This window comes from Bos grunniens, chromosome 27 (genome assembly GCF_055505025.1).
Source record: "Bos grunniens cultivar Pamir isolate PY7600 chromosome 27, Bosgru_T2T1.0, whole genome shotgun sequence".
Taxonomy (NCBI): domain Eukaryota; kingdom Metazoa; phylum Chordata; class Mammalia; order Artiodactyla; family Bovidae; genus Bos; species Bos grunniens.
Window position 1 is genome coordinate 2,602,334 of NC_141191.1, and position 143,029 is coordinate 2,745,362.

General features: G+C 49.7%; 1 protein-coding gene across 1 annotated transcript; it reads left to right on the plus strand.

Moving 5' to 3' along the window:
* The first annotated feature begins 11,146 nt into the window (after positions 1-11,146).
* Positions 11,147-75,073, plus strand: MYOM2 (myomesin 2). The gene is made up of 37 exons (XM_086381052.1): positions 11,147-11,240; positions 16,735-16,855; positions 17,818-18,036; positions 21,088-21,250; positions 21,344-21,501; positions 22,756-22,848; positions 28,490-28,578; positions 28,664-28,714; positions 29,416-29,580; positions 31,749-31,910; positions 34,956-35,097; positions 38,698-38,897; positions 39,487-39,540; positions 44,483-44,610; positions 47,746-47,929; positions 48,669-48,843; positions 49,200-49,321; positions 50,946-51,133; positions 52,250-52,376; positions 53,479-53,657; positions 54,440-54,554; positions 55,563-55,719; positions 55,808-55,914; positions 58,453-58,497; positions 59,005-59,141; positions 63,135-63,279; positions 63,398-63,457; positions 64,735-64,802; positions 65,209-65,322; positions 65,614-65,701; positions 66,212-66,250; positions 68,463-68,568; positions 71,290-71,453; positions 71,695-71,731; positions 72,908-72,930; positions 74,025-74,080; positions 74,443-75,073. The coding sequence occupies exons 2-37, from the start codon at positions 16,746-16,748 to the stop codon at positions 74,758-74,760; spliced, it is 4,488 nt and encodes a 1,495-aa protein (XP_086237178.1). The 5' UTR covers positions 11,147-11,240; positions 16,735-16,745; the 3' UTR covers positions 74,761-75,073.
* The last annotated feature ends 67,956 nt before the right edge of the window (positions 75,074-143,029 follow it).

Sequence of the window (143,029 nt, forward strand, 5' to 3'; positions counted from 1 at the left end):
GCATATTGAAAAGCAGAGACATTACTTTGCTAACAAAGGTCCATCTAGTCAAGGCTATGGTTTTTCCAGTGGTCATGTATGGATGTGAGAGTTGGACTGTGAAGAAGGCTGAGCGCCAAAGAATTGATGCTTTTGAACTGTGGTGTTGGAGAAGACTCTTGAGAGTCCCTTGGACTTCAAGGAGATCCAACCAGTCCATTGTGAAGGAGATCAGCCCTGGGATTTCTTTGGAAGGAATAATGCTAAAGCTGAAACTCCAGTATTTTGGCCACCTTATGCAAAGAGTTGACTCATTGTAAAAGACTCTGATGCTGGGAGGGATTGGGGGCAGGAGGAGAAGGGGATGACAGAGGATGAGATGGCTGGATGGCATCACTGACTCGATGGATGTGAGTCTGAGTGAACTCCAGGAGTTGGTGATGGACAGGGAGGCCTGGCGTGCAGTGATTCATGGGGTCGCAAAGAGTCGGACACGACTGAGCAACTGAACTGAACTGAACTGATACATACATACCTGGGGCTCCCCTGGTGGCTCAGTGGTAAAGAAACTGCCTGTGGTGCAGGAGCTGCAGGAGGACGGGCAACCTGCTCCAGTATCCTTGCCTGGAGAATCCCAGGGACAGAGGAGCCTGGTGGGCTACAGTCCATGGGGTCCCAAAGAGTTGGACATGACGGAAACTACTTAGCATACACATATCTATATCTATTTCTAGAAAGATCCATCATAAGGTGTTTGCTCACGTGAGGCTGGAAGCTTAGGAGCTGGCGACGAGCCCTCTGGGAGCTGGTGGCCAGCGTAGCCGATGGTGCAGCCTGGGGCCTGAGTGGGGAGCTGCCGGGCAGACCCCGGTCTGAGTGCAAGGCCAGGAACCTGGGGAGCCCAGGACAGAGGCTGGGCACGGGCAGAAAGGCAGAGAGACACATCCACCCTGCTCTGTCCACACGGGGGGTGGGATGATGCCTCCCAGACACACCCGAAAACACTGCTTAATCTTACATCAGGGTGGTCCTGAGACCCACGGAGGTGACACTTGAAACCACCTGTCACAGAGGCAAGTACATTTAACACAAGGGATGCAGCCCTGGAGGCAGAGAACCCGGGCAGGGTCACTGGCAGATGGGGCCATCATGGGGCGGCTGGCCTGCTGCTGCTGCTCTGTTTAGGAAGATGATTTATACCTATTCCCGTGTGGGTCTCTACAAACCTGCACGTCTTTGGAGCCTCACTTGGTTAACTCTCAAGGGGGTGACAGTTTTGTTCGGTTTCTTCCGGTTTGGGCCGTGGTTTACAGCACCGCGAGTCCACTGCACCCCCTGAATTTCTGGACCTGGACTCTCGCGGTGGACCGAGCCGGGGTCAACACCCAGGCCTCCTCTCAAACCTGCGACTGGAAGATTCCAGGACTTACGGGTCTGCCTCGGATCCCGGGCCTGAGCCCAGACTGTGATGGGCCGCGCTGCCGCCATCTGGTGGAAAACTGCAGACATTACACCTTAGCCCAGCGTGAACTAAATACTCGGTACATGGAATTGGGGAAAGATCAGAAAGTTCTAAATTATACAGCTACTATAACATAGACCAGGGCACATAAGATACTTGCGAAGCCCTTTTATGTACATCCAATATTATTTAAAGTGAATTCATACAATAGATGGTTGCTAATTAAAGGACTGACATGCATCTCTACTTTCAAAGGTGACGCACACCCCAGGACAAATTAAATCCTCCAGCGACATGCATTTCTGATCGTAACGTGACACACGATTGGCCCCTTCATGCATGTGCACTGTGGTGTGTGAAAGCCACCCTAAGGGGTGAACAAACGAGGATTCCTGCTGTAGTAGGCACCTTTAGGAAAATCCCAAATAACAGCCCAGAGTTATTAAAGAGGCCAGTAGAATATAAGAAATAAGGAACCTTAAGCGGAAGGCTCTTGGAAATGCTAACATTTGCAACTACAAGTTCATGTAACATTGAGAAAGGATGTCTAATTTCTTCTGACCTGGTCCTTCCCTCCTCCATCACCGTGTCCAAGACGGCAGCCCAGCCCAGCTCCAGCCCTCTCCCTGCTCAGCCCTTAGAGTGCAGCCAGCACCAGTGTGTTCCTGTGGGCCCCCTGGTCCCGGCCTAGTGTGGCCTCTGTGGGTCAGGGCTCTGGCATTTGAATACAAGCATGCACAGCGCCTGCCCAGGGGAGGTGCATGGTGCAAGGGCTGGGGCCGGGTGTGGGCTTTGAAAGGTCCCTGTGGCTCCCAGGGCCGGTCAGCAGAACCAACAGGATGTAACACAGAAAATCCCCATAAGAGCCAAGCTAGGATAGGAACCCGGCTGACACCACTGCAGGCCGGCAAGCCCCAGATCTGCAGGTGGGCGGTGGCAGAACCCAGGCGAGGGCTGTAGTTTGGGTCTGAAGGTGGTCTGCTGACAGAATTCTCTTTCTGGGACCTCAGTCTTTCCCTATGGAGGCCATCAACTGATCGGGCAATGCCCACCCACACTGTGGATAATCCACTTCCCTCGGATCCCACGGATTTAAGTCTGAATCCTTTCCAGAAAGGACCTTCATAGGAACAGCTGCGTGGGTGTTTGACCAAATATCTAGGTGCCATGGCTTAGCTGAGTTGACACATGAAATTAACTGTCCCAGTGTGTGTACACACACATGTACACACATCTTCAGATTTTTTAAAAACATATTTTCAGTGTAAGAGTTACTATAAATAACTAACCTGACGTTACTCAACTTGGAGATTTTTTTTACACTGATATGCTTTTGGTTAGATAAAATTACTGTGACTAGCTGGAACCATGTTAGGATTATTATAATTTATTTCCACAGTGAAAAAGATGATTGGTAATACAATTATTTAAATTTGCATTTAGTGTTTTTCCTCTTAGAAAACGCTTTCAAATTTCTTGATGGAACTGGTAATTTTTGGATGGTTCTGCCGGTTTGGTGCGCCCTCCAGTGGATGTAAGTTGAATATGCACTTGGTCAAGATTTCAATGGATGGTTCGCGGCTTTAGCACTTCTGAGCGTGGTCCGGAGTCACCTGGACGTTTCTGATGCCGCTTACAGAGCCTGGGCATCAAGAGTCATTCTCATAACACTGATGAGATTGTTGGGTGTATCAACAGTGTGAGCTTTTGCTCCTGTATGATGGAATTTGGAAGGTCTGTGTAAATTCAGGGAACTCTTGTTTTCTGAATGGCCAACACAGGATGTCACAAACTGTGGGGTGCAGATGGTGTGTCAAAGCTGCAAGAGAGATCACAGGATGTAACAGGCGTGTAAGGTGGTGGCTGTGGTTCCAGGTTCCCTGTTGTAAAGAAGCTTTAAGAAATTACCAGAGAGCATCTGACTGCTGTAAAAGAAAAAACTATTCGCTTCTGAAAAGGCTGTGAAGATTGCCTCTCCTGCACTGTGTCTACGAGAGCCTGGATCTTCTCCACATATTCCAGGCAAGAACCAGACTGCAACAAACTGAACGGAGGAACACCCCAGGTGACTTTTCTTAAACCAAACGTCAGAGAGAGTCTTAAAAATATAAAGAAGTGCCACTCTATTTTTTTTGTTTTAAAAATATATTTATTTTATGTAAATACGTTATTTGTGTTAACATAAAATGGGTTAGATTTCGTTACCTTAAAGTTAACTAAATTTCTCATGTGGTAAATATTGGTAGACATAACCCATGTAAGTAAGAACTGTTTGGGATATTTTTAAGGGCACATGGGGGTCCAAAAAGTTTGATTAAAATGTTCAAGAAATCTTGGGCTCAAGGAGTACTTGATAGTCTGCAGATAATCAAGAGTCAAACATAATGTTGAATTTATAAACTACAATGGAGTAATGAATGATGTCTATATGTTGACACATATAGTAATGATGTCTATATGTTGTTACTTTTTTATACTTTAACATTATTTCATTTGTACCTCTAACAAATCAAGAGTTGATATTTGTATCTTTACTTTTCACAGGATTAAAGCAGGTTCCACTCCTGCCTTGACTACAATTCTTAACTCAGTTCATTTAATTTTCTTCTAAACAACCAAATCAAGGAATATTTATCAAGCATCTGTTCTTGCCAGCCCCAGGAATAGCTGTTTAAGAAAAAAGAGAATGAGACATGGTTTATGCCTCTCCTGGAGTAGAATAGCAATAGCTTTATTTATGTACATTTTTGAAAATAATTTGCTCAAATTTCTAAAATCATTGCCAAATTAGACTTCGGACGGTTGTCTTTTAATTTATGAGTAATTGAGTACTCTTAGATCCTAGGCACTGTGGTCTGCAGTTTCATTCCCAATTGGGCAAAGTTAGAATTTTATGTAAATAGCCGTTGCATGAACTTGGGCTATTTCAGCAGCGGGGCATTATCTGCACCCTGTTTCTCAGCGTCTTCTCTGTACAATAGTCTGTGATGATGAAAGGAACCTTCTCAGGAAGAGCACCATGGGAAGTTCAAGTTGAACGAGGTAATCCTGTGACAGCTCTTCACAGGCATGAAAAATAAAGTGCAGGAGCTCACGGGAGAGACAGTAAAGCTCCGTGAGCTCAGCTTTATATTCGGCTGGAAGGGAAAATGAGAGTCTTTTGGAGAAAAAGTCATCCTCACGGAGTGTGCCTCTCAGGGGTTTCATTTTCATGGGGCAGGTCTGGGCCCCCATTCGTGGGGTGAGCGTATGTTGGTTGTAATTAGGGTGCTGTGGTCAGCGTGCTCCAGAGAGATGGTGGGACAGACAGATGGACAGACAGACACAAAGGGAGGTTTAGAACAGGAAGTGGCCCACAGACTCACAGAGGCCCAGAGGTCCCACCGTCAGCCTTCGGCCTGTCTGGACCTGTTTATGCATTTGTAGGAAGCTAAGGGCTGGCCGGCGACAGCCGGTGCTGTCCAGCCCTGGGGGTCCTCTGAGGCTGGCCCTGGCCTGTCTGTGCCCCCTGCAATCTACCCTGGAGCCAGGGCACACGGCCAGCTTCCGCCGCGCACAGGACACGCGGCCCTGCCAGCTGAGCGCTCTTCCCACCCGCTCTGTTTTGTGACAACCGCTTTTTTAGAAGCACGCGCTCGCGGTGAGCTTGGTGAGCTCCAGGCCATGATGCGCTTACGGAGTGGAATCCTCTTGGCAGGCGCGTCCTGGGCTCTATTCCTGTTTCCTGGATCCTGTTCCGGGCCTGGCCGCGGGGGACCCTGCTCGCGGGGGCCGTGCTCTCTTCCCCGGGTGCTGTCGTTCAGGACTGAAGTCACAGCAAATCGGGGCTTACACAAGGACCATCTAATCCGAGTCTCGCTCTCCTACCGGGAAGCCAAGTCCCGGGCAGCGGAGCCTGTGCCCAGGGCACGCAGCTTCAGCTGCAGATTAACAGACAGGAAAACCAGGCCGGCGGCCAGTGCCCTTGACAACGGGCTCAGGGTGCCCTGGGTAGCTCTCACCTCCTCTGGCCCTGCTGTGATTATTTAGTGACAGGGTGGAGATAAACTTCCCATTAATTGAGGGCCATATCTGTAAACAGAAGCCTGTAAATAGAATCTACAGGACGAAGGCCATGCTCTCCCAGTTAGTAAACACGTCTTTATTGAGCTGGGACGAGGCGGAGGCCCAATTCGGTCACAGGGAGGGTGCAGGTGCCAACCAGCTCCGGTCCTGGGGGTGGTCCTTGGGTGTGGGGGACAGTGGGCTAGGAGAAGTGCCCACAGGGTACAGTTCTGCTGGTCAGACGGCAGTCCTCAGCTTAAAAACACAGCCATGAATACTGCATTCAGGATTGAGTTATAACTTCGAGCTTTACCAAGACATAGAAGTCTGTGGTTGCCTTGACAACCATAACCCACTTCAGGGCAGCCCTTCCCCTCCCACGTGGGTCTGTGGGGGCTCTCTGGGTTTCCCACCTGCCGAGACAACTTTTATTCTCTAGCTCATTGGGAAGAACCTCCCGAGTCAGGAAACATCAGCTCCCTGGGGAAGCTGGGCTGCAGGCCACCTGAGGCCCTGGGGGCTCTGACACCCCCATCTCAGGGAGGGACGCGGTAGAGGTCACGCTGAACAGAATGTACACATGACCCTGAAAGAGATGCAGCCGGGAGCTGGTGCCAGGTTTCCTAGGATTAGTTCTGATTTACAAAATATGGAAAAACTCTGGGCTCCATTACAGACGCGCTGAGGAATGCTCCAGGCACCCGCTCTTTGATGTCAGGGAGAGCACGGGTCGGGTCACCCCTCCGTGTCTTGCTAATGTTGAAGGAGGCCTGTTAGCTAGTTCGGTGCGTTCTTCAGGAAGCACCTCTCTGTTGAGCGTGTTTTCCCTGCGGGCCTGGAGGTGTTTTCACGGCCAGCTGGGTACACGGTGCTCAGAGGCTAGAGGGTAGATGGACGGGCCAGACCATCGCCCCGGTTACTGCACATGTACGTTTACAAACCACGGTGAGGGCTCTCAGGGGACATGACAGAGGAACCTGACTTAGATGGCGTCAGGGAGAGGCGCCCGAAAACTGGAGCTTGAGGTGGAGACTGGACTGGGTTAGCTGAGCAGAAGTAGGGGGCAGCCTGGGGCCTTCCAGCCAGGACGCCATGGCCAGGTGGACATCGGCATGCTAGTCTTTAAGGCGTGACGGGCTCTCCGAGGTTGGGGTGGCGGCTCAGGTTTGCACCCCGAGGCTGTTGCTTGGGACGGGGCCTGGCCTGGGGAAGCCAGGGCACGTGTGGGTGCAGACAGTGGTGGTTCTGGCGGAAGGGCCCAGCTCTGCCCTGGAGGGGGACAGAGGCGTGGAGGGGCGTGTCAAGGAGGACTGTGCATGGCCAGGTGGGCCTGGGGGAGGCGCCCAGGGTCCCTGCCTTGTGTGGCTCGTGGAGCGGGAGCAGAGGGGCCTGGGCTCAGCCTTCACCTCATGGAGGTTATGACTGCATCCACTCTGCCTAGGAGGATGGGCGTCCATGTCGGGTACCTGCCCCCCCAGGCAGGGAGTCCGTGGGGTAAAGCGGGCAGAGATGGGGAGAGAGGGGCTGTGGCCATGCCCCAGGGCAGCCGCGCCGTCTCTTCATGATGGTCCCTGGGGTTAGACGGTGGCAGAGGTGGCGGGTCACGGCCCCTGGAGGTGGTGACATAGGGTCGGGGGACTGAGGGCTATTCTGGTGAGTGACGTGACGGCCGTGGAAGGTGGACAGAGAGGCCCAAGGGCGGTGGAAAGTGGATAAACGGGGAATGTGGCCACGTGCGGCCGGGAGCGGGGGGAGGGCGAGGCTGGCAGAGCACGTGGGGGCTGGGGGGGCACCGCAAGGACGCCAGGGCCGTGGGGGCAGGCCGGGGGGTGAGGAGGGGCATCAGTGGGCTGAGGGGGCACTGCAGGGATGCCGGGGCCGTGGGGGCAGGCCGGGGGGCGAGGAGGGGCAGCGGTGGGCTGGGGGGGCACTGCAAGGACGTCTGAGCCGTGCTGGGGCCAGGGGTCGGGAGGGGCAGCAATGGGCTGGGGTGGTACCGCAAGGACACTGGGGCCATGGGGGCAGGCTGGGGGGTGAGGAGGGGCAGCAGTGGGGCTGCAGGGACACCTGCACCCTTTGAGCACCTGGGAAGGGGCTGGGTTCCGGGAGGGAGGTGGGGGAGCAGGGTAGGGGGCAGCCCTCTGTGCAGACCTAGCTGGCTCGGTGGAGAAGGAGGTGGCGGAGTCTGTGTGGGCTGTGTTTAGATCAGGCCCCTCAGGCCCCAGCCTGGTGGGGTGGGGGGTGGCTTATGCTGCCTGGTTACTGGTGAGACCAGGGCCCCCAGGCTCCGCCGACACCCTGGGTCTGAGGCAGGGGCACCCCACTCATAGCGCCCCAGCTGTGTGTGTGCGCGGGGGAGCCACCCACATTTCTGAAAGTTTTTTGCTTTTGGCTGAGACCCCCCTTCCCACTGTCTCCATGAAAAGCTCTTCTCGTCTTCACCCCTCTGTGCAGAGCGGGTCCTGTCTGAAGCCGTCCTGGTGATTGTGACTGCTGGCCTTGAGTGCCTGGATCACCATGTGGCCCTGTCTGAAGCCGTTCTCGTGGATCACCACGTGGCTGGCTGGAGCTTCGTTCACGTTTCTTGACCTTCACGTCTGCTGAATTTCTTACATCCATGGGTTCAGAGTTTTAGCAAATTTAGAAACATTGTGCTGGTTATTTCTTCAGGTATTTTCTTCCGTCCAGCCCCCTCCCTTGGGGACCCTAATGACTCCTGTGGGACCACATGTATTACCTGCCTCAAGTCATCCTGCAGCCTCGGAGGCTCTTATTTTTCCCCATCTTTTCCCTCTCTGTATTTTATCTTGCTATGTTCTATTGTTGTATCTCCAATATTCAGTGAGGTTTCAATTCTGAAGTAACGTGCTGTCAATCCCATCAGTACTTTTGTTGCTGTTTTTCAGCTGTTCGGTCGTGTCCGACTCTTTGCAACCCCATGGACCGCAGCACATCAGGCTTCCCTGTCCTTCACCATCTCCCGGAGCTTGCTCAAACTCATGTGCATTGAGTCGGTGATGCCACCCAATCTCTGTCACCCGCTTCTCCTCCTGCCCTCAATCTTTCCCAGCGTCAGGTTCTTTTCCAAAGAGTCGGCTCTTTGCATCAGGTGGCCAAAGGATTGGAGCTTCAGCTTTAGCATCAGTCCTTCCAATGAATATTCAGGGTTGATTTCCTTTAGGATTGACTGATTTGATCTCTTTGCTGTCCAAGGGACTCTTAAGAGTCTTCTCCAGCACCACATTTCAAAAGCATCAATTCTTCTGCACTCAGCCTTCTTTATGGTCCAACTCTCATATCCTTACATGACTACTAGAAAAACCGTAGCTTTGACTAGATGGACCTTTGTTGGCAAAATGATGTCTCTGCTTTTTAATATGCTGTCTAGGTGACTAGACAGTAAAGCGTCTGCCTACTATGTTGGAGACCCAGGTTTGATCCCTGGGTGGGGAAGATCCTCTGGAGAAAGAAATGGAAACCTATTCCAGTACTCTTGCCTGGAAAATCCCATGGACAGAGGAGCCTGGTAGGCTACAGTCCATGGGAGCACGACTGAGCAACTTCACTTTCACTTTAGGCTTTTCATAGCTTTTCTTCCAAGGAGCGGGCATCTTTTAATTTCATGGCTGCAGTCACTGTCTGCAGTGATTTTGGGGCCCAAGAAAATGTCTGTCACTGTTTCCATTGTTTCCCCATCAATTTGCCATGAAGTGATGGGACCAGATACCATGATCTTAGTTTTTTGAATATTAAGCTGGTGTTTTCACTCCCAGTGGTAATTAGGTATATGTATGCATTGCTGGAAGCAATGTCGATGGAGTCTTTCCGTTTGGATCATTGATTAAAGTTTTTCATCAAATTGGGAAGGTTTTTGGCCATGATTTCTTCAGAAACCAAGTTTTGCTGTCAGAAGAAGCAAATTTATGGCTTGTGCCTTTATAAGCTCAATGTGATGAGCAAAGTATAAAATGGAATGGGGAAGCCCTCAGCTTTGCTGGCCTGAGGGAGTAGACCCAGCGAGGGTGAGCAGAGGACCCCTGCATTGGACCAGCAGAGGGTCCCTGGGTAAGGTATTTGTGGAGCTCTTCTAGGACACGCCTGCGTCAGTGGAGCAGTGGCCTCGTGGGATGGTTGTGTCCCGAGGACAAGGTCCAGGGGGCAGAGTCCAGGAGGCAGAGCCCAAGGGGAAAGCCTGCAGCCCCCATGCAGGGTGACCAGCAACGTGAAGGGAACGGGATGCACAGGGGGTGTGATGGGCACAGATCCCTGTCCCCCATCGTGTAGCCTGTCAGGTGGCATCTGCAGGGCATGCACCCAGTCTCCAGGCTCAGGACGGGCCAGGCAGGGGTCAGCTCTGGTGAGCTGCGGTAAGAATGTCAGGATCACATTCTTCAGTGAGAAGCGAAGCCTTCAGCAGAAGAGGGGTGACCCGCCTGGGGGAAGAGTTGGGTTCTGGGCTTGGGGCCGGCTCTCCAGGGCCCCTGCTGGCAGCATCTGCTGGTGGGGACCCTCTGCAGAGGTGAAGGCTAACACGCGTGCCCGGTGCCACTGCGCCCGGCCCTGGGCCTCCTGCTCTCGCCAAAGCCTGGAGCTTCCTTTCAGTGGGCCTTCGTCCTCTGCAACGTAAGACAGTCAGCAACGTCTGGCCAGCTGGACACCTGTTCTCTAAACTGTGTTGAAACATTTCTTTTGCTGCTTTCTGAGACAGAATATGCGGAAATTAACAAAAACCCTTAGAATATTATGTTACTTTTTTCAAGCATTCAAACAGCTTTCTCTGAACTGAGCATCAGTGTTGGCCCTGTGTTATAACTTTGAGAAATCCTTACCACTCAACAGATGGGGACATGGCCCCCCTAGCCCAGCAGCCTGGGGGCTGGTGCTGCGGCTGGGTGGGGCCTCGGAGACAGGGGTCCCCCGCTAACCCCTCCTCTCGGCGCCAGGCGCCAGGTGGCAGCCGGGGCTCGATCGTGCCAGTCGTGTGTTATTTATATTTGGACTTGGGCCGCAAGAAACGACGGGCACCCTGCAGTCATCTGGGCGGATGAGATGCCACGCACGCCTGTGGTAATAACTATAAATAAGACGTAACTTGCCGACTAGGCATGGGTCTTCTTTTAGGTGGAAGTTCTGGGTAAATTAACCCCAGGATGAAACCTGGGGTGAAACCCCCAGCTGGAGTCGTCTCTGAAATAAAAACCCAGCCAGAACCTCCCCTGTCTCCACCAAGGCCACCTCCCTGCACCCACGGCTCAGAGCCTTCTCGGGGTTTGGAGCCCAAACGGTTCAGTGTTTGCTGCAGTCCACTCTCCACGAGAGAGCTGTCTCGGGGTGTCTGCTCATGAACCAGGGAGACTTTAGCTCAGAAGTGCTGGAAATAGGTCTGTGGACCCCTGTGCAGAGGGAAGCTGTGGGGGAGGGAGGGAGGACGGGCGGGTAGGGGGTCGGGCCCATGCTCCTTTTCTGGGTCAGTTGCCTCGGTTTCCTGGGTGTGAAAGGTACACCTGTTGAGTGTGGGCGGATGCTCTTAGCGTTTCCATTTTTCCAACTTGAATTGGACTTTCTCCCTCCTGAGATCAGGCTAATGATTTAGGACACAGGTAGCCCCATGGGGCCAGGCGTCCTGGGGTCTATAAATAGAATCTCCTCGGCCATAAATGGGCCGCGGCCGGGCCTCGGGAGGCAGCCGCGCTTAGCTGCCCCAGCAGATCCTGCGGCCCTGTGAACCCTCTTCCCTTGGCCAGCCCCTCCTGCGGTGAGTCTCCTCTTCTCTCCTTTGCTCATGGGAGGCTGGGCAGGGAGGACTGAGGCGTGGGTAGGAGCTGACCGCATTCAAACTCCCAGTGGGTGTCGGGGGAAGAAACGTGAACCAGAGCAGTCCACTCGTCGCAGACAAACGTCAGCCAAGAGTTGGAGTCAAACTTTGAGTTTCTGTGCCAGGATTTGAAACTTTCTGTGCTGTTAGGCACTTCTGAGCCCGTTCCAGCCCTCGCACCTTAGCCTGGATTTTGCAGCATCTCCAGGTTCCCCAGTCGGTTGATGGATGTCTGCAATTTTCTGGAGCCTCAGAAATGAGAGCCTCTGGCAAGAGAGGGCAGGTTTGAAGTGGTGTGAAATAAAGCTGGATATTTTCTTAAGAGAAAAAGAGAACCCAGGGCCATTGCACTCTGATCCGGACTGCAGCGTCTCAGGGAGGGGACAGCTCCGTGCTTCTCGTCACTGTTTCCAAGAGCTCCCGTCACAGCAGCAGGCTGCTCCCCCAGCTCTTCCGTGCGTTATGAGCCTGCACAATTCCCTCTCGGTTCCCCTGAGAGAGCCAGAGTGCTGGTCATGCTTTTGAAACGCTGCCCCAGAGGACGGCAGTGGGGTTGGAAGCCTACACCCGGGAGGTCCAGGGTGCAGGGGGAGCAGCGAGGCAGGAAGGTGGGGGCTCAGCGGTTGGAATCCCATGGGAGGACACAGGCTCGAGCCCTGGTCCTGGCCGGGGAGGATCCTCCATGCCACACGGTGCCACCAAAGAAACCCAGAAATGCTGCTCTCTCCCCACCTCCTGATCTAAGGTCCTGCCCTGATGAATACAGCAGTAACACAGGCTTCCAAGAGCACTCGGGGCAAAGCTGATTTAGAGTTCTGTCCTAGAGTAAGGCTGGGCCGTACGTGTAGGGCATCTGTGTGAGGCTCACGCTGAACTAGGGAACTTGGCCCACGTGTTCTTATGGAGACAAGGAAACCAGTGGGTAAAGTTTGTGGGGTGAAATCTCCGGATAATCTCCTTTGTTGCTAGTTCTCTCCATTTGTGAAAGCTGCGGCAGGCCGCTGGGCTGCTGGAGAGGGCAGTGCTCCTGTCCAGGAAGCAGCGCCTTATCCTGTTTCTCTGTCTAATTTGATCCTGCTTAAGCGCCGGGGCGGTGTGGACCAGCTCCCGGGGACTGCAGCAGCAAGGAGGGAACTGCTAAGACATTCAGTCCCGGGGCTCAGAGGCTATTTGGGGAACACTTGAAAAACTGGCTACCAGACGTTAGGCGTCAGGCCGCGTCAGGGGGTGAGGATTTGAAGGGCTACTCTGTGCTCTGTTGTTACACTGACTTCTGGGCTGAGTAGCTTGGAAAGCCTCAGGGAAAGCAGTCCGTCTTGGGAACCGGGATGGGGGCCGGCTCCTTGGGGTGGGGGCTGGGGGCCGGCTCCTTGGGGTGGGGGGAGGTGGCCAGCTCCTTGGGGTGGGGGGTGGGGCGGGCCGGCTCCACGGGGTGGGGGCGGCTGTGTGCTCTGTTCTCTGGAGGCGCTCGCACCTGCTGTGCTCGTGGACTCTGAGCGCGTTAGCTGCACAAACCACACTTTCTTTTACTGCATGGAAGTAAATGGACATGTTTCCACGGATTAAAGTCCTTCTGGGGACATGGGTGATGACTCCGGTCCATCCTCATGGGACGGGACCAGGGCGGAGCCTGCCACGGAGGCACGTCCAGCTCATGTTTCATTTCGGGCTCACGATCCCCAAACGTGTCAGGAGCACCCGTGGGTGGAGAGCAGCGGCTCCGGGTCAGACGGACGCTCAGCTCTGCTGCCGGGAGCCCGGGAGCAGGCGGCTTATTTTCATCACCTGAGGTGGCTTCCTCGCAGGAAAGGTCGAGACTCAAACCGGGACAGAAGGAGACCACGCAGCTTGAGTTGTGTAAATTCACTCAGAGTTGTAAACAGCGAACCCCGTGTGCTTTGACCACGGTTGACTGGTTGACTGTGTACCTTTGGTATGGAGGACGGTCAGTGGTCAGAGTGGGGTGTTGTCTCTGGAGGTCACAGAGCCTGGCCACCAGTGTGCCCAGTGTGCCCTGCCCCCTCCCCCAGCCCCTCTGTTCTCCGTGAAAGACGCTGACCTGGGTGGGCGGTGGGGTTAGAGCTGGGCTCTGGCCCCAATGCCTCCTCCCCTGGGACTCACTCCCTTAGGCTGTGCTGGGGGCAGCTGAGGGGTGAGTGAGGGGATTGTTTTCCTAAAGAGGAGAAAGCGGAGGGAGGTCTGTGCAAACATGCTGTCACCCCTTCCTCTTGGAGGATCCCCAGAGGGCAGCTGGCTGTGTCCCCATGGTCCCCTGAGACCCAGGGGCTACAACTCTGGAGCAGGGGCTGGGCCTGCAGGGCTCGTTTCCACGGGCATCCTCCCCGCATCTACAGGCCCCGGGCAGGCAGGGACAGGCACAGCTGGGCAGGTTCTAGAACCCGAGGTCCACCGAGCAGCACCTGCACGGGGCCTGGCGTGGGCTCTGGCTGTGTGGCAGTCCCGCTGGCATGGGTCTCATGCACAAAGATAGGAGTTCGCTGTCAGCCTGGAGCAGGCACCCCCAAGGCCTCTCCATCCTTGAGACGCAACCAGCCGGGGTCCATGCGTGGCTGGCACGGACAGGTGCGCCCGTTGTGGGCGGGGTGGATGTGGGGGAGCCTCCTGGATCTCTGGGCAGGATGTCTACTCAGTGAGTGGAGAAGCGTGTGGGCTGGGGGCTAGGTACCGCCGGGCCCCTGATGTCCTGGGGGACACATCTCCGGCAAGTCCACAGTCAAAGCAGGGGAAGGGCAAGCACTCGACTCCAGCCCTGCGTCCCCATCACCACAGAGGTCTCGCCCGCAGCAGGAGAGGGTGGGTTCGCCAGCCACCCATCAGCCCAGCACAAGCTGGGCGCCTACTGCACGTAGAGCCCATGGGGCGCTGGCTCTGAACAGGACCGGGGTCCTGCCAAGGGGCGGCTGCCTCTTTGGGGCGCTAGCTGCTACACTCTGAACACATCCTGACAGCTTATTCTCCCCTGTCACCTTGGCCATTTTTGGACTCTTCCCTCTGCCAAGAAAGGCGACAGATTTGACGGGTGGCTCAGCAGAGACATGTACATATCATGATGGGCCAGGACACCGGTGCAGCCGCAGCTGCAAGGCGTCCTGGGCTTCTCTGCCATAGGACTCCTCCCCACGAGCGCACGGCCGGTGGGAGAAGGCGTCTCGGAGATGAAACTGGCTCTGAGTGGTGACCCCTGGCCCCCAACACATGGACTCAGCGACCCGTTTTCAGAGATGGAATGTGTGCCTTCTTAGAGGGGAAACTTTCCTTGAAGATTCGCTCTGAGTCACTCCCTGGAAAATCCCAGGGATGAAGTTGAGGGACTGCAGATATTAAAATGATAAGCGTGTGCTTTCAGATGCCCCGTCCTGCCTACACAATTAAGCTCGATAACAACAGACACTAGTGTGCCAGGCACAGACGGCCACTGGTGTCAGTGTGCGTTCCTCCCTGCGGAGCGTGCACGTTCAGCCGGAGGTCCGGGTTAGAGACAGAACAAGAGCATCAAAGCCACGCAGAGCGCTGGAGGGTCGAGTCCCTCCCAGGGCTGCAGGTGTCCGAACCTGCGCACTTGACCTCAGAGTCACAGCACCTCTTTCAGAGCTGGGTGGGATGGAGGGGCTGCGTCTGCATCGGCTCCCTTAGGCGGAAGTTTCCGTTGTGTGTTTACAGTCAGATGTACACCACGTGCCACACGCCGGACCCCAGGGATCCATGGTGGTTGGTTGACTAGCTGGCTTTTAGGAGGGAATTTGGAGATGAGTTAGTGCAGAAAAGTATAAAATGCCCAGGAAGAGCAGTCTGGTGGTGTCTGGACCTGGTCTTCTGTATGCTTCTGTGTGCACACAGGGCATTTCTGTTTGATTTTGGGAAATCACTCCCCTCTCTGGCCACGGGGGCACCTGCCCATCCTCCCCCAAGGGCAGGAGCTTGGCTAACCCCCAAGGACCTTGCCAAGCTCTGCAGTTCTGCGATTCTGGGAGATCACAGACTAAAGGGACCTGATTGTGAGTCACAGACGAGGAACAAACCCTGTGTTTGGAAGGCTTCCTAGCCTCCGCTCAGGAGTGTGGGTAGTGGTGCAGAGTGGGGGGCTCGCCGCAGGCAGGATCCTATGCTTGCCCCTCAGCTTTCACCCTGTCCTGTGGGCTGTACTCTGGGCCAGATCACTCCAGTTTGAACACAGAAGATGAGAATGGACTGGGGTTTGGGGGGTCCTTGAGCCCCTCTGTCTGGAGGTCAGCAGCCACAGGGCCTGGGGGACGCTGTCTGCTCCCCTCAGAGAGGCAGGCAGCTGGGAAGCTGGCGGGCTACTGGCTTGGCGGGCACGTGCAGCACATGCTGCTAACACGCCCTGCCTCAGACCCCCACATTCCCGCCGCAGGGGGCCCCCTGTCTCTGGGATCTAATGCTTGGTAATCTGAAGAGCTGATCATAGGTATAAAGTGCATGATAAATCTAATGCACTTGAATCATTCCAACCCTGCCCCCTCCAGTCTGTGGGAAAACTGTCCTCTTCAAAACTGGTCCCTGGTGTCAAAAAGGTTGGGACCACTGTTCTAGCAGAGAGAAGCTTGGGGAGAATTTAGCCAAAACACACTCACTTTCCTGCACCCCGCAGGCTTTGAGCTGGGCTCCGTCCCCAGGCCTGCTCCCCCAATGAAGTAAGCTGACAGGTCGCCCGTGAGTGGGCCAGGCTGTTAGACGGGTGGGCCTGGGTGTGTCCTGGAGGCACCATCCTTTCTCAAGGCCCCTTCAATCAGGAGTGGCTTCAGCCTCTGCACAGATGCTGAATGCTCCACATGTGGCTGTGGTCTTTGCAGAGTGAAAGCTCTCCTTTTGGGACCCTGCGACCCTGTGTCCTGCCTCGCCTTGCTCCAGGGATGCCCTCACCCGCCCTGCGGCCGCCGTCACCTCCCCACCCAGAGAGGCTCCTCTCAAACGGCGCCTTCTTGGGGGCTGCTGGCTGCCGCACTCCAGGGCCACGTGCCCCGCTCCCGCAACCACTCCACTTCCCAGAGGGTTTCGTGCCTCTCTCTGCTTTGTCTCCTCCTCGCTCGGGTTCTAAGTGTTTGTGTACTTCTTTGACCTGTGCTTCAGTTATTTTTATCCTTATCACTCACATTGCTTTCCACATCGCCTGAACAGACTAGGTCGTCTGTAGACACTGGGTGAGTTTATTCATTAAGTGGAAAGTGTAGCTCAGTCTTCTGATTTTTTATGGACTCAAACAAGAAAGGCAGTCAGGTGCCGGGGGACCTAATAGGCGTCCAACACTATTTCCTCTTAGAGAGTCTTCCTTTTGTCCCCTTCTTTTCTTTTAGGAAGGGTTTAGTTAGTTGGAGTTGATTCTCGTGTAGGAATTGCAGCAGCCTGGTCAGTGGAAATGCAGGGCCTCAGCTCTGCCTGTTGCTCTTTCCTGCAGGAGTTACCAAGATGTCGCTCGTTGCTGTGCCCTTCTACCAAAAGAGACACAAGCACTTTGACCAGTCATACCGCAATATCCAGACAAGGTACCTTCTGGATGAATACTCAGCGAAAAAGAAGTAAGTCGAAAGTCACTGATGAGGCGGCTGATCTCGAGTATGAGCTGTGTCTGACCTTGGAGGCTTCCTAAAGCCCAGAGATGAACTGGTTTGGGGGTTCAGGGAGGGCTGTGATCCCCGATGCTTGTGTCCAGAGCAGAGAGGGAGCTGGGAGCCCCAGCTGCACAGAAAGCTTTGGGGCTACTGCATGACATCCTGGCAGGTCCCAGCAGGTCCTCTTAGATCGGCTCTGAGCCCCGGGTTTAGCTCATGAGGCAGGGATCTTCCTTCACATGCCTTCAGAACTAGAATTTAAAAGCTCACCCAGAAGCAAGGACCATGAGAAGGAACTCCATGGAAGGGAATGCTGGTGGGACTGAGTGTGTAGGGGCAAAGTGATGACTGGATGGAAGCTGACCTCAGAATACTGCTACGTTAATGACAAAGGTAGCAGAAGGTAGACTGCTCTCTGTCTGATGGGCTGGTGTCAAGCTGCAGCTTCATCAGTGAGCTCCTGCGGCGATAATTTAGGAGACGGACACTGGCACTGGCTCTGGCCTCAGCTCCGCGGCCCCTATATTTAGAGCTGCCCGTGGCCCTTGTGGTCGGCTGCCATCCCAGGAACAAACAGAGCCAAACATTCGCTGCCCCTCCCGCAGCCTTGGGGAGCTTCAAATCTCTTAAGATAGACATCACTGCGGCCTCAGGCCAGAAGGGCCTGGCGGGCACCTGCTGGCCCCAGAGGGCGGGCGGGGGTGGCAGGGAGCTGAGTCTGGGGAGAGGGGGCGCCCCCAGGGCTGGACACGGGCAGATGGGGAGGAGGTCACACACAGGGTTGAGTGTGTGCACGCGCGAGCAGGTAGGTGTGTACACACAGGCGCGCCCACAGGCGTGGGTGCCCGTGCATTCCGAGGAGAGGCTTGGGGGATGGAAAGAGTGATGCTGTTTGTAACTACACGTTTGCACTTCTCCCCTGCACCAAGGCGCGCTTCCGCCCAGTCGTCTTTGCAGAGATCGGTCACTCGGAAGTCGTCCTCGCAGAGGGAGTCCAGCCGGGCGGCGTTGGGAGAGTCCACCCTGGGGGAGACCACCCTGGGGGAGACCAGCCTGGGGGACACCACCTTGGGGAGGACCACCTGCCCCCTGTGCGCCAAGAGGATGAGCAGTGCGCTGGAAGAGGAGGCGCAGGAGAGGAAGCGCAGGTAACTCCCAACCCCCGCCACAGCCACACTCGGCGCCCCAGCCCGGGACCGGGGGCCGTGTGGCCAGAGAGCAGGGGCAGAGCTGGAGGGGCCTGGGACCCCCGCCACCGCCACACTCGGCGCCCCAGCCCGGGACCGGGGGCTGTGTGGCCAGAGAGCGGGGGCAGAGCTGGAGGGGCCTGGGACTCCCGCCACCGCCACACTCGGCGCCCCAACCCAGGACCGGGGGCTGTGTGGCCAGAGAGCGGGGGCAGAGCTGGAGGGGCCTGGGAGACGCGGGGGCGCTCCTGCTGCAGCAAAAGCCACGAGCGGCTGCTTTCAGCCCGTCTTGCTCTGCACCCCCGTCGTCTCCACTGGTCCCTGCAAGGAAGCGAGCGGGGTGGCTTTTCTGTACCCTCGGGCAGAGAGGAGCGCTGTGGTCCAGGGGACCCACGTCTACTTCCCCACGACACAGCTGGGCTGGCCTCAGGCCTCTGTCCCCTCCCCGCTAAATGCACTTCCCCACCCAGGGAACATGACTGCCACACTTGGAAACATCGAGACCTAAAGGTGTGAATTGGAGTTTTCAAATTTCCATCAACAACCTCTCGGGCTACCAACCGCCAGCTGTGAGGCCTGTGCTCAAGCAGGGGACCTTCCAGAGAGGGGCCAGGGTGCCAGCCGTCTGTCCTTGTGGACATGGAGCTGCAGGGAGTGGTCTGTGGACCCTCGTGCTTCACATTTCTACTGGCTCAGCTCATGGGGAGAAGCCGCCGGAATGGGGCGGGTGACTGAGAATGCCGGGCTTAAAATTATCCCAGATCACAAGAAGCTGGTGGTCAGCTTACTTGAATCTTCTAAGAACAGAGTGCTTACGCATCTCGAGAATGCTTTGTATCTGCTCTATTTTTCCTCCTCACCTTCTACTTATTTCTAGAAATTTCTCTCTATATCTCTAAAACACTCAAAATTCAGAAGGAAAAAAGGGATTTAGGTCAACATGTTTCAGTCTGAAAGTTGCACTATGACCAAGGAATCTGTTTAATGAAAATATTGTATAGCTGAAAAGATTAGCCTTTATTTTTGAAAATTTGAATTATCTTTAAATGCCTTATGGGAATGTTGTCCTGTAAATTAATTTTATTGTCAAGAGAAGACTTATTTTTTCAAAGAATCGATTCAAAATGTGTACCTTAAGAAATTGGGTTTTTATGTGTTGGATTATAGCAGAAAGAGTTCTACTCTACTTAAGTTGTGGCACAGCAAATGACAAGACCCGAGCCTTATCACTTTATCTTTATTTGAACCATCAGTTTTATTAATAACTTGGCGTGATCTTGTCCCATAAGTTCCCATTCCTCAGTTTCCTGAGGTGAAGTGGATGAGGAAAGTAAACTTGTGTTGATTTGAACAGTTAGGGAGTCGGTTACTGTGACTCGTGTGGTTTCAGCAAAAAATGACTTTTGTGACAGTTCTGGCTGTTGGAAGTTTGCCTAAAACCTTTGCTACTGCTCTCTTGCAGTAGCAAATCTGACTCAAGAATGTATTTTGATTCTCGGTGACTGGTTATAATCTTACTGTGTCCCTGGAGCTCAGGGTGAAAGTCAGTCTGTCTGAGCAGGTGCAGTGTGGACAGGGCTCGGCTGTGCCCGCCCTCCACGGAGCCCAGCACCCAAGCTTTGGGCGCTGCTTTTAGGACCCTCACAGGGTTTTACTCTCACACCCCGTGTGCACATCTCCCGTGCAAAAGATCCTACAAGGTCCTTCCTCCCTTCAAAGCGAGCCTGAGTACAGCTGGAGGTTTTGGTGAGCTGAGCCAGAATTGGTGGAGATTTTGTAGCAATTCCCGCTCTGTCCTGGCCACAGAGGGGAGCGGGTGTAGGGGGATTTGAGGAGTTAGATGAATTCCAGTCCTGGTGATGATTTCCTACTCTTGCTGGCCAAAACCGTTTCTGAAAGCACATATTTATTCCTTACGTCCTGTGGCAGACAGGAGTTTAATCTACAGTTAAACAGTAGATTTATCTGGACAAATCAGTCTTTGGTGAAAGACGAAATTGTGGCTCAATCAGTGTGAGTTAAGCTATGAGCTCTTCATGTGAGATAAAAGCCAAGGTGGCACCAGTGTGCTCTGAAGGGTCTGGGTGTGTCCTCCTGAAAGGAGGATTAGCAGTGTCCCTTTGATGCCTGTCTGTCTGTCCTGGGCAAAGTGGGCCTCCCAGTCTCACGAAGCTGTCCAAGGGGTGTGTCGTTAGGGCAGAAGCTCGGACACTGACATTACTCGGCACAGGAGGATGGGGTCCTGGCCTCCTGGACAGGGACCAGCAGGGACACTTTGTCAGTGTCCTGAGTGAGGGTGTTTGGGGCGAGGGGCAATTCCAGTTCAATTATAAATCACTAGGGGCTGGTGGTGCCATCAACAAGCCCCATGCTCGTAGTTTGTACACAGGTCAAGGTGGGACTTCTGATCCTTCAGTCTTGCTAGGACAGTCTGCGGCACGTGCAGAGATCCATCACTGCTGTGTCTGTCACTTCGTGGGATCCCTGCAGACAAGAAGGCTCCATTTCTGGGAGCCCGCTTAGCAGGTCCCCGCTGTCTCCAGCACAGACTCGCAGAGCCACTTGCGTGGACGAGTCTCCTGGAGTGAATGGGAGCCCGGCAGCCAGGATCAGGGTGTCCGGAGCCGGCCTGGAGCCTGGATGCCGGCTGGGCAGGGGTGTCGGGGGTCATCTGTGGGCCCACGGCAGGCAGCCCTCGGGAGAAGGAGTGGGGCCCTCATTTCTCCGCCCCTATAGACCGAGAAGCTGCCGACTGTGTGCTCTGGAATACAGACTATTTCACTCTGAATTTGCTAGTTCAGAAGGCTTTACCTGGGTCTTTAATTCACTCAGACATGGCAGCCTCAGGTGGAGACGAGTGGGTTTTGTGTGACGCAGGGCTCGCGGAACAAGCGAGCGGAGGGGAACATGAAGAGGGGAGCTGGCGGAACCAGCTTTCCACCCCAGGAGATCCTGGGGAGGCGGGGTCTGGCCCCGCCCATGGTAAGCGCGCCCCCTTCGCGGCTCCTGCAGGTACCAGTCGATGGTGGCTGCCTACGGGGAGGCCAAGCGGGAGCGCTACCTGAGCGAGCTGGCCCAGCTGGAGGAGGACGTGCACGTGGCCCGCACCCACGCCCGGGACCAGCTGGACAGGCTGGCCCTGCAGCACGCGGGCAGACACGGCCTGCACCATGCGGTAGGCGTGCGCACTGGGGGCGTCCGGGGGCGGTGGGGTGCTCCGGGGCCCGGGGCGCCCCCCAGCGCCCTGACCGTGCCGCGCCCTGGACAGGTGGACGATAGGCTGGCCTGGGAGCGGCACTCGTTTGAGGAGCGAATAAGCCGGGCGCCCGAGATCCTGGTGCGGCTGCGCTCGCACACCGTCTGGGAGCGGATGTCAGTCAAGCTGTGCTTCACGGTGCAGGGGTTCCCCACCCCCGTGGTGCAGTGGTGAGTGGGCGCCCTTCGGGTGGCCCGGCTGCTCCCCTCTGAAGGCTCTGCGGCCTTCTGCTTACCTGGGTGGATGGAGAAGGTCCGCGTGCAGGGAGCCTGGCACCCACTCCAGGGAACAACACACACAAGAAAGGCAGCAGTAAACGTGCCCGGGGTCCTGGGCAGGTGGTTTCATTTCACTGCAATTAAGCCAACTGATTGTCCAGAGGACTGTTATGTAAAACCCAGGAATTCCCTGGAGGCCCCTGGTCAGGACTCTGAGCTCTCGCTGCGGTGGCCTGGGGTTCCAGTCCGAGTCGAGGAACTAAGATCCTGCAAGCAGCACAATGCAGCCGGGAAAACACAATAAAGTAAAATAAAACCAGGTTCCCTGAAATGACCAGCGTTGACACCCACGGTTCTGCTTTTACTCGTGTGAGTGGAGACGCTAAACTCCAAGGCTTTGAAACCACAGGGCAGGGTTTCTGGAGCCTTGAGATACTGACAGATGAAGTCTCTAAGCCCATCAACACTTGGTTTTGATGTGCATTGCTAAGCTGACATATCTGTCCATTTCCTTCCTACTTGCTCATGCCCGGTCCCTGGAGTCTGTCTGGCCACAGAAGACATTTTGCTTGTGTCCCACATTGAGTCTCTTGGCAGCAGAGGAGACAAGTGTTTACCTGGCTCCTTTGGCTGCTTGATAGGCAGGGAGACTGGGAGCTGCCTGCCCTTGGTCTCGGGGAGCCGTGGTTCTGCTGTCCTGGGGGACCACTGGTCCAGCCTCCTCCGGGTGAGACCAGAGTGGCTGGGTCTCTCCATGTGAGTCCCGGTGACCCTGTAGCTTCCAGAGGCTATACCAGGGCCTGACCAACCTTGGCTACATTTTTTTCTTGGAATGATGTATCCTGAATCTTTAGCAAGTTCCAGGGGACCTTGGCCCATGCTCTGTTGCAGGTTGAGGGTTGCCCAGGTCGTCGGAGTCTAGTGAGAGCTGCCCCCTCTTAAACAGCTAAGGGGGGTTCTGGACCCTTCCTGAAGCTGCTCCCCTTGTTCATCCACCTGAGATGTGAGCGGTGACTCAGGCAGAAGCAGGGCGATGATGCGTGTGTGTGTGCACGCGTGTGTGCACGTGTGTGTGTGCACGCATGTGTGCGTGCGCATGTGTGTGTGAGTGTGGGGCCAGGCGGGGGCAGGGATGGAAAACGAGCAAGGTCGGGACACGCACCAGACTTCCACCTGCCTTCACACTCAGGTGCTTTCCTTGTTCAGGTATAAGGACGGCAGCTTGATCTGCCAGGCTGGGGAGCCGGGCAAGTACAGAATCGACAGCAAGTATGGTGTGCACACGCTGGAGATCAACAGGTAAGCGCCCAGACGCCTGCCCGGGTGGCCAGGCCCCAAACACAGGAGCACAGGGCAGCTCACTCCACGTTCCGCACGGTGCTCCCGGAGCTTCTGAGTTAACTCTTGGCGGGAGACACAAGTGTCCCTCCGTCTCCCTGGTGGCATCTGAGGGGTGTGGACCCGAGCTCTGCCCAGGCTTCTGCTTTGGACACAAAGGGAGTAGGTGGTTTAGACGGTTTATCGAAGGACGACGGCGGCCAGTCCAGGTGTGAGGCCACGGGGAAAGCTGAGACACCCTCATGCCCGCCCACCAGCCGGGCTGAATCTTCTCCCAGGTTTGGGCCACAGTCCCTAAGCTCCACTCTTCAAGGAAACGTGACTTTTTTTTTTTCTCACAACAAATTGGAAACATGTAATAAATACAGGTGGGCTTCCCAGGCGGTGCTGGTGGTGAAGAATCCACCTGCCAATGCAGGAGACCTAACAGACTCAGGTTCGATCCCTGGGTTGGGAAGATCCGCTGGAGGAGCACACGGCGGCCCGCCCTGGTGCTCTTGCTGGAGAATCCGTGGGCAGAGGAGCCCGGTGGGCTACAGTCCCTGGGGTCGCAAAGTCAGACACGACTGAAGCGACTAAGCATGCACACATGTGCAGTAAATACAGATAAGTAAAAGATAATGACGTTCACCCCTGTTTCCAGCGACTGGGGTCAGTATTCTGGTGCACTTACAGCACTGCTGTTTCTGTTAAACAACATTCACCCTCTATGCATACTTCAATTTTTTTTAACAAAAAGTGAAATTCTGCTGTTCATTTTCTTTCTGCTTTTCTGAATACATAGCTTTCATTTTTTACAAAAAGATCATAACATTATGCAGGTTAATGAGGACAGAGGCTAACAGGCTACAGTTAAGATTAAAGTCTGTGTTGAGTCATGACTTTGTTTCTCTAAAGTAAAGCTGAGGCTGCTTAGAACAGCTGGAGGCCCCACTGGCACTGTTGGCTGAGAACCTACTGTGTGCCCCACACTGTCCGGGAGCTTGGGATAAAGCAGCCAGAAGCTGGCTTCCTGACTTGGAGGTCTAGCACACGGAGGTGAGCTGTGCACGTCAGGAATGGAGAATCAGGCCAGGGTGATGGTGCTGGGCACCCAGATCCAGACACGCAGCCCGGCCATGGGGCGGGTGTAAGCTGAAGGGGCATGTCTTTGGGGAGAAGCTAACGGCGAGGCCTGCAGGTGACGGCAGAGGGACGGGGGCTCCCAGGAGGGGCACTGCCCCGGGGCTGCAACGATCGGCAGGCATCTCAGAGCAGGAGGGCAGAGACGACCCCCCCTACCCTGAAGCCATCCGCTGGGACCATGGCTGTTGTCAGGTACAGGGTGGAGGGCAGGTCTGACGGGTCCCCAAGAGTCACCACTGCGAGTGGCAGGAGGGCAGGTGGGCAGTTTGGCCGGAATGTAGGCAAGGTGGCGGCGTGTGGGCGGGTGGACGGGGTGAGGACAAGTTTCGAGAGTGGAGCACGAGGGTTTGTGGTGGAGTGGCCAGGCAGTCCCGTGTCCGCTGGGGTGTGGGTGGCTGGGGGACGGTGGGGGCCGGGCATCCATGCTCCTTCGAGTCCTAGAGTTTCCGGAAGTGTCCACAGGCAGTGAGCCATGCAGTTTATGAACAGGGAGAGGGGCCAGCTGCTGTTTAGGAGAGTGCTTTAATTTGAGGTGGCTTTCTCACCTGGGGTGCCCTGGGAGTGCTCGGGGTGAGCTTGAGGGAGCAATTGCTTCATTTTAAAGCTATATTTTAATCATTATTTTGAAAAGAGAAACAAATTCCCTTTCTCAAGTATGTGTGTGTTAGTTAATCAGTTGTGTCCGACTCTGTGCGACTGTAGCCCACCAGGTTCCTCTGTCCATGGGATTCTCCAGCAAGAATACTGGAGTGGGTGGCCTTTCCCTCCTCCAGGGGATCTTCCCGACCCAGGGATGACACCTGGGTCTCCTGCATTGCAGGCGGATTCTCTATCATCTGAGTCCCTGGGGAAGCTCTTCTTAAGTATGGAAAGATCCTACTCACCCTCACGCGGCAACTTTTCATGGTGTATTGAGAATAAGAGAAGCTTTGAACCAGGGGAGCTAAATCAGTGAGGCCCCAGTATACCCAGGGATCCTCAGATAGACTTGGTGTTGGCGTCAGCTTGCAAGTAGCCAAGGAACTGGGGACAAGGACATTCCCAAGACTAACGTTTTTCTCAGTATTCTTACTCGTGTGGAGACATTCTTAGCAGCTGAAATGAGCATATTCTCCAGAAGAAGTGCCGGGAGGTCCCACACACGACAGCTGCGTTCAGCTGTTCATTCCAAACTGCTGAGCTGCCATCATCTGATCCGCGCCCTGTAGGTGTGGGAGAATGTGCCTGCTCCTTGCCGCCCCGCCGGGAGCCAGCCCCGCCTTCTCTTACCCAGTGACATTTGCTCCTATGAATATTTTTTGGCTGCTGCTGCCAGATTCTTGAAGTGCCGAAAAGAAGCTTCGTCCCCTTCGGTACTGTTCGAATTGAAGCTGTAATTGACACGGTTTTACATGCTCATAAGACTTTCTCTTGGGACTCACAGGGTGAGTTCTGTTTCTTCAAAGAATTTTTATGCTGCTGCCATTTTGGTAAAGGCGCTCAGAACATCACGTATTGTGTTTCAGTCTGACCCCAACGCGCCCCACTCCTTGTAGGGTGACTCCAGGGCTGGCCTCTTCTCGCGCTTTATTTTTAGACTTTGATATTCAAATTCTACTTTGAGTGAAAATTTAAATCCCGTGTCAACACCGCTTAGAGTTTGAGGACATGGGCCCCGATGACCCAGAAGAAATTCATGTCCTGCTTAAACGTTCATCTGTCCCTTTTTTAAAATAGACAAGGGACTTCCCTGGGGGTCCAGTGGCTGAGACCCCACGCTCCCAATGCTGCGAGCCTGGGTTCCATCCCTGGTCAGGAAAATAGATCCCAGGTGCCGCAACTAGGAGTTCGAATGCCACAACCAAAGATCCCACGTGCCGCAGGTGAGACCTGGCGCAGCCAAGTGAATAAGTAAATATTCAAGTAAAACAAAATGGACCACGTTGGACTTCCTGGTGATCCAGTGATTAAGACTTTGTGCTTCCACCGCAGGGGGCACGGCTTTGGTCTCTGACTGCGGAAGTTCCACATGCCACTTGGAGTGACCCCCCCCCCCAAAAAAAAAATAGATAAGGTTTCTCGCCTGGGGTGGCTTTGGGAACACTTCAGATCGAGGCTTTGGGAAGCAAAAGTGCCCCACGACGTTTGAAACAACTGAGACAGAAGGAATGCCCCTCTGTGTGCCCTGGGATGTCGTCCAGATAGAAAGGAAGTTCTCTGCCCCTCATCACTTGTGTGTGGCTTCTGACAGTCTCGAATTAAGACTCTGGGCTTCCCCTGGTGCGGCCTCGGGAGGGAGAGAGAGACTGGAGGCCCCTGGCTGTGGTCAGGCATGCGGGTCTCCAGGTGACCTGTGAACGAAATTTCACGTGGGGCGTGGTCCCCTCTGAACACTCTGTCCTGCATGCCCTGGCCCTGCTGTCTGCCCTTTCGTGCGGTGCCGCCGTGTACGAGGCTTCCTGCGGCCCACCCCTGCACCACAGCCAACCAATACACATGGGCAGCCCCGCACACCCGTGTGCTTATTTATCATCTGTATACGTTCCACTGTGTCTCATAGGAGGCGAAGCGTTTACAGAGACGTGTCCAAGAAGAAATAGATGAGAGTAACCCGAGTTCCGCCCTGCGCTGTGTGCTCCCTTAGGGGGCGTGCCTGCCCGGGGTCCTCTGCATGGAGTCAGCAGGTCTGGGCACTTGTAGGGGCCGTGGGCTTCTGTCCACATCACACGGTCCGTGGAGCCTCTGTACTGGATAGGTGCGTGTGAGTGGGTGCACAGGCCTTCTGTGCACCAGGACCCTGGGTCCCAGGCGCCCTTTCCCTGGCCCGGTCCCTCCTGCTAAGCGGCAAGTGCTGGCGGGTTACTTGACCTGCGTTTGCGCTAACGCGTTAGGGAGCTCTGCCCCGGGTCCTAATTCTGTGAATCAACCGAGGAAGAGCTCAGACTCCAGCAGGAGATGCTGTTGTCCAGGTGGGCTTGGCATCTGGGGCCGGACTGGAACCTCGAAGGGGTGGGCCAGGGTTCCTCCGAATGTTCTGAAATATGCTCTCCTTTTGTCAGTAAAGAATCTACCTGCAGTGCAGGAGACCCAGGTTCAATCGCTGGGTTGGGAAGATCCCCTGGAAAAGGAAATGGCAACCCACTCCAGTATCCTTGCTTGGTAAATCTCATGGACAGAGGAGCCTGGTGGGCTGCAGTCCATGGGGGTCGCAAAGAGTCAGGCACGACTGGGCCACTAACACTTATTTACTGTTGGAGACACTGTGTACTTTTTGGTTAAAGAAACTATTTTCAGCCCCAGGTGGAATAGAACATGCAATAAAATTAAAGGACTTCTGAAGAACCGGTTCGTCTCTGGGTCACTGGATGCTTGAAGCATCTAAATGTGACATTTGAGTAAATGTTCTCCGTGTTTTTGTCACTGTGCGTGTGATGCGCACGCTTGGAGAGGCGGCAGAAGGCAGAAAGCTGCGGATTTCAGGATTTTGTGTGTGTTTACCCAGCTTCTTAGAGACTCTGCTTTCTCTTTGTATTAATAGGGTAACAGGACTCTCTTGCCTGGCACTTAAGACTTGTATACAAAATAGCTGATGAAAAATGACCAGCAGAGTGTGTATATGCTAAGTTGCTTCAGTCGTGTCCAACTCTTTGTGACCCCATGGACTGTAGCCACCACGTTCCTCTGTCCATGGGATTCTTTAGGCAAGAATACTGGAGTGGGTTGCCATGCCTTCCTCTAGGGGATCTTCCCGACCCAGAGGTTGAACCTGTGTCTCTGGTGTCTCCTGCACTGGCAGGTGGGTTCTTTACCACTGGCGCCACCTGGGAATCCCAACCAGCAGAGAGTCTGCATTTAGTTTAAGTCCTCCCCTCCTCTCAACTCTGACGTTTCTGGGGGAAGCTGGTGGGAAGACAGTGCAGATCCAGAAAATAAGCTTCAACTTGTGTGAGATAGACGTGGGGTGAGGAGCCCCTCCCCGATAAACTGGGGTCTGTGGTGCCCGGGTCACTGTCCTTCCTGGGGCTGAGCACACGTTCCCGTGATTCTTTGGACCCCAAGGCCTCGGGCAGGTCCAGTTCAGGCACCCTGGATACACCCGCCAGTGGGTGCTTGGGGTCTGCACAGGGGCCCCCTGGTGGGGAGGGAGTAGGGGTGATTCTCCTAGAGGCTGAGGCCATTGGAGCTGCCCCATGACAAGACAAAACCACGGACGCAGCAGGTAGGAAAACAGAACCAGAGGGAACACAGGCTCCTCCTCGAGGGTGAAACTCGGGGTTTTAGGAAGGGCCAGTACATATTTTTGCCTGCAAAGCCAAGGCATAGTGTGTGTAATTAATACCTCATTCCGAGGACAAGCTGGCATTGTTCTTAAACAAATTGCTCAAGGACGAGGGATCCAGGTCACCCGAGCCGCTTTCGAGGAAGGCTGTGCTTGCATCCGGGGCCGAGCAGGGCGGTCCCAGGGCACCGTCAGGACTGTGTCTGGCTTTTCCCCCAGGGCTGACTTTGACGACACCGCAACCTACTCGGCGGTGGCCACGAACGTGCATGGGCAGGTGTCCACCAATGCGGCAGTGGTGGTGAGAAGTGAGTGTGCCCTCGGGGTGGGTGGGGCTGCTCCCGCCTTCTCTCCCCTTTCTCCACCTGCCGTGACCGCCCGGCTGTCTTGCAGGGTTCCGGGGTGACGAGGAGCCGTTCCATTCGGTGGGGCTCCCGATTGGATGTAAGTTGATTATTTTCCTGTTTGTACAGAAAAATGTGTCCAAATATTTTCTAAGCATCAGATGTTTTCTAAAACCATGTTGCAAAAGGCCCTTTCTCCCGGCTGGTGTCCGTATGCTGACAGTTGCTGCAAGGACTCGGGGCTCAGGGTGCTACGACTTGATGGGAGCCGCACGTCTTGGGGCTGGTGCAGGGTTTAGACCCCTTATTCTTACACAGTGCTCAGAGCACACACGCCCTGCACACTCTGATTCTCCCTCCTCTTTGGCACAAATGTTCAGATGTGACTCCACGCTGATTTTCTGGTTCTTCAGAGGTGGCTGAGTCCACGCAGGCATCGTAATGAACATCACACATGGGCTTGAACATCAGACTCTTCCTTCCCCTGGTGCTGGAAGGCTGGAGGTCCCAGGTTGAGGTGCCCACCGAGTGGGTGAGGGATGCTGCATCCTCTCTGAGAGGAGAGAGGGCTCTGGTCTTGTCCTCTTCTTATGAGGGCATGGATCCTGTCCCAGGCCCCACCCTCATGACCTGATCACCCACAGACCCCCAATATCGTCACACAGGAGCTCCCCCACATGAGACCTGGGGGACACAGACGTTCCGTCCACGGCTGTCTGTTAGAGGCAGAGGCCACAGGGGTGGTGGGGGACCCGCTCTACCTGCTGGCCTGGCCGTGACCGTGCCCGCTGCTCTGTGCAGTGCCCCTGTCGTCCGTGATCCCGTACACGCACTTTGACGTCCAGTTCATTGAGAAATTCGGAGTCACCTTCCGGCGGGAGGGCGAGACCCTGACTCTCAAGTGCACACTGCTGGTGACACCGGACCTGAAGCGCGTGCAGCCCAGGGCCGAGTGGTACCGAGACGGTGAGTGGCCGTGGGCTCTTCCTGGGCCTCGCGGGTGGACGTGAGCTCCGAACCTGCCGCTGACGTGGCGCTGTCTCCGCCTCCATGACAGCTGTAGGGGGCAGAGCGGGCGAGCCTGGGCGGAGCCTGGGCCTGCCGTGACCTTGACCTTCCCCGGAATGCTGTTCACGGGCCTGGAAGAGATGAGGCATCAGAGCTGTTCTCGGTCCACAGAGAGGGTCTCGTGTGATTAGGGGGAGAGAGTGAGGCGTCTGTTTCCGTATGTTTTTCCTCGGCTACAACAGTTGTGAACAGTCACCAGAGCTGACTGTGTGTCCGACTCTTCTGAGGTTGATGACCCAGTTCATTTCATCAGGACTTTTGGAGTGACTGTGCTCAGCCCCTTATGGGTGGATAGCTGAGGCAAGGAACCACTGACCTCCCCTCCCTGCCTCTGGGAGCCAGCAGGATAGGGAGTGGGACCCAGGAAGCCTGGCCCAAGTCTCCACGGCCCCAGGGCCCTGCCCCATGCTGCCGCCAGCATGGGCTGCCCTGTGCAGCTGTGTGTGAGTGTGTGTGTGTATGTGAGTTTGCATATATGTATGTGCAAACTCGTGTGTGTGTGTATGTGTGTGACTATGTTTGAGCTCCTGTGTATGTGTGTATGTGTGTGACTATATGTGAGCTCTTATGTGCGTGTGTGAGCTCCCATGTGTGTATGTGTGTGTGTGTGTGTGTATGAGCAGAGTGTGTGACTATGTGTGAACTCATGTGTGTGAGTGAGCTCCCGTGTATGTCTGTGTGTGAGAGAGCTCCTGTGTGCATGTGTGTGTGTTAGCAGAGTGTGTGACTATGTGAGAGCTCTTGTGTGCATGTGTGTGTATGAGCAGACTGCAGGAGGAACCTTCTTCACCTCTGGCGGCTGCTTGTTTCCTACGGATTCGGTCACAGAGCCTCCTGCTTTTATCTGTCCAGGACTAACGCAATGGGAAATACCACAAAGGATCCTATGCCATTCCTGTCTGTAAGGTAGTTTATAACCCTGGGGAAGTACACAAGATGGTAAATCGAGGTATCTGTGAAATATAAGGAGTACCCCAGAAGAGCCTGTGACAACTTGCCAGATGCCTGGTACTGGCCCCTGGTGCTGTCAAATGTAGCCAGGAAACCAGGCTCGCGGTGATGATGGAGAGCTTGATGGAAAAAAGCTGCTGACAGACAATGCAGCCCTGGGGGGGTGGAGCACAGAGGAGCTGCCGCTGACCTTGTGGCCACTGCGAGGGTGCTTTAGGTTTGAGGGCGTTGACAGTGGTGATCTTGGTTCGAAAAGGACAGTGTGTCTTATCTTCACTGCCCAGGAGGGCAAGGGGCAGGGAGAGACATGCTTTGTGGTGGCAGAGGAGATTAATCTATGCTTTGTAGTTCTGAGTTAGGATTTAAGGTCTCATGTAAATCCTAAGGTTCTAATTTACCCTTTCTGGAGAGAAGTGACAGGGACGTGAGGAGGGGTCTCCTGATATTTCCAGAGGACGTTGGCCTGGATGCTAGAAGGTGTTCCCGTGCCTAGGTCTTAAGTTCCGGGATCCCCAGACCACGTGGTGTCACAGTCTTGGCTGATTAGGGCGGAGCAGGCAGGCCCGCTCTGCACTTTCTGGTTGTGGACGTTACGGAGTCAGCGGATGAAAAATAATAGCTAATTTCTCATTATTTTATCCTGTGTCTCCTTGATGCCCAGTGTCGATTTTTTTTTTTTTTTTATCATTTATATTTCTTCTCCTGAAATTCACCTTTTTAGTTCTGTACCCTTTAGGCTGTGGTTTGTTGGCACGTTATTATTACTGTCTAAGGAACACTATGAGGGCCTCGTGGTACGTTTCCAAGGCTCAGGAGGGCCGTGTGGGACCGTCCCGCCTTCCACACGCTGCGAGCCGCCCTCTACTCCGCCCTGGGCGGGGCCCCGCGCACCGCTCGTCCTGCCGTGCGCGCTGTCCTCCGCTCGCCCTGCCGTGCGCGCTGTCCTCCCCTCGCCCTGCCGTGCGCGCTGTCCTCCCCTCGCCCTGCCGTGCGCGCTGTCCTCCCCTCGCCCTGCCGTGCGCGCTGTCCTCCACACGTCCTGGTATGCACAGTGTCCTCTGGATGCACCTGGGCCCTGCGTGTCCCTGAGGCCCGTCTCCTTACCCGTCTTGCAGACGTGCTGCTGAAGGAGTCCAAGTGGACCAAGATGTTCTTCGGAGAAGGCCAGGCCTCGCTGTCCTTCAGCCACCTCAACAAGGATGACGAGGGGCTCTACACCCTGAGGATCGTGTCCAGAGGGGGGATCACCGACCACAGCGCCTTCCTGTTTGTCCGAGGTGCGTGGGCTCCCGGGGGTGGGGACCAGCGTGATACTCGGTGTGAGTGGCGCCGGGGCAGAGGCAGGGCTTGCTGCCTGGGTGCCGACAAGCCACTGGAATCCAGGGGATAAGTCCTGGGGTGAGCACCTGCGGTTCAGGGGCCACGCCCGGCCGGGGTCTGGGGGGGGAGGCCGGTTCCAGGCACCTCCCTCCTTCCCCTCTGCCACCCTTGAGGTTCGTGACAGCTGAGGATGGTCGCAGGAAGAACCAGCCTCAGCACAGGGCAGCCGCATCCTGGAGTGTTCACACAGGACACACTTGTGTTGTCTCCTTTCATCCTCTCGTTTCAGCTCGCGGGAGGGCCTCACCCACCCAGGTGTGGAAGGCGGGACAGAGCTCAGGACACCGCAGGCACAGTGGGCGAGGCTCTGTATAAGAGCATTTACCTTTAGACACAAGTGTAACATATGCATTTATATATCATATACACATGCCTATCCTTATAGGCTTATAGGTATACATTCATGTATGCATGAAGTACAGGCCATATATACATATTTTATATACATTTACATGTAAAATGGATAAAGGGATATACAAAATGGATAAAATTGTATATATAATGTACACATATATGTATACGTACATATATATGTATTAATATATATATATACACACATATATTCATATATCATATGTAATCTAAACTTCGTAACAGTTTTGTAAGGAATGTTCTTCCGTTTCGTGTGGCAGGCAGAGGCCTGGGCCCTTCTCCAGGGAGGGGGCCCTGGGTGTCTAAGCTGGGGAGGGTCCCCTGTGCTGCGATGGGGGCCTTGCTCCCCCCGCCGAGCCCTCACCCTGCATGGCCTCTGGGCGCACAGGGACCTCAGGCACAGAGCCCCACCTGGCCAAGGCACAGCTGACCACCCTCACCCAGGACACCAGCATGGTCTATTCTGGGTGGCCGGTGGCCACTGTCCTAACCCGGTCCCCCACTCCCCGTGACCCTGGACGCTGAGCCCCCACCCCCCATCCTGTGCTCCTGTCTCCTGCACCTTTATGCCCACTCGGGCTCCCCTCCCGCCGTGGCCCTGGACGCTCAGCCCCCACCCCCCCATCCTGTGCTCCTGTCTCCTGCTGCGCCTTTATGCCCACTCGGGCTCCAGGTTCTGGGGGCCTGGAGTGACCCTCTCCTTACATTATGTTTCCAAACCAGATCAGTTAGATCCATGCATGAAGGAAGGGCTGTACCATCAGCGAATATTTTAGCTTAAAAAAAAATGCAAAACAAGTACAGACACCTACCTTCCCCACCCCCTCAAGACAATGAGGCTGGGGTTTCAGACACTTCCACAGAGTTTTGCCATGTTTATGAGGATGCCATTAAAATGTCCTTTGCACTCTCTGGGCAGACCTTCCAGCAAGATGTTTCACCTCATCAACGTGAGATACATACACTGGAGCTGCAATTTCTAGCTTATGCAGCACTGCCAGCAGAAAGAAAACGACGCGCGTGCGGTGGGGGCAGGGCTGGGGGCTTAACTGTTCTGATGACTCTCTGAGGAGTTTGAATGTGAGAGAGAATATTTGGTTTAGTGTCAAGAAATCCTTAGATTTCAATGTGCTGAGGGGACAGAACAAGAAACTGTATACACCTGGCACTGATAGGAGGTCCAGTGGCTACAGGTCCCAAGTAACTATGCACGCCACACCAGGAGATTAAATGCTCAGTGTATTAATACTTCTGAACAGCTCTGTTGGCCTTCACAGCTGCAGTAATTAACATTTGGAAACAAACGCAATTGCACTCTGGTCGTAAACGGCTGAGGAAGGGACACGTGGGTACAGACTCAAATGTGGTCACAACTCGCAGGAAAAAATATAAGTCTTCAGATCTTGTGAGGACTCTGAAACACACGAGTGTTAAGGTACTGTGTCTCCAGTGTGCAAAATGCCTCCTGATAACAGTAATATTTCATCGGTCAGTTTTTGACATCCTGACATTATGTGACAACAGGCCATCAGGAGAAGGCGAACTTCAACTTTGGAGTCAGTTATGGAAAATCAGACTGAATGTGTGATAGAGGACAGAACGTTTTGAGTTTAAAAGTCACACATACGGGCACCTCTCTGGTTACCAGTGGTCACAGTTGAGTCATCTGGGCCTCAGGGTTAAGCTGGGGAGAGGAATAAGCAGGGGGGCCTCTAGGTTTGAGGGGCTGTCAGAGCTTCAGCTGCCCCCAGGCCCTGGCCACGTTCCTCTCCCCTCCCCCCAGAGGCCGACCCTCTGGTCCCTGTCCCCTCCCCTCCCCCCAGATGCTGATCCCTGGTCCCTGTCCTCTTCCTCTGAGACGCTGACCCTGGTCCCTGTCCCCTCCCCCCCCAGATGCTGACCCCTGGCCACTGTCCTCTCCCCTCCAGATGCTGACCCCCTGGTCCCTGTCCCACCCCCAGACGCTGACCCCCTGGTCCCTGTCCCACGCCCAGACGCTGACCCCCTGGTCCCTGTCCCACCCTCAGATGCTGACCCTTGGTCCCTGTCCCCTCCCCCCAGATGCTGACCCCTGGCCACTGTCCTCTCCCCTCCCCCCCAGACGCTGACCCCCTGGTCCCTGTCACACCCCCAGACACTGACCCCTGGCTCCTGGCCCCTCCGCCCCAGATGCTGATCCCTGGCCACTGTCCTCTCCCCCCCAGACGCTGACCCCTGGTCCTTGTCCCCTCCCCCCAGATGCTGACCCCTGGTCCTTGTCCCCTCCCCTCCCCCACCAGACGCTGACCCCCTGGCCCCTGTCCCTCCCCCCCCAGATGCTGATCCCTGGCCACTGTCCTCTCCCCCCCAGACTCTGACCCCTGGTCCCTGTCCCCTTCTCCCCCAGATGCTGACCCCTGGTCCCTGTCCCCTCCCCCCAGACGCTGACCCCTGGCCCCTGTCCCCTCCCCCCAGATGCTGACCCCTGGCCCCTGTCCTCTACCCTCCCCCTCTAGATGCTGACCCCTGGCCACTGTCCTCTGACCCCCCAGACACTGACCATTGGCTGCTGTCCTCTTCCCTCCCCCCAGACGCTGACCCCCTGGTCACCGGGGCCCCGGGTGCACCCATGGACGTGCATTGCCACGACGCGAACCGGGACTACGTCATCGTGACCTGGAAGCCCCCCAATACAACCAAGGAGAGCCCCGTCATCGGCTACTTCATCGATCGGTGAGTGTCCTGCTCCTCCGGGGCCAGAACGTGCCCGAGGCGAGTCTTCTCCTGGACAGCAGGCGCGGGTATCTTTCTCATCTGAAGGGTGTGATGGCCTCTGTGGGTGTAGGTGCTTCACGATGCGGTTGCTTATGGCTCCTGGCTGGGTGGTTGGAAAGCATCGCCTCCTTGGCAGGGCCTGGTGAGCCCTTGATTCCTCTGGGTGCTGAAGGGGCTCCGTGTGCCTGACCAACACTAATCCCAGCCTGCCCCAGGCCATTTGGAGCCACCTCAGGCTCTGCTCAGGTCCAGCCGGGGACACCGAAGGTCCAGCTGGAGGTCCCTGCTCAGCCCTGTCTCTTCCTCTGGGGCTAGAGCCCAGCACGGTACGTGTAGACATGGATGCCAGCTCATTCACACCTGAAGGCCCATCTTCTTTTTGGTTAAATAGTATTTTCTTCTTGTTTCCAAGTAGAAAATATTGATGTTATAATGCACAAAATATTGGGATTTGTCTTTGAGTAATAACGTGATGGTAGGTCATCTCTGATGCAAAAGGAGTTTTAACTTTCTTGTTCCTTTACCTGGAATGGAGCTCTGATCCTGGGAGGGAGACCAAGGGGAGCTGTGAAATTACTGGAAATGCAATTTATCATCCATTCTCATCAGTTCAGTTCAGTTGCTCAGTCGTGTCTGACTCTTTGCAACCCCATGAATCGCAGCACACCAGGCCTCCCTGTCCATCACCAACTCCTGGAGTTCACTCAGACTCACGTCCATCGAGTCAGTGATGCCATCCAGCCATCTCATCCCCTGTCGTCCCCTTCTCCTCCTGCCCCCAATCCTTCCCAGCATCAGAGTCTTTTCCAATGAGTCAACTCTTCGCATGAGGTGGCCAAAGTACTGGAGTTTCAGCTTTAGCATCATTCCTTCCAAAGAAATCCCAGGGCTGATCTCCTTCAGAATGGACTGGTCGGATCTCCTTGCAGTCCAAGGGACTCTCAAGAGTCTTCTCCAACACCACAGTTCAAAAGCATCAATTCTTTGGCGTTCAGCCTTCTTCACAGTCCAACTCTCACATCCATACATGACCACAGGAAAAACCATAGCCTTGACTAGACGGACCTTTGTTGGCAAAGTAATGTCTCTGCTTTTGAATATGCTATCTAGGTTGGTCCTAACTTTCCTTCCAAGGAGTAAGCGTCTTTTAATTTCATGGCTGCAGTCACCATCTGTAGTGATTTTGGAGCCCCAAAAAATAAAGTCTGACACTGTTTCCACTGTTTCCCCATCTATTTCCCATGAAGTGATGGGACCAGATGCCATGATCTTCGTTTTCTGAATGTTGAGCTTTCAGCCAACTTTTTCACTCTCCACTTTCACTTTCATCAAGAGGCTTTTGAGTTCCTCTTCACTTTCTGCCATAAGGGTGGTGTCATCTGCATATCTGAGGTTATTGATATTTCTCCCGGCTATCTTGATTCCAGCTTGTGTTTCTTCCAGTCCAGCGTTTCTCATGATGTACTCTGCATATAAGTTAAATAAACAGGGTGACAATATACAGCCTTGATGTACTCCTTTTCCTATTTGGAACCAGTCTGTTGTTCCATGTCCAGTTCTAACTGTTGCTTCCTGACCTGCATACAAATTTCTTAAGAGGCAGATCGGGTGGTCTGGTATTCCCATCTCTTTCAGAATTTTCCACAGTTTATTGTGATCCACACAGTCAAAGGCTTTGGCATAGTCAATAAAGCAGAAATAGATGTCCTTCTGGAACTCTCTTGCTTTTTCCATGATCCAGCGGACGTTGGCAATTTGATCTCTGGTTCCTCTGCCTTTTCTAAAACCAGCTTGAACATCAGGAAGTTCATAGTTCACATATTGCTGAAGCCTGGCTTGGAGGATTTTGAGCATTACTTTACTAGCCTGTGAGATGACTGCAATTGTGTGGTAGTTTGAGCATTCTTTGGCATTGCCCTTCTTAGGGATTGGAATGAAAACTGACCTTTTCCAGTCCTGTGGCCACTGCTGAGTTTTCCAAATTTGCTGGCATATGGAGTGCAGCACTTTCACAGCATCATCTTTCAGGATTTGAAAGAGCTCAACTGGAGTTCCATCGCCTCCACTAGCTTTGTTCTTAGTGATGCTTTCTAAGGCCCACTTGACTTCACATTCCAGGATGTCTGGCTCTAGGTCAGTGATCACACCATCGTGATTATCTGGGTCGTGAAGATCTTTTTTGTACAGTTCTTCTGTGTATTCTTGCCACCTCTTCTTAATATCTTCTGCTTCTGTTAGGTCCATACCATTTCTGTCCTTTATCGAGCCCATCTTTGCATGAAATGTTCCCTTGGTATCTCTAATTTTCTTGAAGAGATCTCTAGTCTTTCCCATTCTGTTGTTTTCCTCTATTTCTTTGCATTGATTGCTGCAGAAGGCTTTCTTATCTCTTATTGCTATTCTTTGGAACTCTGCATTCAGATGCTTATATATTTCCTTTTCTTTGCTTTTTGCTTCCCTTCTTGGATGAAATTACAGTCAAAGATCATGAGTTCAGAAGTAAGAGAGAAGGGTATAAGCTATTTGGTTATAAGAGGATGGTTCTGGGTAGGAATTTAAGGTTTTGTATGTGATAAATGCATTGGCATAAGGGGGTTATTTCAGAAAAGAACAAGGAGCTCTTTTTTTTTTCGCTTAATATTGGTTAAGTTCTCTTTCTCATCCAACACGTATGTCTTGGTCCTTGTGTCTTGGTTCCATCCTTTGACTTGTTTTCTACATGAAAGCAAAGTGGATACAGGCATGCCAGGTCTTTATCCACATAATACACACCCTAGAGCAAAAGAGATTGTCACTAGTTAGTCAGGCCATGGGGTTGCGAAGAGTCGGACACGGCTGAGCAACTTCACTTTCACTTTTTACTTGCCTGCATTGGAGAAGGAAATGGCAACCCACTCCAGTGTTCTTGCCTGGAGAATCCCAGGGATGGGGGAGCCTGGTGGGCTGCCGTCTCTGGGGTCGCACAGAGTCGGACACGACTGAAGCGACTTAGCAGCAGCAGCGGCATCAAACAAAGCTATGTGTTTAGGTAAAACATGCACCATCAGGGCGATAATTTGATGCTATGCTAGGGTCAGACTTGCATTGTTCAGGGTTTACGTTGGATTAATAACAGAAACCAAAACAAATTGGGAGATGCTCTCCCACTGTAACCGTTATACATGTGTATAATGAATGCTGCTGTTGTTATTCAGTTGCCAAGTCATGTCTGGCTCTCTGCGACCCCATGAACTCCAGCACACCAGCCTTCCCTGTCCTTCACCATCTCCCTAAGTTTGCTCAAACTCATGTGCCTTGAGCCAGTGATGCCATCCAACCGTCTCATCCTCTGTCGTCCCCTTCTCTTCCTGCCCTCAATCTTTCCCAGCACCAAGGTCTTTTCCAGTGAATCGGTTCTTCACATCAAGTGGCCAAAGTATTGAAGCTTCAGCTTCAGCGTCAGTCCTTCCCATGAATGTTCAGGGTTGATTTCCTTTAGGATTGACGGGTCTGATCTCCTTGCATACACGTATTAGACTGCTGCAGTTGTTACTCTCTGCTCTTTTTTGTGCTCTGAAGATGCGAGGTGGGAACCGACAACTGGATACAGTGCAATGACGCCCCCGTGAAGATCTGTAAATACCCCGTGACTGGGCTCTTTGAGGGAAGGTCTTACATATTCCGCGTGCGGGCTGTCAACAGCGCGGGGATCAGCCGGCCTTCCAGAGTCTCCGAGGCCGTGGCTGCCCTCGACCCTGTTGACCTCAGAAGGTTACAAGGTAGGTCCTTTGGAGTTCAAGGTCCGGCAGGTTTGTGTGGCTTGTTCTTTCTCTTTCCCCCAACTTGGCTCTGAGCCTTGAGTGAATCCTCAGGGCTGAGCACGGCAGGACTGTGGCCCAGGGGCTTCGGGCAACCCTCGAGATCACGTTAGGAGTGTGGACACCAGACTGACGTTTACACTTCGGAAGGCAGGTTCTTCATCGTCCTAAGGCTTTTCACTGAAATCAGTTAAACTGGTTCAGAATTAGACTTTTCTTTATCCACTGGTTCTGTCAGTTCGGTGCATAATGAGAGCTGGAAGGCATTGAAGCCAAGCCCCTCTCTTTCTAAATTTTAATTTCATGTGACTCAGATTCCTCAGCAAGATTGTGTCCTTAACGATGCTCTTTAATGACGTTTGAAGTGGTCACTGCATTGTCCTGAGCTGTGTGGTCTCTTGAATCCAGTACAAAGAGCTGAGAAACACTGGCTCTCCTTAAGCCCACTTCCAAAACACCAACTCAGACCACCTCAGCCTAGTGCAGATGCTGTCATCGTAATGCAGAGGCTTTCTGGATTCAGATTCAGCACCGACCTTTCTCTCTGCAGCCGTCCACTTGGAGGGAGAGAAAGACATCGTGGTCTACCAGGAGGAACTTGAAGGTGAGGCGCTTGGCACCACTTCCTTTTGGCTGTTTTTGCCAGAGGGGTTTAGGGCTGTGATTAGAGAGTGGAGGGTATGCTCTTCACATGTAGAAATAAAGCCTTTGGACCCAGCTTAAGGTCATTGAATCAGAAAGATGAGCAGGCAGAGGGTAGGGCTGAGAGAGGAGGTCAGCAGAGTCCTGGCTTCATGTGGGTCATTCCAGTGTCTGCAGGGGCCATGGAGCAGTGACCAGCCCAGCCTGAGCCCTGATTCCTGGCCAAGGAGGCAGTCCTTTACCCAGGACTACATGCATGAACAGTATTCCATTTTTTTTTCTTTTAAATCACAAATTTTATTTCTAGCATTGTAACTAAGAGGGACTAGTTTTCCCATCAGATAACGTCCCTGTGATTTGAAAGTTTGCATTTCCCTTTGTATACTGGGTTTTCTGAACACTTCTGGATATTTCTCCCTGCTGTAGCAAGATCGATTCACTGAGGAGGAGAATCCTGCACTGTTAACCGGGATCCAAACATTTTGATTGCAGTTATGATTACCATCCACAGAGGACAATGAATGAAAATTTAAACATGCAAAAACTAGCTTAATTTGGAGCTTCTGTCCAGGGAGATGTACTTGTGAGCTCTTTTTAAAAACAGCCCAGGTTCTTTCCCTGGAGAGCTGCAGAGTCAGAAAGTCAGAGGTTGATTTTCATATTTGCTCCTCAATCTGCCCCCCAAACACTGTATCTTCTACCCCGTAAAAATTTTCCTTTAGTGTCTCAAAACAAACATGTGTCTCTCAGAGGAACTCCTTGACGAATTTTGGTTAATCCCATGGTAATATTAACATCTCCATTAAAACCTCTGCTTCCAGAAAAATGCAGAAACTGAGAAGCAAGCCCAACAAATAAATAACAAAAGAAAATAGTTTAGGAGAGGCTGAGAAAATGACCCCCTGTACAACTGAGAGGGGTTTCCCTGGTGGCTCAGTGGTAGAGAATCTGCCTGCCAGTGGGGTCGCAGAGTCGGACATGACATAACCTGGTGGCTCGGTGGTAGAGAATCTGCCTGCCAGTGGGGTCGCAGAGTCGGACACGACATGACAGTAAAGCACCACCATCAAACAACTGATGAAAACATAGGTGTTTCAATGAATAAAAATGACCCTGATGACATTAGAACAGGTGTTTCGTAGGACACCAGCCTGTACAAAATACGCGTTTTTGACCTGAGAGGGGAAAAAGAAGCTCTTTTTCTTCTAAAGGTAGCAGTGAAGGGAGGAGTATCTCAGTTACCCTGAGTGGACACATCAGAGTTCAAATACGGTAAAAATAACTTAAAATGAAGGGTTGTAACTTGTTATATAAAGTGAAAGTGAAAGTCACTCAGTCGTGTCCAACTCTTTGCGATTCCATGGACCAAACAGTCCATGGGATTCTCCAGTATTCTAATACTGGAGTGGTAGCCTTTCCCTTCTCCAGGGGATCTTCCCAATCCAGGGATCCAACCCAGGTCTCCCGCATTGCAGGCGGATTCTTTACCAGCTGAGGCACCAAGGAATCCCCATGTAAGTTGCTACATAGATGCTGAATATCCAGGATAGAATCTGCACTGTGTAAAGGTCACTGTGAAAAGCGTGTGTGTGTGTGTGTGAAGTAATATTTCCTGACACACTTTCCAAGGCAGGACTGTGCCCCTCTGGGCAGAACAGCTACCTCTTGAAACATAGATATGGGTGTTCTTGGGTTGAAACAGCCAGTGATTCACTAAGCACCAAATGAAGAGATGACCCATTTCCAAAGACTTGCTTTTCCAGCTGATTCCAAGGGAGTGTGTCTTACAGACACAGTAGGTCTTCTTTCTAGGTCTTCTAAAGTTACAGAAAACACCTTTCATGTTTTGTCTCCTGTTTCCTCGTAAGAAGGCAGTGTTTCATACCAACTGGAGGGCTGAGGCTCAGACGCTCAGAGAATTGCTGGAGTCGGTTTGTTGATACGGCCTGGAGTTCAACCTCACGGGCCTCAGTTGCTATGTGAGGCTTTGCCTGTGGGGCACAGGCAGTGTCCATGGTCTAGAACAAACCAAATCTGAAACAAAGACCTGTGTACTTACACAGGGATCGGAGAGTTCATTTGCTTACCTTTCTCGTTTTAAACAACGACTACCTCTTCCAATCTATAAGTCTTTAGCGAGAGAAAGAAACGCCATGATGTTTTCAAGGAAACCATTTCTGGGTTCAAAATGGGCTATGAGGAACTTCTTCCTTTCCTACCCGTATCTCTTTTCTTCATCTAAGCTGAACTTTCTTGGCATTGCTCTTACTAGAAAAGTGCTGGCAAATGCCATTTGTTTTAATGAAAAAAAAAAGTTATTTTTGTTGGCTAACAAAGTGCTCTTCTGTTAGTTCAGGGTATTTTTTATGTTTATTGTTTTGCTAATTTTTTTCTAATCATTTTAATGTTGGTTAATGTCTTCCTGCAAACATTTAAATTAATATCTATGCTCTTCTCTCAATATCATCTAGCTTTTGCAACCTTTCTTGAGTGGTTCCCTGGAAGAATAGATACTTCATTCTTAGAAAGACTAGAAGAGGCTCTTGGAGAAATAATGAGATTGTTTCCATCCTGCTAATTATACATCCAAGCATTCACTGCACTGTCCCGGGCCAGGTCATCTGTAGCCAACTCACTGAGCTCATCCTTTTCTCTGAATGCCGCAGACTCATTTACAGTCGTTCATTCCTGAATCCTGTCTTCTTGGCTGTTCTAAAACTTCCCAGTAAACTTTATGTTTCACTGACAGCTGAGAGTCTCCTGGGCGGGCTGTGGAGGCTGGGGCTTCCTTGGGTCTACAGAACAGAAAACCAGAGTTGAAGTTGGGAGACCCAGGCTGGGCCACTGGCGGGCTGTGTGATCCCAGGAAGGTGCTGCGTTTTCCTGCATCCCTTCCTGGGCCGCCTTTGCACATCACGTGTCTGCTTTCACCGGTGCTCACGTGGCTCCTCAGAACAGCCCGCGAACAGGCCGTGATGCTGAGGCAGGGCTGCGGGTGGTGCTCACCACCATCACCACTGTGAGCACATCCCCTTTTCTGTTTTGCCTCCATCTGCTTCTCTCTCTCTAAGGCGCCTCTCCACGGTCAGAGGGTCAGTAACAGACCTCAGCTTCTGTCCATGGTCCCCGCCTTGGCTTCTGGGGCCATGTAGAGACCCTCCTCTTCTGCTGGGCTCAGGGGCTCAGGCTGGAGCCAGGGGTCTGGATGACAAAGTATGCTGCCCTGATCGGGGGTTCCCAGCTGACAGGGAGGGTTCTTCCTTCTTGCCTGGGCTCAGATCGAGTGCTTCTCACTGCACTTTGCTCTGGGCCCTCAGGTCTGACCGTGCGGGAGAGGCCAGTCTGCACTGTCTTCCATGCTCCCGCTGCTGCGTCATCTGCGTGGCTTCCATCCATCCTGCGGTTTGTCCCTGTGTTGTCAAGTGCCTCTGAGACAAGCTGGGACTCAGTTTGGAAGCGAGGTTGCATTGCTGGGTTCGGGTGATCCGAGCCCTCCCTCTGTCTGGGTCTCTCTGGGTGAGGATGCGGCAGGTGGGCCCAGGGGCCCTGCTCTGCCTGCATACTTGGCATCTTTCTGGATACACTCTGGTTCCTTGTCTGAAACCCAGCCCACTTGCCAGATGCTGCTGGGTGAAACCAGGTTGTGCTTTGGTGTCCTGTAAAATGTGATGAGCTCAGTCTCAGGCCTCTTGATGAAACAAACCCAGGCTTGTGTGTGCTGTTTCCATGCAGCCGGGCAGCTCCTCGCCAGCAGCAGAGTCTGGAGGGAGCAACTGGATACTGAGCAGGGTTCTGAGATGTCCCCGGGGATGTCTGAACCTCTTTAATCATGTGCTAATCTAATCAGAAGCTCGTAATATTTTGTATCGCAGTGACTGGGACTGTGGGTCTGGAGAGCCTCCACTCCTTACGAGAAGGTCTCACGTCCAAACATAACACCGCTGACACGTAACGTTTTATTAGAGAGAGACATGTGGCAGAACAGAGGTGGCGGGCTGCTCTGATGCAACGTTCTGTTATGGCTGCTTGCTAGTGGATATCACGTGGGAATGCCAAGTATACAGACCTGGAAGGCAGTGCCTGTGGTGTGGGCCAGACCTACCTGGGGAGGTGGGGGGGAACCACGTGCTTTGCTAGTTGATGTATAGTCTCAGTGCTTTGAGGGCGTCATGAAAGGAAACCAGCAGGAGGCCCCCACTCCCTGCTGCAGAGCACGGTTGCTCATACCTTCTCTGCATAGACTCCCCTCCCAGTTAGAGCTGCATGTCTGGTTAAATGCCCTATTTCTTGGGCTTCTCAGGTGGTGCTAATGGTAAAGAACCTGCCTGCCAATGCAGGAGACATAAGAGACACAGGTTCGATCCCTGGGTTGGGAAGATCCCCTGGAGGAGGGCATGGCAACCAGTATTCTCCAGTATTCTTGCCTGGTGAATCCCATAGACAGAGGAGCCTGGTGGGCTGCAGTCCACGGGTTGCAAAGAGTTGGACTTGACTGAGCGACTGAGCACACACGCATGCCCTGTTTCTTCTGGGTGAACCCTCCCCTCCCACGTCCAGTTGAAATTCTGGATGAGCTTTGGATTAGATTCTGTTCTTACAAACTGGCTTATACTGGGAACAAAAGTACTTGGATGATCTTCACCCGTTCATTACACTTTGGCTCTGGAGAAACAGTTCTTGCCGTTTACTGACTTTCCCAAAATAGAAATGGAGCAAAAGCTGACACTGACACTCGAGTCCTTCAGGGCCTGTGAAGCAGCTGAGGGGCCTGCTCCGGGATGTGCCGGGGGAGCGGGGCGCTTGCTCCAGGATGGGCCGGGGGAGTGGGGCGCCTGCTCCGGGATGGGCCGGGGTAGCGGGGGATGGGCTTCGGCCAGCGCTCATGGTGTGGATTCCTCCTCCAGGTGAAGTCCAGATCCCGGGACCTCCCACCAACGTTCATGCCTCGGAAACCAGCAGGACATACGTGGTCCTAAGCTGGGACCCCCCCGAGCCCCGGGGCAAGGAGCCGCTGATGTACTTCATTGAGAAGGTACACACTGGCCGGGTTTCCAGGAGCAGCGAGCCTGTCGGGTCTGCCCAGGCGCTGGGTCGTGGGTTCTCAGGGTGGGCAGCTCTCGGATCGATCATCTCAGAGACTCCACACGGTTTTCCATCGTGAAGCTGCAGGCAGTGGCTGAGCCGGCAATGCCTGAGCAGTGCTGTGGTGGACGTGGCCTTGGGAACGTGGTGGGCTCTGGCTGTGCGGTCTTTGTGCGGACCAGTCGGCCCCTGGGTCCCGCTACACATGACGGCCTTCTGCTGGGGGAGCCTGCAGTGTGCTTCCTGCTGGAACATTCTAGGCCCCAGGTTCTGAGGATTTGGGACATAGGGGGACAGCGGCCCCTGCTCTCAGTTTGCTCATAAGCTGAGTAACTACTCAGTGGTGGCGACTGTGTTGAGCAATTCACAGTTCAGATGGTGAACGATTACACAGAGTCATTGCTTTTAGGTCTGGACGCACACAAAGAAAGAGTGTGTACACAGTAAATGTACACCCCCACCTAAACTCCGAACACGTGTCCTTACTACATGCCACGTGCCCTCCCTCCTGCTTTGCTCAGCCGATCACACGAAAATGCAGCTTGTGACCCACTCGTGCAAATCGCTGACCTGTGACTGGGTCATGGGCTGTTGAAAAACCCGTGTAGCCACGTGAATCCTGTAACTGTGGTTTCATGATACTGACTTTATATGACAATATAACATACAATCCAGTACACATAACATACAGGTAGAGTCTGTAACACTGACACGAGCAAATGTCCCACCCAGTAATGACGTGAAATACAAGGTGAAGAGAAGCAGAGTATGAACAGTTTTCAGAAGTTTTCGTTACACCAGAAGGTATAACGACCCTCAGTTTTCCCCGCTTATCTGCAGGACTTTCTTGTGTTGCAGAGTCGTGTTAACCTCTTTCTTCTGAGTCTAACTTAAAGTTCTTGCCTCGTGAAAACCCCAGATGAAGGGCTGGCAGAGGAGGAAAGGTGTTTTCTCTCCCCCTCTTCAGGGATATTTCCTTATCGACTTACCCAGAGCTGGAAAGGTCAAGTTTCAGCAAACATATTTAAAAATCTTAAAATTTTTTTAATTATATTAAACTGAAATATAGTTTCTGTATCGTATCATGTTCTTTTTGGAAAGGAAGGCACATCTCCAGAGGAGGGAATATTACATTAGGCATGCAATCCTGGTTTTTAAAGTAATTATCACTGATAAAAATTAAATACATTATAAAAAAATTGGAAAATACATCAGATCAGATCAGATCAGTCGCTCAGTTGTGTCCTACTCTTTGTGACCCCATGAATCGCAGCACGCCAGGCCTCCCTGTCCATCACCAACTCCCGGAGTTCACTCAGACTCACGTCCATTGAGTCAGTGATGCCATCCAGCCATCTCATCCCCTGTCATCCCCTTCTCCTCCTGCCCCCAATCCCTCCCAGCATCAGAGTCTTTTCCAATGAGTCAACTCTTCGCATGAGGTGGCCAAAGTACTGGAGTTTCAGCTTTAGCATCATTCCTTTCAAGGAAATCCCAGGGCTGATCTCCTTCACAATGGACTGGTTGGATCTCCTTGCAGTCCAAGGGACTCTCAGGAGTCTTCTCCAACACCACAGTTCAAAAGCATCAATTCTTCAGCATTCAGCCTTCTTCACAGTCCAACTCTCACATCCATACATGACCACAGGAAAAACCATAGCCTTGACTAGATGAATCTTTGTTGGCAAAGTAATGTCTCTGCTTTTGAATATGCTATCTAGGTTGGTCATAACTTTCCTTCCAAGGAGTAAGCGTCTTTTAATTTCATGGCTGCAGTCACCATCTGTAGTGATTTTGGAGCCCCCCAAAATAAAGTCTGACACTGTTTCCACTCTTTCCCCATCTATTTCCCATGAAGTGGTGGGACCGGATGCCATGATCTTCGTTTCCTGAATGTTGAGCTTTAAGCCAATTTTTTCACTCTCCACTTTCACTTTCATCAAGAGGCTTTTGAGTTCCTCTTCACTTTCTGCCATAAGGGTGGTGTCATCTGCATATCTGAGGTTATTGATATTTCTCCCGGCTATCTTGATTCCAGCTTGTGTTTCTTCCAGTCCAGCGTTTCTCATGATGTACTCTGCATATAAGTTAAATAAGCAGGGTGACAATATACAGCCTTGACGAACTCCTTTTCCTATTTGGAACCAGTTTGTTGTTCCAAATACATAGATGATATATAGGACAAAATGAAAATCACCAACAATTTGATCATGTGAAATAGTCATTGTTAACATGGCACATGTCCTTTCCTCTATAGGTGTTTGTATCTTGGTATCGAGCCCATAGATATGGGCTTCCCAGGTGGCACTAGTGGTAAAGAATTTGTCTGCCAGTGCAGGAGACATAAGAGACTCGGGTTCAAACCTTGGGTCAGGAAGATCCCCTGAAGGAGGGCATGGCAACCCATTGCAATATTCTTGCCTGGAGAATCCCATGGACAGAGGAGCCTGGTGGGCTACAGTCCATGGGGTGGCACAGAGTCAGATGAGACTGAAGAGACTTAGCACATACATGCACACATATTGTAGATGTGGTTGGCATGCTGTATTACATTTAACAAAATGATACACTTTCTCTCACCCCAATGAAGGTCTTTATACAATGACTGAAGTGGCCACATTTAATACATATGTGTCATTTGGAATCATAATGTACCTACGCTATTGCATTATTTAGGGAGGTGTCACTTTGTGACTACTATAGCAGCTGGGAAACAGTGAAAATTTTAAACTCAAATGTGAGAAGTTTTGATGGAATTTTCTGCATCTACTCCTCGGTTAGCTCTGTTTACAGTTCATTTCACCTTTACTAGAGCTACAACCTATGTATTGATTCCCTGAAGTTTTCCATCACTTATTGGCTTTCACATAAAAATTTTCATTGTTAACATATCCAGCTTTGGGTAGTTTCTCACCCCCTTCTCCAGATTGGCTTCCTTTTCCTAAAATTCAGAACAGGGGTGTTGATGGACTCAGAGGAGCCGTTGGCTGTTGTCTCCCACTGTGTAATCTGGGAGCCAGAGCCGAGCGCCCCCTGGGATGCGGGTTCAGGGACTGTGGCTTCCATCGGGCCCTTGTCTTCTCAGTCCATGGTGGGGAGCGGCAGCTGGCAGCGGGTGAATGCCCAGACGGCCGTGAGGTCCCCCAGATATGCCGTCTTCGACCTCGCCGAGGGGAAGCCATACGTGTTCCGAGTGTTGTCAGCAAACAAGCACGGCCTGAGTGACCCGTCGGAAATCACTGCCCCCATCCAGGCCCAGGACACCATTGGTGAGCAGTCCCTGCACATGACCCGTGTGTGAGACGGGCCCTGGGCAACGTCACGCGGGACAGCGAATGTCGACAAAGACATTAATGTCACCTGTGGGTTAAAATTCAAGTTGTCTTAAAGTTTCATTGTGCTGGAGTTGACGATCTCTCTACCTTGTTTTGGTCAACATTTCTCCCAAGTTCCATTTTCTTTTTATGAAGCCAAAAAAAGGGTTAGAAATATTTTAAAACAACAATACAACCCTACATGCACTAGGGTTCTGGTCCATGTGGCTTGCGATTCTGTCTCTGAAGATGTCTAGTATGGGTTAGAGGGATTCTGACTTGCACCAGGGGAGAGATCCAGGGCTGCATCATTGTTTGATTTGAGGCCCTTGCTGAGTCTGGCCCTCATCATTGGCCCTCTCCAATCTGCTGGAAACGTGTCCTGTTTCTTAAATGGCTAGCTTTACACCCCAGTTAAGAAAGCACGTGTGTTACTGGAGGAGCACGCTGGAGGGTCTGGACCAGGGCTGGCGGGGGTGGGAAACTCTGTGATGGGGCTTCTTTCTTGGGGAGCCAGGCTGGCACTTTGGGACAGAGTATGAGGACTGCCTGGTGCCTCCTTGGCCCCCTTCTCTGCTCTGTCCTCGTTGTCCAAACCTCACTGAAGCCCCCGGCCCTGTAGACGAGGGGACTGTGGGCCCCCGGTGTGGCCCCTGGCCCTGATGCCGCTGGGCCTGTGCGCCTGTCTCTGCAGTGGTACCCTCGGCGCCTGGCCGCGTCCTCGCGTCCCGGAACACCAGGACCTCGGTGGTCGTGCAGTGGGACCGGCCGAAGCATGAGGAGGACTTGCTGGGCTACTACGTGGACTGCTCTGTGGCCGGCTCCAATGTCTGGGAGCCCTGCAACCACAAGCCCATCGGCTACAACAGGTGTGGCCACCCGGCACCCCCCGCCCCTGCCCCCGAGTGAGCAGGAGAGGCCCAGCCCGGGACCAGGGCCCTCGGCTCGGGCTGGGGGGACGCTGCGGGCATCCATTCTGGGCCCCCGTCAGAGTCTAGCTTCCTCCAGCCCTCAATCTGGGACCCACCAATGGTGACGGGAACTAATGAACTACAACTGCAGATGAGAATGGATGGATGTTAGGCGTTCACGAGACACTCAGAAGAGTAAACTTCCTTCCAGTCCCAGGGACTACGTTTCTAGTGTGTTCAAGGCAATTTCTGTGTCTGTTGAGAAGGACAAAGGGCTGCCCCTGGCCATCACGCCCCTGATTCATATTTTCCAGGTTTGTGGTGCATGGCCTCACCACCGGCGAGCAGTATATCTTCCGAGTTAAGGCTGTTAATGCTGTCGGCACGAGCGAGAACTCGCAGGAGTCGGACGTCATCAAAGTCCAGGCCGCCCTCAGTAAGTGCTTCTCTGGCCGCTCTGCACCAGCTCCTGGTTCTCCACTACGTCTTCATTTCTGCAGGAGTCAACTGTTATGATGCCGTTTGGAACATTACACGTGGGGAAGCGTGGATGTGAATTGTTGAGCAGAAAAACACGCAGTTACATGGAGCCCTCTCATCAATTGGCTACTTGTCTTGCAAATGCCAGGGTGACAGGGGGAAATGATAATATGCGTTAAAAATAGGAAATGTTATTAGAGGTCACATTGGTTTCCAAGCACACGTGTCCACATTAAAGTGCATGCTATAGGGTGTGACTGTTTCCTTTCAAAATAAGATGCTAAGATAGAACATCAATGGCCTTTTCAGCTATTCTTAGTTCAAGGAACTTAGTCATTCCAGAAAATTTCAAATGTTTATGTAACTTTGTGGCTTTGTTCATAAATGGTGATCTTTAGAGTTATTATATTGACCACACTGAACAATTTGTGTCTTAGCTTGTAGCATTGTGCCCTAGGAAACTTGATCTGTGCAGTTCTGCATTTTATAATTGTTTATAATTATTTTATATAAAGTGGAACACAAGGCTTAAAAGTACCCATGAACATTTTGAAACAAGATCATCTCTTATACACATTTTGAATCAGAGTATGGATATTATTTTTACTTAGGAGAGACACATTTTGCTCTTTATTTCTGTCTCCATCTAAATCTAAAAGCATCTTCAGAAATTATGATCTCCCTTTTAACAGTAAATAATGTTACTGGAATTTCCAAGGAATGTCAAATCTGATAATACTTTGGTGGGCAATATAGTGAAACATTAATGCTCCTTTTATTTTATGGTCATTGTCTTAATCTATCAGGTTTTCTCAGGAGGGACTTTCAAACATTACCACTTGCCTCTTCAAGTCATTCCTACTAAAGGAAAAGCAGTCATTTGTGATTTAGTCCCATAATAGGGGCAGCTCATTTCTGGGCAGCTGTGTTTGGGTATCAGTGAGGGGTGTGCCGTGGGGTCTTCAGAGTCAAGCAGAGGCAGCAATATCCTTGCCATCCTGGTGGGAAAAGATGGTCCACTTCCAAACACGGCAGTCAAAGGGAAATGAAGTCGTGCTTATGTGAACTAGTCTGAAGTTTCTGTGACTGTGTAGGAAGTTAAGGCTCCCTGGCCTAAGGGTACTGGTCATCGCCGGCAATGGGAGGCTTGGCAGTCCTTCATAGGCATAACGAGAAAGCTGCTCTCTCCAGCTTTTCCTTAGAGGAGCGGGGAGAGCCTGTTACTTCACATGTCCAGGCCAGACTGAAATAATTCTTGGCCCTTGTGTTATTGAAATATTAGAAGACCTGTGTATGTATTGGAAGGTGTGTTTAGAGATTGCAGTGAACTCGTATGAGAGGCTTTTACCCATATTTCTTAAGCCTCCTGCATGGACGGTGGGTTCTTTACCACATGTTTCCCCTGGGAAGCCCTTTATAAAACCATTCTCTTTAAAAGAAGCAGCAGAGACGGGGCAGGGAGGCAGGACAGGAAGGAGGAGGGTGCGGGGCCGGGGTGCCACCCATGGTGAAGAGGTGGCCGTGGGGTCTCGGGCTGAGGCGCTGGGACGCGGGTGACTTTCCCGCCGTGTCTCCTGCAGCCGTCCCTTCCCACCCTTATGGGATCACCCTCCTGAACTGTGACGGCCACTCCATGATCCTGGGTTGGAAGGTGCCCAAGTTCAGCGGCGGCTCCCCCATCCTCGGCTACTACGTCGACAAGCGGGAGGCTCACCACAAAAACTGGCATGAGGTCAACTCCTCGCCGCTTAAAGAGAGGATTCTGACGGTGGGTGCTTGCGGGTTCAGTTCCTCTTGCCTGGCGACTTCTCCCCGGGGGGCGGAGTCCCCCCTCCAGCGTCTCAGAGTTCAGTGACGTTAGAGAATTTGACACAGAAGCAAAGATGAATGAAAACAGTGTGAGACCTGAGGCCCTTAGGAAGCATCTTCTTCTGAGAAGCAGGGAGGAGAGCGGGGCGGTGGGCTGCTTCCCGGGGCTGGTGGGCTGGTAGCGGCGCTGGAGGCAGGAGGCTCTGTACTCGGAGCAGGAAGGGCGGAGGCAGTGGAGACGGCGCTGCTGGGCCTGTGTGTGCCCGTCTCCCAGGCCCGTGTGTGTCCAGGCCCCTCAGCGAGTCACTTGCTCAGGTGTACATCGAGTCCAGGTGCAGGGAATCGGGGCCATGAGGACTTAGGGCAAGAAAGACCTAGAATCAAGTCCCAGGCGGACCCTTGGCCACTGCTCTTGCTCCCGGAGCCCCTCCTTGTGAGCCGCCACTCAGGGTTTCTCGGAGAGAAATAAGCGAGGTGCTGTTTGCCCACCAGGGTCGTGGGTGACGGTCACACCGTCTGCAGGGTGACATGGCCGTGTGCCCCGTCCCCACCCCGCTCTGCCACTGGCCCCTCGTGGCTCTCATCTCTGAGTCCTGATTTCCCGACCGGGTCATCAAGTCGTCCCCGAGGGAGGGCGTATGGAGTGCACAAGGGAACTGTGTGAGAGGGAGAGTGGGGATGGCCCCGTGGCAGGCGGGCTGGACTCACTGACCGGCTCCTCGATCGGCCGGAAATGCTTGCTTCCCCTGATGGACAGTGGGTTGTGATGCAGCTTCGTTTTGCTTAATAATTAGAAGTTGAGTAGTAGAGCTGATTTACACTGTTGTGTACAGCACAGTGATTCAGTCACACACACACATAGGCGTGTGCCTGTCCTTTTCCCTCAGAGGTTCTCATAAGACGCTGAGTGGAGTCCTTGTGGTCATTGTTGCTCACCTGTTTTATGCACAGGCGTGTGTATGTCAGACATTGATCCCAGTCTCCTGACTTACTCCTCCCTTTCCCCTTTGATGACAGTAAGTTTGTCTTCTGTGTCTGTGGGCTCAGTGTTAATGTAGACATATCCTCTGAATAGGTGGAGGGCTTGACTGAAGGCTCGCTCTATGAATTCAAAATTGCTGCCGCCAACATGGCAGGGATCGGGCAGCCATCGGACCCCAGCGAGCTGTTCAAGTGTGAGGCCTGGACGATGCCGGAACCAGGTAAGGGGGGGTGTCTCCTGTATACACAGGGCTGCCCAGAGGAGGGGCCTTTTGTGGTGCAGGCTTCCCAGCCAGCAGATGCTCAGTCCCCCTCACAGGTTCTGACACCACCGCCCCCACGGGCCAGGGCTGGGCATCAGGTGACCTGCCCTGTGTCCAGGCGGTAGACACACAAGCCAGGCAGTGACAAGGGGGCATGTGAGACGGGAGGCCACCCACCTCCGCTGCAGATTGAGCCCGGCTCCCCTGAGTCAGAGACGCTGTGGCCAGAGGCTGGTCCAGGGCGGACCTGCTCCAGGGGTGGGGGGAGCCCAGCTTCCCGGAGGAGGCGGGAGCCGGGACTGGCGTGGGGCAGCTGGATGCCACTGGCTGTGCGTTTGTTCAGGACCCCCTCCCAGAGCACCCAGGAGCCCGGGGTCTCTGGTTCTGAAGGGCCTCGTCGTCAAAGATCTGCATTTACTCAGAGCTCTACATGCACAGATGTGTTTTCACAAATTCACAAAGACTGGGCGTATCCAGAGAAACTGATCCAGCCCATCAGGGCCTGTCAGGGTACCCAGTCTGTCAGGGTCCCTAATGCAATGGTTACTATGCTCACGTTTTGAACAAAACCAAACAACATAAAACAGTAAACCCAAAGTTGAAGCCTAAAATATCAGAAATTCTGAGGCTCAAAATTTTCAATTTTGGGGCCAAATTATATTGCTTTTTCCCTTCTTTTTTGGGCAGGGAGGGAGGAGAGTGGTTTTAGTGATATTAATTTTTTCCCCTTAGAAAAGTCAGTGGAAGAGAAAGCTGTGGAAGTTCCCTGAGGCTGTGGGGGTTTAGAGTGATTAGTCAGGGCGGGGCTGTGGCCCTTCCTGCTTTCACTGCTCAGGGTTCCTCTGGACCTGGGTGGGGGGTCAGCCCCACCCCAGCGGTGCTGTCGCAGCGGGAGGGGTCCCCTGGTGGTGGAGCAGGTGCCTGGTCCCTGGGTGAGTCCTGTGATGCTCGGGTGTCCAGGCAGATGTGGGCGGGTACCGTCTTGCACGCCTTTCTCTCTGCGGGACGGGCCTGCGGGTCCTGGGCGAGCGTGGGGACTCGGGCGTCTGTGCGCTTTCAGGCCCTGCCTACGACCTGACGTTCTGTGAGGTCCGGGACACGTCCCTGGTGCTGCTCTGGAAACCCCCAGTGTATTCGGGCAGCAGCCCTGTCTCTGGCTACTTCGTGGACTACAAAGAGGAGGACTCCGGAGAGTGGCTCACTGTCCACGAGACTGCCACACCGCATCGCTACCTGAAGGTGACGCAGGCCCCTCAGGCCTTGTCTTCTCGGGAGCGGCTGTGTCGGGGTCTAGCCCGAGGCCCCTAGGGGCTGGCGTGTGTGACTGGGTACCCCTCCTGCTTGCTGGGGGTTCTGGACTGCCTGCCCTCTGCAGACCTGCGCAGCAACTGCGTGTGGGGACCGTCTGCAAGGGCAGCTTCCTCTCCCTGCCGCCGCACGACCACCCCTGACAGTGCTGAGACCTCACGGTCCTGGCTGCGTGGATGTACCATCCACAGTGATGACTGGAATTACGTCTTTTCACACTGACTCTGTGTTTTATTTACTCGATTCATATGATTGCTGGTGGACGTCTATCTGATAAACACACACACATACACAGTGTGAACACATCTGAAGAGTTTATTCTCCAAATGTTTCTATTTCTAGCTCCGGCAGTAGTCACTGGGGTCAGGTCAGCGGTGACAGGTCAGGTCAGTGGTGATGAGTCAGTGGTGACAGCTCAGCAGTGATGGGTCAGGTCAGTGGTGATGGGTCAGTGGTGACGGGTCAGGTCAGTGGCGCCTGCTCAGCGGTGACGGGTCTGGTTATTGATGAGGGTTGGGTCAGTGGCTCAGACCTGAGGCCCTGCCCCTGGATCTCGTCTCCCCTCCTGATCCCCTGACTTCCTCTGCATGGCTGGTTGACCTGGAAGAACATGATATTTATACAAAGAAAGCATGTTCGTAATAAAAATGTGATGAAGGATGAAGTCATTTTCGTTTATCGGTTCATGTGTGACTTTTCTTTCATCTCTCAAGGTGTGTGACCTTCACCAAGGAAAGACCTACGTGTTCCGCGTGCGGGCAGTGAACGCCAGTGGGGTGGGGAGGCCCTCAGACACCTCGGAGCCAGTGCTGGTGGAGGCCAGGCCAGGTGAGACTCGCCCGCTCAGCTGGCAACAGGCAAGACCTCTTGGTGGGGTGACCTGGAGGGGGGAACAAGCAGGCATGTGGAGGGTGGGCAGGAGGATGGCGGGACTGTCGTGAAAGGAGTGGTTGGCGCACGTGGTAAAGGATGACTTCCCTGACATTCCACATGCCCCGCCACCCCAGGCGGAGAGGGGCACGTGAGGTCTTCCCGAGGGGGTGGGAGTCTTCACTGGCAGTGGCAGAACAGCAGGCAAGCGGTGACGACGGTGTCTTAGGTTACGGCTGAGTTTTGATCAAAAATTATAAAGCCTCTGGTAATCGTCTTGGTTACAAGTAGTCAGAGCCTAGCTTATGGGCCCTTGGTGGGGAAGTGGTTCCGAGGGTGGGAAGTGAGCTCCCAGAACACGAGACACGCTGGGAGGGGGCCCCTGCCTCCCAGAAGGGGTGGAATCGGGTGGAAGCCATGGCATCCCCGGGGGTCTCCCCTCCCTGAGACCAGCGAGGCGGGGTGTTCCGCCTCTGGCTCTGTCGTCTTGGTGAGGAGGGTGTCAGGGAGCTCCCAGCTCAGCCGGCATGTCTCCTCCGGTTCTGACCCCTAAGGGACAGCCGTGAGTGGCCTGTGTGGGGCCAGGTGTCCAGCTGCGTCCAGCACACCCTCCCTGACCCAGAGGAAAAGTGGGGACAGAAGAGCGGGGTGTGGGGGAGACCGCTGTGACTGTGCTGCCCAGGCCCAGGGGTGGAAGTGATCAGACCCCAGGGGGAAGGACCGAGTGTCTGGACTTCAGGGGTGCCGGGTGCAGAAAAGGACGTGGACAGAAGGTGATGATGGGACAGCAAACCTGTCCTCCTCTGCCCTCCGTCACTGCCGAGGGCGTGTTGGCCGACATCCTGGGCGGATGGTCAGTGAAAACCGCTAATTCGATGTTGCACGCGCTCTGTGCCGGGCCACGCCTTCTCCAGAGAGAGCCCGGGGCGGACGCCGCGTCCCTAAGTGCTCCTGGCTCCTCCGCAGGCACCAAAGAGGTCAGCGCAGGCGTGGACGAGGAGGGCAACGTCTACCTGAGCTTCGACTGCCCGGAGGTGACGGACGCCTCCCACTTCACGTGGTGCAAGTCCTACGAGGACATCGCGGACGACGACAGGTTCAAGGTCGAGACCGCAGGGGACCAGTAAGTTCCTCCCTGGGCCGGCCGGCGTGACCCGCTAGGAGCACCTTCCAGCACAGCAACTCATGCCCCGGGCTCTCTCCCCTTCCAGCTCGAAGCTGTACTTCAAGAACCTGGACAAAGAGGACCTGGGGACGTACTCTGTGTCGGTCAGCGACACAGACGGCGTGTCCTCCAGCTTTGTCTTGGATGAGGAAGGTAACACCTGCGGGACACTGGCTTGCCTTTGGGGTTTTCGTAACACTTTGAAAGATTGATGCTCATAGAGAAAAGACTTACTTGCTCAGAAAATGTGTGTGTCTTTTCGTGATGCTAAGGGTGGGGAATCTTTTTTAAATCCAAAAATTATTTTGGAAATTACACAAACTCTTGAGTTTCTACTCTAGCCACTAAGTAAATCACTGGTCCGGGAATATTTTATTTATTGCTCTCTATATTGCATTTATTTGCCTCCCATTTTGTTTTAGAGATGAGTTTTATTTACATTTCATTAGTTTGGCAAGTACCAACTAGAATATTATAAATAAGTCCATAAAACTAATGAGAGGCATGCAAAGAAGCTTCCCTTTCCTCCCAGCACTGACTAATTGGATAATCAGCTAATAAAAGAAAACACACACATATGGATGTATGTATTTGTGTGCACGAGATAACATTTAATTGCCATAGTTAAGATCCCTCTCTGTTTTACAAATAGCAGACGGCAGAAAGGAGTGAAGGAAGTCAGCTCATCACGACCTGGTGAAGAGCAGCCCTTCTCTTAGGCGGGTCCCGAGGTCTGAGTCCCCAGGCACTGAGCCAGCCTTAGGAGGAGGCTTCCCCCTGCCTGGGTTGATGTTTCTTGTGTCTGTGATCTAGAGGGGACTGCATAACTCTGGGTAGAAGCCTCAGATCTTCATGTTGGGTCTTTAAAGTCTTCCGAGTGCCGTAGAGTCCTCAGTCAAAAATGCCATAGGTTGCTCATCTAATCCTTTCCTTATCAGCTGGCAGTTTGTTTGCCATAGCCAAAGGGGTGGTCTCAGAAGAGGGATACAGTTGTGGGGGGTGGAGGCTAGGACGGGAGGCGGGGCTAGGACGGTGGTGGGCAGGGGACAGGGTCTGAGGATGGCAGGCATGTGAGGGTCCTGTGCAGACATTGGGTAAGTTGTGGGGAGCCCCTGTGATCTGACGGGACCAGCAGGAGAACGGCAGAGCAGTGCACCATCTCTGCTTCCTGGGGTCCCCAGCAAGCAGGAACAGGCTGGAATCTACTCACAGGCCTTCTAAGCTGCCCTTTCTGACCCCTATGTGGTGGTCTTCAAACAGCCTTTTATTTGCAAAACATCCTTTAAGAATTCTGATAAGTGGTGTACTCCTCTGCTCCATTTGAGAGTTTGAAGACATTTCACCTAAATTTTAAATCATTGCAAAGGATGAACGTTTCCAGTACCTTTTATATTGTATATGGACATCAAGTCCAGTCAGGCAAAACCTTGATGCGGAAGCTTTAGGTCATCTGATGTATGGAAGTTCCTGCTGTGAGATCTGCTGTGAGACCTTTAAATCCACTGTCCAGGTTGAGTTACTTCTGGTCACAAGAAATCTGCTTCATTGTTCGGTTCAAATGCTGTGCTGTGCTCAGTCATGTCTGACTCTTTCTGACCCCCTGGACTGCAGCCCACCAGGCTCCTCTGTCCATGGGATTCTCCAGGCAAGAATACTGGAGTGGATTGCCATTTCCTCCTTCAGGGGATCTTCCCTGCTCAGGGATCGATCCAACCTGAATCTCCTATACTGCAGGCAGATTCTTTACCCCTGAGCCATTGGGGAAGCCCAAAGGCTGGAGTGGATTTGCATACAGACCTCTGTAACCATGATCTCATTTCTAAATTCTAATTTTAAGTAGAAAGGAAGGAAGGTGAAAGAAATTATTTAGAACCTTCAATTTTCTTAACTCATTCTTGAGACTCTTAGGAGCAATGTATTCTTTGTTTTTTTTTTTAATTTTTATTGTTTAGTTTATTATAATTTTTTTAAACTCATGAAAATACACCACAGTGAAATTCTGGGTAGGTGAGAGAGATGTTGAAGCAGGACAGTCTGAAAGCAGAAGGAAAATCACAGACCAGCATGTTCTCGGTGAGCCAGACTGATTTCATGGAAGAGTTCCTACGGAATGAGAGGATGTGGAAGTGCAGCCCTCTGTGTCACCCTGTGCAGGTCGGCCTCTAGTCTGGTACACAGCTGCCCTCCCAGCCCTGCACTCAGGACCACCACCCTAACCAGTCCTAACACACCCCTCTAGGAAGTGGGTTGTCTCAATGTGAGGCACCACTGACTTCCTGCGGGACTTCCCAGGTGGCACAACTGGTAAAGAACCTGCCTGCCAACGCAGGAGACATCAGAGATGGGGGTTCAGTCCCTCGGGAGGATCCCTTGGAGGAGGCCCTGGCAACCCACTCCACTATCCTCGCCTGAAGAATCCCATGGCCAGAGGAGCCCAGTGGGCTGCAGTCCATGGGGTGGCAGAGAGTCAGACACGACTGAAGCGACTGAGCACACACGTGCACTGATTCCCCAGAGGGACTGTTCACAGCTCGTGTTACCCCGTCTCCTTCTCACTTCAGTTCTCATTTCTTTCACATCCTCAAATGAAATCCTGGTGACGTCGAATCTCTGTTTTGTCTAGCTTTGCTCTGGCTTAAAACTTCTGAACATACAGGTCAAAACCACTGATGCTCTTTGTCTTAATTTCAGAGCTGGAACGTCTGAAGGCCCTGAGCAATGAGATCAAGAACCCCAGTAAGTGGGCCTGGATCGGAGCAGGGCCATGTCTGTGACCTGTGCAGCCCTGAGGGGCCTTGCTTCGTGTGGCAACTCACGTGCTTGTCACTGTGTGGCTCAGAACAAGTAGTGCTGACACTGTAACCGGCAGTGATTTTCACTGCAAACCATGTTTTGGATTTCGGGTTGAGTGTGTCTGCTTGATCCAAGTGAGAATTGCACCAGGTGGGATCTTCAGCTTCGGATTACGCTGAATTCAGACGGAATATGTCTGTGGTCCCTGGGCCCTCAGGGAAGCAGACCATGCATGCTGAGGACCCACGGGTGTGAGGCTTTGATTGCAGTGCCAGGCTAACTAGAGTTGTGTTTCGTAGTTTTGGTTTTCATAATCAAGTCAATGCTCAGGGGTTTTTTACATTTTCAAAAAATGTAATACTGAGGATTGAGATTTTCCTACAACACGCAACTCTTCTTTCTCACTGGGATTCACGCACTATTGACTTGGTATTTCTTGTCTTGCACTAGCGATTCCTCTGAAGTCAGAATTAGCTTATGAGATTTTTGACAAGGGCCAGGTCCGCTTCTGGCTCCAGGCTGAGCACTTATCCCCAGACTCCAGCTACCGCTTTATCATCAATGACAGAGAAGTCGCCGACAGCGAGGTGAGTGTGTGTGAGCGTGGTCTCTGGCTATGGAGGCTTCCGGGTGTGAACGGGAAGGTCAGCTCCTGAAAGTCGGCATTCTGGTTTGTTTGCATTCCTTTTGGGCTGTAGAAGGCTGACGAGGTGGGTGAGAGAAGGCTGAGGCTGGCACTGTTCAGAGCTTTGGTCTGGGTTTCATGAGAGATGGGGAGGTCTTTAAATTCAAGCCTATTACAATTAAAAAACAACGACCTACGTTTTAGAGACATTAGCTTGGTGTTATGGAAAAGTTCTGGTCGCACAGGGTGATATGCTCCACAGATCCATTTGTTTCCTCTTCATGGGGGTTTTGAAGGCGGATATTTTTGCCCTGATGGGAGCAAGGCCTCCCTCACCCTGCCCCAGCCCCCAGAGCTCCTGTGGGAGGCGACACCAGGGAAATTAGTGTCTTGAGCTTGAGCTTTAGGCTGCCTCCGGGCGAATCTGGGCCAAGAAAATGCATAGGATGCTGTGATGCAATACTTTGTCCTTCTGCTGCTTTTATTTGTATAGAATGAAGCTTACGAATGTTAGAAGGTTCCTGTTTTGCTTGTGGAATATTGTGTTTCCATATAAGTCATTCTGTCTAATTACTACAGCACAACCGGGAACACAGTTAAAAGCCGACCACTTGACTGGATCCCTTCCTTACTGTTCAGTGGTGCCCTGGGGGTGTCTGTAGTCCCGGCGTCCTTACCTCCTCTGTCCTCCTTCCGCTTGGTACCCACTGCTTTGTATCTGTTCAGCAATCCCACTGAGCCTCACTCAGGCGCCTCAACCATCTGCTGCACGAGTGTGAACGGGACTGGCTGGGAGGTGGGGTCGCTCACTGTCCTTCTGAGCCGGACTCCTCATCCCTGGTCTGACGCCTATGTCTGACGGGTTTTAGTAAAGCTTGGTTAGATGGATGTCCCTCAGGGAAACGTCGTGTGTGGACAAAGATCCTGTGAGTTTCTTTCCCAGTCCATCTTCCCCTTGAGAATAATGACGTCCTTGAAGGACTGTACAAGCTGGGGGGTGGCTAGTAAGCAGAAAGCACGCAGCTTCCTCTTGGCTGCAGAAGAGCCCACAGTATGGACACTGTGCATAGAAGAGCGTCATGGTCGAGGTGACTGGAAACATTTTTTATGAGCAGAGATCATGTAGGCGTGCAATGGAATTTAATGTAATTGTGCTTTATCTGCAGAGTATATTTTGATTAACATTTCCTACCTGCTCTGGATAGCTGACTTTAAGATTGGCATCTTCGCTATACAGCTCATCTTTTGCAATAGGGCTGTACTATTTCACTGCCTTAATTAGCAATCCACATGTGACTTTTCTGTATGGAGATTGATACTGTTTTGTGAAAGTCACATAGAAACCTGTATTTATGGCCCCCATAAAATCATTGAACTTCATCTCACTGCATAATGGAGGTTGCCAGAAGCCTAATTTTTTCACAAACCTGCCCAGACCCCATGGTGCAGAAGCTAAGAGAATGTAGAAGGCTCTGGGTTGCTGAGGATCTCGTTGGTGAGAGAGGTTCCTTTTCACCTCTCAGGCCTAATTAGAGTAGGTTCCTGCAGGCTGCTGCTCACAGATGCTTAAAGGGAGCAAAAGTCTGACAGAATCAGAGCGGCTCCTTGAAATTTGCTCCTGGTTTGCAAAAGCAAATACTCAGAACTACAAAGACACTCACGGGCCCCACAAGGTACTCTGTTCAGCCCTCAGCCTGCTGCCCCTTCCTTGTCCAGCCCCCAAGAACCACCCGAGTCTCCAGGAAGGAGACAGGTCCCATGCACTCCCTGTGATCAGCACCATCTCCCAAAATGACCACCCTCAAAAGTAATCTGAGCTCATGTGTCTCAGAAAAATACCTAAGCCATCCTATACAGGAACACAATTTCCAACTGTCAAGGTGATTTTTTTTATGTTTACTGGAAGTTAAGGCCCATGGGCATGGGCTGGCTTGATTCAGTTAAAGCCCGAAAGTCATCTTTGGTCAAGGAGAACCTGAGGCATCACGTTAACCCCTGGGACCTCACACACTCATTCTCTTTTCCCCATGGTTGGCAGCTTATATTCTGCAAATTGCATTTGAGTGCCCTCTGTAGCCTAGACAAATGACATATAGCCTTGCCCTCCTGGAGGTTATCCCAGAGTGGAAGAAACACAACTTGAGTCAGAGGATGATATAGAAAAAGTACAGAGCGTGTTAAAACAGTTATGTGTGAGCTAAGTCATTTAAGAGAGAAAGAAAGTGAAGTCGCTCAATCGTGTCCAACTCTTTGCGACCCCCCCGTAGCCTACCAGACTCCTCCGTCCATGGGATTTTCTAGGCAAGAGCACTGGAGTGGGTCACCATTCCCATCTCCAGTGGATCTTCCTGATGCAGGGATCGGACACTCAAGTTTCCTGCATTGGCAGGTGGGTTCTTTACCACGAGCGCCACATACAGTGAGTGCTGATTCTGAGAAGGAGCTGTTAGAGCCTGGAGAATATAAAGGAGATTCCCAGAGTAGTGGGTTCCTGGGTTCTCCTCAGGAGGAATAGTTTGGGGAACAGGCGTGCCCTGCAGCCTTCCCGAGGGAGAGTGGGCAAGGTGTGGACTGGAGACAAGGCGGGGTGGGCTGACTGAGCGGAGTGGCCATGGAGAGGGCATCTTGGAAATGCACTTGGATAAAACGGAAGGAGGGAGAAGGCAGAGGGGCCTCCTCCAACACCAAGGGGGGAATTTGGAGCCAACCCTTGATGCTGAGGGGGCTGAGCTTAGGGACACTGAACAAAGGCGCTCTTTCACTAACATTTATCTCGACGCTCTTGGGACGCTGGCATTTGGAATCCACAATATGAATGTCAGCTGAGAGGGGAAGATGAGCATCCTGAAAATAGATGTGCGTGATCTGTCAGGACGTGGCTGATCTTATGCAGTTTCTATTAGTCGCCTACAGACAGAAGTGTGTCCTGGTAGTGTGGTCAAAGTGAGGGTCGTCGGAGGAGGGTGTCTCTAATGAACGGAGTGGCCTCCCCTGGTTCCCGCCCTGGGTGCTGACCACAGATCCCGAGCGGCGACCCTGCTCACCTTGCTCCAGGCCACGCTCTCCTGGGACAGGTCAGGTCCAGGCAGGGAAGCCTTTGCTTAAGTCCCGGCTGCCTGCCTCTGAAAGGAGGCAGGAACACCTGCAGGAAGCATCACCGGCAGAGGTGGCTGTGCCTCTGTTCACTCTGGGCGTGGAGCAGGGTGAGGTCCAGGCTGAGGGAGCAGCCTTCTGCTATTGCAGTGGACGCCCTGGGGAGCCCATCCTGGCACCTTGGCCCCCTTTCCCTGCCCAGCGGCTGCGCTGGAGATGGTCATCCATGTGCTTGTGCCCCTCCTGCCTCTGACGTGCTCAATGGCGACCTCGAACCCAGGGTGGAATAACACGTGGCCCATTAGCAACCACACGGGATCGGAGCACCTGCGGCTCATCACAGGCGACGAGGGTGGAGTCTGCAGACTGAGCCCTGGGCGGGCTGCGCCAGGAAGGGTTCCCCTGAGGCTGCCCAGCTGGGGTTGCAGAGCCTGGAGACCCTCAGCCCTGGTGCCAGCGTGGTGATGGGGCAGGGGCGACCAGTCGGGAAGCCCTCACGGTGTGAAGGTGGTTGTGTTGCCGTCTCTGGTTCTGTGGTCACACGGGTCCCAGTGCATCCCGCTCTGCTCCCCATGTGCTATCTCATGGCGGTTGCACATTCCCAGGGCATGTGCAGAGTTTCTGCTGGATTCGAGTGTAGGTTGCTCCTCACGTAGACCCAGGGTGTCATCACCCAATGTCCCTTATTTGATCTTTGCTTCACCAAGAGGTTCAGTGGATGGAATTTCACTTTCTGGTTTTGGGCAGCATACTCCTTTAAGATACAATAGTTGAGTGACTGTCAGATCCCAGAGGGGAAGCTTCGGGAAGGCATTTTCCCTTTCGGGAAGGTGGGATTCTCACCTCCCCTGTGTGCTCCCAGACACACAGAATCAAGTGTGACAAGTCCACTGGCATCATCGAGATGGTGATGGATCGGTTCACCATTGATAACGAAGGCACCTACACCGTGCAGATTCAAGACGGAAAAGCCAAAAGCCAGTCTTCTCTGGTTCTTATTGGAGACGGTACGCTATGTGGAAGGTCCTTGTATGTCCATAAAAGAAAATTCAAAACAGATTCTTCTGATTTGAGAGAAGCATGTTTATTTCATTTCTGTTTTTTTCCCTTAAATATTGGATTTAGCATTCAAGGCTGTCCTAAAAGAGGCTGAATTTCAAAGAAAGGAGTTCCTCAGGAAACAAGGTAGGTGGTCGGCTGGCTCCCCACCACTGGCATAGACGAAGGTGTAGGATTTGAGTATTTGTTTGGAGCAGATCCTGTCTGAGGCCAGACGGCTAACTGCAATTTTAAAATGATGGAGAAGTCAGATCTCTTGTATTCTGTAGAAGTTTGGACCCTTTCTGTTCCTTTATTTCATCTGTGCTTTTTTCTTGCTTCTACTTGAAAAGCCCTGGAATCTCTTGTTTAGTGTTGATGTTTTCCTGCAGTGACAAGGAAAGGGTGCCCCCGTTACAGGTCCATATGAGTCCAGTGATTGTAAAAAAAAGAGGAAAGAATGGAGGGAGGCAGTGAGGTGGGGGCTTTGTTAGGAGAGATGGAGAGAGGGCCACAGACCCAACTCCAATGCCCAGGAACTTGTTATTTTACTTAAAATTGTGTGAACTTGAACTTTTAGATGTAATTGTTTAGTTATAAATAATATATTTTAAATACATTGTTTTAAAAATGCATATTATCAATAACTAGATATGAAGGAAAATAGATAAATTTTAAAAACTGAAATATAGCCCAGGGGTTTATTTGAAAAACACTTTTATACAGAATTTCTGTTTTTTTTTTTTAAGTTAGAATACAGATTTTAAAATATAAAAATATTATTTTATTGTTTTTATGTTATTTTTTTTAATAGACAAAAATATTTATTTTACCTATTTCTACCATATGATTCTTTAACTTTGTAGAATGTATTTATATGGAAGAAATTAAAAAATACTTTCTAAATCTGCTTTGTATTTTTGTGTTGAATGTGTTATTAGCATATGACTTTTACATTAGGCAAAATGGTATTTTCTACAGATATATAAATTCATCTTTGATTTCAGATGCTATGTAAATAAAATATCACATGTTGATATGATTGCTAGGTCAAACTGCTTTTTCTTCATCATACTTAGATTAGTTCTCCTATTTCAAGGTTTTTATAGGCTATGCTGGTGGATGTTTATTCAGACACGTGCCTTGAGAAGAAATATAGCATTTCATTATTCTTCTTTCTAAAGGGCAGTAGCCGTCAGATGTCAGTAAGCAGGAGAGAGTGGGCAGCGTCGTCCTGTTGGAAATAGAGATTTTTGTACCAGGATTGCACATGCTGAGGTCAAAGCCCTGAAGATTAGTTTTATCAAGTTATTTTGGTTTCAGACTGAACAACTACTTTCTTTTGCCCCGAATGCATTTATATGTATGTGTCTGTGTATACATTTTTCTCCTTTTTAAAAACTTTTCTCCCCTTCTCCCCCCAGGCCCGCATTTTGCTGAGTATCTGCACTGGGATGTTACAGAAGAGTGTGAGGTTCGGCTTGTGTGTAAGGTGAGAGATCGGTTCCACCCAGAAGGGAGTGACAATCGGGGAGATGGTCACATCACACGCGTGTGGCTTTAAATTATTTATAAATTTAAAATACACTGCTCACAACTTGTCTTTATTATTGAAATCGTCTATGAACCAAAAGAAACTTACACCATCTGATTTCTTGGATTAGAAGAAGGAGGAGTCATTCATTCTTCCTGTTGGGGCTTAATTATTTCAGAAGCTGGAATTTAGAAATGTATTTACCGTTGGTAGAACAGATAGCTTTCTTGTGAGCTTCCATCTGACACCGTCTATAATAAAAGTTTATTCACTTTTTTTAGGTCTGTGATTTGAAATCAGAAAAGACTTTTTTCTCACGAGCTCCAGCAATTCACATACTCAACATAAGACCCCTGTCTTGTAGGTTGCAAACACCAAGAAGGAAACAGTTTTCAAGTGGCTAAAGGATGATGTTCTGTATGAAACGGAGAAGATGCCTGACCTGGAGAAGGGTGTCTGTGAGCTGCTTATACCAAAGGTGTGTGTGTGTGTGTACACGTGTGTGCGTGCTCTGCCATTTCAGTCATGTCTGACTCTTTGCGACCTTCTGGCTCCTCTGTCCATGGGATTCTCCAGGCAGGAATACTGGAGTGGGCTAAAGAAAACAGAAACAAGGAAGAAAAGTCTTTCAAACCTCTTGCGAATTCTGCCTTATCTCCCAATTTGCATGCTGAATGTCCATGGTTTGCAAAGGAAACGTATTAGCTTGTATTAGGTTTTATATCGTGGCATCAGTTTTACATACGTGTTGGGTGTGTTTCATTTGCAGCTGTCGAAGAAGGATCACGGTGAATACAAGGCAACCTTGAAAGACGACAGGGGTCAGGACGTGTCTACCCTTGAGATAGCTGGCAAAGGTAGATGAGAGCCTTGTCCCGGCTCCCCAGGGAGGTCCACCTGGCCAGCAGGATGGGTGTGAGATGCGGGCGAGGCGTCCTGCGCCCTTGGGCATATTGTGTCTTTGGTGGCAGCGCAGCAGAGGGCAGGCTTCTACTCCTGCTGTCCTCAGAGGCGTTTGAGTGAGTTGAGAAGAATGTTACGCTGGGCTTTTCTGAAACGCCATCTTCGTCCACCAACAGGAGCCAAATCCTGTCCCATGATGAATGTGTTAAAATGATTGAACCCAGGATGAGGTGGTTCAGTTAAATGCAAGGTCAGATGAATGTTGAGCAAAATGTCCTTGCTCCAGGTTTAAAAAATGGAGAAATTAGGATTTATCACCACATAAGCCTTTCATGGATACACATTGCCATTTTAATATTTCATTTTTCAACTGAACATCCTGCTTTCCAGTATCAATTTAATTAAACGTGAAAACGCTGCTGATAAATTAGGCCTGTAACTGTGCACTTCCTCCTTCCTTTCAGTGTATGAGGATATGATTTTGGCGATGAGCAGAGTCTGTGGTAAGTAAATGCCTTCTAATTTTCAAGTCATTTCGGGGCTAGACTCTCTATTTCCCGAGAAGGGCATTTTCCACAGCTGATGGAACCACAGCACATCTGTGAACAGGCCCAGATTTAGTGGCAGGACAGCGGCTTGTGGATGACAAAGGCATACAGAAAGGGCTTTCTGGGGGGTCAGGCTAACGGCCCACAGAACAAGAGTCTGTTCTTAGTGTCCCCAGGGCTGGAGGTGATGTGTGGCTGCAAAGCAAATCCGTTGTGATAGAGTTAGGGTCCCTTGACCTCCTCACCCTTGTGATAAGGAATCTGGAGGGGTGACTTTCAAGTTCTCATTCAGAGGTAAAATTCTGTAACTGTGGATACAAACAAACCCGTTATAAGAATCGATGCCAGAGTGACAGTTCTCTGCATGGAGGACGCTGTGTGTGTGAACACACACGTGAGAACATGCTGTTGACACTTCTCTACGTTCCCACCTGACTTCTGAGGCGGGAACAGAACTGGAGCCTCAGGCTCCTTAGTGAAGTCGCAGCATCTCATCACTGTGTCCACGAGGCGTGCTAAGACACCCCGTGTGCGTCTTCTGCGTCTTAGGAGAGACCACGGTATTCAGACGAGAACTCTGGTCCCGGGGCAATTGTGCGACCTGCTGTCACCAGCAGAGTCCTGGGGAGCACTGGGGTCATCTCGTGTCCCTAGTTCAGGAGCCCAGGCTTCCTTCTCATATCCTTCAGCATTCCCTCCTGTCGCGAGACGTGTACTCTAGGATGCGACCCATCCAATTCTTTCACATTGGTAATCCTCCAGTTTCACAAAAATGTCTGAGGTGTAGGTTCTCTAAAGGGGGCCAAACTTATAGTGTGTCCCTTGATTTTTAATACTTAAGAACTCTGAAATGTCTAATCAAATAAGAAGCAATTGTGGAACAGAAACACCAACGGCAGAACTCACTTTTTGGTGTGGTGACTGCAAAGATTAAATATGTATCTGGTTAAATTTTGTCTGATAAGACATAGATGCTCTTTAAATCTTCAAAGTCAAGGCTTAGTAAGGATGCAGTTGAGATAAAGTGGAGGATAAGCATAGGACTTCCGTGGCGCGTTGCCCCAGTCAGAGTCAGCCCTGGAAGCCAGGCTCTTGTTGTCTGATTACCCGGGATGTGCATCCTGCCGTCCCTTCTCCCCGTGGCGGCACAGTTGCTTATCCATAGATTCTATCTGAAGTGAGTCAACCCGGCTGGTGGTGTGGGGCAGGGTGTAACCCCGTGCAGGATCGATGAGGAGCACAGGGACATACCGGCACCCGGATCTGAGCTGAGATATTTCCCAGAGCCGCTCTCCTGCCCGGCTGTCCCACGTGCGTGCTCAGTCACCGCAGTCAGACCTGACCACTCTCCTCTGCCCCTGCGTCTTACAGACGGTACCAGTCCCCACTCCCTGCTTGACTGGAAACCCTTCTGGACACGCTGTCATTTACTAACCCTATCTGTAGTCTGAAAAATGACCCTCCTCTTTACGCTCTTCTGTTAAGACTGCAGCGTTTCCGCATCTTTGTGTTCCAGGATGTGCGGCTTGCTGCCCTCTGCGGTTAGTCCACTCCGCCCCCCACCACAGGGTGAAATGTGCGGAGAAGCACGATGCAGAAAGGGGTTTAGAAAAGCCATTTTCTGGTTTACCTCCAGGCAGGAGCAGAGCGAGGACTCCAGAGGCCACGGGGTGGGGCGTTCAGGTAGCTGGCTCTGAGCTCAGAGCCCTGTGGAGGGACTCCCACCGGGGCATTGTTGATGCATTTCCACAAGACGTGTAGGTGACGGAATGCCTGGGGGTTCTTCCCTTCAGGGGGTAGGAAGAGGGAGGGGAGGGGTGTGAGAAGCTGGATGTGGTCTTGCCCACTGGGCAGGCCCGTCGGCATGGGGCCCCGTCTGCCCTGGAGGCTTGCCTGTGGTCTAGTTGTAAGTGGACGCTGTAGTAGTGGCTGCATGGACGTGGTCAGGGATGTAAGGAGCCCCTTGGGAACATTTTCTCGGGGCCATTTGAGTCACTTCATGCCTCTGTCAAAGAGATTTTCAGGTACTTTCGGTGTGGATGTTAGAACACACTTGGGTGAGGATGTTTTCACGGGGATGTGGCTGGGCTTCCTGGCCCAGGGCCAGCCTGCTCTCACCCAGCACAGACCGCTCCCCTCAGGTCTGAGTCTGCTCTATCTTCTGCAGGAGCCTCTGCGTCTCCACTGAAGATTCTCTGCACCCCAGAAGGAATAAGGCTTCAGTGCTTCATGAAATACTTCACTGAGGAAATGAAGGTGAACTGGTACCACAAGTAAGTGTCCACGTGCTGTGGGCCGCGGCCCTGCGTGTCCACAGGGTGGTGCCCGGGGCCCATCGCTGGGACACGGGGCTCCTGGCCAAGTCCTTTTGAGACTTGGCAGTTTTGAGACGTAATGACAGCCGTGGGCTCAGGGCGGGGCCATCTCAGAAATGGGGGAGAAGGACAAAGAGAAGTGCTGAAGGTGCCAGAGATCGAGTCCTCTGCTGTCTCCGTGTAGACGAGGGTGGCTTTGCTGGTGACACAGGTTTTGTCGGCATCTGGCAGAGCTAATGGAAAAAGACTATTCAGAAACCACGCTCCAGATTTCCAGTCTGTTGCTTTCACATTAGATCAATTAAAAAGAAAGGGCCAAAACACACTTAATAGTACTTAAGAGAAGAAAGCAAGTGAAATCAAGCCCTGCACACAGCAGGTTTCTGTTTTGACATCTGCTGCAGTTGCCCGTCCAGGTAGCCATGCTCGCTCACGGCGGTGGGCCAGGGCCTGCCCCCGGCCCCTTGGGGTCTGCCCTTCTGACCCTCCTCCCCAGGCTTATCTCCAGCACACTCGTCAAAACTTCAAGTCTGTCAGGAACAGGACCAAGTTCAGGGTTACCGTCCCCCGGGCCTGGCCTCCGTCGGGCATAAGTGGGGACGGTGGGTAGTCTGTCTCTAACCTGAGGACACGGGCAACCTTTCCACACCACATTTTCAGTGACGTCCACAAACCCAGACTTTCTGTTCATCAGCGGACAGGACCCCAGCGTGTTCACACGTGCCTTACAGAACCTTGGCTATATGTCACTGTTTGATGATCAAGTTCTTATTTGACAGTAATTGGAAACACAGAGAATAACAAGCATTTGTTGAAATACAGCCTGCCACTGGAGGCTACAGGGCCCACTTAACAGAGTTGGGGTGCCCGAGGGAGACTCGTCCTGGGGACCCGGGCATTCTGCGCCAGTGGGTGATGAGAAATCAATAGAGAATGATGAGGATTTGGTGAAACGTGCACGTCAGCAAGGCCGATTGTTCTGTGAGGAAAATGCTGAGTAAGACATCAAGGGCCACTTAGAGGAAGGCGGAAACCTGCTCCTGAGGACTTAGAAACCCACAAAGTGGAGTCAGCAGAAACGTCCTCTGGTAGGGGATTTTTTTTCTCTTGCTGGAAGGTGAAATGACTGTGATGGGGGAGGGCTAGACCTCAAAGTGCGAAGTACTGGCTGCTGAAGGCATCGAAGCAGCAGAGCCACTGAAGCGCCAGTGGCCTCTTTACAGAAGGAAACAGTCAACGCTGCTTTAATCCCAGAGTGTGGACTTTAGCTCAACTTCGGAGCTTTGCTCTGAGGCCCCTGAAGTCTCAGTGAAGCCTGGGGCTCCCGGGGGAGGGGAGGTTCGGGGCGACCCTGCTGCCAGCCCACCCCTGCAGGGACCAGCCTCCTGGTTGCTTTCACACAAACAGGCAGACACATGTAGGCTTTCGCACATCTGCCTCTTTCTCTCCTTAATGTAAGATGTTTTAAGATTACTTGGGAATAAAGGGATTCAGTCAGGTTTTGTGATGAACTAATAAAACCAAGGAGACGGTTTTATCCAATTTGGCCCACTTAAGTCCCCAGGCAGTAAGGAACAGACAGTCCTTTGAGCCAAGGTCGCAGTCAGTGGGTGACGGTGACGGTGAACTCTGCCGCAGCTCTGCTGCTCCAGCAGGATTGGTCTGCCTGCTTCTAAGCTGACAGGTTCCTGGAACTGCTGTGGCAGGTGTGGGCTGAGCGTGGGGCTGCTGGCCAGGGAAGGTTCTGGAGGCAAGGGTTCATCTGGGGATGGAGCCAGGCTGGGGGTGGTGGAGGGGTGGGTCTGCTGCAGACGGGGGGCTTCCTGTGTGTCTGGGGGACAGAATGTGTCCCCAGTCCAACAAGTCGGTAGGGCTGTGACCATGGGGTGGGGGCAGAGGTCAAGTCTGGGCTTGGGATCGGAGACTGGAGCTGGTCTCAGGGTCACGCTGGGCTGGGGACGTGCTGGCCCAGGGGCCGGGGGTTCCTGCTGGAGACCTGGTGGGCGGCAGGGCTCCAGATACGTGTGGGCAGGCTGCGTGTGGTCTGGCCTTCAGTGGACACCCCCTCCTTCAGTGCTGTGTTCAACCTTCGTCATGGCTAAGTCGATGCTGAGTGTAGTTCTCCCTTCGTGATCAGGTTGTTTTACTCGGCATGATGTCCTTGAGGCCCATCCATGCTATAGTGGGTGTCAGAATTTCCTCCCACTCCATCGTGTGGATGGGCCACCGTTTGCTTATCCGTCGTCTGTCCGTGGACACTTGTTTCCACCTTTGGCTACTGAGTCATGCCTAGTGAATCTTTGTTCCAGTCCCTGCTGCCCATCCTTTTGGTTACATATCCACAGGATCATACAGTGGATCATACGGTGATTCTGTTTTTAATTTTTTAAGTAGAAAAATAAGTCATGGCCTAGAGGATTTGATAGTCTATGTGTGGCCAGCAAGCAGCTGTTAAACCACAGTGTATCTCTATGAAGTAAGTATCAGATTTAATTTCGGAAGGTTTTCAGAGCTGAGCTGCTGATGTGGTTCGTAAATGTACAAGATCCAGAGACATCTACGATGACATCGACTCTACAGCTTGGAGGAGGCTCCCTCCGAAAAACGCCCAGCATGCCCCAGAGTGTCTCACGTGCAGTGTGAGATTGTAAGTCGAATGTGTCCTGTGACTTTTCAAAGGGATGCTAAGATCACATCGAGCGAGCACATGAGGATCGGCGGCAGTGAGCAGATGGCCTGGCTGCAGATCTGTGAGCCCACGGAAAAAGACAAGGGGAAGTACACCTTCGAGATTCTCGACGGCAAGAAGAACCACCAGCGCTCGCTTGACCTGTCTGGTCAGGGTAAGATCATTGTTCTCTGGCCCCTGGTAATTTTGTACTAGGGGATCAGGGTAAGCTGGATGCTGAAAAGGAAACCACCAATTTTACGATTTTCATTCAGAGAGGATTACTTCTGAATCAGCGCTTTATTCATTCAGCTATTTGTCAGTATTCACGAAACAAATTCAGGAGCCGAGAGAGTGGGTGAATAAAAGCCAAGCACGTTCAAACGCTCACTAATGTGCAAAATATTGCCTTGCAGCTTTTGATGAAGCATTTGCCGAATTCCAGCAGCTCAAGTAAGACTTGCATGTTTGTCCATTATTCTGGGGGCCAGGGCACCAGGCGTCATTTTGGTTGAGTGTGGGGACCTCTGTGGATGCCTCACTGACCCCAAAAATGTGAAGCTCTAGGAATTGGGATAAGTTGGCAATTTAAGCCATTCCACATCCAGAAGAAGGCGTCCTTCTAAACTGTAAATGCATCTAACAGTTAATTTTAGAGTTATAATGACCCTGGGTTACCTTAAATGAATTTAAATACTGAATTTCTGAAATAGGCATAATTATAGCCACACGTCATACAGAGCAACGTTTAAAATGTTGGACGTTTAGTTTCCTTTTAAAGGCGTCATATTTTTAGGGCAGTTTTAGGTTCACAGCAAATTGAGAGGAAGGGACAGAAAATACCCGCCCCCTCCATGCGTGGCCTCCTCACTCAGCACCCGCATCACACCGTCCACGAGTTACAGCCGGTGAGCCTGCGTGGACAGGCCACCGTCACCCCGAGTCTGTGGGTCGTGTTAGGGCTCGCTCGTGGTGTTGGACAGTCTCTGGGTTGGGACAGACATATAATGACAGGTATGACAGCTATACTCACGAGAATTCCCCTACCCCTGTGCTGGTTGAGGGGCCCTTCTGCTGGGATCCCACAGTCTGCAGCCTCCTCAGACTGGCTTCTTTCACTCAGTCATAAGCACCTAACCTTCTTCCATGTATTTTCATGGCTTGAGAGCTCGTTTCTTTTTAGCTGATTAATATTCCATTGCTCAGAGCAACTTTTTAAAGAATGACTTGGGATTTCTAATCTGTGTCTCAATTTTAAAGCATCTTTAAAGCTGACAACACTCTTTCTCCCACACTGAGTTATTCAGTAAATATTTGTTGATGGATGAATGCGTAACTGAGGTAAATCAGAAATCAACATTTTCAAAAAATATCTAAAAATCTCCAATGCAATCTGGTGAAAAAAGAAATCTCTTCACCCTGCGAGTGCGGATGGCAGGCCTTTCTGTGGGTTTCAGCAGCTGGAAGGCAGGGCGGAGGGAGGCATCAGAACTCTGTTCGTCCCTGTGACCTGGATTATTCTTGGAGAAGCTCTGTCTCTAGTAGACCTCTTGAATATGTGACGCTTTAGTTGACAGCATTTGCTCATGACTCTTTTTTTCTCTGCCCTCTGCCCTCTTTAATTTTTAGGGCTGCTGCTTTTGCAGAGAAAAGTGAGTACATGCTTGATTACAAGCACAGTACACTTTTGGGGGTGGGGGTAGAGGGTCCGTATTTTAGAGCATTCACAGTGTACACAGAGTGAGCACAGCAGACCCGCCTCACCTGACGAAGCCCCAGGGCTGCCCATGCCCCCTCTTGCCCCCAGCTGCCCACCCCTGTGCCCTGCAGCCCGATGCCAGCCCCCCTTCCCCCTTGCCCTCCTTCCTGCCCCACCTCCCCACCACCCATTCTGTGTCCTTTTATTCACTGCTCACTCAGGAGTGGCCACCTGAGGATACGCAGGACAGGCTTCAGTCCTGGAGGCAGGGGTGTGCCAGGCATGCGGGGGTTGGGGTCAGGGGCAGAGGGCAGGACAGAGGGGGACAGAGGCCGCGGCCTGTCCTGGGGTTTGCAGGGAAAGGCAGGCAGGGTGGGGTGAACACGAGACTGGCCCGTTCTAGTGATTTCTCTGGGCTTTGGGCCACAGGGGTGTTCTGAGCTGCCAGGCACCTGGCTGGGGTGATCCAGGCAGAGGGGTGTCCCCTCCGGGGGCAGGGCAGGTGGTGGAGGCCAGCCTGGCTGGGGGGTTGGCATAGGTTGTGGGCGACTCCTGGTGGGCCCTTGGCGGGTGGGGGCGGGTATCTGCCCACCAGGTGGGATTTCAGATGTCAGAACATCATGGGAGGCAGAAAATTATACTATATATATATATATATATATATATATACACACACACACACACACACACAAAACACTGCCCTTGCAAAATCCTCTCTCCAGAGGCCAGGCCCCTCCAGCTCCTGAAAGAATTTAGGAGGTCATGGTTTGCCCGGTGTCATGGCCAAGGTGAACCTTCATGCTCAAAGCCCCGCTCAGTCTGAGCTTCTAGAGTGTTTCACAACCTCCCTTTTCTGCCCACCACCCTGCCAGCCCCTCCCAACACAGAATCACACCCCTCCACACAGACCTCGGCCAGGGGCCCCCCAGCCATGAGCCTTGTTAGGCAGCACCCCCACACCTGAGCCCCTCCTGGCCCCTGGGTGCCCCAACCCCCAGGAACAGCCCCACAGATGGTGTTCTCAGCCGAGTTGCTTTCCTGTTGCAGATCGTGGCAAGGTGATCGGCGGCCTGCCTGATGTGGTGACCATCATGGAGGGCAAGGTGAGGGCAGGGCGTGCCCGGAAGGGCAGGGGATCCTCATGCAGGCCCTGGGTGTGGAGCTGGCGTGAGGGGTCCCTGCATCCTGCTGGGTCTGGGCTGCCTCTGCAGACCTTATCTCCTCAAGGGACAGATGTTGATTCTTCTGAATACACAGGGCACCCCTCCCACCACGGGACACCTTCCGTGCTGTGTCTGAGGCTCCTCGTGTCTCCAGTGGTGCCTCCATATACAAAGAGCATGTTGACCAAATAAATGACGGGTGGGGCAGATCAGTACCTGGGCGGGGCCACAGGTCCAGCCGCACAGAGGCCGCCTGACTCTTCTTTCTCTATCTCCCCCTCTCTGCCTGCTCTTCCCCCAAGACCTTGAACCTGACCTGCACGGTGTTTGGGAACCCTGACCCAGAGGTAGTGTGGTTCAAGAATGACAAGGACATCGAGCTGAGTGACCACTTCTCAGTCAAGGTGGAGCAGGCCAAGTATGTCAGCATGACCATCAAGGGCGTGACCTCCGAGGACTCCGGCAAGTACAGCATCCATGTGAAGAACAAGTACGGTGGCGAGAAGATCGACGTGACGGTCAGCGTGTACAAGCATGGGGAGGAGATCCCCGACGTGGTGCTGCCCCAGCAGGCCAAGCCCAAGCTCCTCCCCGCGGCTGCCCCCTCACCCGCCCACTGAGGGGCCAGGGGGCCGTGCCATCGCTGTGGGTGGCGTCCTGCGTGGCCTGACAGCCCCTCGCACGTTGTGGTTTTATCTTGGTGTTCTGTTGTTAGTAGTTTCGGTCCTTCTGAGCAGAAGAGCGGGTGTTTCCCCGTACAACTGTGTCTGCAGGCACTGGACAGCATGGGCTAGGGGTGAGCTGACGCCTCGCTGGGGTGTTCTGTCCATGATGCCTGCAGGCCTGGGGGCTCTGAGATGCTGGGGCGGTCAGCATATGTGCCTCTTGCTCTCTGCTTTCTCTCGCTTCAGACAATAAAACTTCAAAAGGCAACTCTTGGTGTCTCTTCTGTACCAAGCAGTTCCCAGCTCGTCATCCTGCTTGTGTCCCCGATCTGGTCTGGTTAATTGCAGGACTTGGGGCAGCTTCACAGCAGGAGCCAGCGGGCCACGTTCCCTGAGGAGCTGGGCGTCCAGGGTGGAGGGGGGTCCAAATTCCCACGTGGGTCCTGTTCCTGCAACTTCCCGCAGGCAGGACACCCCGGCCAGTGAGAGGCCTCTGGTTTCCTAGGATTCCACCTGAATCCTTTCCTGAAAACCCCCGCCACTTTCCCCAGTCAATAAACACGGAGTGAAGCCCAATCCTGTGCTGACCCCACCTGCGTATCCATTTTCAAAACAGGAGGAGCCCTTGAGCGGTATTTATGTCAGGGGCAGGCAGACAGTGTGAACGATGGCCGTACTGTTACTCAGGCTTGACCGTAACTCTTCTGCCTCCTTCCGAGGGAGACAAATGTGCTGCTGTCAGGAAAACATGTGTTTTTTTTTCCCATGAAAGGTTTTTCACCCAGGAGAGCAGTGAGAATCCACATGTGAACGTTAATGACATAGAAAATTAAAAGCCATAAATAGATTGAGAAATTAAATTTCATAAAAGTGCACTCACGGTAATGATGGCGCAAAACAGATGAGCAGACACACGTTTGTGACTCGTCTGAAGGCGTCTCATTAGCGGGGGGTGTTTATGAAAGCGTCTTTTAAAAAACTGATTCAAACAATCGTTTAAGTACATAAAGGTAGGTTTGTGTGTCTGTCGATGGGGAGAGCATCTGTAACTGGGGAGCGAGGGCTTTGCTTCTGCGTCACAGAGAGTCGTTTCCCGTGTCTGGGGTCCTGGGCTGGTGCCTCACAGGGCTGGGTTCTGCAAACACGGTTTCCAGCAGGCGTAAGAGCTGCGTTAGGGCCGTGACTGAGTCGTGACCAAGAAGGGGAGCTGGACCGCTTCTCCGTTTTTACGGAAGGCAAGCGGCCACGGAGGTCAGCCCAGCAGGCTCTCCTGTTCTTCTCCAGGGCCAGCTTCTCAGCGGTGCTGGGTTTTGCAGCTTCCATGGGCTTCTCTGGCCTCAGTGCAAACCTGCCCCTGATTCGGTTCAGCCCCACCCCTGTGCCTTGCTCTCCACTGGGAAGGTTTCCGCAGTTCCAGCTCAGCGTGAAGGGATGAGATAACCTAGTTCTTAGACATGTTCACTCTCAGCCTTGAGGGTACACTCTCCACAATAGGTTAACGAGAAAGCAGAGAAAGCCCTGCCAGCCAGCGCCTGTGCTGGGGCTCACCACCTGTAGATGGCACTCGGAGAGAAGGTACTGAACCACAGCACGCCCATCAGCGTGGCCAGACCAGAGCCGTCTTTCTGATGCAGACATGTTGCTTAATGAATGGAAGATTATTGAGGGCGTTATGCTCGCCCCAGAGGCAAGGACAGGTCCAGAAAATTACTGTTTCCAGGAAATAGCAGGTCATTTTGAAGGCGATAATATAGCCTCTTAATCTTCACGTGATACACATTACAAGGAATAAAACATACCGTGTGAGAGGTTACGAGGCTCTTCTTACACCAGCGAAGCCGTAAAAAGATGTCATCTATCTATGCATTAAGTTTGGGGTATGGATTTTAAATATTCCGTGTTTCAAAGAAGTATGTCAAACGCAGCAGGCTCCCTCATCTTTCAAAGCAGTAAATTACAGCTTTGGAACTTTTCCCATTAAAGCCGCCGGCGCTGCAGGGCTGTGGGGTGGGAGTGGGACTGGAGGACCCGGAGGAGCTTCGGGGTCTTCGGGTAGCCGTGTGCACCCAGCTGCCCTTGTCTGTCCTTGAGCATTTCTCAGCGGTTGTTCTACCTCTTGATTTTTTAAAGGACTTTCTTACAATGGATGTTTGGGAGAGGAAGCTGCTGGTCGGCGTGAGCAGCCCTCATCATCTTCTGTTTTATAGTGTTTTATAGGGTTCATTGGGAGGGGGCATCTGCTTTTTATTGTAGTTGCCCCCTTGGATGTACAGTTAAATAAAGAAATGGAACAAAAGTGTACATATAATCATCTCTTTTTTTGGCTTAAAGTAGTTGAAAATCCATTTAAACATCCTTTAAGCATAGGATTATACTGGCATTTTATCACAGACTTATGATGGTATTTTTAAACAAAGGGGGCATACAAACAAGGCACATTTAAGGGCTGTGTTAAAAATGACGGGAAGATGCAGCACCCCACTCGGGGCAGCTCCGGGACGCCAAGCACACATCGCAGCCGCTCTCCTGTGTCCTGTGTATCACTCAGCCTCGACTCAGCCTCGCCCACCAGTCACACTCGCGATCGATCGGCTTTTGTTTCATTCAAGATGACGGCTTCTCCAGTAACCAGACCTCGCTTCTTTCACTGCTTTTAATGCATTGCCCTAGAAAAGCATGGGGTGGGGAACACAGCTGAGGGGGCACAGGGGTTAGTCCCAGCTCTCTCAGAACCAGCCACCCAGTAGCCCTGGAAAAGCCTCCATCCGTGTGTGCCCAGTGCCCTCACTGTAGAGGGGATCCTGACAAGCCTCCATCCATGTGTGCCGTGCCCTCACTCTACAAGGACCCCGACAAGCCTCCATCCGCATGTGCCCAGTGCCCTCACTGTAGAGGGGACCCTGACAAGCCTCCACCCGCATGTGCCCAGGGTCCTCACTGTAGAGGGGACCCCGACAAGCCTCCAACCGTGTGTGCCCAGGGTCCTCACTGTAGAGGGGACCCCGACAAGCCTCCACCCGCATGTGCCCAGTGCCCTCACTGTAGAGGGGACCCCAATAAGCCTCCATCTGCATAAGCCCAGTGCCCTCACAGTATGGGGGACCCTGACAAGCCTCCACCGTGTGTGCCCCGTGCCCTCACAGTATGGAGGACCCTGACAAGCCTCCACCTCTGTGTGCCCAGTGACCTCACTGTATGGGGGACCCCGATAAGCCTCCACCCGTGTGTGCCCCGTGCCCTCACTATAGAGGGACCCCGACAAGCCTCCATCCGCGTGTGCCCAGTGCCCTCACTATAGAGCGGGACCCCCAGTTCTCCAGCCGAGCGCCATCTGTGTGCCTTAGGAATGCCCTGAGTGGCCAGCTCCCTGTTAGCCTCAGGCCCCGCCGTGGTGACCTCAGCTTCTGTCTCCTTCGTGACATGTTCTGATAGGCTCTTGGGGTTTTCAGTCCAAAGTTTTCTCCTTGGAAACTTTTCGACCCTGCCCCGGGGGGTCCATGCTTCAGGCTGTCTCCTCAGGTCCTAACTGAACCATCAAGAGTGTTTAAAGAAAGAGGTCAGTGCCAGGGGACGGATGGCGGCCAGGAGCCCAAACAGCGAGAATCAGGGGAGCAGGGGCCCCGGCCTTGCCCACAGCGCTCGGAGGGTCAGCAGGCGTTTACTAACTGCTGGAGGGTCAGGACCCTGGGGGCAGCAGGGTGAGAGGGGCCAGGGGCCAGGGGTGAAGGAAGGGGCACGGTGTCCAGAGGGCTGGTCCCCAAGGGCGGGCACTGCAGGACGGCCGGTCCCCACGGGCGCGCTCCAGGAGGGCCATGCTCGCTGCACTGGGTGGCCTGGAGTGCGCAGACTGCCCTGCCCCGTCGGGACTCCAGTCAAGGCTGCCGTCTGGTGGCTTTTTTAGATGCTCAGCTCTTCCGTGCAGTGTAAGAAAACGCACAGGTACATCAGTCCACATTTTCCCTTCTAAAGATGAACAGAAGGAAAAAAAATGACGCCCAACCGTTTCCCTGGCTATGCCGCTGTCACCGCTCAGCCTCGCACAGAAATGACCCGTCCCGCCTGCCCCCCGGGTCTCGCACACTCCTCGCTGCCCCCCTAGGACCCGGGGCCCTGCCGCTCAGTGGTCACTGCCTGTGCTTCCTGTTCACCACACATGTGCACCGAGCAAGAAAGCGGGGAGCTTTGCGCTTTTTCCAGTATGAGTTCACCTCCTCGGCAGGAAGTTCCTGTGTTCGGTGTACCAGCCGGCTGCCCTGTGAGGCCTGGGAGCCCGGCCAGCCCACGCGCCCAGCTCCGTCTCCCACACACCCAGCTCCATCTCTCCCAGCTCCTCGGCTCCTGCCACCGGGGCCTCACAGTCCATTGAGAAACTGCTGTAAGAGCACGACTGCGTATTTGCAGGAAGAATTTTTTTTACATTATCCTTGTCTGTCATGTTTCTAAATGGGCAGCCTCAGGGAGTATTTGTATAAAGCTGGCATGCAAAGACGTGTTTTAATTAAGTCCAAGCCTTAAAGGATGAGGCAGGGGATGTGCGCCCCCACCCACGCAGATTCTCATGTGGGATGCGGCATTTGTGGCTGTGCAGTCATCTTAGATTATGTTCTGGGCACAAATATGATGTCTTGTACTGCTGTCTGCTGTGAGCTTTCTGTACGGGACACAACGTACAGCTGGGTGGTGGTTTCTGTAGGGAGATGATGCCTTAATTTATCAAACATCATACACTTTACCTAAATGATTTCATTTGTTACTCAGTCTCCATCTTGGTTACTCCTCTGTTGATGAATACCATCCTTGAAAGGCTCTTCTCTTCCCTGAAGCTGTGATGGATTCCAGAAGGAAGAATAATATCATTCTGTAAGGGGCAAGCAAGGGACCTCCCAGGTGACTCGGTGGTACAGAATCTGCCTGTATTGCAGGAGACACACGTTCCATCCCTGGGTCGGGAAGATCCCCTGGAAGAGAAAATGACAACCCACTCCAGTATTTTGCCTGGGAAATCCCAGGGACAGAGGAGCCTAGTGGGCTACAGTCCATGGGGTCACAAAAGAGCTGGACACAGGAGGGGCAGATATCATGGAGCAACCTGAATATCTCATATATGTAATCCCAGGTAGCTCAGTGGTAAAGAATCTGCCTGGTAATGCAGGAGACATAAGAGATGTGGGTTCGATCCCTGGGCTGGGAAGATCCCTTGGAGAAGGAAACAGCAACCCACTCCAGTACTGTATCCTGGAGAATCCCATGGACAGAGGAGCCTGGTGGGCTACAGTCCGTGTGATCACAGAGTTAGACATGACTTAGTGGCTGAACACGCACACCACACTCCCTTTTCACATCCTTTTGTGCCCTTATTTTGGTTCAGGCTCTTAATCCCTCTGACCAAGATTCTCCCTGGCTTCCTCCCTGGGTCTGTATCCTCCCACTCCCCTTACCTGGCTACCACCTGCGGCCTAATTCACCCTCTGAAAGCAAAGTGCTGACAAAGAGAAAGCTTCTGTTTTACTACTCGGCCATAAAAAGAAAGAAATTTTGCCAGTTGCAACAACATGGATGAACTTGGAGTGTATTACACTATGTGAAATAAGTCAGAGAAAGACAGATACTGTATGATATCACTTATACGTGGAACTTAAAATACGCAACGAACTAGGAAACTCACAGATGTAGAGAACAGCCCAGCGGTCATCAGTGGGGAGAGGGCCAAGGGGAGGGGGTTAGAAGGTGGAGTCTGTTAGGCATAAAATAAGCTACAGGGATACACTCTACAACTCAGAATATACTCAATGTTTTGTAATAACTATAGATGGAGTATGGGCTTCCCAGGTGGCTCAGTGGTAAAGAATCTGCCTGCCATTGCAAGAGACTTGGGTTCAATCCCTGGGTTGGAGAAGATCAGTGGAGAAGGAAATGGCAACGCACTCCAGTGTTCTTGCCTGGAGAATCCCGTGGACAGAGGAGCCTGGTGGGCTACAGTCCATGGGGCTGCAAAGAGTGACTTAACACACACACACACACAATGGAGTATAACCTTTAAAAGTTGTGAATCACTACAGTATACAGGCATAATTTATATAATATTTTAAATCAACTATTCTTAATTAAAGAAATACAATCATACAAAAAAGAAGAAAGCTTCTGTCCAAAAACCTTTAGCTGACTAACTCCTTGTTGCCTGAAGATCCCCAGCCTGACTTTCATTAGATAGAATCTGTCCTTTAGACTGGTTTCCAGGAAGATGATTTTTCCACAGACCAGTGTTGGAGGAGGGGATGATCTGGGGATGATTCAAGCAGATTATCTCTATTGAGCACTTCATTCCTGCCCTCAACGCAAACTCACAAGTCCCTGGAAAGTGTCTTTAAGTTTTCTTCAGCGTTTTCTCCGGAGGCTTAGGAGGCAGACTGCTCCGCTGTGCAGCTGCTCTGCCCAACCTGTTTCTGCTACAGACACTCACACCGACATGCACTCCCTAGACAGGTCTCCATGCGCACAAGCTGCAGCCCGGCAGGTCCTCGCTGGTCTGGGAGGGACACGTGGGTCCCTGGTTCCCTGAGCCTGATTCTCCAGCGCCGTCAACTCCGTCTGTGTTTCAGTTCAGATCAGTCACTCAGTCGTGTCCGACTCTTTGCGACCCCATGAATCACAGCACGCCAGGCCTCCCTGTCCATCACCAACTCCCGGAGTTCACTCAGACTCACGTCCATCGAGTCAGTGATGCCATCCAGCCATCTCATCCTCTGTCGTCCCCTTCTCCTCCTGCTCCCAATGCCTCCCAGCATCAGAGTCTTTTCCAATGAGTCAACTCTTCACATGAGGTGGCCAAAGTACTGGAGTTTCAGCGTTAGCATCATTTCCTCCAAAGAAATCCCAGGGCTGATCTTCAGAATGGATTGGTTGGATCTCCTTGCAGTCCAAGGGACTCTCAAGAGTCTTCTCCAACACCACAGTTCAAAAGCATCAATTGTTCGACACTCAGCCTTCTTCACAGTCCAACTCTCACATCCCTACATGACCACAGGAAAAAACTATAGCCTTGACTAGATGGACCTTTGTTGGCAAAGTAATGTCTCTGCTTTTGAATATGCTATCTAGGTTGGTCGTAACTTTCCTTCCAAGGAGTAAGCGTCTTTTAATTTCATGGCTGCAGTCACCATCTGCAGTGATTTTGGAGCCCCCCAAAATAAAGTCTGACACTGGTTCCACTGGTTCCCCATCTATTTCCCATGAAGTGATGGGACCAGATGCCGTGATCTTAGTTTTCTGAATGTTGAGCTTTCAGCCAACTTTTTCACTCTCCACTTTCACTTTCCTCAAGAGGCTTTTTAGTTCCTCTTCACTTTCTGCCATAAGGGTGGTGTCATCTGCATATCTGAGGTTATTGATATTTCTCCTGGCAATCTTGATTCCAGCTTGTGTTTCTTCCAGTCCAGCGTTTCTCATGATGTACTTTGCATATAAGTTAAATAAGCAGGGTGATAATATACAGCCTTGACATACTCCTTTTCCTATTTGGAACCAGTCTGTTGTTCCATGTCCAGTTCTAACTATTGCTTCCTGACCTGCATACAGATTTCTCAAGACGCAGGTCAGGTGGTCTGGTATTCCCATCTCTTTCAGAATTTCCCACAGTTTATTGTGATCCACACAGTCAAAGGCTTTGGCATAGTCAATAAAGCAGAAATAGATGTTTTTCTGGAACTCTCTTGCTTTTTCCATGATCCAGCGGATGTTGGCAATTTGATCTCTGGTTCCTCTGCCTTTTCTAAAACCAGCTTGAACATCAGGAAGTTCACGGTTCACGTATTGCTGAAGCCTGGCTTGGAGAATTTTGAGCATTACTTTACTAGCCTGTGAGATGACTGCAATTGTGCGGTAGTTTGAGCATTCTTTGGCATTGCCTTTCTTTGGGATTGGAATAAAAACTGAACTTTTCCAGTCCTGTGGCCACTGCTGAGTTTTCCAAATTTGCTGGCATATTGAGTGCAGCACTTTCACAGCATCATCTTTCAGGATTTGAGAGAGCTCAACTGGAATTCCACCACCTCCACTAGCTTTGTTCGTAGTGATGCTTTCTAAGGCCCACTTGACTTCACATTCCAGGATGTCTGGCTCTAGGTCAGTGATCACACCATCGTGATTATCTGGGTCGTGAAGATCTTTTTTGTACAGTTCTTCTGTGTATTCTTGCCACCTCTTCTTAATATCTTCTGCTTCTGTTAGGTCCATACCATTTCTGTCCTTTATCGAGCCCATCTTTACATGAAATGTCCCCTTGATAGCTCTAATTTTCTTGAAGAGATCTCTAGTCCTTCCCATTCTGTTGTTTTCCTCTATTTCTTTGCATTGATCGCTGAGGAAGGCTTTCTTATCTCTTCTTGCTATTCTTTGGAACTCTGCATTCAGATGCTTATATCTTTCCTTTTCTCCTTTCCTTTTCACTTCTCTTCTTTTCACAGCTATTTGTAAGGCCTCCCCAGACAGCCATTTTGCTTTTTTGCCTTTCTTTTCCATGGGGATGGTCTTGATCCCTGTCTCCTGTACAATGTCACGAACCTTACCTGCAGCCAAAGTTCCCTCTTGACTAAAAAGATACAGTCACGTACACAACACAAGACAATAAAGAAATCAAGGAGGTGGAACCTACAGAAAGCAACCCTTCTTCGGGAATGAGAGCAGGTATGATCGGCTCTGGGCTTCCCCAGTGGCTCAGTGGTAAGGAATCTGCCTGCAGTGTAGAAGCCACAGGAGATGAGGGTTCGACCCCTGGCTGCGTCGGGAAGATCCTTTGGAGGAGGAAATGGTAACCCATTCCCGTATTCTTGCCTGGAGAATCCCATGGACAGTGGAGCCTGGTGGGGTACAGTCCATGGGTCACAGAGTCAGACATGACTGAAGCGATTTAGCATGCAAGCACGCACACACGATCAGCTCTGGGCTGGATCCCACTTCTTAGCTAGACGAGGGTCAGTGACCCGTCCGCTGGCTGTGGGTTCCTGACTGTAAACCAGCTCTTGTGGGCATGGTGGCAGCTGGGAGAACTTCCATGCTGACCTGAGGGGTTTCTGAGGCTTCCAGGCGGGACCAGCCTGCAGCTTCCACCCGGCGCCGACAGGCTCCCTGTCCCCTGACCTCTGACCTCTCCTCTCAGACATGGACTGTGTAGCTCTGCTGCATAAATTTGGCTTCTTCAAATTCTCTGTTCTTGACTTTAAGGGACTTTTAGCATCTTCACCCCCCTCCCCTTCACCTGGAAGATCGCCTTCAGACTGTGTGTAACTACAACACCGTGAAGCAACACCAGGAACAATTAGCCTCATCAGCTAGCAGTGGATCCCTTCACATCATTTCTCTCGTGCTTATGATCTTCTTTCTAAGATGCTGGTTTTTCCCTAAGTGATGAAGGGTTTGTTAGGTATGGGTGGATGGAACGCCCGAGAGGTGGGAAGGGTCAGTGGAAAAGGAGAAATTCTGGCATGGGCTGAATATTCAGGAAATGCTCTTACTGTATTTATTTACTTTTTAACATAAAGCAATGTAATATCATTTTAAGTTCATAAACATTTAGAGAGGTGGAATTCATATGGTTTTTGGACCCGGTGCAGTTTCTTCTTCCACAGGATTCTCTGTGGCTCAGATGGTAAAGCATCAGCCTGCAATGCGGGAGACCTGGGTTCGATCCTTGGGTCGGGAAGATCCCCTAGAGAAGGAAATGGCAACCCACTCCAGTATTCTTGCCTGGAAAATTCCATGGATGGAGGAGCCTGGGAGGTTACAGTCCATGGGGTTGCAAAGAGTCGGACACGACTGAGCGACTTCACTTGCACTTGCAGTTTCCTCTTGAAAAATAAGAAGTTGACAGGCAAAGGAAGTGGTCTTAAATAAAACTAGAAGTGTAACATCGCTCTAGGAAGAACAACAAGTGGAAGAGAGTTAATAAACTTTTATGCAACCTGCATCCAACTATGGGAAGTGGTCTTAAATTTCTGAAGGGGGGCAAGTTGCTTCCACGTGGTGAGAGTTTGACTTTTCCTAGGCATAGTGAAAGCCGGAACTGGGCCACTTGTCAGAGTTGGCACCACGCCCCCTGCACAAACATGCCAGTGCACACCTGCACAAATATGCCAGTGCCCCGTGCGGTGGCTCCCCGAGCAGCAAGTCCTCCTGGCTTCTCCCCAGACTGGAGGGCTCATGGCTCCATCGCTGATGAGTCCTGGTGCGTCTCCTGGATCGCACCTTTGGCGGGATGGCTGGAGACGGCCCTGCAGTGGGGCTGTAAGAGGTGGGTACCTCAGTTGCCCTGACTGGTGTGAGCAGCTGTTTCTCTCCCGTGGGAGTTGACCACTTCTAGAGCCTTCTGAAGCACGGAGGTCAGCCTTCATCCTGTCTCTGTCTTGTTGGCTGGTGGAGGGAGCGTCTTCCCGGTTTTCTGCTCTCGTCCGCTGTTAAGTGTTTCAAGTGCCAGGTGTTGAGAGTTCAGGAGCAATCACTTCCCTGGTTTGTTTTCATCACAATACGTGCTGATAATGAAAATGACCGAAGCCGTCCCCCACCGTCGCCTCGTCAAGGTGCAGGTATTGAAGTAAAGCACCTCTGGTTCTCTCTGGCTTCCTCCCTCCGTTTGTGAAATTGAGGCAGCAACTCTTCGCAGGGTTGTTATGAGACTGCAGCCAGCTTGCCCTGTTGACAGAGCGGACACGGGTCCGTGTGATGTGGAAATCGATGGCTTCTCCCCTCCGTCTTTGGTTCGAAGTTTGGTTCAAACTTCGTCAACTTCAGACTTAACTAATATGGAATTTCACTTTCTCTCCCTGAGTTCTATTCGCATTTCTAAGAACTTAGCAGTGAGCTGACATTTTCTTAATCCAGTTTTCCAAGTCAGACACGGGAAAGGATGGTGCAGACACCCGTGGTTTTGAGAGGGAGTGTGAGTTTTGTCTGTTTGAAAATGTTAGCCGTTTTCACCCATGCTGTCATTGCCTACTTCAGAATGAGGAGGGGAGAAACTTTATTTATAGAGCATCCACCATCCTGGGCTGTGAAGGATAATGAAGAGACTGCTGTCTGTGGGACAATTCGTGCCAACTTTCTGCCAGCGATGGAGAGGGTGAAGGTGTTGGCTGACAATTTTAGCAGGAACTTACGCAACACGGCTCGGACGATCCACACACACCGGGAGTCCTGCTCGTCCTGACGGAACGCGGCTGTCAGCGCCCCTGCCCCACGAGTGTGCTCTTGGGTGGCTTTTATGAACTCGACAGGCTTTAAATACCCCGTCCAGGGCCGGCTTCGCCAGCATGTCAGGACGCAGCTGACATGCTTTAGGAAATTCACAGCTTTAGGAAATTCATCCTTGAAAAGTCAAATGTCTGTTTTTCCAGTGTTGGCCTTTGCAACCCACTGTAATTCCTGTTTCTTAAAGTACTGTGTTGACCGATTGTTTAGCTGGTGTAAAACATTTTTTTTACAATAATATTTAGTACTATTAATACTATTAAAATTAAAATAATATTTAAAATTAAATTTTATCCATGAATCTTGTGTCAAAGTAGGGGAAAGAGGAGAAATCAGGAGAAAATAAGTGAGAACTGTGTGTTTATGATACTGTATATGTGTGTGTGTGTATGTGTATATATATTTTGTGTGTCTGTACCATTTTTAGCCTCAATGTTTTGTTTTGTGTGGATCAAAAATTTTCTCTAGATTTTATTATTTTTTATTATTTAAAAATAAACGTATCCACAGTATACATAAACATGTCTATTTCTAAATACTTAATACATTTAATCAAAAATCTCATGGACTCTAATTTACCATAAATCTTACCTACTAAGCAAACAAAAATAAAATCACTTAATAAAAACAGTTAATGATCATGCTGTTAATACTCTGCTAATAAACTTACTGGAAAATACGTATCTTTAAACTCTTGTGAAGAGTGAGTTAAATATCAGTGTAGGCCTCTCTTTGCTCTGTCTTCAGTCTTCGATAATCTATTTGTTACTACCTTTCAAATATACAGTGTTTATGTAATAAAGGTGTCTTTTAGGCACCTTAGAATAGATGAGAAATTAGGTTTTCAACAAGTTGGAGAGGCTGTGGGAAACAGGCCTCCCCTGTGCTCTACAGATGGGAATGCACACTGCTTCCCCTTTGTGCACTTTTTATGTAGAATTTAAAGATACATTACATGTCAACCCTATATTTGCTTTATATTTATGGGCTCATTTATATTTCCAATATTTTATTTGTGTGACATTTACTTTATAGAGTATACATGTTTCTAATGCTCTGCATTTTAAACTCTTGAAAGTAACAAGTGCTCATGGTAAAGAAAAAATACTGGAAAGTGGTAAAAGGAAAATAAATCCTTGCTCCTCTTTATTCCAGTTTTCTCTTGTGGTCAAACCAGGTCATCAGTGCCAAAAATCTGATTCGTGTTCTTCTACACAGGTGTAGAGGACTAATAACATCTTGAATTATTCTATCATCTATTTATGTATGTACCTATCTATCAACTATGTAGATATCTATCACCTCTGATCTGTCCATCCATCCATCTGGTCAATCTATCCCATTCCTCACTTCAGAACTGTTTAGAGATAATTTACAAAAGAGTGTCCTTACAAATAACACAAAGTGACGGACAGTTAGGTAGAGAGAAAATAAGAAGGAAATACTAAGATTAAACAGAAATGCATAGAAATGCCTGTGGTGGTGAGAACCTGCATAGTGATTAAATTTGGCAAAAACTCATCTCTGAGCTCAGCAGCATCCAAAGACAACCGGGAAACTTGAGCAAGTCTCAAGAAATACCAAAGCAATTTTGTGGGTGCCGAGTCCTTTGATGTTTGGGGAAAGGTAACAGAAGGGAAAATAGCTTTCATCTTAAAAGGTTTAATGTAAATTTAATTCAATTTTAAAAAGCACACAATAAAACCACCAATCAACCTATGTGCCCAGCACACGACTTTAATATCTCATTGCCAAAATAGCCTATAAATATGAAGAGAAGTGGTATTGTTGAAACGTGAAAAAATGGTTTTGAGAGGTAATTCATGGTTGTTTCTATAGATAACAGACGTAACACTGCTCAGATGTGGCTGGAATTACGGCCCACAGATCACTGATATGATTTGTGTGGCTGTAACCTGCCCCCCCTATGAATCTTGCAGAGTGGTGTTTCCCAAAGACTCTCGCAGCTCCAGGCTCAGACAGTGAGCATAAATCTCAGAGGAGTGGCTACTCTTAAGCAGGCTGAGTGTGATGGAGGAGAAGCTGATGCATATTCACGACTGAAGGGAATAAATAAGAGGGGATGGTAAACATATGGGCAAATGCTGAGGGAGCAGCAACTGTGCAGTGCGGGCAGCTATTAATAACTGTGCATAGAAGTGCTTCTCAGTTAACTCGATTGCTCAGTTGTGTCCGACTCTTTGCGACCCCGTGGACTGTAGCCCACCAGGCTCCTCCATTCATGGGATTCTCCAGGCAAGACTCCTGGAGTGGGTTGCCATTTCCTTCTCCAGGGGATCTTCCCGACCCAGGGATCGAACCCAGGTCTCCTGCATTGCAAGCAGACGCTTTAACCTCTGATCCACCAGGGAAGCCTTAAATAGCACTCTGTTTTAAACTTAGTAATTATCTATGTTTTCTCTGCTTTGTTTGCTTGTTTGTGCTCTGAAAAATAGGCTAAATAATTCCTGAAGGATGGACTAGGTGATGAATCATAACTAATCCTGATGACATTAAACCAGGGATACACAGTGTTTTTGGAAATATATGCATGTAGATGGATTTTGTTCCTTTCTAAATGTTTAACAAAATCTTGTATGTGTAACAAAGTACTATATACATTGTATGGTAAATATATTTTCCTTTTAACACTGTTTCTTTAAGCAGCCCTGTCTTTTTCCCCCTAAATTTCTGTCACCCACATGGGTAGGAAGGCAATTTCATACTGATAGGTTTATGTTACACGTGCTGTTTACTTTCATGAGCGTTTTGCTTGCCTTTTCTCTCCACATCTAACCCCTAAATCCACTGGTGTTCATGGGGCAAGGATGGGGTTTGTCTGTAATGTGTAAATGCTTTCCTTAGCAGGCAGATAGGGGTTTATCCTGTAAGTGAGACGTCACAGAGCCAGCCCCAAGGGTCCAGGGGGACACTAGGCCCTGGGTGGTGGGGCCTGGGGTGAGTGCCATGAGGACAGCAGGATTAAAGGTCAAGCCCCTCTGATGCCCACAGACGAGGGCTGGGCTGCTGGAGCATGGCGCTCCCAGAAGTGAGGCTGGTGATGCCCACAGACCAGGGCTGGGCTGCTGGAGCACGGCGCTCCCAGAAGTGAGGCTGATGGGATGCTTACTAAACTCTTACCTGGTTAAATAATGTGACATCAGCTAAAGTTGAGAGATAGGTTCTGTCTTCTCTGTATGGAGCCTTTCTGGGGCTTTAGACCTTATCAGTGAAGGTTTCCAAAAGGCACTGCATGGCCTGGAGAAAGGGGAACCCAGGAGAGATATGTGACAGCCAAGACCATGACAAGGTTTCAGAGGTTTCCCAGTCCCCCACGTGAGGGTGGCTCTTTGGAAAACCTAGTACAGAGCCCAGTCCAACCCGGCCCAGTGGCATCCCAGGCCCTGAAGTCCTCAGCACCTGCCAGCGGATAAATGAAAGCTCCTTGCACTTGACTCCAGCTCTCAGATCTGTGCTGAGAGCTTGGAAAACCGTTACAGCCCATTTTCTGGCTCACGCTGGTTTGTTATCACCTGCCAGGCTGCGTGTCTTTGTATTATTTTAGCTCCAGAATATATTAGGCCTGGTCTTCACTTCACAGTTAATAAAAGCACCGCTGAATCATGGCCATGCACAGATGGTGGGCTGGGGTGCTCCTCCTCTTCTTCCCTGTTGTGACTCTGGGCCTTCCCCAGCTTCTACAGGCCTCCGGGGTCTTCTGGTTCCAGGTAATGCTTGTTTGGAGGCTCCGAGGCCAGACCCACTGGAGCCACTTCCCCTAAGATGGTTCGTGGAGCCGGGAAGGGGGTTTGTGGTGACCTTGGGGTTACTTACTGGTGTGAAATGCATTGTTTCCACGTGGCTGGGAATGGCTCAGCACAGACATCATAAACCAGGAAAGCAGTAGTGTAAACACGACTAAGGAAACTTAAGGAAAATGCCAACATCAATAATTCAACACTATTTAATATTGTTTTCAAAAATAAAATTTACAAACAGAACATAGGTTTTTCCTGACAATGAGGCTTATATTTTCTCCCATGAGGAGGGATGTGTAGACGGTCAGAGACGTGAGCTTCTCCTCCATCGGGTTGTGCGCCTGTCTGAGTGTCCGCCCGGTCCCAGGCTCCCTGACTCCTCACTGCGTTAATGACACTTCTTGCGGGATGAACGTCCACTGGCAATTTCAGCAGGCGTGACCTCAATTTCAGAGCAGTTATGTCTGTTTCGAAGGTGAGCCCCGTGGCCAATTCCACACGACAGTTCTGAGGCATGGGGCGGCGGTCCAGCTCTGGGATTTCTGGCTTCTTGGAAACGTGGAAATAGCTTTGTCAATCAGGCTGCCTTTATCCTTCACAAAATGGGACCATGACACCATCACATTTCCCCGTGGAGGCAGGAAGATAATCCTGCACCTTGCATTGCCTGCCTGCACACGCAGGAGCATCTTATTTCACTCCCGTGAGGATATTTTGAGGGGATGAAGGCTGGCCAGACTCTGCACTAAACCGTGACATGCCCAGTGTAAGCCTTTTCCTCTCAGCATCTTCCAGAGCCCCTCTTCTCATTATGTTAGATCTGCAATATCACTGTGAACAGATTAATCTCTTCCTAGATTTAAACTGAAACAATCTGAGAGGTAACGATGGCTAATTATGAATTCTAGCCCCAGAGAAAGGCTTTGACATGGCTCTGAGGGGCAGGAGGACCTTCAGGTGGTGATGAAGTCAGCTGCCTTAGCTGGTTCCGTCAAACTGCCCCTTGGAGTCAGTAAGGAAGTACGAGCTAACAGGTTATTTGCTTAGTGATATGGAATGATGCTTTCCAAGTCTGCCTTTGAGGCATAATAAAACCCGAGGACATTGTTTAACTTTCCACTTGAGACCTGGCACAGCCTGGGCAAATAAAACACCCCCGCGGGCTGCGCTCAGCCGTGTCTGTGGAGGGTTCCTTTCTGCCTGCCTGACCTGCACGGGGTTGGGGGAGCTCTGTGTTTGTCACCAGGGAACCCCAGCCTCCACGTGCCCAGCCTCTCAACTGTGCAGAGTCAGACTCACGCTCCCCTCTTGTTCACAGTCCCCGAAGCACAGACACAGAGGTTCTGCCGACTTTGAGAACACCCTTGCTGCTATTGTTCAGTCGCTCAGTCGTGTCTGACTCTTTGAGACCCCGTGGACTATAGCCCACCAGGCTTCTCTGTCCACGGGATTCTCCAGGCAGGAATAGTGGAGCGGGTTGCCATTTCCTCCTCCACGGGATCTTCCGACCCAGGGATCGAACACAGGTCTCTGGTTTCCCCTGCATTGGCAGGCGGTTTCCTAAACACTAGCACCTCCTGGGAAGCCCTCAAAGCACAGAACTGCCACCAATAACTTTCCTTTTGAGATTTCTGGTCGCTGAGATGGCGTCCCTGGGATTTGCTCGGCTCCGGGCTGACTCTCCCTACAGGGAGCAGATCTATCCTGCATCGAGCAAGGAGAGAGCAGAGAAGACCATGATCTGGGAACAGAGAGACCGCGTTGCAGCCGAGACTAAACCTGTGGTTCCTAACCTGTAGTGATACGTAATTAACCAGGACATGTAATTAATCTGTTTTCCAGGATGGCTTGTAAGCATCTTAAAGACCTAATGCACAACTTACTACAGAGACTAGAGCTGTGGCAGTGACATGCAGCAACAAGTCGTCGGCAGAAGAGACAGTGCCCTGAGCACTTCCTACTCTGCGCCAGTGACCCCACAGCCACTCATGCTCCTGCATCATCTGCTCTGTGTTTCATCGACATGCCCTCTTCCACCCCACTTTTTATTGACACTGTCATACAGCAGTTGGGAAGCTAAGTGTTTCAGAAGCAACTGAAATTAAAATAGATTTATATTGGGAAGAGCTGACAGTTTAGAGTTTGATAGTCTATAAAAACATGAAAATTTCTCTCTTTTTATTAGCCCCTGGGTCATACGTTATCGATGGAGCTGACATACATGAGCTGATACACTACAGAGCTTTTCATCAATAACATCTCTCCTGCTTAGCTTAAGCTCAATATTAAGAGGACAAAATCGAGTGGTGAAAATATCTACTCCCCCACTGCGACAGACAGAAGAGGCTGTCAATCCGTCGATGATAGGCTCCTTGACAGGGTATCTGAGCAGCTCTCCTCAGGGAAACTCCCAGGGTCTCTGTGTCAGAGACTCTGAGGGCTGGCAGCTGAGGCCTCTTCCTGCGGCGCGCAGCTGCGGGACTGCTTCGGGAGCGGCCAGGCCATGGCCTCCTGGCTTCGTGGTCCCAGATGAGGGCCCGGGCCCTGGACACTGGCTTGGTGATGCTGTTGCTTACTTTTTTTTAAAGATGCAGATTTTATTCTTGGCTGGTGTCCTGAATCTGTGAGGATCTCCGATTCCTCGGTCATCATGAGTTAGACTTTAGATTCTAGAGAGGCAGAAAGCTGTTTAGACATTTGAAATAAAAATATCAGATAAGAGCAATGGACTATCTTTAAAATTCCACTGGACGTGAGCACACTGGACTCTCCAATGTGAAAGAGATCTCCTAGTGAGTACATTTAAAATGGGTCACTTTCTCCAATTTTAGCAATGTGTAAAGAGGGGGTGATTTTTTTAAGCCAATATTATGCCATTTTGAGAATGAAGTAAACGGGTGTTGACACGTCTCTGCACGCTGAGGTTCTATCTAACTTGCCATGTGTGTGAATTCCAGCCTCTTTGCCTGATGGAGCTAAGGATTTCAGGTGAGAGCTCTGTGCATCTGGAATGTCTCTGACCTGTGGAATAAGATGGGGCCCAGTCCTGCAGAGCTTGCCCTTCAGGGGCAGGACTCACACAGGATGGGGCTCTGGCTAACTCCTCCCGGATTAAGAGCAGTGAAGAAGGAGGCTCTGCAAATGTCCTTTCTTTTCTCCTCGCAGTGACTCCAGGTAAGGTTTCCACACATATCAAGCACTTTGTTGATTTTGAAATCACTCTTGCAGCCCAGGTTTTCTAAACTTCACCAATCAACAAGAAGGCACTTAGGTAATTTGAGGTAAAAATCAGTAAATCGGTCAATTATGGAAACGAGACTTCCCCGGAGTGGTCTGTGAGTAGACAGTTCACGACCCGGAAGCGCTGTGCTGACCCTCTGCTGAGCTGCACGTCACTCAGGCAGCTCGGGCTGCGTTTCAGAAGTTTTCTATGCAAATCGATTCCGACACTTTTATTCCATGAGAGATTAATGAGCACATTGATCAATTATGGGAATGAAGACATCCTCAGTGTGTTTCATAGATAAAAACTTTAAGCAACAGAAAGCATTAATCTGCAGGGTTTTTTTTTTTAAGTTCTGACACCCTTGCATGTTGTAATTAAGACAGAGCAAAATCACGCAGACACAGACATGTCACTTAAAAGGACTTGATCTTTTTCAGTTAGTCTTTTCAAACGGAGTTTTAAAAAGTCAGAAGTTAAAAACTGTGCATTTCTCATTAGAGCCTATTCAAAGGATTAAAAAAAATGTACAGAGAGAATAAACATCAAAAGGATGATGACATTTCCGAGGCAGAGCTTCTTTTAGCAGCTTTCTCGCCCTCATATCAGATACCAGGCGGTGCTCTTGATCTGCACTTTTATGTGCTCTGCTTTGAAAACAAAATGGGTTATAAACTGACTCACAAAGTCCGGGGAAACCCACTGGCTTTCAAGGCGGAGAGGGGGTCACCTGTCCCGCCTCTAGGGGCTGTGTGGCAGAGTGGACTTCCATGCCTCCCAAATCTGGGTTTTGTTTTCTTTGTGTGTGTGTTTTAATAAAGCCACAGGGTTGGATTCAACAAGGTTTGATGGTGTTACTGGTCCCCTGGTCCCTTGACTCTCCTGTTGCTGACATTCACAGAAGGTGGTGCCCGGACCGTCCTGGGGACCAGCTGTGTGGCTCCTCTCCTCTCTGGCTGTGGCCAGTCCTGAGAACAGGACAGGCCTCGGCTCATCTTTCCCAGTCCTCACGGATGCCCGGGAGCCAGGACAGGGCTCGGTGCCTGGAGGGCACTGGGAGACTTGCTGAATCAACGACGCCTGGGCTGAGCGCTTCCATCAGCTGGGGCTGCTCTCTCAGAACCACACGCGGCGGCTTATGAACTGCGTCGGTCTCTCAGTTCCCGTTTACTGATGGCTGCTGTCACTGTGGCCTCATGTGGCAGAGGGGGCAAGGGAGTTTCTGGGGTCTCTTCTCATAAAGGCACTGATCCCACTCATGGGGTCTCCACCCTCATGCCCTCATCCCCTCCCAAAGCCCCACCCTCTCACCTTAACCCCATCGCCCTTGATGTTAGAATTCAGCATAAGTTCTCGGGGGACACAGATCGCCAGGCCATAGCACTGAGATTATTAGCATTCCCTGTGGTCTGTGGCACAACCTTGCTTATCTGGCTTTCTTGGCTGTGCTCACGCCGAAAGGGGGCTTGATGTTTTTAGTTAGGGTCATGGCAAGACCGAGAGGAAGGCACAAAAATTCCCACACACCCCGTCCCCGCCTTGCACAGCCTTACCTCCATCAGCATCTGCATTGGATGCATTAGTGCCTGTGTGACAGTGGGTGGGCCTGCAGGCGTCATCGCCTGAGTCCATGGTGCACGCGCGGGTCCCTCCTGGTGGACTGTCCTGTGGGTGTGCACAAACAGGGGGGCTTGGGCGGGGTCTGTCAGAGGCTGTGAGGGGATTTTTCTCCATGTGGCAGCTTGTGATCAAAAGAAGCCACCACGTCAGCCTGGGCAGCCCCATCACTCTCCCCCTAAATGCCCACATACGTGCTCTTCTATCTGGTTTCTTCATATCGCTTATAAACTCACGGCTGTTTAAGTTGCTGGGGGTCGTGGTTTGGCTGACACCTGCTATTTCCTCCATCCCCCTTTTCTTCCTTTTTCTGCTCTGACCCCCTGATTCAGGATTGGCTGGTGATGGTGCCGTCTCTGCTCCAGAAGGCCCGGCTGGCCTGTCACGTCCACGCTGATGAACTGGAGACATGTCCACGGGAAGGATGGCCATGGGTGCATCTTCTGGGTGGTGTGGCTGAGGGGAAGAGGATGGAAGGCCTCCTTCTGGGTCGGGGGTGGTGGGCGCACATCCAGGGACACTGGGAATCTCACAGGCACCTTTGCTGGGGTCGGGGGAGCCTTACCCCTGAGGAAATAGCAGTTCAAGGTCACTGGGCTGCTTGCCTCTGGCACTGAGAACGCACTACAGATTCCCAGGCTCTTTAATGGTCCTGCATCAAAGCTGTTCAGGGTTTTCTTGGGCACATGCCATCTCTGAGGTCACAGGCACAGACGATCCTCATCCACCAGGCTCTCTGTCTCCATGTGGCTCCTAGGAGGTGAGGAGAATGGGAGCCCTTTTTTAGTAAACGTTACCAAATAGGTTGGAAACACATCTCATACTCGATCTATGCTTTCAATGCTTCTTTGCTGCTGCTGCTGCTAAGTCGCTTCAGTCGTGTCTGACTCTGTGCGACCCCATAGACGGCAGCCCACCAGGCTCCCCCGTCCCTGGGATTCTCCAGGAAAGAACACTGGAGTGGGTTGCCATTTCCTTCTCCAATGCATGAAAGTGAAAAGTGAAAGTAAAGTCGCTCAGTCGTGTCCCACTCTTAGCAACCCTATGGACTGCAGCCTACCAGGCTCCTCCGCCCATGGGGTTTTCCAGGCAAGAGTACTGGAGTGGGGTGCCATTGCCTTCTCCGAATGCTTCTTTAGTCGTGTGCAAACGCATTCTGCTTTCTCCTGGGGTCTCCCTGAGACCAGGAAAACTGTCCACTTTCAATCCTCTGATAACTGAGAGTCTCCCCATAATGAACTAACAAGTATCTTCATCAGTGCCTTTCTTTCCACTCCTGGTTCACTAGGAATCAATAAACGTGATGCTTCGGAGGAGGAGGCCGTTTCTGGGCATCTGCACAGAGGCATGCGGGAGTTGACTTCTCATTTCCCCGCAGACCTGTGCTTACAGAGGAGCCCACGCGGGTGGCTCTGAACTGTCTGTGCTAAAATGAGCAGAGATGACTTGAGAAGATGAAATCCCCAGTGCTCAGAAGCCCTCCCTCCCCCCGCCCCACCATCTATTTCTGCCTTTCGTCCCTTCCTCCTTCCAATGTGTGTGAATGAGCATCCAGATTACAGGCAGGAGGAAGACTCCAGATGCTGGGAGGACCCCCACTCAGAGTGACCCCTGGAGGAACTGCCATCGTAGGGACACACGCAAGCTGGGTTCCAACCTGTCAGAGAGATGCAACCACGAGGGCTGGCACTGAGTGTTGGGATAAACAGAAATCCGCTTATTTTCATTCTTCCTGCCAGAAAGTCTCCCTCCTTCCACGGCAAATGTATCGAATAAAACCGGTCACATCTCAGTTCCTCTGTGTCAGATAACTAACTCCCCATTTTGCCTGGCGGTGGGGATTTTCCTGTCTCTCCCTAGGCCCAGGATTCCATAATATTTTAGTATATTTTTCCTTTTGAAATTTGAACACAAAATAAAAATTTTGTATTTTTGCTCTTGGCCTTTTGTTGTCTCATCTGTATGAGCATCGGGTAACTTTGCACGTCCCTTTATCTCGTTTCAAGCTGCAGGAGGATTTAGGTCCGCGGCGAAGCCTCACGCTTGGAAGCAGTAGCGTGCCCAAACGCTGCTGGACTGTCCTGCCGTCGGTCGGCCCTCTGAGGTCCTGTGTCCACACGGGGTGGTCTGAGCGGCTCTGCTCCTCGCAGCCTTGCTCTTTCCCGGGGTCTGCGAGCCCAAGGACTCAGCTCCCCCTGCACCCCTCCCATCTTTATCTCCCCTTTGGCTTCCTGACACCTTCTCTTACCCTTTTGGATTCTGATTGACACATTCTTTAAGGTTGAGCAAAAGATTCAAAGGCAGGGAGGCTGCGGGCGAGGGGTGGGAGGTGGGTGAGCGGGGAGCAGGCCCCGGGGCCCGGGAGGCCATAGTTCAGGGCTCTTCCCTGTGGACGGTGGGGGCCACGGTCAGGCCGGGTGTTGGCTGCCCTGGAGACAGGAGGGAGGCGCCACCTGACTCAAGGTTTGGGGACGCTCCGGGAGAAGACCCAGGGTCACTTTCATATCTGAATGTCGTTCTCCATGTCGCGGTGACGGGCAGTTAGGGAAGCAGCCTCCCGAGTTCTCTTAAGAGCCGATGACACAGGGCCCAGCACTGCGGTCAGCGCTGCGCGGAGGTTCTCCTCCTGGAGTGTGGCACCCCTGCCTAGCGCCCCAAGTGGCCCTGGCCCCCCCCAGGACACTCCAGGTCGCCTTTCTGCTCATCACCCCCCTCTCCCAGGGGTGCACTGCATTTTAAATGTCATCATTAAAAGTCCAGACACCAAGTTCCTTTCTTTTCCCCTCCATGTCCCTGCATGTTCAGGAGGGACGAGTCCTGGGTGCCTGTAGCTTAGGCGGTGTCTTGGGGGTTGACAGCTGCCTTGCAGGTGGTAGGAGATTTGCTTCCTTTGTTATTTTTGATCCATGTGTATCATCCTCTCCGAGCTGAAGTTATTTACCCAGACAGTGCGAGGGAAGAGCTGGGAGGAAGGGAGATTAAAACAAGCAGGATGTCCCTGCATTAGAAACGGCGCTGAGCAGATGCAGCTCACGAGACAGAGCCACAGGCAAGGGTGGATGCCTGGGAAGGGGACGGTCAGTGGAACTGGGATGGGGCGACCAATGTGCGTCTGCAAAGAACTGTGTTTTCTTTTTTAAAAAACTTATTAGCAGGCAATGAGGATGAAAGGATGAATGAGATGTTTGCCCTCATCTTTGTAAAAAGAATCTTTATTTACAGGCAGACCTTAAAACCATGCTATGCCCTTGGGGGCTGCAGCAGGAGTTGTGGGGTATTCTTACGATCGTGAACTTGGTGGCCATGGAGCTGGGTGGCAGAAGGCCTGAGACTCAAGTAACGTGGGGGGCCTGCACATCACAGAGACGGGCCTCCAGCCCAGCCCTCTCCCATCGCTACGTCCTTACTCCGGGGACGAGGAACTAACACCACGTGTAATAATACGCTCGGTGCCCAGAGCATTCTTCGGTAACTGACTAACATCTCTTCTGCTTCCTCTAGCAAAGCTGTTTGCGTCTGCTCATCAGCAGTTTGAGCAGCTGTGGTGCTGGGTTGAGGTGGTGTTGGTCAGAGCAGGGCTGGGGCAGGACCCTGACTCCTGTCTTTGTTCACACGTCCCTCCCGTGTCAGCAAGATAACTGAGAAGTCTTTCTCTCTTTTTGGCCCTGAAGTCTCATGGCTGAGCCCCAAGAAGGCAAAGCTCACATGTCTATCCATTACAGGATTCCTGATGTATGACCCATGGAAGGTGCTCAGTGTAGGTTTTGAATGAGTTGATTAGTAATTTATCCCAATCAATAGAAATTGAACCCAGATATATATATATGTATATATATATATACATATATATATATATACACACATTTATCCTGCACGTGCATGCTAAGTTGCTCAGTTGTGTCTGACTCTTTGTGACCCCATGAACTTGTAGCCCACCAGGTCCCTCTGTCCATGGGGATTCTCCAGGCAAGAATACTGGACCGGGTAGCCATGCTCTCCTCGAGGGGATCTTCCTGACCCAGGGATTGAACCTATGTCTCCTGTGGCTCCTGCATTGCAGGCGGGTTTTCTCCCACTGAGCCACCCAGGAAGCCCTTACCCTGCCTGAGTCATGGTAAAGTAATAAAGTGTAGTGATTCAGAGTCTGGGCTGCAGGATTTGACAAACTGCGAGTTTAATGAGTTCGAGTTCAGTTCTGGGTCAGCGGCACATTCACTCTGTCCTGGAACAAGTTATTGAATCCCATTCTAAAATGGACATAATAGCTGCCCCTTGCTTATGCAGGCTTGTTGTTCAGTCTCTAAGTCATGTTAGACTCTTCGTGACCTCGTGGACTGGAGCACACAAGGCTCCTCTGTCCCCCAGAATCTCCTGGAGTTTGCTCAAACTCATGTCCACTGAGGTGGTGACACCATCCAACCAGCTCCTCCTCCGCCACCCTCTTCCCCCTTTGACTTCAGGTATATGCATGTACGTCACATACTACACCTGTTACATACGCATTTTATGTTTCTTAGCGTGCTGATCTCCCTTCTGACCAACTAGTGCTTGAGCCCCATGAAGGTGGGGCCACACTGGTTCAGGTTGCTATTTTTTGACCAGCACTTAAAGCAGAGTCAGGACCTCAGCATCTGTCTGTTGGATGCAGGGCCCCACAGAGTTGTAGCAAGGTGGTAACAGAGAGCCCGGATTTGATGAGTGCAGGTCCCACCCCCTCTGCCGTATCACTAACAGGAGCTGGTCAGCACAGAGAGGAGGTTTTATGCACTTTCCTACACAGAGGAAGTTCAAGTAGGTTACATGCATAGGAGGTTTGAGTTAATACATAGATGGGATTTGTTTATAATTAACATATTAATTGCTTTTATGCAAATCACAACTTTAAAGTGACAGTGTTAGAAAACTGTCCCCTTAAATGCAAATTTAATCATTGCTCCTGCATCTTTGTTTATGCTAGGCAATCTCCTTTTCTGTATTAAAAATCAACAGATATTGAGAGGAAGAGTCTACAAATACTCTTAATTCCACTACTTTACGAGGTTCTGATCCCAGTTTGAGCAGAATTCTCATTAGAAAAAGAAGTCAGTTTGTTTATTATTTTGGCCATGCCAGGGGTCGAACCCAGGGCCACTGCAGTGAAAGTGCCGAGTGCTAGCCGCTGGACTTCTAGGGAACATCCCAAGAAATTCAGCTTTTTATTTTAAGCTATTTCCCAAAAGACAGTGTCTCCTAGATTAGGTCCCCATTTCTACTGCAGTTCTTAGCGGGGAGCCACGTGGCGGTTGGGCTGCTTAGACTGTACGGTGAGCGTGTAGTTCCTAGAATTCAAGAACTGACTTCTGACGGGAGAAGGCGGCTCCCACAGTGTCCCTCAGAGGTAGGCGCTGTAACGCTACATTTCGGTGGGACGTTTCCTTTCCCTCAGATGGTGGAGCATTGCCTGGCAAAACTTACCTGTCATATGTGGCATTTAATTCCTTGAGTTTTAAGAGCAAGTTACTAACTTTAACATTCTGGAATCTGAAAAAACCTGTGCAGGGAACAACAGAAAGAGAGGCACTGTATTAATTATTTGGCTGCTTAAGAATGACTCAATTATATAACAATTATATAACAACTTGCTGTGTGATTTATAAGGTGTGTTTCCTGTGTTTATTAAAAAGGGAGTTACTCCAGCAATTATGTAATGAAATAAAAGCTTGTTTATACTTGAGCTGAACATCTTTGAGAGTTTATTGTTTTTATGCATTTTCTTTCATTCTTCTTCCTTTCTTAATCGGTCTACTCTGACGTGTTTTCTAGACTTCACATTAACTGGTGATGACTCTGAATCATTTGGCTGATAAAGTGAGCGATTTCTTTAATATACTGAGAACGTCCAAGAGACAATAGAGGTTTTATTTATTTTTAATTAAAAATTATTCTACATCACAAAGTTTCTTCCTGCACTAATCCCTCCTTTTGCAGTCCTCAAAGCTGGCTGATGAAAAGGCTCCTAGGAGGATGCGTCCTGGTTCTTCTCTAGGACAGCCAGGAAACAGATGCACTTCCCGCCTCCAGTGCGGCTGCGCCAAAGCGGTAGATTTCTGTGGCCGGAGAGGACCCGGCAGCCCCCGCGGAGCCCTCGCCACGGGGAGGGTCCCGCTCTGACCGCCTTCCTTTCAGGGGTGGTGCTCTCCTTGGGCGCTCCGGGCCTCGGGGCCTGGCCTCCCCTCTCGGGACTGCGGGTGCTCCAGACACAGGCAGCCCGCGGCGCCGGGCAGGGCGGGGCGTCCTGCATCTCCACCGCCCTCCCGGTGTCCCGTCGGGGCCTTAGTTCTCCGTCTGCCAGGCGGCCGCCCCTGGTCACACGGACGGTGGGACCGCGAAGAGCAGGTGCTGCTGGCCCCGGCGGTAAACCAGCTCCTGAGGCGTTCCGGGGGAACTGGCTGGGCTTCCTGCCCTCACTTTCCTCCTCTGTCAAGTTCAGAGTCTCTGTTTAATCAGCGAGTCCAACGCCTGCTGCAGGGAGGTTATAAAGCCGTGGCCTGGCTCAGCCCTGGAGGTGGTGTAGTAAGTGTGGTCTGAGACCCCAGCCTCCTCTCGGGAGCGGGGAGGACCCGGTTCGTCTCCCCAGCGCTCCAGGCGACACTGGAGCTGAACCAAGTGAGCTGTGAACGGAGGAGAGAAGCGGCTGGGATCTGCGCTGAAGCCGGCGTCATGGGGGCCGATGCTCAGGCCTCTGCCTTCCTGTGCGACAGGACAGGGTGCATGGGCTGCTCAGACACAGTCCCTTCCGCGGGCTGCGCCTCAAAGGCTCCAGGAATGAAAACATGGGCTCTGACTACTGCACTTCGAACTCTATGGACTTCTGGAAACAAAGCTGAAAAATGCTTTCAGATGTGGTTTCAGAGCTTGTAGCTTGAGATTTCCTCTGCATATACAATGCAGTGACACTTCTCATTTGTGAGATACTGGTACTTGCTATCTTTTTGTAGAAAAGACGTTAGACTGACCCGCACGGTGATGCCGGCCTTTAGCTTGTGACTTGGGGTGGGGAACTTCAGCTTTCTGGCCCTGAGTCACCCCAACCCCAGAGCCGTATCCTGATATATTGCAAGAACTTCATGAATCCGTTTCTGCAGTGTTGTTGCTTCCAGCCCTTTATGAGAATTTTTTTTTTTTAGGTTCTTGTATATTTTTTTAAATACTTTTGGAGGGATGATTGCTTTACAGAATTCTGTTGTTTTCTGTCAAACCTCAACATGAATCAGCCATAGGAAGACATATATCCCCCCCTTTTGAATCTCCCTCCCCATCCCATCCCTCTAGGTTGATACAGAGCCCCTGTTTGATTTTAATGAGAACTGAATGCACACTTGTTTATATTGTAAGAGGGGCTAGAGATACATCAGTTATCACTGCCTTTTCTTTGGTCATCATTGTGGGAAAACACACGAAGCCCCATCAGCTTAGAGCTTAGGTCTTGGGAGCTGATGCTCAGGCCTGAGTTGGTGTTAACGTTGGCTCAGCTGTGGGAGGAGCGGGGGATTACAAACAGCCCTGCACGTAGCGACCTGGAAGAGACCCGACGCATGGCCGCAGGCGATCCCAGTGATCCCTGCGGGGCTGGGGAAAGGAACAAGCACAGCAAACTTAGGGGAATGTGGACTTTAATTAAAGGTGGAGGCACAGTGAGGCTCTGGACACCAGGGTGGCTGCCGACGGTCCCAGGGCCCGCAGTCCTGGACGATCTCATCACAGCCCGTCACAGCCCAGCACGACCACACAGCAGTCACCGCCCACTAGGATGTGCTCAGGAGCTAAAGTGTACGACAGTTGGTAGAGAAAAGGGAGACTCAACCCAGCGAAGGGGAGCAGACAGCAGGGGTGCGCCTTGGGGGCCGTCTGTGCCCTGGTCCATCTTCAAGGCCCAGGGAGCCCTGGGAGGCGGGCAGGCCCCGACCCGTCACGGCCATAGTTTTCCTCTTTTCTCTGCACCTCTCACCTGGCCCTGCTACCGCATCTTCTTCACCCACCATCCTGACGGCGGAGAAGCAGGGCCTGACTGGAGGCCTCCTGGGTGCTCCTGGGGCCAGGAGTCCCTAACCCATGGTGGAGGCTCCCCCGGCTGTGGTGCTGGTGGGCTGGCACCGCTGGGCAAGCGCTTTTCTAGATGCACCAACTCAGACGTGGAACTCGTCCAAGTTCGTCCTCACGGACACACCAGAGTAGGGTCTCACCCGTGGGCCATCACGTGATGGGCAAGATTCACCATCTCCCTAGTCCCGCTGTCCCGGGGCTCAAGGTGAAGCCAGCTTCCCTGACCCGTGCCGGCCGAGCTGCCCTCCGACCCGGCCTCCTGGAGCGCGGTCTGTGCCCAGCCTGCTTGCGGCTCCATCCTGGGTGTGGGCAGCTCTGGGGCCCCCATCCTGGTTTCCGTTCCTGAGAGGGCTTTGTGCTTCTGTAACTGCTCTGCACAAATGCTTTTCTTCTTTTTCATCTGCCCTGGACCTGGCGAATCCCCAAGCGTCATCTCCCCGGGCTGTGCCCTCACCGGTTCACAGTCAAGAGTGAGGACTCGTGACTTTTTTCTGGTATAGGTACTGTGATAAAAGTATTTTTCTCCTCTAGACTGAAGGTCCTGGGTGATGAGCGACTGATTCTGTTTCTGCTGACAACTATGTCTTTGTATCCACCCTGACCAGGAACCTGCCTGGTACCTAACAGATGCTCGGTAAGTAAGATGCCATGTACCTGGAGGGGGGCAGTGTGAGAGGGGCCGGGGCTGCTCTCTGATCCCCGAGGCCCCACACAGAACGGGGTGGACTGGGGCACACTGCAGAGTCCTGGCCTGCACCCCGGAGATGACGTAAAAGCTGCACTGTGAGGTCAGATCTGATCACAGCCCTTCATCAGCCACAGGGAACATCACACTTGGCAGGAGGCAGATGTGAACATCGAAGTGAGGTTAGAATGTACTTTATAAGAAACACAACAAATAGGCTTTGGAATATCCCTTTGCATAATTAACTCATTATACTCATGCACTGAGTAAATGTCTGTGTGACCATACTCTAAATTAGAAAATTATTTATTCCCATTTCTGTCTATAAACATATGAAAAGGCAACTAAATCACTGTGATTACCTTTGTGCTATGTTCTAGGAAGCTTGTTTTACTCACTTTTAAAAGGAATCTGCGCTATCAGAAAATGAAGCTCCACGTGAGTGGTGAAGGCCCAGGTCTGACTCAGCCAGAATCTCGGTCTCACTCTCACATGGGCTGGACTCTCTAGAATCGGTTCCACCTACCCAGGGCTGTGGCAGTGATGCACAAGTGAGGTGAGCTACTGCGCGCTGTCTTCCGCACGTTTATGTAGAGACATGAGAGATCGTGACCACCTTCTGTGTGGGAGAGAAGGCTTGCTGTCACACGGTGGGCAGAGTCAGCTTTCTGTGGATCCATTAGAGGAGCTTCCAGAGCCTTCAGGTGGGTGTGCTGAAGCTCCCTATGCCTGCTGGAAGAACATGCAGGTGGGAGACACGTTCCACGGTCTGGATGGCGTGTCAGTGCTTGTGTGTGTGTGCATGTGAGTGAGTGTGTATGTGTGTGTGCGTGAGTGTGTGTGTACGAGTGTATATGTGTGTATGTATGAGTGTGTCTGTGTGAGTGTGTACCTATGAGCATGTGTCTGTATATGGTTATGTGTGTGTGTGTGCACACACACGTGTGTTTGGAGAGGTGTGCCTGCTGGGCGAGGGTGATCTCTGCATCACAGATTGAATGAGACAATATGGTGTGATCTCAGCCGTTAAATAAAAACCACATCACAGATTCATTGTTTCACTTTTAAATTATATTGTTTAGCGGCTTGAAGGGGTTCACCAGGGTCTGAATATCAAAAGATTTTGGCAAATCGAGAATGGATTCACTCTCCTTAACTGACTCTGAATGAGGATACAAAGCACTCCTTAAAAAATCTCTCCTCCTTTCCACTACGTTATGGAAACAGCAAGGCTCAGATGTGACAGAGGCGGCCTTCATTATTAGGTAGTTTAAGTGAGAAAGTGATAAATTAGTGTCAGACTTTATTTCTTGAACCTATACAGATGGTGACTGCAGCCATGAAATTAAAAGATGCTTACTCCTTGGAAGGAAAGTTACGACCAACCTAGATAGCATATTCAAAAGCAGAGACATTACTTTACCAACAAAGGTCCGTCTAGTCAAGGCTATGGTTTTTCCTGTGGTCACGTATGGATGTGAGAGTTGGACTGTGAAGAAGGCTGAGCACCGAAGAATTGATGCTTTTGAAGTGTGGTGTTGGAGAAGACTCTTGAGAGTCCCTTGGACTGCAAGGAGATCCAATCAGTCCATTCTGAAGAAGATCGGCCCTGGAATTTATTTGGAAGGAATGATGCTAAAGCTGAAACTCCAGTACTTTGGCCACCTCATGCGAAGAGTTGACTCATTGGAAAAGACTCGGATGCTGGGAGGGATTGGGGGCAGGAGGAGGAGGGGACGACAGAGGATGAGATGGCTGGATGGCATCACTGACTCAATGGATGTGAGTCTCAAGTGAACTCCAGGAGTTGGTGATGACAGGGAGGCCTGGTGTGCTGCGATTCATGGGGTCGCAAAGAGTCCGACACGACTGAGCGACTGATCTGATCTGATCTGATCTGATGGAGTTGTCATCTGTGACTTGTATTTTAATTATTATTGCATCTAAGGTTACATGCGCAGGCATTTAAAATGTTAGCTCTTTAATAAATAGGCGTGTGTATGTGTGACCATCTGCCATCTTTCCAACAGCAGGTGTTACAGTTTCCTATTCAATACTATTTGCGTGGACAAGAATTTACTCCTTGTCATGGGAGTCACTTTTCACATTTCTATAGATTTTTAAATGAAAACCAATTTTACCTAGTTTTACAGTGTATCTGTAGTAAAGTTTATCACAAGCCCATTTGTGTTTACTACTTTCTACAAAACTATTTGAAACTTGTAGAGGTATGTGCAGCCCGCAGGAAGGCCCTGGCCCAGTCTAAGTGGAATTCGCACAATCGTGGTAAAGAAAAAAGCTTTTCTCCAGTTGTGCTTTACTGTGAGGATGCTGTCTGCTTGCTCTTCTCCCAAATCATATTTAACACTACTTCAGTAACTTGCGTGTCAGCCACTCACTGCGTTAGCTTTTTTAGTTCCCAAGCTAAGGACTTCCTGTAAGAGGTGGTGCTGAAAGCATCTTACTTTATAGATGCGGAAGCTGAGCCAAAACCAGATTACTTTGCCCAAGAAAAAGAACCAGTCAGTGGCAGAGCCAGGATCAGAAGCCTGGCTTCAGGGTTAAACTTTTAACCTATTAAACAGGTTTATCATGGATACTGAATATCATTCCCTGTGCTATACAGTAGGATCTTGTTTATTCATTCTCTATGTAACAGTTTGCATCTGCTAATTCTAAACTCCCAAACCATCCTTCCCCCCACTCCCCACCTTGGCAATCCAAGTTTGTTTTCTATATCTGTGAGTCTCTTTCTGTTCTGTAAATAAATTCAGTTGTGTCATATTTTAGACTGCACATATAAGTGATATCGTATGGTATTTGTGTTTGACTTATGGGGGTTCCCTGGTGGCTAAGTGGTTAAAGCGTCTGCCTGCAATGCAGGAGACCTGGGTTTGATCCCTGGGTCAGGAAGATCCCCTGGAGAAGGATACGGCAACCCACTCCAGTACTCTTGCCTGGAGAATCCCATGGACGGAGGAGCCTGGTGGGCTACAGTCCACGGGGTTGCAGAGTCGGACACGACTGAGCGACTTCACTTTCACTTTATTTCATTTACTATGAGAATCTCTAGGTCCATCTGTGTTGCTGCAAATGGGATTATTTCTTTCCTTTTTACGCCCGAGTAATACTCCACTGCATACATGTACCCCGTCTCCTTTACCCGTCCCTGTGCTGATGGACACCGAGGTTGCATCCGCATCTCGGCTGTTGTGAATAGTGCTGTGGTGAGTTCTGGAGCTGGGAGTTTTCTCTGGATATACGCACAGGCACGTCAGATACTGTTAACACATTCCTACTGTGGCCTGTATGTCTCTCCACACTCCATGACATTGAGGTGTCCGCCCTACGGTGCCCACCCCACCAGATCCAGCAGCCTGTTTACGTAGCCGCAAGAGTGCAGACTGTGGGGTGTCCCGAGGCGCGAGGCTGGAGGCTGCCTCGGTGCTCCAGTGGTCAGCCCTGGCCTCACTGGGGACATCGCACCCGCAGCGACTCGGCCGAAGGGGAGCAGGCAGACCAGGACCAGCAGTGGTGCCCGGGGATGAGCTGCTCTGCCAGCTGCTGCTCCCTTGGCGAGACTGTGAGCAAGGCTTCCGGATGTCCTGCCCGAGAGGGGCGAGTGCTGTTTCCACCGATGCCTGTGTCTCAGGCGGGTCTGAGACTCCTTTGTGGACACTCTCTGCTCTGTCTACTTCTTCTGAGGATGCGGATCTAATTCTCAAAAGCAGGTGGGCATGTGAGGATGTGGGCATCTTAAACCCACGTGTGACCTCTTGCGATCACCGACTGACTTTAAAGTAAACTTTGGGTTAATAAGCACAACTTCTTAAACTGATTGTTATGTTTATTACTGATTTCTGGTACTTTTTACATTCTGTATATATGTCTTTTTATTTTTTTTATTTTTATTTATTTTTTTAAAGTTATTATTTATTTATTTATTTTTTAAAATTTCAGGTATACACGTGCTCCCCATCCTGAACCCTCCTCCCTCCCCCCTCCCCATACCATCCCCCTGGGCCGTCCCAGCGCACCAGCCCCAAGCATCCAGCATCCTGCACTGAACCTGGACTGGCATCTCGCTTCATACATGACATTTCACATGTTTCAATGCCATTCTCCCAAATCTTCCCACCCTCTCCCTCTCCCACAGAGTCCATAAGACTGTTCTATACATCAGTGTCTCTTTTGCTGTCTCGTATACAGGGTTATCGTTACCATCTTTCTAAATTCCATATATATGCGTTAGTATACTGTATTTATGTTTTTCCTTCTGGCTTACTTCACTCTGTATAATAGGCTCCAGTTTCATCCACCTCATTAGAACTGATTCAAATGTATTCTTTTTAATGGCTGAGTAATACTCCATTGTGTATATGTACCACAGCTTTCTTATCCATTCATCTGCTGATGGACATCTAGGTTGCTTCCATGTCCTGGCTATTATAAACAGTGCTGCGATGAACATTGGGGTACACGTGTCTCTTTCCCTTCTGGTTTCCTTAGTGTGTATGCCCAGCAGTGGGATTGCTGGATCATAAGGCAGTTCTATTTCCAGTTTTTTAAGGAATCTCCACACTGTTCTCCATAATGGCTGTACTAGTTTGCATTCCCACCAACAGTGTAAGAGGGTTCCCTTTTCTCCACACCCTCTCCAGCATTTATTATTTGTAGACTTTTGGATCGCAGCCATTCTGACTGGTGTGAAATGGTACCTCATAGTGGTTTTGATTTGCATTTCTCTGATAATGAGTGATGTTGAGCATCTTTTCATGTGTTTGTTAGCCATCTGTATGTCTTCTTTGGAGAAATGTCTGTTTAGATCTTTGGCCCATTTTTTGATTGGGTCATTTATTTTTCTGGAGTTGAGCTGTAGGAGTTGCTTGTATATTTTTGAGATTAGTTGTTTGTCGGTTGCTTCATTTGCTATTATTTTCTCCCATTCTGAAGGCTGTCTTTTCACCTTGCTAATAGTTTCCTTTGATGTGCAGAAGCTTTTAAGTTTAATTAGGTCCCATTTGTTTATTTTTGCTTTTATTTCCAATATTCTGGGAGGTGGGTCATAGAGGATCCTGCTGTGATGTATGTCAGAGAGTGTTTTGCCTATGTTCTCCTCTAGGAGTTTTATAGTTTCTGGTCTTACGTTGAGATCTTTAATCCATTTTGAGTTTATTTTTGTATATGGTGTTAGAAAGTGTTCTAGTTTCATTCTTTTACAAGTGGTTGACCAGATTTCCCAGCACCACTTGTTAAAGAGATTGTCTTTAATCCATTGTATATTCTTGCCTCCTTTGTCAAAGATAAGGTGTCCATATGTGCGTGGATTTATCTCTGGGCTTTCTGTTTTGTTCCATTGATCTATATTTCTGTCTTTGTGCCAGTACCATACTGTCTTGATGACTGTGACTTTGTAGTAGAGCCTGAAGTCAGGTAGGTTGATTCCTCCAGTTCCATTTTTCTTTCTCAAGATCGCTTTGGCTATTCAAGGTTTTTTATATTTCCATACAAATTGTGAAATTATTTGTTCTAGCTCTGTGAAGAATACTGTTGGTAGCTTGATAGGGATTGCATTGAATCTATAAATTGCTTTGGGTAGTATACTCATTTTCACTATATTGATTCTTCCAATCCATGAACATGGTATATTTCTCCATCTATTAGTGTCCTCTTTGATTTCTTTCACCAGTGTTTTATAGTTTTCTATATATAGGTCTTTAGTTTCTTTAGGTAGATATATTCCTAAGTATTTTATTCTTTTTGTTGCAATGGTGAATGGAATTGTTTCCTTAATTTCTCTTTCTGTTTTCTCATTATTAGTGTATAGGAATGCAAGGGATTTCTGTGTGTTGATTTTATATCCTGCAACTTTACTATAATCATTGATTAGTTCTAGTAATTTTCTGGTGGAGTCTTTAGGGTTTTCTATGTAGAGGATCATGTCATCTGCAAATAGTGAGAGTTTTACTTCTTCTTTTCCAATCTGGATTCCTTTTATTTCTTTTTCTGCTCTGATTGCTGTGGCCAAAACTTCCAAAACTATGTTGAATAGTAATGGTGAAAGTGGGCACCCTTGTCTTGTTCCTGACTTTAGAGGAAATGCTTTCAATTTTTCACCATTGAGGATAATGTTTGCTGTGGGTTTGTCATATATAGCTTTTATTATGTTGAGGTATGTTCCTTCTATTCCTGCTTTCTGGAGAGTTTTTATCATAAATGGGTGTTGAATTTTGTCAAAGGCTTTCTCTGCATCTATTGAGATAATCATATGGTTTTTGTTTTTCAATTTGTTAATGTGGTGTATTACATTGATTGATTTGCGGATATTGAAGAATCCTTGCATCCCTGGGATAAAGCCCACTTGGTCATGGTGTATGATCTTTTTAATGTGTTGTTGGATTCTGATTGCTAGAATTTTGTTTAGGATTTTTGCATCTATATTCATCAGTGATATTGGCCTGTAGTTTTCTTTTTTTGTGGGATCTTTGTCAGGTTTTGGTATTAGGGTGATGGTGGCCTCATAGAATGAGTTTGGAAGTTGACCTTCCTCTGCAATTTTCTGGAAGAGTTTGAGCAGGATAGGTGTTAGCTCTTCTCTAAATTTTTGGTAGAATTCAGCTGTGAAGCCGTCTGGACCTGGGCTTTTGTTTGCTGGAAGATTTTTGATTACAGTTTCAATTTCCGTGCTTGTGGTGGGTCTGTTAAAGTTTTCTATTTCTTCCTGGTCGAGTTTTGGAAAGTTGTACTTTTCTAAGAATTTGTCCATTTCTTCCTCGTTGTCCATTTTATTGGCATATAATTGTTGATAATAGTCTCTTATGATCCTTTGTATTTCTATGTTGTCTGTTGTGATCTCTCCACTGTCATTTCTAATTTTATTGATTTGATTTTTCTCCCTTTGTTTCTTGATGAGTCTGGCTAATGGTTTGTCAATTTTATTTATCCTTTCAAAGAACCAGCTTTTGGCTTTGTTGATTTTTGCTATGGTCTCTTTTGTTTCTTTTGCACTTATTTCTGCTCTAATTTTTAAGATTTCTTTCCTTCTACTAACCCTGGGGTTCTTCATTTCTTCCTTTTCTAGTTGTTTGAGGTGTAGAGTTAGGTTATTTATTTGACTTTTTTCTTGTTTCTTGAGGTGTGCCTGTATTGCTATGAACTTTCCCCTTAGGACTGCTTTTACTGTGTCCCACAGGTTTTGGGTTGTTGTGTTTTCATTTTCATTCGTTTCTATGCAGATTTTGATTTCTTTTTTGATTTCTTCTGTGATTTGTTGGTTATTCAGCAGCGTGTTGTTCAGCCTCCATATGTTGGAATATTTAATAGTTTTTCTCCTGTAATTGAGATCTAATCTTACTGCATTGTGGTCAGAAAAGATGCTTGGAATGATTTCTATTTTTTTGAATTTACCAAGGCTAGCTTTATGGCCCAGGATGTGATCTATCCTGGAGAAGGTTCCATGTGCGCTTGAGAAAAAAGTGAAATTCATTGTTTTGGGATGAAATGTCCTATAGATATCAATTAGGTCTAACTGGTCTATTGTATCGTTTAAAGTTTGTGTTTCCTTGTTAATTTTCTGTTTAGTTGATCTATCCATAGGTGTGAGTGGGGTATTAAAGTCTCCCACTATTATTGTGTTATTGTTAATTTCTCCTTTCATACTTGTTAGCATTTGTCTTACATACTGCGGTGCTCCCTTGTTGGGTGCATATATATTTATAATTGTTATATCTTCTTCTTGGATTGATCCTTTGATCATTATGTAGTGACCTTCTTTGTCTCTTTTCACAGCCTTTGTTTTAAAGTCTATTTTATCTGATATGAGTATTGCTACTCCTGCTTTCTTTTGGTCCCTATTTGCATGGAAAATCTTTTTCCAGCCCTTCACTTTCAGTCTGTATGTGTCCCCTGTTTTGAGGTGGGTGTCCTGTAGACAACATATGTAGGGGTCTTGTTTTTGTATCCATTCAGCCAGTCTTTGTCTTTTGGTTGAGGCATTCAACCCATTTACGTTTAAGGTAATTACTGATAAGTATGATCCCGTTGCCACTTACTTTATTGTTTGGGGTTCGAATTTATACACCATTTTTGTGTTTCCTGTCTAGAGAATATCTTTTAGTATATGTTGGAGAGCTGGTTTGGTGGTGCAGAATTCTCTCAGCTTTTGCTTGTCTGAGAAGCTTTTAATTTCTCCTTCATACTTGAATGAAATCCTTGCTGGGTGCAATAATCTGGGCTGTAGGTTATTTTCTTTCATCATTTTAAGTATGTCTTGCCATTCCCTCCTGGCTTGAAGAGTTTCTATTGAAAGATCAGCTGTTATCCTTATGGGAATTCCCTTGTGTGTTATTTGTTTTTTTTCCCTTGCTGCTTTTAATATTTGTTCTTTGTGTTTGATCTTTGTTAATTTGATTAATATGTGTCTTGGGGTGTTTCGCCTTGGGTTTATCCTGTTTGGGATTCTCTGGGTTTCTTGGACTTGGGTGATTATTTCCTTCCCCGGTTTAGGGAAGTTTTCAACTATTATCTCCTCAAGTATTTTCTCATGGCCTTTCTTTTTGTCTTCTTCTTCTGGAACCCCTATGATTCGAATGTTGTAGCGTTTAATATTGTCCTGGAGGTCTCTGAGATTGTCCTCATTTCTTTTAATTCGTTTTTCTTTTATTCTCTCTGATTCATTTACTTCTACCATTCTATCTTCTAATTCACTAATCCTATCTTCTGCCTCTGTTATTCTACTATTTGTTGCCTCCAGAGTGTTTTTAATTTCATTTATTGCATTATTCATTATATATTGACTCTTTTTTATTTCTTCTAGGTCCTTGTTAAACCTTTCTTGCATCTTCTCAATCCTTGTCTCCAAGCTATTTATCTGTGATTCCATTTTAATTTCTAGATTTTGGATCAATTTCACTATCATTATTCGGAATTCTTTATCAGGTAGATTCCCTATCTCTTCCTCTTTTGTTTGGTTTGGTGGACATTTATCCTGTTCCTTTATCTGCTGGCTATTTCTCTGTCTCTTCATCTTGTTTAAATTGCTGAGTTTGGGCTGTCCTTTCTGTATTCTGGCAGTTTGTGGAGTTCTCTTTATTGTGGCTTTTCCTCGGTGTGTGTGGGTTTGTACAGGTGGCTTGTCAAGGTTTCCTGGTTAGGGAAGCTTGTGTCGGTGTTCTGATGGGTGGAGCTGTATTTCTTCTCTGTGTTCAGTTGCGCTCCTTTCGAAGAGTTGGATTGCTTTTCTGGGTGCCTGATGTCCTCTGCCGGCATTCAGAAGTTGTTTTGTGGAATTTACTCGACGTTTAAATGCTCTTTTGATGAATTTGTGGGGGAGAAAGTGTTCTCCCTGTCCTACTCCTCCGCCATCTTCTGTATATATGTCTTTTTAAAGCTATGTGTTGGGATTCTTTTTTTCTAGGCTTACCGTCTTATTTTTTCCAAATGGATTTTTTGATGAACATTATTAAGTCATGTCTGACTCCTTGTGACCCCATTGACTGTAGCCCACCAGGCTCCTCTGTTCATGGGATTTTCCAGACAAGAAGACTGGAGTGGGTGGCCATTTCCTTCTCCAGTGGGTCTTCCCGACCTTGGGATTGAACCCTAGTCTTCTGTATTGGCAGGTGGGTTCCTCACTGACTGAGCTACTAGGGAAGCCCAAGATATGTGTGTTGGGATTCTTTTTTCTAGGCTAACTGTCTTATTTTTTTTTTAAATTTATTGTTTTGATGAACAGAAGTGCAGTTCAGTGAAGTGAAGTGCATTTTATCATTTGTAATGATTAGCACTTATTAACACATGCTGCCTGGTGACCACAGACGCTTGTGGGGGCCCCACGGGGGGCAGCACAGCCTGGCTGGTGGGACCCGCGTGAGTCCCGGATGCCCAGATTGTTATGCAGCAGTGACAGCCCCTGCAGTGAGCGAGAAGGAAGCAGGTGTTCTCTCAAGCAGGGGACACTCTGATGAACTGGGTGCAGTATTAACTCTTCAAACAAATGCTGATGAGTAACAGGTCCTCCCCTGACAGTGGGGCTTGACCATGAGGGTGGGGCCAGGCCCAGGCCTGGCAGGGTGGACGCTGGTGGGGTCTGAGCGTGCCCAGCTGCTCTCCTCCGTGTCATGGGCCCCAGCTGAACCACCTGCGCTCCTGACCACGGCAGGCGCAGGTCACCGAAGGGCTGTTGCTGTGCGTCAGCAGGACATGGAGCGGGTGTGGGTGACCCAGCTCCCTAACCCCTGCCCACGTGCTTCACCGCCAACACCATACAGGTGCTCGTCACTGTCCCTTGGGTCCTGGACAGTCCAGTGTGACCTCCTGTGAACACCCAGCCCTCGGGGCCCATCCACGCAGCGGGCCCCTGTCTGCCTCCCCTGCAGTGGCAAGGCTTCTGGGGGTTGGGTGGGGGGGGGCACTCTGCACACTTTCGGGACTCCTGAGGGAATCAGGCCAGTCCCTCCCTTCCAGTCTGGGTGTGAAAGCGTTCTTCCTAGGAAGCAGGAGCTGCCTGGTCACTGCGGAGTCTACAGACGTTCCCTTAAATGAGGCGACAGGGACTCTGGGGACTGAAGGGGGAAATGGATATAGCGTCCCCCGCCCCACCAGCCTCCAGAGCCACCGAGGCTCCTGGTTTTTCTACAATGTTCATTTATCAATCTTGATAGAATTTAACTTCATAAAACAAAGTAAAAGTGATCAAAGTCAATATGGGAACATGAAGGACAGCTGGTCTCCAGGAACTTGACGCCTGGAAATCAGGTTAAGTGACGTGAGAATCCAATTAAGGGGGTTCGCAGCTCCAGCACCCTGTCCCTCTCCCCACCACCAGCCCGAGCAGGGGAACCGAGGCCTGTTTGTTTTTCTGAGAGGATTCAATGATTCAGGTAATTTTATAAATTCCTTCTGAGCAGGGAGATGAGCGGACAGACTGATGTATCTTTGCATTTAAATCTAGGTCTCTGGGAAAATACAACCCACTGCCATGCTGAGGGCCACACTGAGGGAGGGGCACCCTCTCAGGAGAGGCTGCCGGGAGGCAGGTGCCCATGAGCACCCATCACGGGCACCCGTGAACTTCCTCTAGGAGCAACCTTCTCCTCGGCTTCAATACAATCCAGCCCAGGAGAACTTTACAGCCTCGGGACATTTTCATTAATACGAGTCCTGGCATGGCCATTTTTGACAAAAGTATATGCGTGATTGGATACTTACTTATGTATCTTCCCTAATAAGTGTGGTTACTCAAGTGAAACATAATCAGGCAAAATATAAAATAAGTGATGAAACAAGCTTGCAGTTTTGACTGTAAACATTCAGCTTACCGTTATGGCTTGTGATTTTCTGGGAAATTCCTCAGAACAAGTATATGTTTAGGCCCTTACTCTCTTTATGTGTTTAAAAGGTCAGGTGGCACCCCACTCCAGTACTCTTGCCTGGCAAATCCCATGGACAGAGGAGCCTGGTAGGCTGCAGTCCATGGGGTTGCTAAGAGTCGGACACGACTGAGCGACTTCACTTTCACTTTTCACTTTCATGCACTGGAGAAGGAAATGGCACCCTGCTCCAGTGTTCTTGCCTGGAGAATCCTGGGGACGGGGGAGCCTGCCGTCTCTGGGGTCGCACAGAGTCTGACACGACTGAGGTGACTTAGCAGCAGCAGCATTCATGAAATAGTTTAATAATTTTAACAAAAAAACAATAGCATGTCAGAAGATCTGAAGCAGGCATTAACTACATTTTTTTCTTTTTAACTAGAAAAGCAACAGTGTGTTTAGCACACACACCAAGACTTGTAACACAAGGTTGCAAAACAGACGGTAACATACATGTTCGATAGACGCACAGAACCCGAGGGTAAGACAGTTTCCCCCGCACTGCCGTGATGTTGGGGTCACCGTGTTTCTTGTGGTCAGTGGACCCTATCGCCCCCTGCTATGTTTGGGGACCGCTTGCTCACCCACTGATAGCTATGGGGTACCCTGACCCTTTTCTCTGGGGCTTTGTAGGCTTGTTTCTGTCACGGGACTGAACACGTGACCCCCTGGCCTCTGGGCTGGCGAGGCTTTATCTGGAACACAGGGGCACCAGTGTGCACTTGGGGGGTCACAGCTTGGAAGCTGAGTCTGGAACGTGGAAGAGTCTGATGATTAGAGGGAAGTGCCACTGTTTTGGACTGGCTTCTCACGTCCACGTGGAAGCTGCTTTTCTGTAATTCCCACCCCTCGGTCTTGTTCTGCTTCTGGAAAAACAAACAATACCATAATTGCCCTTCTGTATAAGAACCCTTTGAATTATTCAAATTCAGGAGACTGGGCAGACAAACAGCCACTGGAACTGACTCTACTGGCTGGTGGGCAGGCTGGATGTCCAGCCCTGGCTCTGCTGGGGTCTTGGGTAGTGAGTCAGGCCCTGGGTTTCTGATCCAAACCTGCAAACCGAGGCCCACAGCTGTGCTGCAGCTCGGGGCCCAGAAAACCAAAACAAAATGGCACAGCTCTGGGCACAGAGCGCACAGTTAGTGGACGGTGGCTGCTTGTTACTCTGACGTTATTTTTAGGCTAAAAAAAATTATACAGCCTTGATGTATGGCCAGAAGGAGGTCACAGTTCACTTGGAGAAACAGGCATATAAATACCTAAAAAACAAATGCATAGATGCCTAGAATACAACAGGACCAGGGCTGTGAGAAGAGCTGGAGAAAATAAGATGCGAACCTATCGACCAGTGCCAGTCAGTCCATTCCCCCGCCCCGCCGCCCCCGCACCCCAGGAGACACACACGAGATGCCATCCACTGAACTGGTCCAGAAGACGGGGCCTTGCTTGCTGTCGCCTAAGAATCAGGAGTGCAATGCAGGAGGTGGTGACGGGACAGGACGGGGTGAGGCCAGGCTGCAGGGCCATCTCTGCACCATGTCTTCCCAGGTGGTCGAAGGGCCCTGTCCTCTGCGGCTTGGGCGCTGCAGCTGACCCTATGGACCAGAGCCCACCAGGCTCCTCTGTCCATGGGATTCTCCAGGCAAGAATATTGGAGTGGGTTGCCATTTCCTCCTCCAGCTATTTAATAGAAAGAGAAGATCCTCTGGAGAAGGGAATGGCAACCCACTCCAGTATTCTTGCCTGGAGAATCCCATGGACAGAGGAGTCCATGGGGTTGCAGAGTCTGACACGACTGAGTGACTAAACCAAACACCCAACAGTGTGAGGATGGGAACGGAGCCTCGACAACAAGCACGCAACACCTGATCCAGCCACCAGGTGACGCTCTTGCCTTGTGTTTCACAGCGGAAGGTCCCCGCTGCAGGCCAGGACTTCCTCTGCAGAATTCAAAGACTTTCTGTCCACTGTGTTCTGCTTGAATTAGGCGGCGTATTTTTACCCCTGCAAGTCTGGCCAGGGAGGTTCAGAAGGAGAAACTTGTTTTGTCGGGTTAGCAGCTGATGGACTTCAACTGTGAACACCCAGGTGTCCAGATGAGTGTATTTTGAAGTACTTGGGTGTTTAGGAAGGGGAAGCATAGATAGGGTAAGGTTTTGTTTTCTGCATATAAAGGAATAAAGTGTTTCTCCCCTTTATTTTTTTTAAATGGATCTTTGGAAAAGAGCTCTTTGTTTGATGAAATTTAAGCAAAAATAAGGATTTCAGGGTATCGGGCATTAATGGATGCTGAAGAGAGAGCTCCCTGCTCATCCCAGAGGAGCCGTCTCGGAATCAGTACTGTGTCATCAGCCTTCAGAGCCTGGGGGAACCGGTGAGGCTTCATTCTGGAGCCGTTCGTTCCTCAAACACTCTAAACGCAGAGTCCTTCCTGTTTGTGAGACGAGTGAGGAAAGGAGGGCCGTCAGCTCAGTGCTTCCGGGAGGAGAGGTCTCCCAGGATGTCAGCAGGGGAAATGGGATGGGGGCAGTTAACTGGACCAAAACTGTCATCCAGCATCGCCCTTCATCATCACTGCTGTGAACACGCTTCTCTAAGTTGCTTGGCTAATTAAACAATGCAACACAGGCAGGGACGTTGTCCCGAAGGTGCATGTGAGATTCTTTCTGCCTTGGTTTCGGGATCACCGGGTACAGACGTGCCCTTTGGACCCAGATGCGGCCGCTGCTGGCCCTGTCCCCGCCAGGAGCCGGCCCTGTTCTCTTGGCCCGGGTATGCTCCTTCCTCTCCAGGGACGGGGCAGGAGGGAGGTGGTCGTCTCTCTCCTCGGGGACCGAGGCTGCGGGCTCCCACCAGGCACGCGGCGGGAGTAGCAGAGCAGCCTGGCGGTGAGCACCCGGCCCTCAGAGAGACCTCCCGGCTTCTCCCCGGGCCGTGAGTACCTGTGGTCTTCCGGGCGGAGGAAGGCGAGGATGCCGACTGCTCTCTAGGTGGGGGGGGGGGGGGGGGGGGGGCTTCCCTGGGCCAGGTGGGCTGGCCATGACGCCTGGAGAGTTGACACAGGGTCCTCACACGGAGATGCTGGGTGCTGGCAGGCCAGCGCGTTGGGGCTGGTCAGCGAGGGGGAAAACAGTAGAGTCACCGGCAGCTCGCAGCGCGGGCGGGCGGGGCTTGGGTTGGCGGCCGTGGTCCAAGGACAACCGGCTGCAGTCAGCGAGGTTCCTACGTGCGCGCCCCCCGCCCCCCGAGGCTGCCGGCTTCCCCCAGCTCCGTCACAGCTCCGCCCGAAGGTGGAGGCACCCCATCACAGCATCTCCATCACCAGGCCCGGGCGGCTGTATGGTCTCCACGCGATTTCATCATCTGTCATCGTAACTCACCGGTGCCTCAGCTCATTGTGTTTGGGAGGTGGACGAGTACTGCGCCTTCTGAAGGGACATCTTTGTCCAACTCTGAAAGCAGGAGGGAGTGTTGGACCAAGACGATTACTTTTTCTAACAATGTCTGTTTTGACTGGAAACCTTGCTGCCTAGTTCCCTGTCAAGCAGAATAAAAGTAAACTCCACCCCCCACCCCCCCCAATCCGGTGGTGCTTTATAGGGTTGGAGGGAATCTTCATAAAATATGCCAGTAATGCATCTTTGATTCAACATTCACATATTCTCCCCCACACCAAAACTCAAGGCCATGCTTTAAAGGGAATAAAAAAAAAAAAGGTCCCATAAAGAATGACAGCTTATGTGGCTTATTTAAGAAAGAGGTTCTGATAAACTGCTAGCTCTCCCAAACTTTCAACTTTTTAACTCTAAATCCGCCAGACTCCAAATACCTACAAGTAGGTCTCTAAATTTTAATTGTTCACTCCTGTGGATAAGGTTACAGGAGCACATGTTTAAAACTATGGTGAAAAACACACATGCAGTTTACCAACGTGACCATTTTTAAGTGCACAATTCAGTCGTGTTAATCAAGCACGTTCCTATTGTTGGGAAACAGATTTCCACATCTTTTCCATCTCGCAAGAGTGACACTTTCTTCCCACTAAACACAGCTGCTCTTCCATCCCTCCCTAGCCCTGGCATGTGGCATCCTTCTGTCTTTAAGAAATGGACTCCTCCGGGGTTAACCTCTCAGAAGGGGAAACCTGAAGGTTCGGCTCTCTGGGGACTGGCTTATTTCTCTGAGCAATGTCCCCGAGTGTCATACATGTTGCATCATGTCACATGAGCTCCCTTTTACTTAAGGCTTCACAATATTCTTTGATGTGGAGGGCTGTGTGTCTGTCCGTGGACTTGCGTTGCGTCCATCTCCGGCTGTTGTGAGCACCATGAATCTGGGGCGCAGGTGTCTCCTCTAGGGCCTGCTCTGAATCCTTTTGGATAAATATCCAGAAATGAAACTGCTGGGTCACATGATAATTCTAAGTTTTTTGAGGAATCTCCATTCTCTGGTACACAATGGTTATACTCTTTTACATTCGAACCAGGTTATACCAGCCCATTTTTGACAAGTGATATAAATTGTTATACTTAGTTCCACTGCACAAGCTTGTTATTGATTGGAATGGTAAGTATTTCTGAAGGGTCAATTTGCAAGGGCAGAAGAAATTTGTCATTTACATATATAGACATGGTGCTCTAGGAAAAGGTTGTTTGATCTTAGAAATGTTTTTTTTTTTTTTGGATAGTAAATGAAATTCCAGAGGCCTGAGACCAGAGCAAATTAGAAAATTGAATAGAACTCTCAATCATTTCTAATAAGTTTAGGGTAGGCAGAGCATTGCATAGTTTAAATTGAAGATCTGTGAGAACTCTGGAGTCCTGATGACGTGGATGGTTCAGAAGGGCTGTGACAAGACAGACATGTTCCTCTTGGGAAGAGAAATGCATGTGGGTTACTTAGAAACCAAACCATCATCACGGGCTAAGCTGGCAGGGTCCCCGAGTCAGGTCAGGAATGTCCTGGTGAGCGGATCCAAGTGGACACGTGGACAGGAGGGCCCATGGGGGCCTTAAGGACAGGAGCCTCGGCCAAAGAAAGGACACAGCCCTGATGCCAGGGAGAAACTCCCTGTCCACAGCTTTGTTCAGAGCTGGACACCAGTGTTGATGTCTTATGTGAAGTGCTATTAAATAGTTTAACTCGAGAACTGTGTCACATGCCGAACAATCTGAAGAAATAAAGTACTGAACTCATCACCTTAAAGTATAACTCCAGTATTTAAAGAAATGGGAAAGAGAACTGTATCAACCTTTCTAGTAATCAATCATGAAATATTAGGTCTAAAACAGGTTTGTTTTCCCTTTTCCCCAAAGCCTAGTATATTGGCTACAGAAGATGTTTTTATTAGCACCTGTCCGGATTCTGTGTTGATAAGAAAGGGCCCAAGTGACTCCTTTGAGCAGTGGATGTCAATAACTTTTTATTTATCAGTGGATTCATTTAATTCCTGGGTATGTCAGTTCTCATATATTTTTATAACCTGATTCCCACATTATCATAAATTCTAAGTCAATACTTCTAATACCCAAAAGAGTACTTAAAACTTATCTCCACAAATCATCCTGATGTGACCAGGACATTATCGGAGTTGAGAAGGAGACACATGATCCATATTCATCCAGCAGAAAGGCTGATGACTATGTGTCTGGATAAGCACCAACTTACAGAACTGATTTTAAGGTGATTGAGTTCAATCCATTCAAGAGTTTTGCCTATTGTACCTGAAGCTTTATTTTTTCAGAGACTAAAATATGCTTCCACCAAGCCAGCATTCATTTATTTTGGAAATACCAGAATTTTCATTTACGCCAAACCAGACATCAAGGAGACCTCAGACCCTGTGCCCTTGTGGTCCAGTCATGGAAGGTCAGGCCTTCTACTTTCAGCCTAAAGACACTCAAGCCTTCAAGCTCATTTTCATGAAACACCCTGCAGGGGACTGTGTGGTGAGTGGGGGAGAGCAGGTGGGGAGTGGTGGGCAGCTGTCACTCAGGGTCCTAACATCTGAGGGCAGGGTGGCGGCCAGGTCAGAAATGTCTTTCCCTGCAGTGCCTGGCCACGAGGTCGCCCCTGCTCCAGGCCTGACTGCTGAGGCTGCTTGGTGTTTTGGGTCTGGCCCTGCAGATGTTTCCACTTGGGTAGCACTTCGGATTCACCGAGATGTCTGATGAAGCATCCCTGCCCGCAGCCATGGCTCTCCAGTGCTCTGAGATGTCCCTTCCCACAGGTGCCTTTAATGACCCACCTCACACAGCACCTGGCCTTCCCCAGTGGCTCAGTGGTGAAGAATCTGCCTGCCAATGCAGGAGACGAGGCTTGATCCCTGGGTTGACAAGAGCTCCTGGAGGAGGAGATGGCAGCCCACTCCAATGTTCTTGCCTGGAGAATCCCAGGGATAGGGGAGCCCGGTGGGCTATGGTCCACGGGGTCACAAAGAGTGGGATATGATTGAGTGACTACACACAAGCACAGCAACTCATACCACATGTCAGGCTCCATCTCCAGTTCAGTCCAGTCACTCAGTCATGTCTGATTCTTTGCGACCCCACGAACTGTAGCACGCCAGGCCTCCCTGTCCATCACCAACTCCCGGAGTCCACTCAAACTCATGTCCATCAAGTTGGTGATGCCATCCAACCATCTCATCCTCTTTCACCCCCTTTTCTTCCTGCCTTCAATCTTTCCCAGCATCAGGGTCTTTTCCATTGAGTCAGCTCTTTCCATCAGGTGGCCAAAGTATTGGAGTTTCAGCTTCAGCATCAGTCCTTCCAATGAATATTCAGGACTGATTTCCTTTAGGATGGATTGGTTGGATCTCCTTGCAGTCCAAGGGACTCGCAAGAGTCTTCTCCAGCACCACAGTTCAAAAGCATCAATTTTTCAGCGCTCAGCTTTCTTTATAGTCCAACTCTCACATCCATACATGACCACTGGAAAATCCATAGCTTGACTAGACGGACCTTTGTGGACAAAGTAATGTCTCTGCTTTTTAATATGCTGTCTAGGTTGGTCATAACTTTTCTTCCAAGGAGCAAGTGTCTTTGAATTTCATGGCTGCAGTCACCATCTGCAGTGATTTTGGAGTCCAAGAAAATAAAGTCTGTCGCTGTTTCCCCATCTATTTGTCATGAATAGATGCCATTATCTTAGTTTTCTGAATGTTGAGTTTTAAGTCAACTTTTTCACTCTCCTCTTTCACTTTCATCAAGAGGCTTTTTAGTTCTTTGCTTTCTGCCATAATGGTGGTGTCATCTGCATATCTGAGGTTATTGACATTTCTCCCAGCAATCTTGATTCCAGCTTGTGCTTCATCCAGTCCAGCATTTCTCATGATGTACTCTGCATATAAGTTAAATAAGCAGGGTGACAGTATATAGCCTTGACATACTCCTTTCCTGATTTGGAACCCATCTATTGGTCCATGTCCAGTTCTAACTGTTGCTTCTTGACCTGCATACTGATTTCTCAAGAGACAGGTCAGGTGGTCTGCTATTCCCATCTCTTTCAGAATTTTTCACAGTTTGTTGTGATCCACACAGTCAAAGGCTTTGGCATAGTCAATAAAGCAGAAGTAGAAGTTCTCTGGAACTCTCTTGCTTTTTCGATGATCCAGCGAATGTTAGCAGTTTGGTCTCTGGTTCCTCTGCCTTTTCTAATCCAGCCTGAACATCTGGATGTTCTGGGTTCACATACAGGAGGCTCCATCTTGGGATCTGTTATTGCTGTTTCTGCCCCAAACTCCTCAGCTCAAGTCAAAGTTCCAGGAAAACAAAAGATACTGGAGCTCCATCAGGAAGTCAGATCACAGCGCTAGCTGGATATTGTGTTCTGTGTTTTATGAAGTTTTCTCTTATCAGCACCTGCATCAGATGATGTTTATTAAGCCCGTTCTGGGCCCAGTGCCACATGGGATAATGTTTCCCCACAGTTTCTCACTGTGCTGGCTTTTTAAACGGTTCTGACCAATTCTGTTGTTAAGTCAAATTCTCTCTTGATATTTTTATTTTATGGTTATTTTTTATTAGAATCACCAGACAGTTCAGTTTGTGATTTCAGTGAAGGTGGTTCAAGAGCATCATGGCCTGGGTGTCAGGGTCAGCGCCGCAGGGACAGACACACCCGGTTCCTGGTCAGCAGCTGGCCCATAGCCTGGAATGTGCAGCAGCTGCACGCTGGCCTTCACAGTCCAGAAAGCTTTCTGTGCAGTTTTCAGGATGTGAATAAGCACTCTGGGTGTGTATGGCACTGAAACAGATGTTAATTTCCCCAAAGACGAGCTGTTATCCTTGGTATTAGTTAGCTGCCCTTGCTGGCTTCCTTCTTGGCTGAGCTGGTAAAGAATCCACCTGCAATGGGGGAAACCTGGGTTCGATCCCTGGGTTGCAAAGATCCCCTGGAGAAGGGAATGGCTACCCACTCCAGTATTCTGGCCTGGAGAATTCCATGGACTGTATAGTCCATGGGGTTGCAAAGAGTCAGACACAACTGAGTGACCTTCACTTCTTACAGCTGCCCTTTCTAGTTCATCTGCTTTATTTTTTCCTGAAGTTTCCCACACTAGTGTGTAAAAACTTCTAATAAAGATAAAATGTTACTTGTAAATGATGACAATAGCTGCATGAGTCCAGGATCTTAGCAGTATCTGCCTGCCCCCAACTTCTGCTCTGTGAGGAGAACCGTCGAATGTGAACATGTATTAACCATTTCAGCCCACTGAGCACATCCTGATGAGCCTACATAGTAATGTGGACCTTGAGGTATCTGTCATTAGCCAGAGAACAGATACAACGTGCAGATACATAGGTGTGATTTCTTTCATGGTTATGAGCTGCCTGATGCTGTGTTGGCTTCATGCATGCCATGTGAGCCATCCCTTCAGAGGCTTAGGAAAGCTGGGAGATTCACCAGAGAATCTGGACCCAGATCAGAATCCTTAGGACTCCCCACTCGTGGCCCCTCCATAAGCTGTCAGAGGCTGTGGGTTCTTGGCTGGCATTTCACAGACCCCAGGCATGTCTTTACAGCACAGCTGTCAGATTCCATCTACAGGCAGTTAATTTTTGAAAGAACCAAGGGTCCTCAGGCTCATGGTGGTGTCAGCCTGGCTGAGCGGTAGGGACTCCATCCTGGGGCAGAGCAGTGGCACTTGCCTTGGGGAAAGAAAAGGGGCCTAAGATGCCAACAGACAGCCCTGGAGTACTGCTCATTCACAGACTGCAAAGAACCTGGACTCCCACGTGCAGAAGAGGGGAGCCGAGGGGAAATAGCTCTCTTTACACAACTCAGCTCTGAAGGACGGGGAAGGCAGGGTGGGATGACTGTGCATGCAGCTGAAGCCCATCAAGAAAGCTGCCAAATCTCACGATGCACAGACGCATGTCTTGGTTTCACAGAAGACATTGAAAACCATGGCTCTAATTGAAGCTGTGGACTTCATGTTGGGGTGAGGAGGAGATGGGCAGGGAAGCAGCCATTGGACTGGGGGCAGGGAAGAGAGGGAGTGTCAACATGGTCAGGACACAGGGTCCCCTAGATCTCAGCTGCATCCTGGTGATGGAGTGTTCCTTTCCTCTGGAAGAGTGCATGGCCTCCCTTGGGCTTCTCTCTGCTCCCAGGAAGAAAAGGGCTCACAATAGCTTTTAAGTCAAAGAGGCATATTTTGGGGGTGCTTTAGGCCAGCTTCTTTCCAGGCGGAGGTGCTCCTGTGCTCACACACAGCATTTAGCATGGTTTCCACATCACAGGATTTCCACAGTTACAGGCTTGCTCCTCTGCCTCCTCTCCCTCCCTCCCTCCTTTCACTATCTCTGTCCTTCCCTTCCTCTGGCTCTCTGCCTTTTGTCTCTGTCTCTTCTCTCTCTGCTCTCTGCTCCTTCTCACTGCTCTTCTGACTCTTTGTCTCTCTGCCTCTGCCTCTCCCCTTCCCCCAGGACAGGGAAGTCACGTGGGGCCAGCGTCTTCTCTGGCTCTGCCTGCAGAAACACACTCACAAAAGGAGAGTGAGTCCACCCACCTGTCTGCTGTGTATCTCTCACAGGGTGGAGACTGGGCTTGAGCACCAGTCACCTTGAAATGCAAGCCCACATTCTCAGCCCAGGTGCCACGGGTAGACCGAGCACTCACAGGTACACAGGCTCCTGCACGTCTGGGCTCCTAGGTGGGGTGGAGCGGCTCGGTGGAGCGTGGACGCCTGGCTTTAAGGCTTTAATCTGGATGGAGAACTAGAGCAAGGAGGACATAAAGAGGCCTTCCCAGCAGCAGAAACAGCAAAGCGGCCAATCAACCAGTCTTGGGAGACTTGGCAGCAACGTGGACTCAGGACCATGGACAGCTCCTGAGCGATGGCTCCCAGGACCCAGCTCGCCTTGTTCCCTGTTCACGTGCTGTCAACAGCCCTACATCTCTCGGTCCAAGGAGACTCACCAGGAGCTGCACAGAGACGCTGGAGATCATCAACGTCTACTCGAAACTTCCTTCCTGCAGTCACTGCAGGTGGGGAGACAACGGCGAGGGCTCCCCAGAAGAGAAAGAAGGGTTCTTTCCTCCAGCATTTTACGTGTTGACAAATACTTCATCACTTCATATGGTGCAGAAATCTCAAAAGTTTGTGACAGGAAAGGAGAAGGCCAGTTTTGCCTTCATTTATCAAATCCGATGAATGTACCTTTAGCTCTTGAACTTTAAAATTTGAAAACACTGGGGTCAGACTGTGAGCCCCTTGACAAGTCAGCATGAGAACAGCAGTAGCTGAGGCTGAATAGGCCGACCTGGTTAAAGCAGCTGTCAGAGCCGGTTCATCGGTGACGAATGCAGTTACAGGAGTCTCATTAACACAATACCAGCAATAAACCCAAGGAACTGAAAGGAGGCCAGCGCCAAAGGCAGGAAGGAATGGAAATCACTTCTGCCTGAAGCAGCAGGTGCCCAGACAAGGGGGCCCCAACACCCACCCTCCTGACTACCTATCAGGTTACTTCCCTGGTACTGGCAGCCTTTTATCACCCAGACAGGTGACAGTCGCTCAGTCATGTCCGACTCTTTGTGGCCTCATGGACCGCAGCCCACCAGGCTCCTCTGTCCACGGAATTCTCCAGCAACAGTACTGGAGTCGGTAGACTTTCCCTTCTCCAGGGGATCTTCCCAACCCAGGGATCGAACCTCAGTCTCCCCCATCGCAAACAGATTCTTTACCATATGAACAACCAGGGAAGCCCCTTTATCACCCAGAAGTAAACTTTATTATTATTACATAATTATTGATTGTCATCATATAAAATATATATACAGATAGAATGTGAAAGCCAGGTTTGCTGATATTAAAAAGAACTATACTATAGATACTAATTTTGTGATTTTTAACAGAAGACAAAGAAATGAGAGAAGGCATCATAAGCCCGTTATAAGCCCTCTGCTGCTGTTCACAGAGTGGACATGCAGAGACAGGGAGGCGACCCCACCAGGGGGAGCAGGCAGGTCAGCACCACCTCGCTGTCCCTCCCCCACAGTCCCTGCTGTCATGAGGGGTGTCACTAGCTTCCCCATCCCCCCAGTGTGGGTTAGGTGCCCCTCTTAGACACTCGTGAGATACAGGGAATTGTACTGATCTGCTTATTTGTATGAAAACACTTCCTTTGCCATTAACTTCTAAGTTAATAAGTTTGTATGAAAACACCTCCTTTGCCATTAACTTCTAAGTTCATCAGAGTAAGGACTGACCATAACCATCCACTCGCCTGTCTTCAGGGATGATCCCAAAGCGTCAGTCTTAATAAACACTCATTCAGGGTCACAACACCAGAGGTTGTGATTCAGGCTGAAGTGAGCATTAGGATCTGTGTCTTTATTTTAATAAAGAGAAATCTGATAACTGGTGGGGTTTGGCAGGTGCCATCTTCTACCCTCACTGCATCACAGGAACTGGCATTTTTTGAAACAGGTCTGGGCCAATCATGTGGAAATTCAGATTCCAGTGGCTGGACATGGAGCCTACCCACCAGATGCTGTTGTTGGCTTTCCTGGGGTTAACGGTGCCCATGGCAGGCAGAGGGGACTCCAGAACTTCTGTGATTGAGGGCGAAACAATGTGGTACGTGCTTCAGTAACATCAAGAAGACATTTCTATTTTCAGGCTAAGAAAGTTGTCATTAACCTTAAAGAAAGGTAATTTGCTGCAGAGTTTAGTTTTAAAGCTAAGCACACACGCTCCACAGGGACACGCATTGCTTTATGCGTTTGCGGTAAGTGGTGGCCAGTTCTGTGACTTTTGTCCAAAAAAATGAGGATTTGAAGATTGAGCTACAAGCTATGCTATCAAGAGAGTAACTATTGAGGCTGGTTTTGAATTATAACTGAGCCAAAAAGCATTTCAAAGCAATCCGTTCTTTTTCTTCCCTTTCTCACTTAAAAAACTTGGCTGTATTTTCTTACATTTGGTAAAAGGAATGCTCAGAATCTTCTGCTGGGTATGCCAAGTTGTAGCCCAGAGCACAGTTTCAGAGCTGATTCATGGGTCCCAGAAGGCTACCTGGGAGAGATTTCTGTGGTTGCAATGTCCTATTTTTTCCCCTGAATTACTTTGTATCTGATGCAGACTGGGATTTTGCATACAGATTGGGCACTGCTTTGAAACCTCCGCTACAATGCATATTTCATGATTAGTCTTCTCAAACTCCAAAACCTCTCCAGAAAAAAATCCTGTACCTTTGTGGTTTGCTTATTAAAATCTACATGGGCCAATGAAAGGAGTTGTCCCCTAACTTAACAAGAAATACTTTTTAAAACAAAACTTGGAAGAGTTGAAAATGGCATGAACAACAAAAACAAACCACTAAAAGGGAAAAATATTTAATTGTTAAGTATGGATTTGAGGAAAAAAGACTTATGATTGTAATTTAAAAAATCCCCCCTTGGTGGAAGGGATGTGGACCAACATACTCTCTTCCCATGTGATGTACTGTGAGAAAACACAGATAGAGTGAGCTTAGATCCCAGTAGAATGATGCGTTTGCTCTAACTCCTGGCAGGGAAACCAGACACTGGTGATGGAATGGGGCTGAGGACGAAGGCATAAGATCAGGAAGGGAGTTTGACATGTGAGAGCTTCCTGCTTATATGCGGATTCCCTTTTTTCTTGGTGGATGACTCACCTTTGCCTGGGAAATCTGAGGACATTTCATCTGAGTAGACTGCCCCAGCACTGTTTCTTGCCCATCTAAGAGCATTTAAGATGTGAGGATGGGAAAACCCACAAATGCAAATGCAATCACCTCTGGTCCTTCTGGTCAACCCCTCTGGGCTTCCCCGCTGAATGCATGGCCTCATCTGTGGTCCAGTTTCTCCATCCAGAACCAAAGAGATGGTGATGCCCCCCTGCCTTACTCTTCTGTATTAATTTGCCAGGTCTTTTGAGGGGTTCACGTCCCTCCATTGGCAGAGGCCTTGATCATCCCTGACCTCTGCTCCACCCCCAGTGTCAAAAGCTCTGTCCTGCTCACAACTCTGCAAACCTTAAGCAATGTTCTTTCCTGTAGCCAGAATGATACTTCTAGATTTTCTATCTCATGATAACCCTTCTGTGCTTAAAATCCTCTGGTGACCCCATAGCCACCAGGATAGATCTTGTCTGCATGGGAACAACCCTCTGCAGGAGCCTCCCCCCACTTTCTCCATCAACGCCCTCCCTTCCCACTCCATGATCTGCTGCAGCCACGTTTCACTTGAGATTTCTTAAGTTTACTTTGCTCTCCTTGATGGCAAGAGCTTGAAACATTCCATTTCTGTGTGAAATAGGATTTGCCCTTCTTGACCTCTGGGCAATGCCTACTCAAACTTCAGAATTCAGCTTAAAAACAGCACTTCCTCCAGGAAGCCCTCCTTACTGGAATGTGTCCTCTCCACAGCACATGCCTCTGCCAGCACGACAGGTGTGGTTCACACACGTGCTTCTGTCTCATCCAGATCATTTGTTCTGGACTTGAGACACGTGCGTGTTCATCCTGCACCCTCAGTGTACTGGGGGCTCATCCAGCAAGGTCATGGAAGGTCAGCCCTCATGCATGTCTGCACCGGCCGTCACAGCACCCTGTCCACACCCCCCAGGGTGAGGTCAGATGCTTCTCCCGTAGGATCCTGAGAGTGGTCACCTGAGAATACATTTAACTGCTCCTGACATAGCTCTGTTACTGTCTCCTCACCCTCACCAACCTTGGGCTCATTCTGGGTATCTTCTCCTTTCCCTCTGGGAATCCCAAGGACATGGTAGGCTTGACTAGAAATCCTTCTGGGATGTGTATGCATGATTTCATGTTTCCAGGTTCATTTCTATAGTGATTACTCAGTCTGTGGACATGATTCAAGCAGTAGCTCTCTTAAAAGCCCCAGCTTATTCACAGCAAAGCTTTCACAATAGCTGGAACATGGAAGCAACCCGAGTGCCCATCAACAGAAGAAAATTCTGATATTCACCAGTGCTCTTCCTTTTTAGGGCTGAATAACATTCCACTATATGCACACACTACATCCACTTACCCAGTCATCATCTTTTTTATATAAGGATATATGTATATTATAAGCCTATGACATACAATTGACTTGAAGTCCAAAACAGAGAATAGAGGTTAGGCATGTCACGTCATCCTAAAAACATCCCACTGGAAATCCAGAATAATCTCAAACCTGCATTCTAATGCTGACAATAGACTTGACATATATAAAGTTTAAAACGACAGTAAATGCATCTGTCATCTGTTGATGGGCACTCAAGATTCTAGAGCCCAGGGTCCCAGAGTCTCAGAAGGCCAATGCTAACTGTTCCTTTCCTCACCCATCCCCCAGAGCTTAACTTCTCTTTGGAGCCTTTTATTCTGACTTTTGTGATGTAACACCTTATTTCTATTAAATAAATCCAAGAATCTCCATTGTCAGTTTATTCAATATGATGTTCATCATGAATTTAAGATGTTGAATTCAAGGTGTATTTTTAAAAATTTATATATTTTAATTGGCAGATAATTACTTTACGATATTGTGATGGTTTCTGCCACACGTCAGTATGAATCGGCCATAGGTATACATGTGTCCCCTCCATCCTGAGCCTCCCTCCCACCTTCCTCCCCACCCTGTCATATTTTAAGCATTTATTATATTAATGAAAACCTTCTAGAACTATCTTTTGCATTTTTCCTAGATGTGAAACTTTTCCTATCCTTAATGTTTATATTTTTATTTGGCTTCTCAAATTCCTCAGTTTTCTTTCAAGATTATTTGGATGATCTTTATTTCCTAGAAGAGCATACTTAACAGATTCAGGGGCAGATTTTCAGAACACAAACAGTACATTTTATAGAAACGTTCTGCTAGTGACTACTTATTTGTGATCTTGCTATGTAAGTACGTTTTTTTACACACTGTTCTCTTGGTTTACCTCAACATCTCTGTATCACTTTTAGTCAAGAAATGTCATTTTCCATGAAATGGGAAGAAGTTCACAGCCAAGAGGATTTAAGATGAGTGTCAAGTTACCTTCTTGAAAATTGGTAGAATCAGCAAGGCTGCTTAAACACATTGGTTTTGAGGCCTCAACTTTCTTGGCTGCCTGACTTGGACACTGTGGCGAGCTTCAGCCTGTATCAGCCTAGGGATGACAGCTGCTTCACTTCCCTAACGTCTTCCTAGGCTTTCGGCAGGTTATCCTGGTCTCAGAAACCTTTCCATTTGTTGTCATACTGGGTTTTTCATGATTACATCATTGAAATAATTAGCCTTTTTTTCTTTCCTTTTGCAATCTTAATGTTCCTACTGTTCCACTGAAGTCCTTGAAGGCACGTTATCTTACTGGTCTCATCTGTGTATAGTGATGATAAATGGATGTGTTGGGTGAGTTAATGAACATGAGTTTAGATACCAATGTAGGACTTGGGATTTTCATTTTTTTTAAAACAGCAATCTAAACAATTAATATAATGCCACTTTAAAATTAGAATGCAGCAATAGCTTAATTGTAAAGTTTCATCTTCAGTCATATACAGACTTCATGTCCAACACGCTTTATAAATGTACACTGTTTATGCACCTGAAGCGGCCTAGTGACAACTCTCTCCACATCACCTCGCAATGATTTGATATACTGTTTCATTCCTGTAAGAAGTCCAGGCACATAGAGAGTTGACATAGAGCTCTTGTCCGGAAAGAGAGAGAGAAGTGTAAAAGCGTAAGAGAGACACATGAACAAGTAATTATATTAACAGCTACTTGAACATCAAAAGCAATCTGAAAATGTCCACTGTGATGAAAAGGAAATGGCATGAAATTACAAAGAACACAACAGAAAGCTACATATTTTATTTGAAGTCACAGAGTCTCCCTGGAGGTTCACAAGGCATGGAGCACACAGGAGTGCTGTGTGGAGCTTGTGAACATCTGTGGGCAATGACCTTCATAACATTCAACTGGAAACAGCCACCCACACAGCAACCGACACAGAAGGGTCCTCCTGAATACATTCCTTATCTGGAGCAATGTCTCTGAAGATCTACTTCTTATAAAACTTCAGTGACTTATAAAACTGCATGTGACTATGCTTAGTTCAGTTCAGTCGCTCAGTCATGTCCGACTCTCTGCGACCCCATGGACTGCAGCACGCCAGGCCTCCCTGTCCATCACCAAGTCCCGAAGTTTACTCAAACTCATGTCCATCGAGTTGTGATGCCATCCAACCATCTCATCCTCTGTCGTCCCCTTCTCCTCCCGCCTTCAATCTTTCCCAGCATCAAGGGCTTTTCAAATGAGTCAGCTCTTCGCATCAGGCGGGCAAAGAATTGGAGTTTCAGCCTCACCATCAGTCCTTCCAATGAATATTCAGAACTGATTTCCTTTAGGATTGACTGGTTTGATTTCCTTGCAGTCCAAGGGACTCTCAAGAGTTTTTCTCCATTGCCACAGTTCAAAAGCATCAATTCTTTGGTGCTCAACTATCTTTATAGTCCAACTCTCACATCCATACATGACTATGGGAAAAACCATAGCTTGACTAGACAGACCTTTGTTGGCAAAGCAATGTCTTTGCTTTTTAATAGCTGTCTAGGTTGGTCACTACATTATTTTACACTAAATTGCGATAATCCCCAAAGAAATACTACAATATTAACACTGTCTCAAAATACTACATTGTTTCACTTCTAGTCTTTCTAAAAATATGAAGAAAAAATTAATCTCTGTGTTTACTTTTTTACAAAACAGCAAAAAAGTAAAAATTCAGAGTATCTTTATTTTCATGCTAATATAAAAGAATGATTTTGTGAATGACTCCCACACTTATTATTTTTATCCAGTTTCACTGGAAAAGACCCTGATGCTGGGAAAGATTGAGGGCAAGAGGAGAAGGAGGCAACAGAGGATGAGATGGTTGGATGTCCGTCACTGAATGGACATGAGTTTGAGCAAACTCTGGGAAATAGTGGACAGGGAAACCTGGCATGCTGCAGCCCACTGGGTCGCAGAGCTGGACATTACTTAGTGACTGAACACATTGAAATTATAATCATGTGAAGACGTGCATCATCAATTGCTCGAAAAACAACAAAAACGTGGAGAAAAAAGTGCCTTTAGAACGCGGTGGCTTGTTTCATAATCTTAATCTCCATCTTTTAAATTTTCCAGAGTGCTCTTATATCAAAGCTCCACTAGGTGATGCTGTGAGAATACTGATGGGCAGAGCAAATTCCTTCATAACAAATGGGAAACTTTTATTTTTGGGGGTAATTTTTGACATTTTATTAATTTTTAAAACCTCGATATTTAAGGTAGCTCAGTCACTATGCAGCTCAAGGTACTTTAACTCCTAGGCTCATGGTCCAAAGCCCAAGAATCAAGGAAACCCTGGATGGGGCGGTTGGCCCTGAAGGTCCTGGATAACTCTGGACCCCTCTGGTCCTGGGGGCTCTGATCTGGATAGCACATTAAACCTTCCCGTGTTGGGCCCCTTAGAACACAAACCAGCATCACAATGTGTAATGTGAGCATATACAGTCCCTGCCAACTTTACCTCAACAAGGCTGGGAAAATTTAAAAATTTTGCCTCTGTTTACCTTGTTATCCTTTCGAGTACTGGTAAAACATGGTTAGTAGAGTCTATTATGTGTGATTCTAGGTGTATAAAAATATGTTATTGTGCTTAAAGATGTAAATTTATAAAAATCGCCAAACTGGAGATAGGAACTTGGCTTTCAGATTATTATAAGCATTGCCTATAAAACTTCTGGAGAAGGCAATGGCACCCCACTCCAGTACTCTTGCCTGGAGAATCCCATGGATGGAGGAGCCTGGTGGGCTGTAGTCCATGGGGTCACTAAGAGTCGGACACAACTGAGCGACTTCACTTTCACTTTTCACTTTCATGCATTGGAGAAGAAAATGGCAACCCACTCCAGTGTTCTTGCCTGGAGAATCCCAGGGATGGGGGAGCCTTGTGGGCTGCCGTCTATGGGGTCGCACAGAGTCAGACATGACTGAACTGACTTAGCAGCAGCAGCATAAAAACTTCACTAGGGGCTTCCCTGGTGGCTCAGACGGTAAAAGCGTCTGCCTGCAATGCGGGAGATCTGGGTTCGATTCCTGGGTCGGGAAGATCCCCTGGAGAAGGAAATGGCAATCCACTCCAGCACCCTCGCCTGGAAAATCCCATGGACGGAGGAGCCTGATAGGCTACAGTCCATGGGGTCGCAAAGAGTTGGACATGACTGAGCGACTTCACTTTCATAAAAACTTCAAGTGACTGAAATGTATTTTTAATACTGGTTTCCTTTCTTTTCTTGTAATGACTTCGATTAAATATCTCTCTGGCACATATTTAAATAATCTGTTCTTTGGTTAAATATAAGTTTTATAATAGGAAACTTACTGAAACAGTTTATTATAGTGCTTTGGTCTGGAAAAAAATCATAAAAGGAATACAGTTGAAGTCTGTAGTGAATGTAAGTGCTAAGCAAAATCTCACATTCTTCCTACAAAACAGTCTCTTGACAGCCCAGGGACTGTGTTCACTGTATCTGGGTGCACTTGGGAGCCCCAGCCTCCATGGAACCACAAGGCTGCGTGGAGAGGCATGGAGGTCTTGTGTGTTTGTTCCTTTCAGGGCTTGTGCAATGTGAGCTGGGGGAGCCTCAAATCTCAGTGGACACGCACTGAGGCCATATGAACAAGTCAGGATGGGTTAAATCAACGACCACCCACTCGGATCCTGAGCTGCTTTGGGGGCTCTGTGTAACTTTCTTAACCGGTGTAGGAGCGGGTCCCGGGGCGCCTCTGGGGTGTTGTCATCACAAACTCATCAGCTGTAGGCACCGCATTGTCAGCTCTGCAGCCACCGGAGCCCCTCATTCTCCTCATGGCCCTGGGGCTGGGCCACTGGATCCTGCTCATACAGGGAGAATCACGTGCAGCTGTAACAGCTGTTCACTTTTCCACAGATCTGTTCACTCATTAATCCATGACGTACACGTTTCTGACATATGGAGTACCTACGGATGTCCTGGAAGCTCGTGGAATTTTTATTCTGGTTTGTGTAGCCACGAACAGAGCACAAAAATGCAGAAATGGCAGCCAACTGCAGGCACGCTGACTCCAAGTCCGTGCCTCTGTGAGATTCTCATGCACATCACTGCTTGAGAAGCGCCATCCTGAGCAGGACGTGGTGCCTGCAGACCACTGGTACAAAGAAAGGGCAGCATGTCCCTCTCAAAACAGCTGCTCACTACGTTTACCTCTAACTGAAGATGAAAAACCAAGGGGCCATTGAAGACAGCTGTCGCAGGGAGAAGTCATATCATTTATAACTGATCAGAAAAACAAGGACCGTCATCGCTAACCATGTGGAGTCAGACTCAGGTTTGCCTGGGACCCACTGGCTCCTGATTGCTGAAGGTGACTGGCCTTTGTCCATTTGCTGCCCCGCAACTGAATCACACTCCAGACAGAGCTCAAAAAACTTCATAAATACATGAACTATTAATGTAAATTTGAAATCTCAGATGATAAATAGCAATTTATTTTAATAGACTGAACTAGAAATATCAATTCCGTAGCATTCCCTTCAAATGTATGGCAAAGGGGTCCTTCCTGTTTCAGCACCAATAGCAATAATCCTTTTCCCACCATGAAACAACAAACCTATAAAATACGACCGAAAAAGCAATCTACTAAAATGTGCAAGTGAAGATACATAAATTTTTAAGAATCAAATATATAATTTCAAAGGAACGAAATCCTATTCGTTCCTAAGTATGGTTAAGTAAGGAGTTTTTTATGTGTTTCACTGATAGGCAATATAAAGGCAAGTCAGAATCTAATTCCCTCACACTGGACAAGGAACCATAAAATAAGCTGCTCCTTAATAAGGACACAATCCTCTCCTCTGTGCGGATGATGTCAATCAACATTTTGGATGTGAATTCCCAAAGACGCTTACCATCTCATTGTTGGCCCTTCCCATCTCACTCCAGGATCTTTGAAGTTGGTAGACGATTTCTCTGTGTATTTGGGGGAATTTGGCAAGAAAAGAAAGAAGGCTATTTTCTACACTTAGGGATCTAAGACAGGAACAAATTATGTGATTTGACCACATAGAAGGTGAGCTTCAGAGTCTCTGCTAGAAGCTGGGTTGTCTGCAGGGATTCAAAGCAGGGACACTGCCGCAGAACAAGACCCTGTCCTGCCCTGTCCTCTCGTTACTTAGCTGTGTGTTTGTCCTTCTGTCTTCCTTTCTTTCTGTCTCTGGGGGAAAGGATCACAGAATAATAAGTTTATCTACTTGCATGGAGACACATGAATCAAATTAAAATAAGAACTCTACTTGCTACACAATGACTTAGAGCACGTTTCACGTAACAAGTGCTGGATTTGAAGATGCTGAGACTTCATATGACTTAAGTGTCCATGTGGTCATGACAAATAATATTCTGCATCTTCCAAAGGAAGGGAACCTCCCCCACCCCCAAAATGCCCTCGTGTGGGAGCAGCACAGAACTCTTTTTAGGGTGTGATGGCGAATTTTATGCATCAGTTTGGCAACGGCATGAGTTCTGTCCATCAGACCATTTCTTCTCAGCAGTGCCCTCATCAACTGCAAAACTGTAGAATTATTACTCCTCCGATGGTAAAGATGCTTTTCTCAGCTGCCAACCTCATTTCTTCTTGAGCTTCATGAAGCCTTAAGCATCTAAGGATTTTGACCCATTAGCTCCAGAATTCCACCCTGAAGACCTTGGGAAGCTGTATACTGGCCTCACCTAGAAATGCAATCTGCAAATCAACCTGACTACTGACCTTGGACTGACTACAGACCATCTACTTGGTAAGAATTTTCTTTTGTTTTACCTTGTGTTACCTACAGTATGTCATTATTTATATAAATTACTGAAAAAAGATTTGGTAGAAAAAAGTGACATATTGCCATTAATAACTGAACGTCTTAAGGATAGAAAAAGTAGAAAGGAAAGGATGGCATTATGCCTGCGTGTGTGTGTTGTGCGCTTACCACCCAAAATTTGATATCATGCCCTTTCTCAATCTAAATTTGACATTTCAGGACATGCCAACTGAATTACACATTTAGTCGTTTTTGTTTGAAAAATGCAAAAAAAAAAAAAAAATAGTAATGATGACAACAACAGCAAGACAGGGAGAAGAGCAGACAACACAGTTTCCATGTTCCCAAAAAGATTAGAAATGGATGGAGGGGTGTGAGCAGGTCCTGCTGAACCCAGACTCCCAGTCATGCAGCTGGGGGCCCAGGCTGTCCACCCCCACACAAGTGGTTGGAAGTGACTGAGAGAGAAGAGAGAGCCCGAGCCCCTACCTGTGCCTCACGCCGCCTGGTGGTGCCTCCCCCGATGTTCCATTTCACGTGCGGCACACACAAGAGACAGTGGTCTAACAAAATGAAAACAGACTCTCCAGACAGGCCAGTGGCAGGAGGCAGGGGTCAAGAGACGGGAACCAGGCGGGTTGGCTGAATGTCTGTAACCTTGCGGTGGGAATCACCCTCAAGCAGCCCTTCATGGGGTCGCAAAGAGTTGGACTCGACTGAGCGACTGAACTGAACTGAACTGAATATACATGTTTCAATTCTATTTTCTCAAATCATCCCACCCTCGCCTTCTCCCACAGAGTCCAAAAGTCTGTTCTTTATATCTGTGTCCCTTTTGCTGTCTTGCATATAGGATTGTCGTTACCATCTTTCTAATTCCATATATATATGTTAATATACTATATAGGTATTTTTCTTTCTGACTTACTTCAGTCTGTATAATAGGCTCCAGTTTCATCCACTTCATTAGAATTGATTCAAATGCATTCTTTTTAATAGCTGAGTAATACTCCATTGTGTATATGTACCACAGCTTTCTTATCCATTCATCTGTCAATGGACATCTAGGTTGCTTCCATGTCCCAGCTATTATAAACAGTGCTGCGATGAACACTGGGGTACACGTGTCTCTTTCAATTCTGGTTTCTTGGTGTGTGTGCCCAGCAGTGGGATTGCTGGGCCATATGGCAGATCTATTTGCAGTTCTTAAAGGAATCTCCACACTATCCTCCATAGTGGCTGTACTAGTTTTCATTCCCACCAGCAGTGTAAGAAGGTTCCCTTTTCTCCACTCCCTCTCCAACATTTATTGTTTGTAGACTTTTTTTTTTTTTAATTTTTTAATTTCCCCATCCTGATGTTTGTAGACTTTTTGATAGCAGCCATTCTGACCAGTGTGAGATGGTATCTCATTGTGGTTTTGATTTGCATTTCTCTGATAATGAGTGATGCTGAGCACCTTTTCATGTGTTTGTTAGCCATCTGTATATCTTCTTTGGATAAAGTATCATTCTTTTAAAAAATTTTATTTTTAATTTAAGGATGATCACTTTACAATATTGTGTTGGTTTCTGCCATACATCAACATGAATCAGCCATAGGTATACATATGTCCCCTCCCTCTTAAATCTCCCTGCCACCTCCCACCCCCTCCCACCCCTCTAGGTCATCACAGAGTGCTGAGCTGAGCCCCCTGTGAAATACAGCAAGTTCCCACTGGCTGTCTATTTCACATATGGTAACATATACATTTCAATGCCACTCTCTCAACTTGTCCCAGCCTCTCCTTTCCCATGTTCACAAGCCTGTTCTCTACATCTGCGTCTCCATTGCTGCCCTCCAGATAGGCTCATCAGTACCATCTTTCTAGATTCCATATATACATGAATATATGATATGAAGTCTCATTCTTAAGCATAAACCAAGCCCTGAGGGTAACCGGACACCTATGACACAAAAAAGGACGCTGAGTAACAGAAATACAGAACAATTAAAACCAGAACTCCAAGGAAATACGGCGACACCAGAAACTAGAGCTAACATCATCAGAGGAAGGAGGGGAGGTGCTGCACCTATGAGACAGGAGCCAACATCACGGAGATGGGCAGCTGGGGACCACGGGGATCCAGGAGACAACCGTGGGGCAGCTCCAACAGAAGCATCACCAGGGGCCCTGGGAGGCAATGGTGAAGGGTAAAGAAAAAGAAGATATGGGGTATGTTTGAAGTCTATGGGAGTTGTGAACAAAACAGAGTAGGGGTTAAATCAGATTAAAAAATATATATATTCATACTGGAGAGGAAAACATGTCCAGGAAAGCGTCATGAGTGTTCATTCCAAGCTTATGAGAGGCAAGGATTTGCCTCAAGTGCACAAAAAAGGAAACCTTCCTTTACGTGGCAAACCATGGCTTATTCTTTCCTACCACTTTCTGGCCACAGGCTATCTGCTGCAGCAAACACCAGTCCGGCTCAGAATGGCTGCTTCTCATGACAGCAGACACTGGCCTTGCCAAACAGAGGTCTCCGGTAGCTTGCAGGTGGAAATCAGGAAATGTAACTAAAACACCGAGTGTATTCATGTGCAAATGTATTCATACGCTGAACTTGAATTTCATTTCAAAGATTAGCTTATATATTAGAGGATTTTTTCCCCTAAAACTCAAGCTGTGTTATGCTTTTGGGTTTCAAAACTGATGATACTGATTGTGCATTCTGAATTTGGTTGACAATTCTGTGGATGATTGATATGGCCCTTTTGAAAGCATCTTAGCTCTGCAGCCCTAAGCAAAGTAGTCATTTGGTTGGAATAGGCAATTATGAAGTCACATGGGAAGGGCACATTCTAAAAGACAAGTTTAAGTGATGATTTTCCGTGACTACTTTTTCCGCATCTGATTTTATAATGGTCAAAGGCCTCAAAAATAATCTTTCCATTTCTTTGTCTCATTCGCCGTCTCTTCAATAAATCTGTGATGCCCTCCTAATGCTATTGTAAAATAAAATTATAAGATGCTTTAAAGCAACTGAATTTTCCCAAACTTTCTTAATGAGATAATAAAATAAGAACAACGGGTCCAGATATTCCTAATGTTTCTATGGAAAAGGTTACACCATTCTCATTCAAGGTTAATGATAAGGCTGTGGGTCATTTAATAAACGCTAAATTGGCCTGTGATGTTTTAAATTGTCCATAAATAATGACTAGACAAATGGAATGTAAGCCCAAAATTATTTATGATCGACCTCGGTGATCAATCTTGCAAACGTTTGTATAAATGACTCATCATATTATTCAAAGTCAGGGAAAGATTTAATCACTTACATGATGACAGCATAAAATGACTAAAAGAAGTTAGAATTAAGTGTGAGGGAGAGAGAAACTGAATAAAGTTTGAACACGTACTTCATTCACCAATAAATATAGTGATTGGTAAATATGATATGATTCCCATAGAATCATTTGCAAAAAACATTTATATACATTATCTTTTGAAAAAATTTTGTGTTATTATAAGATAGGCAGTAAAGATAGTATCCACTTTTTTCAGGTGGGCATCTCACACTCAGAAAAATTATATATGCTGGTAAATAATGAAACTGCAGTTCAACTCTTGGAAAAGACTCTGATGCTGGGAGGAATTTGGGGCAGGAGGAGAAGGGGACGACAGAGGATGAGATGGCTGGATGGCATCACCGACTCGATGGACGTGAATCTGAGTGAACTCCGGGAGTTGGTGATGGACAGGGAGGCCTGGCGTGCTGTGATTCATGGGGTTGCAGAGAGTCAGATATGACTGAGCGACTGAACTGAACTGAAGTGAATTCAACTCTAGACCTCATGCCTCCAAAACCAGCTGTTCCAGTGTTATGTTCTGTGGTCTCTCACCTCACACAGACTCATGGCCTGAATATTCACCCATAGGTATTAGGAATTTTTTTTTCCACGTACAGTATTTTATGATTCCGTTTATGTGAAATACCCAGTATAGGCAAACTTATAGAAACAAGCTAGATTAGAGGCTAGGGGGAAGGAAAAATGGGTATGACTGCTGAATGGTGATGGAATGTCCTTTTTTTGTGTGGTTGTTTTGTTTCTTTTTTAATTTTTTAAAAAATTTATTTAGGGTTTTCTATGTAAAGGATCATGTCATCTGCAAACAGTGAGAGTTTTACTTCTTCTTTTCCAATTTGGATTCCTTTTATTTCTTTTTCTGCTCTGATTGCTGTGGCCAAAACTTCCAAAACTATGTTGAATAGTAATGGTGAAAGTGGGCACCCTTGTCTTGTTCCTGACTTTAGAGGAAATGCTTTCAATTTTTCACCATTGAGGATAATGTTTGCTGTGGGTTTGTCATATATAGCTTTTATTATGTTGAGGTATGTTCCTTCTATTCCTGCTTTCTGGAGAGTTTTTATCATAAATGGATGTTGAATTTTGTCAAAGGCCTTCTCTGCATCTATTGAGATAATCATATGGTTTTTATTTTTCAATTTGTTAATGTGGTGTATAACATTGATTGATTTGCGGATATTGAAGAATCCTTGCATCCCTGGGATAAAGCCCACTTGGTCATGGTGTATGATTTTTTTAATGTGTTGTTGGATTCTGATTGCTAGAATTTTGTTAAGGATTTTTGCATCTATGTTCATCAGTGATATTGGCCTGTAGTTTTCTTTTTTTTGTGGGATCTTTGTCAGGTTTTGGTATTAGGGTGATGGTGGCCTCATAGAATGAGTTTGGAAGTTTACCTTCCTCTGCAATTTTCTGGAAGAGTTTGAGCAGGATAGGTGTTAGCTCTTCTCTAAATTTTTGGTAGAATTCAGCTGTGAAGCCGTCTGGACCTGGGCTTTTGTTTGCTGGAAGATTTTTGATTACAGTTTCAATTTCCGTGCTTGTGATGGGTCTGTTAAGATTTTCTATTTCTTCCTGGTCCAGTTTTGGAAAGTTGTACTTTTCTAAGAATTTGTCCATTTCTTCCACGTTGTCCATTTTATTGGCATATAATTGTTGATAGTAGTCTCTTATGATCCTTTGTATTTCTGTGTTGTCTGTTGTGATCTCTCCATTTTCATTTCTAATTTTATTGATTTGATTTTTCTCCCTTTGTTTCTTGATGAGTCTGGCTAATGGTTTGTCAATTTTATTTATCCTTTCAAAGAACCAGCTTTTGGCTTTGTTGATTTTTGCTATGGTCTCTTTTGTTTCTTTTGCATTTATTTCTGCTCTAATTTTTAAGATTTCTTTCCTTCTACTAACCCTGGGGTTCTTCATTTCTTCCTTTTCTAGTTGCTTTAGGTGTAGGGTTAGGTTATTTATTTGACTTTTTTCTTGTTTCTTGAGGTATGCCTGTATTGCTATGAACTTTCCCCTTAGGACTGCTTTTAAAGTGTCCCACAGGTTTTGAGTTGTTGTGTTTTCATTTTCATTAGTTTCTATGCAAATTTTGATTTCTTTTTTGATTTCTTCTGTGATTTGTTGGTTATTCAGCAGGGTGTTGTTGGAATTTTTAATAGTTTTTCCCCTGTAATTGAGATCTAATCTTACTGCATTGTGGTCAGAAAAGATGCTTGGAATAATTTCTATTTTTTTGATTTTACCAAGGCTAGATTTATGGCCCAGGATGTGATCTATCCTGGAGAAGGTTCCATGTGCGCTTGAGAAAAAGCAATAAATGCTGGAGAGGGTGTGGAGAAAAGGGAACTCTCTTACACTGTTGGTGGAAATGCAAACTAGTACAGCCACTATGGAGAACAGTGTGGAGATTCCTTTAAAAACTGGAAATAGAACTGCCTTATGATCCAGCAATCCCACTGCTGGGCATACACACTGAGGAAACCAGAAGGGAAAGAGACACGTGTACCCCAATGTTCATCGCAGCACTGTTTATAATAGCCAGGACATGGAAGCAACCTAGATGCCCATCAGCAGATGAATGGATAAGAAAGCTGTGGTACATATACACAATGGAGTATTACTCAGCCATTAAAAAGAATACATTTGAATCAGTTCTAATGAGGTGGATGAAACTGGAACCTATTATACAGAGTGAAGTAAGCCAGAAAGAAAAACACCAATACAGTATACTAATGCATATATATGGAATTTAGAAAGATGGTAACAATAACCCTGTGTACGAGACAGCAAAAGAGACACTGATGTATAGATCAGTCTTATGGACTCTGTGGGAGAGGGAGAGGGTGGGGAGATTTGGGAGAATAGCATTGAAACATGTATAATATCATGTATGAAGCGAGACGCCAGTCTAGGTTCGACGCACGGTACTGGATGCTTGGGGCTGGTGCACTGGGACGACCCAGAGGGAGGGTAGGGGAGGGAGGAGGGTGGAGGGTTCAGGATGGGGAACGCGGGTATACCTGTGGCAGATTCATTTCGATATTTGGCAAAACTAATACAATATTGTAAAGTTTAAAAATAAAATAAAATTAAAAAAAAGAAAAAAAATTTATTTAATTTTCAATTAAAGGATAATTGCTTTACAGAGTTCTGTTGTTTTCTGTCAAACCTCAACATAAATCAGCCATAGGTAAATATATGTTCCCTCCCTCTTTAACCTCCCTCCCATCTCCCTCCTCATCCCACCCCTCTAGGTTGGTACAGAGACCCTGTTTGAGCTCCCTGGGACATACAGCAAATTCCTGTTGGCTATATATTTTACATATGGTAAGTTTCCATTTACTCTCTCCATACATCTCACCCTCTCCTACCCTCTGCCTGTGTCCATGAGTCTGTTCTCTATGTCTGTTTCTCCATTACTTCCCTGCAAATAAATTCTCCATGCCACCTTTCTAGATTCCACATATATGCCTTAGTATACAATATTTATCTTTCTCTTTGTGACTTACTGTCCAGTTTTCCCAGCAC

What these genes read in the sequence shown, in the direction of transcription:
- MYOM2 (XM_086381052.1), top strand. Translation starts at nt 16,746, where the DNA reads ATGTCGCTCGTTGCTGTGCCCTTCTACCAAAAGAGACACAAGCACTTT. An exon ending in CCAGGCCCAGGACACCATTG is followed by an intron (nt 47,930 to 48,668) that starts GTGAGCAGTCCC and finishes CTGTCTCTGCAG; the next exon opens with TGGTACCCTCGGCGCCTGGC. An exon ending in TGCTGCTTTTGCAGAGAAAA is followed by an intron (nt 72,931 to 74,024) that starts GTGAGTACATGC and finishes TTCCTGTTGCAG; the next exon opens with ATCGTGGCAAGGTGATCGGC.